We start from the raw sequence: 143,450 nt of genomic DNA, 5'->3' as shown, positions 1-143,450 counted from the left end.
ACCACTACCCTGAATATGGTGCTTATCATTCCTTCCCAGGCATTTTTTAATATGTAGACAATATTTATATTCCTAGATTTTTAAAAGGTATTATGATGCATGTTTTTAAGTTTTAAAGTGGCATGCAAATAATGTTCCTTTGTGCTCAATATTATGCTCAGAAATTTCTTTTTTTTTTTACTTTGATTCCGTGATCAGTTTTCACTGCTGTATAGTATCCCATTATAGAGTAAACACAATGATGGGTATTTAAGTTGAGTTTCTCATTATGTTGTTTGCTTTGCCTTCTTTGTTCAAAAGAAAGGTGAAATATGTATGTCTCCAGGTACACCTGTTTAAAGAGTTTCTGCAGGGCCTCTGCCTAAGAGTACAATTATGGGGTTATCAAGAGGCAGTCTCCACAGCATTGCCAGATATTATCAAATCATTTTCCAAATGACTGCAACGATTCTCACTCCCATTGCCTCACCTCATCAGCACCTGATATTGTCAGGCTTCCGTTTTTGCCAATCTGATGAATGTGAAGTGAATTCTTATTGTGGTTTTAATATGTATTTCTCTGATCTTTTAATGGTTTACAGGACATTTGGGTTTTCTCTTTGTGAATTAACTGTCATCTCTTTGGCCCAATTTTTAACTGAGTTAAAAAATTTAACTGTCTTTTTTCTTTTAATTTATGAGAGCTACAAATATATATCCTTTATAATAATGCAAATATATGTATTGCAAATATATTCCTTTAACCCACGACAGCATTTTTACTCTTTTCATGGGCTTTTTTTTTTTTTAGATAGATAAGAGTTTTTATTTTAATGTAGTTAAATTTTTCAATATTACCTCTTTTGTCCTTTCTGTGTCAGGCACAAGGTATAGAGCAATGTCAATCAATATGTTACCATTTGTATGAAAGATGGTCAGGGGAAGAAGATATAATTATATTTTTGTACATTTAAATAAAATTTAAAAGGATGCACAGGAAATTTTAACTGTGGATATTTCTGATGGAGGGTAGTGGTACAGGGCTTGTGCAAGGGCAGAACTGAGTAAAAGAAGATGAATTACAATCTATTTAGCACCTTCTTTTCAACAGATGAGCAGTTAGTGCTGTCCTACTAGAAATTTCTTTCATCAGTTGTTGTAGAATGAAACTTATCTGAAACAAGTCTGGAAAGTTTTTTGTTTGTTTGCTTTTGTTTTGTGGTGCTGGGGATTGAACCCAGGATCTTGTGCATGTGAGGCAAGCACTCTACCAACTGTGCTATATCCCTAGCCCAAGTTTTTGGATTTTATAGTCAGGTTTAGAGTAGAAGTCCTGTGCCAGCCCTCCGTAGTCTCAGGCTACCATTAGGAGCTTCCAGTAAGTTTCTCATGGATCTGAAACTCAAGGAAAATGTGGGTTGTTTGGTAGTCTCGATATCTAAGGAAAGACATATTGACAGGTAGCTGTTTAAATTGGTAGGGATGATATATCCTTATTGTTAGAGGCATGGATCTAAAACAGAGGCCTTATTAATAACCAACTTGATTGGACCCTTCTCAAAAAGTTCAAGCAGTGTCTTACAGAAATGAAACCTGATTTGAGCCCATTGACTCAGGGTTTCTTGAACCTGTGAAAGAATTGCCCTTAAATGCTCTATAATAACTTCATAAGGCTTTACCCATTACATGGCTGTCTTACTAACGCATGCATGGCCTTTAGTAACCAGACATCTCAGGGCCTGCTCACTGATATTTCATTTGGAAAGTGTTCAAGCCTTTTATTTGCTATAGTATTCACAATCATTAGATTTATGGACAGAATGTCAGACCAGTGTACTTTGGATAAATAAACTGCCATAACTCTTTCAACGACATATTTTTTAAGATCTAGGTTGATATGTTATTGCCCCCCTTTAATCCCAGAAGAAATTAAGGGCAGTGAAAGCATGGATGAATCTTGAGGTTTTCAAATTTTATGGTCTATCCTATGAAATGTGTGTCCTAATTATTCTTAATGGACAAGGTTATTATAAACAGTATATTTTAGACAACTTTGCTGGCTATCACTGATCATCATTCCTTACTAAGGAACATGCTGTATAAATAGCCTGTAAAGGCATAAAGATATATAAAATCCCCAAAACATTTGCAGGTGAGAAACCCTTCATTTGTATAAAAAACAACCCAAGAATTTATCAAGTTCCCACAAGGGAAAATGAACTGCCTTCTTTCCCTTGAGGCCCAATAGCAGGTGTCCTTGTTTGGATCTTTAATGTCACCCCAAAAGCTCATATTTCAGGCAATACAGGAACTTTTCAAAGGTAAGATGATTCAATTATGAGAACCATAACCTCACTGATGAATTAATCCCATTTGACAAATTAATCATTTTAATGGACTAATGAATAGCCACTGTAGGCAGGTTGGGTGTGGGTGAAGGAAGTCACTGGAAATGTGCCCTTGGACTATATCTGGTTTCTCTCTCTCTCTCTCCCTCTCTCTCTCTCACTCCCTTTCCTAGCCTTCATGAGCTGAGCAGCTTTCTTCCATAATGACATTCCACCATGATATTCTGCCTCACTTGGGGCCAAAGCAATGAAGCCTACTGACCATAAACCAAACGTCTGAAACCTTGGGCCCCAAATTAACTGAATAAATGTGAGCACATGGAGCTAGCCAGCCATGCCTAAAAATTCCATTCTTTGTTCATGTATGCCATGTGACAGACTACATAAACTTAATGCTGACAGGCCTCTATCCTAGAGTCCCACAGACAATCTGGGTGCAAATAAAAACCTAAAAACCAAAAATAAAGAAGAAGAAGGGGGAGGGGAGGAGGAAAAGAAGGATGAGGGGGAAGAGGAAGAGAAAGAATGAAGTAAGAAAGAAAGAAACAAACAAACCTAAACTAAACTAACCTGACCTAACCTATTGGTCTCCAAAAATTCTGAATGTGAAATCTGGGTTTTGAAGAAGAAAAACATTTAATAGAATTTCCAGGGGGATATAGTGAATTGATAAGATCAAAACAAAGATATCTGTGAATAGAAAATGCCCTTGACTGTATCATTAACCAAATCAATCATTTTATAACAAATACAGCCGAAATAACCTTGAGAAATATTTACACTTCCAGAAGTGAGCAACTCTTGTTTTACAGTCAATAAAGTACCCCCAAGGCATAACCAGCATCAGTTTAGATGTTAATTTTGAGAAACGTGCCCACTCTGACAGGACGGTGTCACCTGAGCAAAATATATGGAAATGAAAAAAAAAATTATGATTATAAAAAAAGGTCTAGTGACCTTCTTTTATTTTTGTTCCACTTCAATGAGTTGAGGGCTACGTTAACATAGAAAGCAGATGTGTGCACTCAACTTTATCTCAGGCCCTAAAAAGAAATGAGAAGCTTCTTTCGAATGTTGAGTGTTGAAACAATAACTGAATTTCTTATTATTCTCCAATCTAAACATTGCATTTACATAGTTTCTTCTTAGATTTTAATTGTTAAGAATATAGTGATTAAGCTCATGGAATTCAGAGACAAAAAGACTTAGTTTGACTCTTTGCCAGTGATCCACTAAGTAATCCTCAGGAAATCACTTAACTTATTTGAGCCTAAATCTCTTCAATTTATTTTCTAAATTTATAATAGTATCAGTCACAGAACATATGAGGGTTAAACGAAGATTTATTTGAGGTATTAAGACTTATTACTGTGCCCAACACCTAATAAATTGCTCAATTTTGATTATGCATTCATTCAACAAGTGTTTCTTTAGAACTCCTATATGCCAGTTCATTTTCTAGATGCTGGACAGAAAATCAGAGCTGGCCTTTAGACAACTCTAGGAAGCAACACTAACAGAACACAGGAGCTATTATCTCTCTTTCAAGCAGTTTTTTAGCAATAGGACTATTGGAAAGGGCTAACCCAAGAACTTTGCTATAGTAGTATGAGAGGTACCTTTAGACCCAGCATCAAAGGTGGAAGAGTGGATGTCACTGTAAAGTTGCATGAGACAATATGGTCCTTGGTGTAGCCCAGGATGTCCTTCAGGGAGTCCTCCAACGTCCACTTCACTGCCTTCTTGATGTTATATTTGGCCGCTTTCTCCAGGCAATGGGTCAGATCCATGACAGACAATTGGGGTCAGGCACATGGAAGGCCTTGGCAGCAAGCTTCTCATTCACCTTAAGAATGACCTTACAGCCTTGGCAGCACCAGTGGATGTACTGGGCAATCCCATGACCATCATGACACAGTTTACCAGAGGGCCTATTGTCATGAGGCCCTTCAAGATACCAAAGTTGTTGTGCCTTAGCCAGAGGCACTAAACAGTGGTACAGCAGGCTTTACAATCTTAAGACAATCTTAAGAGAATTATACTTCTTGTGGTCTCACCCTTGACAGACTTGGGGGCATCAGCAGAAGAGGCAGAAACTGTGACCCTTTTGGCTTCAACCTTCAAGTGAGCCCCAGCCTTCTCCATGATAGTGAAGACACCAGCAGACTCGACAACAAATTCAATACCAGCATTTTCCCATTTGATGTTGGCAAGATCTCATTCCTAGATGATGGAGTCAGACTTTCCATTAATGGAAACTTCCCATTCTCAGTTTTGACTGTGCTGTTCAACTTGTTATGGGTGGAATCATACTGGAACAAGTGAACCATGTAGCTGGGATGAACAAAGGGGTCATCAATGGTACACGATACCCACTTTGCTGGAGTTGGGTGACCAGGTGCCCAATACAGTCAAATCCATTTTCTCCAACCTTCACCATCATGTATCAGGGATGCAGCTGGTACTGCATGAGAAGATGCAGCTGTCTGTCAAACAGGGAGGAGCAGATAGCCATTCTACTCTTGATCAATTATCTTGGTATTTTGCTTTACATAATTTCTACCCCTTTGCAGGAGAGAGATCACTGAACCTAGCCAAAAAAGATGACAGACACTGTTTGAATCTTTAAGATCTGATGCACCACAACATATAGTTATATAAGCTTTAATGTTCTTGCCTTCTCTCATCTCAAACGTTCATCTCCCTTGTCAAATAAAATGCCCAGAACAGTTCAATTCTGGTTGTAATCTCCTGAGGGTCCCTGCCCAGGATCAACACCACCACTGCCTCCAGCAGCATGTAGTGGCTTCTGCCTCCATGGTTGAGCCACCCAAGAATTCTTTACAACCTCTCAAGAACAGACTGTATAACCAAAGGCAAATCTTCATTTCTCCTAGCCACACAGTCTCTGACTTCATTTTTATTTTCTTTTTTTGTGCCAGGAATTAAACCCAGGAGCATTTAACCACTGAGCTAATCACCTGCCCATTTTATTTTTTAATTTTTTATTTTTTTATTTTTTATTTTTTATTTTTTTATTGTAAACAAATGGGATACATGTTGTTTCTCTGTTTGTACATGGCATAAAGGCATACCATTAGTGTAATCATAAATTTACATAGGGTAATGTTGTTTGATTCATTCTGTTATTTTTTCCCTTCCCCCCAACCCTCACCCCTATTTTCCCTCTATACAGTACTTCCTTCCTCCATTCTTGCCCCCCTCCCTAACCCTAACTCTAACCCTAACACTAACCCCTCCCACCCCCATTATGTGTCATCATCCACTTATCAGCGAGATCATTCGTCCTTTGGTTTTTTGAGGTTGGCTTATCTCACTTAGCATGATATTCTCCAATTTCATCCATTTTGCCTGCAAATGCCATAATTTTATCATTCTTCATGGTGGAGTAATATTCCATTGTATATATATGCCACAGTTTCTTTATCCATTCATCAATTGAAGGACATCTAGGTTGGTTCCACAATCTGGCTATGGTGAATTGAGCAGCTATGAACATTGATGTGGCTGTATCTCTGTAGTATGCTAATTTTAAGTCCTTTAGGTATAGGTCAAGGAGTGGGATAGCTGGGTCAAATGGTGGTTCCATTCCAAGTTTTCTAAGGAATCTCCACACTGCTTTCCAGAGTGGCTGCACTAATTTGCAGCCCCACCAGCAATGTATGAGTGTACCTTTCTCCCCACATCCTCGCCAACACCTGTTGTTGCTTGTATTTTTGATATTCGCCATTCTAATTGGAGTGAGATGGAATCTTAGGGTGGTTGTGATTTGCATTTCTCTTATTACTAGAGATGTTGAACATTTTCCCATATGTTTGTTGATTGCTTGTAGATCTTCTTCTGTGAAATGTCTATTCATTTCCTTAGCCCATTTGTCGATTGGATTATTTGCATTCTTGGTATAGAGTTTTTTGAGTTCTTTATAGATTCTGGAGATTAGTGCTCTATCTGAAGTATGATTGGCAAAGATTTTCTCCCACTCTGTAGGCTCTTTCTTCACATTACTGATAGTTTCCTTTGTTGAGAGAAAGGAATCTATCCCAGTTATTGATTCTTGCTTTTATTTCTTGTGCTGTGGGAGTCCTGTTGAGGAAGTCTGGTCATAAGCCAACATGTTGAAGATCTGGACCTACTTTTTCTTCTATAAGATCTCTGGTCTGATTCCGAGGTCCTTAATCCATTTTGAGTTTAGTTTCCTGCATGGTGAGAGATATGGGTTTAGTTTCATTCTGTTGCATATGGATTTCCAATTCTCCCAGCACCATTTGTTGAAGAGGCTATCTTTTCTCCATTGCATATTTTTGGACCCTTTGTCTAGTATGAGAAAATTGTATTTATTTGGGTTTGTGTCCATGTCCTCTATTCTGTATCATTGATCTACCTTTCTATTTTGGTACCAATACCATGCCGTTTTTGTTACTATTGCTTTGTAGTAGAGTTGAAGATCTGGTATTGCAGTACCACCTGCTTCACTATTCCTGCTAAGGATTGCTTTAGCTATTCTGGGTTTCTTATTCTTTCAGATGAATTTCATAATTGCTTGCTCTATTTCTGTAAGGTACATCATTGGGATTTTAATTGGAATTGCATTGAATCTGTATAGCACTTTTAGTAGTATGACCATTTTGACACTATTAATTCTTCCTATCCAAGAACATGGAAGATCTTTCCATCTTCTAAGGTTTTCTTTAATTTCTTTCTTTAGTGTTCTGTAGCTCTCATTGTAGAGGTCTTTCACCTCTTTTGTGAGATTGATTCCCAAGTATTTTATTTTTTTCGAGGCTATTGTGAATGGGGTAGTTTTCCTAACTTCTCTTTCTGAAGATTCATCACTTATGTATAAAAATGCATTAGATTTATGTGCATTGATCTTATATCCCGCTACTTCACTGAATTCACTTATGAGTTCTAAAAGTTTTCTGGTGGAATTTCCTGGTTCCTCTAAGTATATAATCATATCATCAGCAAATAGGGATAGTTTGAGTTCTTCTTTTCCTATTCGTATCCCTTTAATTTCTTTGGTCTGTCTAATTGCTCTGGCTAGAGTTTCAAGGACGATATTGAATAGAAGTGGTGAAAGAGGGCATCCCTGCTTTGTTCCAGTTTTTAGGGGAAATGCTTTCAGTTTTTCACCATTTAGAATGATATTAGCCATGGGCTTAGCATAGATGGCCTTTACAATGTTAAGGAATGTTCCCACTATCCCAATTTTTTCTAGTGTTTTGAGCATGAAGGGATGCTGTATTTTATCAAATGATCTCTGCATCTATTGAAATAATCATGTGATTTTTTTTACTTTAAGTCTATTGATATGGTGAATTACATTTATTGATTTCCTGATGTTGAACCAAACTTGCATCCCTGGAATGAAACCCACTTGATCATGGTGCACTATCTTTTTAATATGTTTTTGTATGCGATTTGCTAAAATTTGGTTGAGAATTTTTGCGTCGATGTTCATTAAGGTATTGGTCTGAAATTTTCTTTCCTCGATGTGACTCTGTCTGGTTTAGGTATCAGGGTAATATTGGCTTCATAGAATGAGTTTGGGAGGGTTCCCTCCTCTTCTATCTTATGGAATACTTTGAGAAGTATTAGAATGAGCTCTTCTTTAAAGGTTTTGTAGAACTCGGCTGAGAACCCATCTGGTCCCAGACTTTTCTTTGTTGGTAGGCTTTTGATGACTTCTTGTATTTCAGTACTTGAAATTGGTCTCTTTAAATTGTGTATGTCCTCCTCGTTCAGTTTAGGCAATTCATATGTCTCTAGAAACCTGTTGATGTCTTCGAAATTTTCTATTTTGTTGGAATACAGATTTTCAAACTGCTTCTAATTATGTTTTGTGTTTCTGTTGTGATATTTCCTTGTTCATTCCGAATTTTAGTGATTTGGGTTTTCTCTTGTCTTCTCTTTGTTAGTGTGGCTAAAGGTTTATCAATTTTGTTTATTTTTTCAAAGAATCAACTATTTATTTTGTCAATTTTTTATATTGTTTCTTTTGTTTCAATTTCATTGATTTCAGCTCTGAGTTTAACTATTTCCTGTCTTCTACTACTTTTGGTGTTGGTCTGTTCTTCTTTTTCTAGGGCTTTGAGTTTTAGTGTTAGGTCATTTATTTGTGGAGTTTTACTTCTTTTATTGAATGCGCTCCATGAAATAAATTGTCCTCTAACTACTGCTTTCATAGTGTCCCAGAGATTTTGATATGATGTTTCTTTGTTCTCATTTACCTCTAAGAATTTTTTAATTTCCTTCCTAATATCTTCTGTTATCCATTCATCATATAATAGCATATTGTTTAATCTCCAGGTGATGGAGTAGTTTCTGTTTTTTACGCTTTCATTTATTTCTAACTTCAATCCATTATGATCTGATAGAATACAAGGTAGTGTCTCTATCTTCTTGTATTTGCTAACATTAGCTTTGTGGCATAAAATATGGTCTATTTTAGAGAAGGATCCATGTACTGCTGAGAAGAAAGTGTATTCCAATTCTCCAGTCTATGTCTTTTGATTGATGAATTCAGGCCATTAACATTCAGGGTTATTATTGAGATATGATTTGTATTCCCAGTCATTTGGTTCATTTATTTTATTTTATTTCATTTATTTATTTTTTTGACATGACTTGGCTCCTCCTTTATTTGACAATTCCTTTAGGATAATTCCTCCCTTTGCTGATTTGCTTCTTTGTTTTTCATCTCTTCCTCATGGAATATTTTGCTGAGAATGTTCTGTAATGCTGGCTTTCTTTTTGTAATTCTTTTAGCTTTTGTTTATCATGGAAGGATTTTATTTCATCATCAAACTTGAAGGTAAGTTTTGCTGGGTATAAGATTCTTGGTTGGCATCCGTTTTCTTTCAGGGCTTGAAAAATGTTGTTCCAGGCCCTTCTAGCTTTTAGGGTCTGGATTGAAAAATCTGCTGATATTCATATTGGTTTCTCCCTGAATGTAATTTGGTTCTTTTCTCTCACAGCCTTTAAAATTCTGTCTGTATTTTGTATGTTAGGTATTTTCATGTGCCTTGATGTGGGTCTGTTGTAATTTTATGTATTTGGAGTCCTATAAGCCTCTTGAACTTGATTTTCCATTTCATTCTTCAGATTTGGGAAATTTTCTGATATTATTTCATTGAATAGATTGTTCATTCCTTTGGTTTGTTTCTCTAAGCCTTCCTCAATCCCAATAATTCTTAAATTTGGCCTTTTCATGATATCCCATAGTTCTTAGAGATTCTGTTCATGATTTCTTACCATCTTCTCTGTTTGGTCAATTTTGTCTTCAAGGTTAAATATTTTGTCTTCAATATCTGAGGGTCTGTCTTCCAGGTGTTCTATCCTATCAGTTATGCTTTCTATGGAGTTTTTAACTTGGTTTATTGCTGCCTTCATTTCAAGGATTTCTGTTTGTTTTTTTTTTCAATATCTCTAACTCTTTATTGAAATGATCTTTTGCTTCCTGTATTTGCTCTTTTAACTGTCGATTTGTGCTATCATTCAGTGCCTGCATTTGCTCTTTCATCTCATCATTCAATGCCTGCATCTGCTCTTTCATCTCATCGTTTGCTTCCCTGATCATTTTAATTATGTACATTCTGAACTCCCTTTCTGTCATTTCTTCTGCCATGCTGTCATTGAATTTTATTGATGTAACATCTAGATTTGTTTGGGGCATTTTCTTCCCTTGTTTTCTCATATTGTTCAGGTATCAGTGGACTGCTAAGATATTGCAGATTTCCTCTATTGACTTACAATGTCCCTGAAGATTTCTAGTATATCCCCTCTTAGCCTTCAGTAGCCTGAAGTCTTGGAGGAAGTTGATAATGCGGTGCTCCACAAGGAAGCTGCCTCTCTAGGGGTGGTGGCCTTCAGGTGGGGTATATTCCCTGCTAATGGGCAGAGATGCCTCCACTTGTTGACCAATGGTCATCCAAAGGTGAACTAGGCTGCGGGCTGAGGCAAAGCCTGTTTGGGCCTGTGTCTCTGGTTTTACCATCCTTGTGGGAAAACTTCACCTGACAGGGAAGACTCACCTGGTGGGGAGGTCTCACTGGTCAGTTCCCCACCTAGAGGTTCCCCTCAATCCACAACTACCACCTGGGCTGGGCTGCCTTCCTCTGCAATGTTCCCAGGGTCCCAGACCTACCTCTTGGGCCTGGGAGCCTCACCCTTCACAGATGAATCTCCTTAGGCTGCCCCACCTCAGAGAATCTGCCTGCAGTCCTGGAACCTTCGCTCCGCCCCTAAGCATGTCTCTGTGCAGCTCTTCCACCAAGAAGCCTCCTAGGTCCTGGGACCCTGCTCTGCACCTAATTGCCTGGCTATGTGGCCCCTCCTCTGAGCAGCCACCTGGAGCCCCGTACAGTCGCTCTGAGTCCCAGCGACCCACCGCATGCCTCTTCCTCCAGACAGCCACCCGGTGTTCCTGTGCGGTCACTAGGAGTCCAAGCAACTCACTGCACACCTCCTCCTCCCAACAACTGCCCGTAGACCTGGGCAGTCACTCCGAGTCCAAGTGACCTGCCCCATTTCTCCTCCTCCGGGCAACCCCCCGGGTGTTCAGGAGCGGTCGTTCTGAGTCCAAGCGACCCATCGCATGCCTCCTCCAGGCAGCCGCCCGAAGCTCTGGTGCGGCCACTCCGAGACCAAGTGACCCACTGCGCTCCTCCTCCAGGCAGCCCCCCGGTGTTCAGGAGTCCAAACAACTCACCACTCACCTCCTCCTCTGAGCAGCTGCCCAGAGCTCTGATGCAATCACTCCGAGTCCAAGTGACCCGCCGCGCTCCTCCTCCTCCTCCTCCGGGAAGCCCCCCCCCCAGTATTTAGGACGGGTCTCTCTGAGTCCAAACAGCTCGCTGCACACTCCTCCTCTGGAAACCACCTGTAGCTCTGGTGCAGTCACTCTGAGTCCAAGCGACCCGCCACGCTCCTCCTCCTCCTCCGGGCAGCCCCCTGGTGTCCAGGAGTGGTTGCTCTGAGTCCAAACAGCTCACCGCGCAGCTCCTCCTCTGGGCAGCCACCCGGAGCCCCAGTGGTTGCTCCGAGTCCAAGCGCTGTGCTGAGCAGCCTCCTCTACGATGCTCCCAGTTGTCCGTGTTCACTGCTCCAGCGGGGGGGAGGGGTGTCTTGTTGGGCAGCTCTATTTCACAAAGTTCCCTGCGTTCCGGGACTACCACCCCATCCGGGACTCCTCCCCAACGAGAGAGACTCACCCAGTGGCTTTGAGTTGGTCCCAGGTCTCTCAATATCTCCTCTCTTGAATCCTGAGTACTGGAGCAACATGAAATGCAGCCACCCTCTAGTCCGCCATCTTGAAGCCCTCTATTTTTTTATTTTGAGACAGTGTCTCACTAAGTTGCTGAGGCTGGCCTTGAACTTGCAATCCTCCTGTCTCAGCCTCCCTCCCAAGTCACTGGGATTACAGACATGCACCACCATGCCCAGCACAAGTTCTTTTTTTTTTTAACTCAATTTGTCTTAGTACGACATTTTCATTGTTTGATAGTTAAAACAATATTTTAAATAACAATAACTATTTAAGCCTTTAAAATTCTCATGTATAAACCATGATCTTATCAAGAAATTTATAAGAAAATGTTTTTAAAGTACTAATTTTTATTATCTTAAAGCCAGTGATTGCAGCAGCAGAATATGCTTACACAGACACAGAGCTTAAAAACACACCTAAGTACTGTGTAATGACTAGGTACTATATTTTTTCATCTCTCTTGATTTTAATTTCTTTAAAAGTTGCCTGGCCAATATTTACTAATTAAATATTATACTATATATACATATTATGTTAAATTGAATTTAATTCAAAATTATAACCATAGTCAATGAGCTTAGAAAATACAGTTAAGTGAATATTTAGATGAAATACAATAACTTAATATTTTTTAAATTGTCAGAAACCAAAAATACCTTAAAACTTTACATAGATAGTATAAATGGATTAACTCTGTAGGCCCACATAATGTGCAATATTACCTTGTTTAAATAATGCTTATTTAAAAGAACCAATTTATACAGATCTACCACTTATTTAAGTTATAACTCAATGTATCTAAGTTTAAATTCACATACTTTAAAATAATAAAATAGGTAACACTTACTTGTCCTACAGGATAAGTGTAGGGAATTTAGATAATTCCACATATCTAATTATTTTGTTAAAGTAGAAATACAAAATTTTAAATTAATTAAATGTTACGTTTGCATTCTTATTTAATGCTGTAGCAAAAATACCCCCCCAAAAAAGTAGATACAATTTAATCCCAAATTCACAAAACAATGTAATTTGATACATGGTTTATTTTGATTATGAGTATGAGTAAAATTGAATTAAAATTTAGTTCTCTCATGTTTATTTTATTAAATAATAAAACTTTCTAAAACCTGGTACACAGGGGTTTCTCCTAGTTTTAAACTATAGCTAAATTATAACTTTAAATTTATAATGAAAATAATAAATCTATCATTCCTAATCATTTTTCCCTTTTTATAAACCAAAAAGATCTAAGCCTGGAGTCCCTTGCATTTATTTGTAATCAAATTAAGGGATGGGGTATAGATCAGTGGTAGAGCACTTTCCTAGGATACACACACACACACACACACACACACACACACACACATACACACATATACACATAAACTTTTAGATTGATATTCCCATCTTGGAAGTCTTTAAGACACCTGGAGATTTGCAGTAAACTCGTTCCCTTTTGTGCTGATGACCTTTCTCCATTTGGAAAGCAGTTCTCGGCTTGCTTCTGAGAGTTGGAAGAGATGGAATGTCTGCCATGGGACATTAAAGTACCATGCAACACAATCTGCTCATCATGACTGCAGGTTATCTGAACCCTCAAGTATGAAATGAATGTGCGTAACAGTATCCATTATAAAACAGAAGCGGAAGATACAAAACCAGGTCTGAACAGGTCCAGTATACACAAGTAAAATGCATAAATAGGTGGCTTAGTAACTCCCCCAACTACTTTCCCACCTCTCCCTTGCCAGAGTGGTATTTTTATTACAATTGATGAACATAAACCAGATGTGGTGACTCACACCTCTAATTTCAGCATCTTGGGAGGCTGAGACAGGAGGATGGCAAATTCAAGTCCCCATACCTCTTGGGAAGTTCCCTTGAATCATTATGGAAGAAGAAAAAGCATGGACCTGGCTGTGCCTACCATGCCAGTCCTAGATGGAAGAGACTGGCCTCTCCATGGCAGCCCCACTCAGTAGTGGCTGCAAAGTAAGGGATGAAAGAAAATCTCTCCAGTAGGGAGGACTTCAGGCTGCATATCTAGTTGTCCACGTTATCTGGAAGAGAGATTGCCTGGGTTCATATCTACATTAACTAATAGGCAGTATCTAGCAGGTTGGCCACCTGATCAGGGACTTTAAAAAATTTTTTTTGAGAATCAGTGAAAAGGAAGTCTAAGGAAAAACTGTGTAAATTGCACAAAATGTGAAGATATTTGTGTCCCATGTAAATTCCCTTTAAAATACCAGGGTTTCCTAACCTCAGGTTTCCTTGGCTGTGGCAGAAATCTATTTATTGTAAATGGAGCTTCTGTACTGTATCACCCAATGGAACTTAGAGGAAGGAGAACCAATACAACACAAAGCTCGCACTGCCCACTGGGCCATTCATAATAAAGTTATTTGTCTCTGACCCTGGAGTCTCATGTCTTCTGTCAGCAACCGTGAAACAGTGACAGGCAAACTTATTAACTTCCAACTGGTATAAAATCTCCTATTTTTCAGTTTGGGCAATAAGGCTGAGATGATGGCGGAGTCATCTTTTCCTGAAGAGGAAAGCACAAGGGCCTCTTGGCAGGCCTGGTTGGGAAATTTGAGAGATTCCCTGGGATGTGGTGATAATGTTTTCATCCTCATCCAAGTGTTGGGTGAGTGGTAGAAAAGGAGGACGTGCTAATCTTTCCTCACTGACAGAGCCGCACTGCAGAGTCTGGTTAGCTCTCTGCCCCAAAGACAGAAATACTATCTCTGTCTTCCAAATCTACTACAGATAGACTTTATCCTGTTTGTTTATAGAAAACGTCTCTGTGACATTTGAATGACAACAGCCTGGTGTGCAAAGATCAAGTGGTATCCCAGGCAAAAAAAAAAAAAAAAAAATGAACTACTGCAAAGACTCTGCATTGGAAATGAGCATGGCATGTTCCAGGGATAGAGGGAAGAACTGAATGTGGAGAATGAGAAAAAGAGGCATCAAGAGTAACTCATAAGTTTTAGCTGGAGCAAGTAGATTGATGATGGTGCTGTTTGATGACATAATCACCAGGGAAGAGGCATATTTGGGCAGAAAATCAACTCTATTTGGCTACAGTAAGTTTGAAATATCCCTCAGATATCTTTGTGAATATGTTAAATAAGTGCTAGCATTTATGAGTCTGGAGTTCTAGGGAGAAGTCAGGACAAGAAATAGATATTTGGGAATACTTAGCATATAACTAAGCAGTTTATCTAAGCGGTAATGTCTAAGCAGTTTATCCTTACAACCCCGTGGGATTGGCAATGCATTATCACTTCATTTTAAAGATGAGGAAACAGAAAACTTTTCCAAAATCACACAGCTACAAGGGATAAGGCCAGAAGAAAAGCCTTCGCAGGTTGATTCCAGAGCCCAAGCATGATCATTATGGCTATCCTAGACTACCTGGTATATGGCTGATATTTAAAGGCATGGGACCAGAGAAGATCACCCAGGAACAGTGTGTAGATAAGGAGAAAAGTATTCTGAAGTACCGCACCATGAAGGGACATTTAGTTATGTCCAACTGTAATTCCCAATCTAGATATGCCTGTTATAAATTAATATATTAGCATTTCTATTTATATTTGCTATCCCATATGCCTGGTTTCATTCCATCCCCAGAACATTATTTTCCTTTGACTACTTGATGAAAATAGAGCATTTGGACTAGCATCTTCTAAGATACTAACACTGTATGGTATCCTATCTGAGGCACCCAGCAGGCCTTTCTGGGTATCTGTTTAACCACAATATGTGTCATATCAGGAATTCTAGAAATAGGGGTTTCCACATGGTTTGTTGAAAATCCAAGGTTAAATAACGAGTTAAGGAGGTAACTCAGTTGTAGAACCCTTGCCTAGCTTGCATGAAGTCCTAAGTTCAATCTCTAATACTGCCAAAATAATAATAATAAAGTTTCCGAGGTAAAATAAAATCTTGAACTGAAAATGCTTAACTCAGAATTCTCCTCAAATGATAACCACTATTTACTACACCTGCAGCAACTGTTTGGCAAGACAAAAATCATGCTTTTTCTTGCTAGAAATAGCCAGTACCTGGTAATAGCTAAATGTTATAAACATGAGGGACTTCCACAAAGTTCCTCCTCTTTTAGGGCTAAACAATCATGTGGTTATATACACAAGACACATTGGATCTTCAATTCATCCCCCGTCTCTTTTTATTTTATTCTTAGAACCAAAGATTCATTTAAAACTTTTCAGCTGCCATCAATGTGTCTTTAAAAAAAAAAAAAACAACAACAACAACAACCACTCCCTTAGAGTCAGGAAATCTTTTGACAATTTCCTAATTATTTTGTCAATAATTTTGACACTCATTTTTTAAACAGCAATTACTTGAACACAGTTTCTGCATTGAAGAGAAAAGGGAAGCTCTTCCTAGTTCAAGTTTTGTGCCCCATCTTTCCACTCAGAAATTTTTACACAGAGCTGAAGTAATATTGTTTTTTCCCAAGGAAGATTTCTCTGACAGCATCACTTGGTTAAATTCCTTCTTGCAAGATCCCATCACCCCTATACTCTCTAATGACATTTGCCATATTCTAAATCAATATCTGAGCTGAGCTTGGTGGCACATGCTTGTAATCACAGCAACTCGGGAGACTGAGGCAGGAGGATCATGAGTTCAAAGCCAGGCTCAGTAACTTAGTGAGACCCTGAGCAACTCAGCAAGACCCTTTCTCTAAATAAAAAGCATACAAAGGGGTGGGGATGTGGCTCGGTGGTGGAGCACCACTGGGTTCCATTCCCAGTACTGAAAAAAAAAAAAAAAAAAAAGACCAACACCACATCAGTTGTTCATTGCAGTTACTGTCATAGCTCCTAGCACATTGAAAGTATTCAACAAATATTTGTTGAATGACTGAGTAAGTGAAAAACACTGAACTCAGATAAGGCAGCTTCCAGCAACATCAACTACATGGTCATTATGATCTTAACATTTGCACAGTAATTGCAAATTGGGCAAAAAACTTGAGAAGATTTATCAGTTATAAATTATTGATAAATGACAATAATTTGCTTTCATTCTATACCCACAGCAATTAATGTAAATATTGAAGTACATGATGTTATCTTATCTGGAACTCTGAAAACATGGTAGAACTCCTAAAACAGAGGGCTTTTCTACTGGTCAGGTTGGCATGCACTGGCCAAAGTTAATTCATGTGGTAAGCTTTGGTTTCTAAGGTCTGCAGTGATAAGGTCTCACCAGATAGTCTCTTGTTTATATCTTCATAAATGTCTCATTGGGGGCTGGGGAGATAGCTCAGCTGGTAGAGTGCTTGCCTCACAAGCACAAGGCCCTGAGTTCGATCCCCAGTACTGCAAAAAAAAAAAAAAAAAAGTCTCATTGGATCGATTAAGAGGTTCACTGAACTGTTTTGCACAAACTCCACACATATGGCAATTTAATAATATCATTTAAGAGTCTCATAAAAAACACAATTTGATATAGATGATACAGTTATATAATATGAGCAACATTGACTTTACCAAGCTACTTATTACATTCGTGAAATCTAAATCTCTTGATTGTGATCTCTTGCATCAAGTATCTTATCTAAGTATTAAAGAATGTGTGGGCCCCTTAAACTACATGGGTATGGAGACCTTCTTTTAGGGCCTTGCTACTCAATGTAAAATGTGTGAAACAGTAGCAGCAGCTACTGCATTATGTTCCCCTCAAAATTCAGAGGTTGAAGCCTACTCTCCTAATTTAATGTTATTTCGAGATGGGACTTTGGGAGGGTTAAAAGATTCATGAGAGTGGGGCCCTCAGTATTAGGGCCCTTATGAAAATGAAAAGACATCAAAGCCCTGCTGGTTCTCTCTCTCTCTCTCTCTCTCTCTCTCTCTCTCTCTCCATATGTATATATATGGATATATATATATATATATATATATATGCGCCAAGTGAGGACACAGAGAAAAGGCATTATCTACAAGCCAAGAAAAGAGCCCTCCCCAGTTCCCAACCATGCTGGACCCTGATCTCAGATTTCTAGCCTCTAAGACTAGGAGAAGTAAATTTCTATTGTCTCTGGTATTTTGTTATGGTACACCAAGCTAAGATATCCAGACACTTGCTTGAGATGAAGAGTCTCAGGCCTTACATCAGACCTGTTGAATCAGAATCTGCATTTTTATAAGATCATCAAGTGATGTGCACAATTGCTATATACACAACTAAAGTTTGAGAAGCTTTATGTTGGGGACCTACTTCAAGATAGAAGTACCAAAAAAAAAAAAAAAAAAAAAAAAACACATGAACACTTCAGTCCCAGAAAGTTTCTTAGTGCTGAATTCTTTAATATGCTCCAAACCAAAAGAACTGAATTTCATACCAGTCCTTGAAAATGAAATCCACAAAGTCAGCTGTACCTGCTTTCTTTTCTAACTGGATTCCACCTATGAAGCTGTAAGTAAACCGGCAGAAAACAAGCAGTCTTTCAGCAGGCGTTCTTCACTACAGTAAAAACTATTCCAAGTCTACCCCACCCTAAAATTACACATTCATATGTGAAAGAGAACTAACATTAACAGGAACTTGAAAGGAGCAAAAACCACTACTAAGTTAAACCACCTTATCTCCTCACACATTTAAGTGCACTCATGCAAATTTTTAGCTCACATGGTGTTGAACAACCAGACCCTCTTTTTTCTTCTTCACTTGTTTTTGTCACATTTCCAAGCTCCACAGTGACACAGTTTAGGGGAAATAACACATTTTCACTTTGTTGGGCTTTTTTTTTTTTTTTTTTTTTTTTTTTTTTTTTTTTCTTGAATCACAAGTACCTACACCAGTACTTTTTGTTAACAGATCTGTGTCTAGAACTAGGTAAGATTGTGTTCAGTGTTTTGTTTGCTTGACTTTTTTTTAACAGACTTTATTTTTTAAAACAATTTTAGATTCACAGGAAAATTGAGTGTAACATACAGAGATTTTCCTTATATCTCCTGTCTACTCAGATGCATAACCACTTCCATTTGCCAATATCCCCCACCAGAGTGGCACATTTGTTACAATCGATGAACCTAAACCAGGCATGGTGGTTCACACCTGTGATCTCAGCATCTTGGGAAGCTGAGGCAGGATAGTAAGTTCAAGGATAGCCTCAGAAACTTAGCATGATACCTTTTCAAAATAAAATACAAAAGAGAACTGAGGATGTGGCTCAGTGGTTTAACACACCTGAATTTAATCCAAAAGAGAGAGAGAAAAAGAAAGAGAAGGAAGGAAGGGAGGGAGGGAGGGAGGGAGGGAGGGAAAGAGGGAGGAAGGGAGGGAGGAAGAAAGGAGGGACAAAATACAACTGATCTAAATTTTTTTCAACCAAAGTGATTCTCTTACAGGATATCAGAATGCAGATGACTTTTTTTGAGCAGTGACATCAAAATAGTTTGCCTATCAAGTTCAATGCACTCACCCAGTGTTGGCTTCACTCTGCTTCTTGCTGATGGTACTTAAGCCCTCTAGAGCTTAGCATTCTTCCTTGGGTGGCCCATGGCTGGTGACAAAATAATAAAATTTCCCAATCCTCTTTTTTATTTTTTAGTACTGAGAATTGAACCCAGGAGCACTTAGCCTCTGAGTCACATCCCCAACCCTTTTTTATATTTTCTTTAGAGACAGGGTCTCACTGAGTTGCTTAGGGCCTCGCTACACTGCTGAGTCTGTCTTTGAACCTGTGATCCTCCTGCCTTAGCCTCCTGAGCCGCTGGGATTACAGGCACATACCCCCACACCCAACACAAAATTTCCCCATCTTACTAGCAAAAATTCCATGAGCTCCAAGGGGATGTTTATTTATCTTTACACCCCATACCTAGCATAGGTAAGTATCCCCCAAAATCTGATGAAACGAGAAACCAATGCTCTGCCCAGTTCTCTCAACTCTAAACCACTACCTTCTTTGACTATTCCACACTTGGCATTTGCTGTTGAGCTTCCACCTTTTCTGTCCTGCCCTTTGTAACAGGGAAATGGACCCCGTTTCAACTGAAAGAGAAACTGGGAAGCTGGACAAGGATGACAGTTCTCTAGGATCCTCCTACCATGTGGAAAGCCCTTTACCATCCCTCTAGCATCTTCCACCACATGTGCACTAATGCTGCAATGGTTTTCAGAGGCTGAACTTCCCCCACCCCAGCCTTCCCAGGAATTGAAAGAGTGTTTCCATCCCATGCTTAAACAAATAAAAAGTCAAGGACTGACTGGGCATGGTAGAGCACGCCTGTAATCTCAGAGGCTCCAGAGATTGAGACAGGAAATTTGCAAGTTAAAAGCCCGCTTCAGCAATTTATGAAGACCCTGAGCAACTTAGTGAGACCCTATCTCAAAAGAAAAAAGAAAACAGGCTGGTAGTGTTGTCCCGTAGTTAAGCACCCTTGGGTTCAATCCTTGGTATCAAAAAAAAAAAAAAAAAAAGTTAAGGACTATTTTAAGTAGTTGACTTCCTGTTCTGTAGAAGTCATTAACCTGCCCCCCACAAAAAGAAAAAACTAATAGCAAATCACTAAAAACTGGGTCTAAGATTCTTATATCAATTCACCCCAAGACCCAGCCGCCTGCCCTCTCTAGACTGCATTCAAAGGCAAAGGCTACATGACCACATGTGGGCGCTAATGTCAAGAAATCACAGACATGATCTTGACAATCCACTAAGCTGAGCCCCTGTCTTCAGTGATATATGAAGTACTTCCACAAAAACTATACCTTTGACTTAAAGTTACAAGTACCATTTGTTCATAACAAGCAATCTTTTAAAGAAAAGTGATCAAACATTGATCAAATGTTGAAATCAGACTACTACTAGTTCCTGGAACCAAACTTAGGGGAAGAGGTCCAGGATGTTAAATACAGATTCCTCAAAGGTCCCCAAAACTAGCTCAATGAGGCAGGATCATATCCTGTGTCTTTACCAAAAGAACCTCGGTACAAAAGTGGGAACATCATAGGCATTCAAGACTTAAAAGCACTTTTTCTTTTTTTAAGAATTATTTCAAAGGGCCAGGCACAGTGGCACACGCCTGTAATCCGAGCGGCTTGGGAGGCTGAGGCAGAAGGATCTCAGATTCAAAGACAGCCTCAGCAACTTACCGAGGCCCTAAGCAACTCAGTGAGACCCTGTCTCTAAAGAAAATATTAAAAAGGGCTAGGGATGTGGTTCAGTAGTTAAGCACCCTTGGGTTCAATACCTGGTACCAAAAATATATATGTATTTCAAGGCATGCTGGGTAGAAATTTTGTCACAATAAACCAAAAGTTGACTCAAGGTGTACTGAAAACAGTAAACAAAATGATTCTTATGCAAACCTAGCTACAAAAAAAGGGTAGAGCCATGAGCATAGGGGTGCAATTTCAAGGGAAGTGTTTTTGTTTTCACATGACAGACCTGAGTACAATTTTTTAAAGGGAGAAGAAGCAAGTATATGATCTTGTTTATATGCCCATATTGTACTGTTAGTTTTTTTTTTTTTTTCTTTATGGCAAGTTATTTTGCTTGTTTTATTTGTTCTAATTAGTTGTACATGACAGTAGAATGCATTTATACATTTTGATACATCATATATAAATTGAGTATAATCTGTCATTTTTCTGATTATACATACTGTAGGATCACATCGGTCATGCAGTCATATATGTACCTGAGGCAATAATGTCTGTTTCACTCTACTATCATTCCTTCCCCCATGCCCCTTCCCCTCCCTTCACTTCTACCTAATGTAAAGTAACTGTCTTCCCTATACACCCCCACCTTACTGTGAATTAGCTTCTGCATATCAGAGAAAACATTTGGTTTTTGGTTTTTAGGGTTTGGCTTATTTCACTTAGCATGATATTCTCTAACTCCATCCCTTTACCTGCAAATGCCATAATTTCATTCTTCTTTAAGGCTGAGTCATAGTCCATTGTGTATATGTATGACATCTTCTTTATCCATTCATCTGTTGAAGGGCACCTAGGTTGGTTCCATAGTTTAGCTATTGTGAATTGAGCTGCTATAAACATTGATGTTGCTGTGTCACTGTAGTATGTTGATTTTTAAGTCCTTTGGGTATAAACTGAGGAGTGGGATAACTGGGTCAAATGGTGGTTCCATTCCCAGTTTTCAGAGGAATCTCCATACTGCTTTCCATAATTGTTTCACCAATTTTCTTTCCCACCACACAATGTATAAGTGTACCTTTTTCCCCACATCCTTGCAAACATTTATTATTGCTTATATTCTTGATAATTGTCATTCTGATTGGAGATGAAATCTTAGAGTAGTTTTGATTTGCATTTCTCCAATTGCTAGAGATGTTGAACATTATTTCATGTATTTATTGACTTCTTCTGTGAAGTTTCTGTTCAGTTCCTTTATTGATTGGGTTGTTTTTTTGGTGTTGAAGTTTTTTGAGTTTTTATATATCCCAGAGATTAATGCTTTATCTGAGGTGTAAAGATTTTCTCTCAATTTGTAGACTTGTTAGTTTAATCCATTATTCATTTAATGATTTTGTTCACTGAGCACCAACTATGTGTGAAGAACTGGTATACATATCTGCAATACTTAGGAAAACAAAACCTAATATCAAGGAGACTGTGCTACCCCCTCTTGAGTTCTAAACTCCCTCAATCTCTTAAAGGAAGAAAGTCCCCCACACTCCCTGGAATCAGCCAGAGCTTGTCTGCACTCCACCCATGAACACACATCATGCATACTCACTTGAAGTTATCTGGGCTGGTGTCTCCTATAGACTGGGACTTCCACCAGGATGAGGACCAAGTCTCTTGCCTTCATATCCTCAGGGCCTGGTAAGAAGTGAATGAAGAGGACTAAATCCAGTAAATGGATCAACTCCAGGCAGGAAGTTTAGGTTTGCTTTTTTTTAACCTCTGAAAATTGTTCAGGTGCTAAGCATTTTGTCCAAAATCACAGAATGTTACTTCTGGCTAAAGTTGAAAAAAAGGCCCTGATCTCTTGATGATGAATCTAGAGATGAATAACAAGCACAAAGGTGACAAACAAACAAGGTCTACATGTTTAGAAATAAAAGAAAAGCCAAGCACCATCTTGCATGCCTATAGTTCCAGCTACCTGGGAGGCTGAGGCAAGAGGAATGCTGGAACCCAAGTGTGCAAGGCCAGCCTGGGCAACATAGCAAGACCCCATCTCTTAAAAAAATAAAATAATGTGGTGCTGGGGTTGTAGCTCTGTGACAGAGCACTTGCCTAGCACACATGAGGCACTGGGTTCAATCCCTAGCACACATAAAAATAAACAAATAAAGGCATGCAGTCAATTTACAACTACAAAAAATAAATTTAAAAATAATAAATAAATAAATAAAACTATGTCCTGCCACCATCAATATGAAAATTTTGTACCAAATGTTGTTCTTATGGCTCAGACGTCCCAACCTGAAGCTGAAGAAGGGCCCTGGGTGCATCTGCTGTTAGCCATAAAACTGTACACTCTGGTAGGGGTGTCTTATTTCCTGATCACCAGAGGAATGATTTATGGTGCTATTGTTGAACCTTTAAGCGTTGGCTCTATGACTGACATATATGGGCATCGGAGGTCAGTAGCCTTCTTACCCTACAGAGTAAATAGACAATATATCCTGGAAGGACTTGCATTCAGCTTCCTGTTTACAATGAGAGGTTTAGGTTTCACAATCCTGGACCCGTCTAATGCAACTAAAATTCCAAAACTCAACAGATTTGTCCTCGTGTTAGTTGGATTCATCTGGACCCTGTCGATTTTTTTCATGGCCAGAGTATTCATGAGAATAAAACCTCTGGGTTATCTGATAGGTTAGCATGCCTTTCAACAAGAAATCAACAGATAATGGATTTGCTTATTAAAGATGATTTAAAGGCTGTATGTACCATTAGGACATTATCAGGTACATGGTAAGCAGTGACCAAGTGTTAAGGAAATAAAAATAATAGACTATACCAGCCCTCTACTATGAAATGTGGAAAAGTATGAAGAGCAGCAGTAAAAGAAGTAACAAGTAAAACCACAGAAAGTATATTCAGGCTGAGACAGAATTTCTAGCTGTAAGAGTCCAGTTTATCACAGCATTTTTTCCTGTCAATCTACTTCAATGTACCAACAAAGCTAGGTAGCATTCTTTTCTAAGTTTTTCATTTCTTAAAGAAAACATAACCAGGCATGGTGGCACAGTCTGGGAGTCGAAGACAGGAAAATGGCAAGTTTGAGGTAAGCCTAGGCAACTTAGTGAGACCCTGTCTCAAAGTAAAAAATAAAAAGGGATGCAGATGTAGCTCAGTGGTGGAGGACCCCTGAGTTCAATCCCCACCCAGAACTAAAAATATGTGTGTGTGTGTGTGTGTGTGTGTGTGTTACACATATATATATACACATTTATATGTATAGTATATCTACATATATATGTAGATATGTATACATTGTGCTTCTAAAGCTATAATATTGAATAAAGTGTTTATTTTTTACAACACCTGTAACATTATTTGGATACATTTCTGATTTTTAGAAATTAATGTAAGACCAGGAAGCAAGATCCTATAAGCAGAAATCTCTGAGCTGCGGATCAGCTAAACCAAACATGCTTTGCCTTTAAACAGTTTGAGCAATAGTATATTATTCCACATATTATGCAAGACTGTTTCCTGAACAATAAGCTGTGTGAAAGGAGCAGAAATTTTTCTAATTAAAAAATAAATAAGTAAAATAAAATAAAACGAGATAAACTTTGGGGGGATTATTAATGAAATGTGAGAAGCTATTGCTAACGACTGAAATCATCAACTATTCCTTGAAACTCCTATGGCATCTTTTGTTTTAGAAAGAAGACATCTTAAAAAGTCTACTCCTGTCCTTCACTAGAGGCCATGCAGAACAAGCATGCTGCAAAGGACATACCCAAAGAGATGCTCCTGACAACCATCCCTCAGAGCAGAGTCCTCACATTTCTCTCTTTTACAAATCAGGGTTCGGACAAGCAATTTCCTTTTTTATTTTCCTCATGGCTCTCAACTGCTGAGGCCCTGTGGAACACTGAGGAGCTCACACTGCCCCCTGCTGCCCACTCACTCCCTAGCAAGGACCCATTTATACTCCCTCTTCCCCAGCCCTCTTTTGCTCCCATTCCTGGGTGTGTGTGTGTGTGTGTGGGGGGGGGGGGGGGGGGAAGAAGAAAAAGAAAAGCAACAGAATGCCCCCACAAAAGTCAAATGTCTTTATTTTATGTATAAAAAAAATTTATACAGTTTTAGTTTCCTATGTTTAAGAAAAAAATCCCTAAAATTGCCATAATGTTTAGATCCACTGCAAACTGTAAAAACAAGCTTTTTATATATTAAAAAAAAACTTTACATTTTACAATTTTCTACATGCATGCACAATGTCTCAGCTCTGTAACCCAAAAAGAGAAAAAAAGAAAGAAAAGGAAAAAAGGAAAAAAAGGAAAAATCTAGATTCAACAGTGGAAAATTCTACATTTACAATCTCACTTGAAAGGAACTCAAAAAGCCCCTTCCTTTTGCGTAGAGAACAAAATCACAACAGTCACACACCAGGACTGAGTCCATCAGCAGATACTGCCCCATGGGGAGGGCAGAGGAGAGCGAAGACAGACTGACAGACACCACAAAGGAGAAAGGGAGCTCATCTGGGCCCAGCAGAGGCGAAACAAACCCTGGGAAGGTGTTTCAGATGAGAAGCTTCCAGGGATCCGATGTCTCATCACCGGTGCTGTATCAGGGTTTGCAATGGGAATGTTGAGTGGGCTGGGGAAGTGAACAATTAAGGGCTGATGTAGAAAGGAATGGGAAGAAAAACCGAGAGACTACAGGGACACAAAAAAGAATAAACCAGACACAAATACTACTTTCAGAGAAGGGAACCAATGGGGACAGTGGTAGAGTGGCGAGGTAGGTGAAGGACTGAGGCACAGTGTCCTGGTGTGCTGGGAAGGGGGACAAGCATTCCAAGGCCATGAAAAGGAAGGCCAAGTAGGTGTGCTGGGGGTGAGCTAGGATGCCACGTAGTCATAGAAACAATAGCACTGGAGATGCCCCGCACAGCATCCCAGCATCCCCTGAAGTGATGGAGCAGGGTTGCCACAAGTGGGCACACCCCCCTCAGAGGAAGAATGGGAAAACCCAGAGAGTGGTGGGACACGCCTGGTGGGGGAAACTGCTCATAGGGACCAGCTGCCCAACCCCCAGCAGTTCACAGCATGAAGACAATTCCCATACAGGAGAAAAGAACACACACACAGCCATACACTTGACAATTCATCCTGACATTTTCCAAAAAATATTAATAATAATAACCAAAAAAGACAAAGATACCACAGTTCTGACGCAAAGAACCAAAACACTACCATTCTCCGTCACAGCCCTTAGTGCTTAGAGAGAGAGAGAGTTAGGGGGAAAAATGGTTTGTTTCTCTTTTTGTTTTAGGAAAAAGGAATGAAAAAATCACAGTGATTAAAAACATGGCAGGTTCTTAAAATAAACACTCCCCCATCCCTAACTTGGGGCAGCAACTATGACCACAAATAATTTCCTCTGTCCACCCCAGTCACACGCCCAAACCACACTACACCCTACTGTTGCCCACAAAGGCAATGACCTCAATCACCACCCAGGTCTTGTTTTCCAGGACAGTGAGGTATTTGTGTGACCCAGAGGGACTCCTCTGAAACCAGATTTTATTTTTAAAAAAGATACCTTTCCCAGGACCCCCCAGAACAACATGTATTTCACAGAGGCCTATCCAAAGACCCCCAGTCCCAGTTAAAGGTTGACCTAGAGGACCCCTGCTGGGGACAAGGGATAAGATAAGCACTGACTGACAAACCAGCTATGAACCAGCTACATGGTAGGTGGAGAGATGTGCCTTTTCAGAAAGGACAGGAGAAATTCCAATCACGAGGTTATCACTATAGAGATAAAGCCTCCCAGGTAAGAGCTCGATGGGCTTATTCCAGAATGTGCTTTACAAAGAAAGTACCAGAATATTTTCCAGGGAAGAGAAGGGCCTATATAGGGGAATTGTGCGTTATTTAAAGAGTGAACCCAGGGGCATGCTCCTTCTCGGCCATAAGAAGAGTTCTCCATGTGGTTCCTGGATATATATATATGGGCATTTCCTACTTCTATTCCCCTTGGCAAAAACTATATAATTTAATGGTATCTGATTCATAAGCGAAAATTCACTGTGAAAAGATGTATTAGAGGGCCAGTGAATTTTGCTCACAATGAGATCTAAACTATTGAGAATTCAGATTTGGTGTAAAGGTGATGGAAGCTAAAATGGGGTGAGGGGTTATATACCCACTAAAGGCAGTAATCCTGTTCTCTCACCCCAAAACAGTGCCCAGAGAACCAGGGAGGACAGGAGAGGAGGGGACCCTGGAAGGCCAAGGAAAAGAGACCCCTGAGGCAAAGAACTGGACTTAAGGCAGGGAACAAGGAAGGAGCTGCTGGCTCCTCCCCCATAAATAGATGAGGCAACAGGTCTCTGGAGCCAAGAGAAGTCAGCAGGACTGGGGTGGCTGGTGCAGAAAAGAAAAGCATCTGCCTTAGACCATGGAGTTGGTCAGGGATGTTCGCCACTAAGTCTGTTCAGGAGTCTGTCCTTCATTGAGAAGAGTCAGAATGAAGGTCAGGACAGTTTCAGAGGGGAGGGGCTAGTGACAAGTGTCTCTCTGACCTCAGGGATCTATCTTAAGACCACTGGACCTTCCCCCAGGGCCCTGGGGAAGTAGTCAGAGGCTTTCCACTTCAGTCTGCCTATGGTCACATGTGATTATAACAGTCAGAACTGGCAGGTGGAAACTTCCAGGTAAATTATGGGATCTTCCCTTGCTCTAAATATGTGTGGATGGGGGAGGATAGCTGGGAGCAAATAATGCTACAGGGAGATTCCTAACTCGGGGCTGTGTGGCAGGAACATCCTTGCCCAAGAACTCTGGGTTTGTTACGAGTGTGGTGAAGGGGCAGGAGGGGATATCTGCTGCCCTGGAGGAGTTTGGCACTGTGGTTCTCTGGGGTCATATCCATACCCCCAGAGAAATCCTGTCATGGGCCACTGGAGAGAATGGCTAGAAGAATGTGGGCTTGTGATGGGGGCTCAGGAAGGGAAGGTACAATCAGGAGGGCCTGTGCCCTTTCAGAAGGGACTGTCATCTAGGGAAAATTGGGGAAAAGGAGGGAGAGAGGCACTGATTCCTGCAGGGCCTGGAGGAATATAAAAGTGGGGGATGGAGGTGGGGAAGGTTTCCAGGTACTGTTAACAGCAGGATGATCTCTCCAGGTTCACATGGGTAAAATAAGGAGATAGGGTGAGGGGTAAGTTAATTCAAGTAAAAAAACAAGAGCAAGAGGAAGAAGGGCAGCGGGAATGTTGCTGGGCCTGAGAACCAAGCCCCCTCCCACCCCACAGAAGGCCCCAAAGTCTCCCACTCCCCTGCAGTTGCATGATCACACTGAGGTCTCTGACTGCAGCCTCATGACAAACTTGTGCGACTTGGGATCCACAAATTCCTCGGAGAGTTTGAAGAACGGCACCTTCTTGGTGCTGACCACCAGGCTGAAGTCCTGGCGTTTTAAGAGGAAAACGATGCCATCCTTAAGCCCATTGGTCACTGGCTCCTCGCTCACCAGTGTCCACTGTTTGGCCAGCCAGCGTTCTTTGTGGTACTGGATGGTGGGTCCAGCTGCCAGATACCGCTCCAGGAAAGCCTGAGGAGGAAAAGAGACTTCATCTCCTGGGCACAGTTTCCAAAAACAGCTAGCATGTCCCCAGGCTCACTCTGCATATGAAATAATATCTTGGGATGTCAAAGCAGAATTGATTTATGGATAAAAAAGATGGCACCTCAGAAGTGATATGGCTCCACAGAGTCAGGACTGAACTTGTGTCCTCTGACCCCCATCCTCTGCTCTTCTTGCACCAGGCTGCCCTCCCTTCATTCTTCCTTCCATCCCTCCCATGCAGCTTGTATAATTAGTGCCAAGCAGGTCTGCAGGAGGAAGGAGCCAGGGGGATCAAGATACAATATCTTTAGTCACCTGTTCATGCAGGGCAGCTCAGGGAAAGCCATTCTAGGAAGATGGCAATTGAATTGGGTAGTGGGCAATGGCTGAAAATGATCACAGGCCAAAGACCATATAGGGAGGTGAAAGGGGTCACAGGTAATGGTGGGTCTTTGCATCTGGAAATTCCAGAGTCCTTAAAAAGATGAGAAACAGGTCACAGTCATCCCCCAAATAGTTCTGAAGCCACTTTTGTTTCATCTATCTAAGGACTTAACTCCATGCATACAGGTGGATGAGGTAGGGATGAGAGAAGAGATAACAAGGAGGAGAAGGTAGAAATGAGAGAGAGAGAGAGAGAGAGAGAGAGAGAGGGGGGAGAGAGAGAGAGAGAGAGAGAGGAGCAGGAGGGGGGGTATAGAATGAGGTGAGAAGAGAATAAGGGAAGGCTGAGTATAGTGGCTCACACTTGCAATTCCAGCAACATGGGAGGCTGAGGCAGGAGAATCACAAGTTTAAGTCCACCCTCAGCAACTTTAGCAAGACCTGGTCTCAAAATAAAAAATAAAAAGGACTGGGGATATAGTAGCCGAGTGGTAGAGGACCCCTGGGTTTAATCCCTAATACTGCAAAAAAAGAACAACAACAAGAGAAAGTGAAGGTGAAAAGGAAGAGGACCAGAAGCTGGAGAAAGAAGGAGGACACTGGGAGCAGTAGGCCTACCTTGGGTGTCATGTCATGCGTGATGCAAAATTCAAGGTGCTGCAGGATACTCTCCATGGTGTGATAAGGCTGCTGCTTGGTGGTCCGAAGGTACTTCTGCATGGCACGAGCCATGGATGCAAAGATGGCCTGGGCTGCCTCCCGGGGGTCCATTACCTCCCTTGGATTCTTCTGTTCCTCCTCCTGCAGTCGCTTAATGTGAGTGAAGGCCTCCTCCACTGCCACCACGAGCCTAGGGGACCACAAAGGTATAGACCAGATGCCCACCTTACATCTTTTCCCTCTCCACTAGCTTCAACTGCCACAGCCTAGGCAAGGTCGGGCTCTTGTGCCCTCCCTGAAGTAACACAAGTTCCAACAGGGCTGGGGAAGGTGGGGCTTTCTGCCACTATGGGCAAGAAACAACTATAGAGCTCAGGGAACAAGGACAAGTCTAGTGGCAAACACAGAGAGACAACTAGGAATTGTGCTACAGGAAAGACCAAGCATCCCATCAAATCCTAGGAAAAGCCTTCCTAAACAAGACCACCCCACACACACCACACTTAATCATGTCAAAAAGTAACAGATATGACTGATTCAAAATGACAGATTTCTATTCAGTCATGATATCATGGGAAGCATTAAGTGACCTCTGATGGGTGTGGGGCATGTATGCAGCATTTAAAACCAACAAGGGATTGACATCTAGAACATGCAAAGAATTCGCTACAAATTAAGAAGAAAAAGGCAAGCACTCCTTAGAAAAATGGGCAAAAAAGGTGAACTGACAATTCACAAGAGGCCTGAGAGACTAAAATATAAAGAAGGCACTGGCTCAGAAAGATGTAAATTAAGTAAGATACTATTTCTCTATCAAAATAGAAAAAAGTATGAAGATGACTATAAACCAAATTTTGTATAGTACCATTGGGAATAGTCTATGAAACACTATGCAGTGATAAGATGCAACAAACTAGGTATATAGTCAATATGGATAAGTCTCAAAAATACAGTGTTAAAGGAGAAGCAGGAAAAAAGTTAACTTACACAAAAAGCATACAAACATCAAGTTTGTCCAGGATATATACAAGTTTTAAGGAAATAAAACACACTAAAGTGAGTGCCTAGAATGTGGAGGGACTGAGGACAGGGATTAGGGAAGAGGGAAAACAAAGTAAAGGACCCTAAAGAAACCTAAGATGACAATCTGTTAAAAGCAAAGAAGGCTAAGTAATACAGTTCTCTAAAGTCTAAAAAAACAAAATAAAACCCATGTGGCCTAAGAGCAGGATCAACCTGAGGTGACAGGACAAGGAAAGGAGGCCTACAGCCCATTAATCAGAAACCCAGAGACCTGGGACCTTCAGTGAGGATGGACCCTGGGCTAAGAATGTATACATTGTGCAGATCTACAGTTTCTGTTTTTTCTTTTGCTTCAGTTCCTCAGCAAAATTCTTTTTGAAAAGAATCTCTCTATCTCAGGTGAAGTAAAGGAAAAAGCTTTCTCTCAGTGCCAAGCAAGGTAATGGGGGGAGAAAAGAGCCCATAAGTGCCAAGAATGGTGTGGCAGCACATGAAATCCAAAGACCTTAGTGGGGCAGAAGGCAAAGGGGCAGAATGACCATTTCTTTTTTCTTTTATTCCCCCACATCTTTTAACAGGTGCATTATAGTTGTACATAATGATGGGATTTATTTATTTATTTTTTTTTTGTTTGTTTGTTTGTTTGTTTTTGGAGTACAACTTTTCATTTCTGCCTCCTTCCCTTGAAGCCTAGAGATGATGTGGGAGAAGGGGTGGAGTATATAGAATGAATGGTCCAGTCCCAAAGCTCTCTGCTCCTCCCCCAAGAAATCCCAACAGATCCAGAGGGGAACTGACAGCAGTAGGCAACAAAAAAGTTTCTTCATGCATGACTTAAGTTCACATAATAACGTGAACCGGGAAAATGGAGGAGTGAGGATAGCATAAATGGCTCAGTGGTAGAGTTTGCCAGCATGTATAAGAGCTTGGGTTTAAACCCCAGCACCACCAAAAAAAAAAAAAAAAAAAAAAAAAAAAAAAAAAATTTACCAAAATATAGACACAAGAACTTTATTTTTGCAGGCAAAAAAAAATAGCCCCATCTGCTAAGCTGTCAAGATCTATTGGTAGAAGCCTAGCCAGCCTCAGTCCCTGCTACTGCAGGTAAGGTTCACATCTTTTTAAGTCACTACCCCACTACAGTGAGCAGAATGCATAAATGATACCCTAGAATCCCATTCCCTCATTATTCAATAATTTCAATATTTTTTTCAAGACTGGAGGTAAAACCCAGGAGCACTCTACCACAGAACTCCATCCCCAGTTCTTTTTATTTTTTTACTATTTTTTAATTTTATTTATTTATTTTTTAATTTTTATTTTATTTATTTATTCATTTTTTTTATTTTTTTTTTTTATTTTTATTTTTTTTTGTGGTGCTGAGGATTGAACCCAGGGCCTTATATATGCGAGACAAGCACTCTACTAACTGAGCTATATCCCAGGCCTCTTTTTATTTTTTATTATGAGAACGAGTGGTACTCAACCTCAAGCTGGCCTCAAACTTTGATCCTCCTGCCTTAGCCTCCTGAGTCGCTGGGATTACAGACATGCACCATCACACCCAGCTTAACCTCAGTACATTTTGCAGATGAAATTTAAGTAACAGGTTAGCCAATTTTAAAATAAGATTATCCTGTTATGCCTGATATAATCACATGAGTTCTTTAGAAGCAGTTTTCTCCAGCTGGTGGGAAAAGAAGTCAGAGATTCCTCCTGTGGGAAAGAGCCAAGTGTCATGCTGGAAACTGCCTGTAGGATGGTATAAGGTGATTCTGCCAAAAGTCAGTGAGCACTGGGTGTGGTGGTGTGTGCATGTAATTCCAGCTACTCAGGATGCTGAAGCAGGAGGACTGCAAGTTCCAGACCACCTTGGGAAACTTAGAAAGACCCTGTCTCAAAATTAAAATTAAAAAGGATTTGGGATGTTCAGTGGTAGAGTGCCTGGGTGGAATCCTGGGTACTGCCAAGAAAAGAAGAGTCAGAGAGCTTGGAGGAAAAGCCCAGGCTCAGGGTGAGATTTTATTTCAGCCTTGAGACCTGAGAAGATGGTCCAGCAAGCCTGAACCTGACCCATGGAACAGGAGATGATAAACGTGTTGCTTTTAGCTGCTGAGTTTATATGGTAATCTATTAGAGCAGCACTGAAAAACAAATACACACACCCCTATATCATCATTGCTCATCTATTTCAAGCAATTTCAGAAGTCCCAGGGCTTCCACTCCTCAGCTTATCCCATGGTAAACACCACCCCTCACTCTATCCCACCCCACCCCACCCCTCTTCTCCCCCCAGGGACCCACCTGGCCCTCCGCTTGCGCACCCTGCGCTCGTGTTCAGCTTCTTCATAGTAGTACTCATTGTGGCTGTTGTCCCGCCGCCGGGCCGCAGCCGCAATCACAGCCCGAGACTGGCCCGTGGAGTTGTTGGTGCTGTTTTCTGCACAGGATCAGGATAGAGAGGACGGGCACATCACAGTGTGGCCTCTCTTCCCACTCCAGGAGTTCCAGAGACACAGCCTGTTGTGTTTACAGAAGTTGTTCCCACCACCCAGCAATACCACCCATTCCCAGCCCTCCTGGCCACCTCTGGAGAAGCTGGGGAAAAACAACCAGGAAGGCACTGGAAGGTCAGAAGTCCTGCACATGTGCCTCCTGGGCTCAGGTGAGCCAAAGGGCTGAGACCAGAGCTGATAAGCAGACACAGAGGAGCCAGATTGGGGGAACACACCATAGCATAAAGGGACAGCAAGTAGAATCAGCATCTAAGACCAGCCACCTGAAGTCAAGGGAAATGACAGGACAGAAGGGCCTGGGACATGGGCTGGAGAAAGGAAAAGGGAAGGGATGAAGGGGGTGAGAGAAAGAGAGGAAGTCACTTGGAGTCCTGTTTGGGAAGAGGCCGGGAGGGGTGGAGGAGCAGGGCCGCTCACCCTCTCCGAGAGAATACACCTTGAAGCCAGACACTTTCTTGGCCAGGACGGACTTGGGCAGGTTGAGGAGGGCAGGGTTGTAGACAGGGAAGTCATGGTAATACTTCTCCAGGATCCACACTGCCACGCGCTGGATGCTGTGGGGGAGAGGGCAGGAGGGGGAGGGAGAAGGGACAGACAGGGGTACAGGGAAAGGGACACATCAGGGCAGGTCGACAGGGTAGGAGAGGATATGACGGAGACAAGCTGCTTCCAGGAAGCCTGGCTCAAGCCTGAAGTCTACTTACCAGGCTCCCAATCATTCCCAGAGTTGGGGTCGCTAGTTCCTCCCTGCCATGCTGAAGCTCAGGGGAGAAAGGGCACTGGGCCTGAGTTCCCAGCAAAGGGTGCTCAAACTTCCTCCTGCATCCTCCCAAGGTTGTTGACAAAACCCAGGCGGTCCTGCTACTATACTGCCTGGGGGCATGGGGAGCATTCTACCCACAAATCTACTGGAACCTGACTTATCTTCCCATTTGCCCTCTGTACCTCTACCTCTGAGGGTCCCTCTTCTAGCCAGGGTCAGCTTCTTGTGCCTCTAGGAAGGTTTAAAAAGCCCCTATTCATGCCCCAAGGGGCTCCTGCCCTTGATCCATCCCCCCCTAAGATTCCCTAAGATTTCTCATTTCCAATTGCCTGATCCCTCCTAACTCATCAACTCCCACCAGCATCTTGCCTCATGACACTACACAGGACCATCCCATTACATAGCAAGCAATGCTGAAAACCTACTATGTGCAAAAGTATCAACACCCTACCCCTGCCAGCCCATCACTTCCAGGCTCACCATCAAAACCTCCCCCAAACCCTTTTCTGCCCCACCCTTCTTCTTCCATGTACACATCCCATCTACTCCCAAGTACTCATACCTGAGATGGCCAACATTGTAGAAGCGGCTGGCCCCGTCGGTGGAGCGCACAACCTTGAGCGTGAATTGGGGCTGCAGCTGCCGCAGCTCCAGCAGGACCACAGCCAAGTAGTGCACGAAGAGCAGGGCATCCACCAGCGACACCGCGAACTGCACCACACCCTGGTAGCTACGCTCCCGAGCGTCCAGGATGCGCACTCCGTAGAACAGCCAGTAGGAAACCACGAGCAGGAAGACGAGCACCATGAGCAGGGCTCGCAGCACAAAGACACGGGGCAGCGAGGCCTTGGGCCGGCGGAAGAACAGAGCCCAGCTGCCCAGCAGCAGGATGAGCAGCTTGAAGGCCACTGAAATGAAGAGGCCCTCACAGGCCGTCCCACATGGCTCCAGCTCATCCCGCCACAGCAGTGGGGGTAGCAGCAGGAAAGCTAGTGGGGTAAGGAAGGAGAGCAGCGCCAGAGTGGCCCCCGCAGCCACACCCAGATGACGGGAGCAGTCCAGTGGAACACTGTCCTCCATGTCCTTGGCAATTCGCGTGAGGTCATCGTGCGAGATGCTGTGCTCGGAGGTGCCGGTGACTACTGTGGTGGTTTCTCCCCAATTGTCATCCTACAGACAGGAGGAGGGTGAAAAGATAAGAGGAGGAGGAGAAGGGAAAACAGAACGCAGAAACAGAGCAACACATGGGAAAGGAGAGGCAGAAAGAAGAGAGGGAAATTGATAAATATGTAACTATCATTCCAGCATAGTGGGCACACCTATAATCCCAGATACTCTGGAGGCTGGAGCAGGAGGATAGCAAGTACAAGGCCAGTCTAGGAATTCAGTGAGACTCTGACTCAAAAAATAAAAAGGGCTGTGGATGTAACTCGGTGGCCCCTGGGTTGAATCCCTGGTACTACAAAGTATTCATTGAGCTCTACGATGTAGCCAAGGTTGGCTTCTGCAGATATTGAAGTCTGAGAGCTGGGCCCTCGAGGACCTATACACCAATCAGTAGGAGAGAAAAACTGCACGTGCAGCAAAGACCCTTGGAGCAGGAGGCACGGACAATGCCAAGGGAGCTGCTCAGGCAGTGACAGGGATTTAAGGGCAAACTTGCCAAGCAAAATAGTCAGGTTTCCTGGGAATGATGAGACCTGAAGTGACCCCTGGCAGTGGGTGACATGAAAAAGTTAGAAGTTGGTCTGTGATTCCCAGACCCAGCTGCACACATTAGAATCACCTGGGGAGCTTGGAAAAGATACCAATTATAGCAGAGTGAGATGCGCTTGTCGACTTTTTTTTATGAAAAGCTCCCCAGATAATTCTAATGTTTAAGCAAGACTGAGAATCTCAGAACTAACTGATCTCTAAGGGTGGCTCTCAAAATGTGCTCTGAGGACTCACAGTGTGGACATCACCAAGGAGCTTGTTAGAAATGCGGATCTGCAGGCCTACCCCCACATATACCGAACAAGGACTTGGATTTAACAAGATCCCCATGAATTGCTCAAACATTAAAGTTGTAGAAGTCCTGTCTTCTAAGTTCCTTCCAGCTTCTGCAGTTTTCCATAGTATCAAGCAGAAGCTAGAGGAGGAGGGAGGTACCCAGAGGATATTAAGAGCTGGGGATTCAAGTACAGCAGCAGAGAACAGCATGGCCAAGAAGGAGAGGCCCAGAGCAGCCGGGAGGGGCTTGTTCAGATCACACCAAGCTACAAGCACTCCTCCAGGCATGGGGAACTACTGAGGGTTTCTGATTAAGGCAGTGACCTGATAAAAGTAGTGCAGAAGATACTAGAGGGAAGAGGAGGATGGTGAATGATCAGGACAGAGCATGGGGGACATCATACAGACTTGGGGTCACTGTGAAGCAAGTTCTACACTGGGCCATCTGAATGCCCACAGCAAAAGGACTCCCTGATCCTAGAAAGAAAGGGTAGGCAGGCTAAGGTCCCTGATGCCCTTCTAAATGTGCCCTGCTCAAACTATTTCTCTGCAGTGGTTGGAGGCCATTCCATAGAGGAGTCCTAAGACCACCAGGATCTTTAGTGTCCCCACCCTTCACTCCCAAGATAGCTTGGATATATGAAGTTATATCCTGACACTCATGGCATTCAGAACATAGGACTGAAACACTGGAGGTGGGGAATGTAGCAGACTAACCAGCAGGTTCAGGGATTACAGAGAATGAGGAATCTCCTTTCCCAAGGATGGGAGAAGAATCTGATCTAAATAAAAAGTAGATACGCTAAGTGATTTCAGCTCAAGGAACTGGGTTTACTCCTGACCCAATGACCCCTAAACATGCTGCCATCCCTCTCAAGGACCAAGGCTTTGGGAACCCCTCTCCAACAACAGACATGATCCAGATCATGTCTCAGGGTTATTTTAAGAACCCCAGAAGCCAAGTCCTGAGGAGAAGCCACTGAGAAAGATGGAGAAAGAATATTTTCCTTAGATATTGATCTACTCCCAAGACCCAGGAATTCCAATGTCAGCCACAGAGATTTCTTCTGAGGAATAAGGAGCTGGAGTCTCCAGCCCACTAAGATGCTCCCAAGAAGAAAGACTATGAGGAATGAAACTTGGGAAATACCAGGTGTCATCTCAAATCTCCTCCCTATTGTATTCCAGGGCTGTGTTTTGCCTTCTGTGCTCCCTACAGAGGAGCACACTGGGCCACAGAGGTTAGGACAAGAGTAACTGCTTACCCTGTCCTGAAGAACTCTCTTCACCTGGCTCATTCACTCAGCCTCACTTCTCCCTCCCTGTTTCCCCACCACACCTCCATTCCCCAGGACCTAGGTGATTCTGATCAGCAAGCTGACACCAAAGGGCGCAGGAGTGCCGGCACCTGAAGGCTCAAGGAAAACTCAAGGTGGCCCAGTCCAGTCCCAGGCCACCCTCCACCACAGCTCTCCTACTCTAGACTCCCAACCAGCTTGACTGCCTAGCAACAGTTCCAAAGGAGACAGGGGGCAGTTCCCATTACACAGCCAGGTCATCCCTGTCTCTCAAGATACAAAAGAGGCTGCTGCCTCCAAAGGATTTGCACTACAATTCCCTGAATTCTACTGTAATAATCCTACCTTAGGATGCTAAGTCACAGAAAGTATAACAAGATATTCTTCCTGATTTAGTCTGTCTGAAGACACCAGGTTTCCTGGTACTTCCCCTCCCTGCAGGAGCCTCTAGTTTCTCCAAGGGGCAATCTGAAAACATTTAGACTGGACCACTTCATCTCCCTGATACTCACCCGCTCATCCCCCCGCGTGGACTCATTGTCCAGCAAGGGCTCTCCTGGAGCCTGGATTGTGACTGACTTGTCCCCACGGCTCCCATCTCGGCTCTTAGAGCGGTGTCGGTCCCGGCGGTCCCTGCAGCAGGAAGCCAGAGAAACAGGCACAGAAGTAAAGAAGTCTTATCAGGGTCTTATCAGCACACCCCCATACTGGCACGTGCCCACCTCTCAACTGCTCCCAGCCCTCCCTCCACCACTGTGTCACTCCCATGCGCATACCCACCTGTGCTTGCGGGAGCTGCGTGAGTGGCCCGACTTATAGGAATAGCCCGAATACTGAGACTCGGTGTCCATGGCGTCTGAACGCCGCGCCTTGTAGCGCTCCAGGGCCGCAGGCTGGGGCCTCTTGGGGGGCCCCACAGCCACCTCCTTCAGCACCGGCTTCTTCAGGCCAAGAGGCACCTTTAGGAAGTCAACTGTCACCCTGAGGGACTCTATTTTGCTGGAAGGGTGGGCTTATCTCAGAGAAAATCAAGCGACGCTCCTGAAGAGGGGAAGCAGCTGGTTAGAGGGTGCTCCAGCTCCCAGTGGGTCAGAACAGAGAGCAAGATCATCCCCGAAGGGCAGCCACAGGAAGCTCAGATGAGCCTAGCAATGGCCTGAAGATATTTCCTTCCGAGTTCCAGCTCTGTCCAGCAAGCTCAGTTCCTCCTGCTCTGCCTGCCAGGAAGAGTCACCCACCCCCAACTGTGCCCAGGCTAGGGATGGGGGAAAACGCCAGCAGCAAAGTTTCCCAAGGCAGGAAGGCCACCCAGAATGACTGATCCTGAACCTCCTGGTGGAGAGAATGGGGCAGTGCTTTCCCATTCTCTGCCAGGAAAACTGAGGCTCTGAGATGGCTGGTTCTGGCCAGGCTCTCAGGTTGAACCAATGGAGACCTCAGAAAGCAGATATGGAGCCAGATGCAGTGGCACTAGCCTGTAATCCCAGTGACTCAAGAGACTGACACAGGAGGAATGCAAGTTCAAGGCCAGCCTGGACAACTCAGCAAGAACCTCAGCAATTTAGCAAGATCCTGTCTCAAAATAAAAAACAAAAAAGGATGGGGATGTGGCTCAAAGGTAGAAAACTCCTGAGTTTAATCCCCAGTACCAAAACAAAAAACAAAAACAAAAGAAAGCAAAAAGGAGCTGGTTTCTGTCCAGAGACTACCTCAGGTCTCTCCCTCCTCATCTACTCCTCCTTGCCCCACTTATAATTTGAGTGTGCCCACAAGGGACTGTCTGTGTCTGCTTCTTTTGGTACCAGCTCCCCAGGACCTACTTCAAATGTACCCACTGTTACTCTCCAGGACAGGCTGAGAACTCTCCTTGAGGCTCTTCGTGTGTGTGTGTGTGTGTGTGTGTGTGTGTGTGTGTGTGTGTATGTGTGTGTGTGTATGTGTGTGTGTGTGTACTAGAGGGTGCAAGGTGAGGAATGGGAACTATCATGAGGGTAGGAGTAAAAGACAAATAGAGGGGCAGAGGGTGTAGCTCAATGGCAGAATACTTGCCTAGCATTTGTGAGACCCTAGGTTTAATTCTCAGAACCAAAAAAAGAGAAAAGAAAACGAATGAATGAGTAGAAACCATTTTCCAAAAGCCTGAAGTCTGGAATAGGCAAGACATGAGTTTATTTGGCTATTTATGGGTTGAGGGGTGGACTCTTACATCTGCACTTCACCTTCTAACTCTGCAAGGGAAAGTTACCTTTCCTCCTTTCTTCCCCAAGTCCTTCAAAGCCAAGCCCTCCCCACAACCCCAGCTAGCCTAGCACCGAATAGTGTTTTCCCCTCTGACCCCAATTCCAATTTATTTTCCTAACTGACCCTAGCCAACAGTCATCATCACCAAGCACTTATTTCCTATCTTTATCCACTGATTCATCAAACCTGTTTTAAGCACCTTTTATGAACTACATACTCTGCGAAGCCCAGGGTATATGGTGGTGTAAAAGAGTCTGAGCTCATGGTCTAGGGATAAAATATGCACTAAACAAATAAGCAGATAAATACAAGCAACCATATCAGCATGTTGGAAGGAAAAGAACAGAGAAAACTACGTGGAGCTACTTTAAAATGAGTCGACCTGTCATCCCAGCAGCTTGGGAGACTGAGGTAGGAGGATCACAAGGTAGAGGCCAGCCTGAGCAACTTAGCCAGATCTGTCTCAAAATTTAAAATTTAAAAAAAAGGCTGGGAGGGTAGTTCAGTGGTAGAGTACTTGCCCGGCATGTGTAAGGTCCTGGATTTCTATCCCCAGTACTGCCAAAAAAAAAAACCTGAGTAGAATCTGGAAAGTCTGAGAAATGACACCCAAGCAGACACCTAAGGGAGGAAGGGAAAGACCAGAGTAGAGGAATCACTGAAAGGAAGGCCAAAGTCAGGAAAGAGCTATGTGCATTTAAAGAATGACAACAAACCAAAAAAAAAAAAAAAAAAAAAAAAAGGCCAGTGGAGCCAGAGCTGAAGGCAGGAGAGGGTTATGGAGACAGAGACAGCCAAGTGAAGAGCTCAGGTTTTATTCTAAAACAATAGGAAGCCTATTTTAGCTATGCAGACATGGACTAGAAAGAGAGAAAAGTAGAAATAGCGAAATCAGTAAGCAGTTACTGTGGTAATGAAGATCTGGCTAGTGGTAGAGCACAGAAGAGGGACAGATGTCATGTTTGAGACATATGTTGGTGGTAGAATCAATGGGACCTAAGAAAGGACTGGATGACAGGGAGGGGAGCATCAAGAATCCCTGGCCTAAGCACAGGAGAAGTTGGTCATACCATAAAAACAGTGGGAAAGAATAAGAAGCAAGTGAGGGCTGGGAATATAGCTCAGTTGATAGACTGCTTGCCTTGCAAGCACAAGGCCCTGGGTTCAATCCCCAGCACTGCCAAAAAATAAATTAAAAAATTAAAAAAGAAGCAGCAAGTGAGTCTGGGGAGGAGGAAGGTGAGTTCTGTTTCCCATATGCAAAGCTCATGGCTGCAAAGCAGCTGGGCATCTGAGGAGCTGGACTCCGAAGAGTCTGAGCAAGAGGTACAGAGCATGTACAGAACCACCAGGACGAATAGGGTCACATCCAGACAGGATTGCATAAGGGCCCAGAGTACTCTAAACCGCACATGTGTCTAGAAGAAAAGGAGCAGCCTAATAAAGGGGCTGAGAAGGCCAGACCAGAGAAGCAAGAGGATGGAAGAGTGGAGTCTCAAGGCAGCCAAGAACACAAGAAGGTTTCAAGGAGGGGAACAAAGTCAACCAGGTCAGTGCTGCTGAGAAGCCAATTAAGAACTAAAATAGATTTACTCTGTATAGTTAACTTTTCTCCAACTACTCTAGGTCATCTGCAACTTGAAAATGAGTAACTGATACCACATAGTAAAGGAATATGCCTGCCTGCCTGTCAGGGAAACTGTGACTGTAGAGAGATAAAATCATTCATTTATCCTCCTCCCAGAGTTATCTGGAGATAATCCATAGGCTAGTGATGTTTGTCAATATCCCCATGTCAAAGCAAGTGTGTGACAGGGATACATTCAGGAGTGAAAGACATAATACCTCAACCAAACTCTGAACTTCTCTAAAACCCTTTGCCACAAATAGGGGCCATGTTCATCCCCCTGTCTACAAATTACATGTTGGGTTCTTCTACCCCTCTCCTGAGAACCCATTCTACCCGTTTACTCCTCCGTGTACTTTAGACGTCTTACCTGCACCACTTTTGATGTGGTTTCAGTCCATTCCTTCTAGTCCTCCGAAAAACTGAACTTTGCCAGCAGGCTCAAATACAATAAGTGGATTACAGGGTGAGAGGAATAGCAAAGTAGAGAGAGAAAGGATTAAGAGTACAGACAGACCTAGACCCCACACCCTCCATCTCCTCACCCTCACTCTGAATACCTGTGTCTGCTAGAGCTAACAGCAAAAAGAGCTTGCAATTAGCAAAGATTTGGGTTCAAAACCTAACTCTCCCACTAACTAGCTGTGTGCTTATAAGCAAGTTACTTAACCTCTATGCTTGTAGACTGGTAGCCTCACTAGTAAAACAGAGAAGGTAATAAATGATACCTACTCCATGGGGTTGCTGTTAAGACTCACGGGGCAAAATAAGTGCTTTCATAAACTGTGCAGCTAGCAGTCAATTAAGCAATTTAAAAGCTTTAGCTCCAGCAGGGCACAAGCCAGTAAGACTGGTGACTCAGGAGGCTGAGGCAAGAGGATCCCAAGTTCAAGGCCAGCCTGGGCAACTTAGCCAGTCCCTCAACAACTCAGCAAGACACCATCTCAAAATAAAAATAAAAAGGGGTAGGGATGTAGTTCAGTAGTAAACCAACACTGGGTTCAATTCCCAGTACCAAAACAAAATAAAAAATAAATAAGGCTCTAGCTCCAGGATCACTCATATTCCAAACCCCAGACACCTTCTCTAAGACTAAGGAAAGTGGTGGTATGAATAAATCTTGCTATTTGTACGACCAAATAAAGAAGTCACACACATGAACACAATCTCAACCAGAACTACCACTTCAAACACACCTAGAGGTAAGTTGATGCCACTGTGTTTCCCCTACAGATAAACTTCAAGCCAGACAAGTGTGCCAGTCCCCTCCCAGCTCTTTGTTCTGAGTTGCTCAGCCTACAGCTCTCTACCTTCCTCCCCAGCTACTTATTAAAGACCCAACACAAACCCTGCATCCTTAGCCTGCCAACCCAAGTTAGGATGCTCAAATCATGCTCTTCCCTCTGCTACCAGACACAGGGGCCAAAAATGAACCCAACTTCTGAGATCCTTGCCTGCTGATCTTTTGAGCATTCTAGAAACTAACCCAAGCATGGGAGAGGTTGGGGGAAGGAATGGGATGTGAGCAAAGAGAAGGGCAGAAGTTCCCTTTATTTAATCAGTCTCAGGAATCGGGGGTTTGGAGGGTCTCCCGGGTGGGCAATGTTCCCAGGGAAGAGAGTGGGGGAGGGGATGGCTGGATGAGATCAACAAGTGGAAATGTCAGAAGGATGACGAGAGGGGAAGAGAAGTCCAGACTTGGCGCAGGCCGGGGAGCTGCACTGGGTTGGGGGTGGGAGGCTGTAAAAAGAAATACATCCCATTGCTTTTCACCTCACCCCCAACTCCCCAACACAAAAAATACGCACTCAGTCCCTGCTCAAGCCAGCCGTGGATTATCTGGGGTTAAAAAGAGGCCAGAGAGGAGAGAGTGAGGGAAGAGCCCAGCACAAAAAAGGAGACCCTTCTCCCCTCCAAAGGCCTTTCAGAAATAAAATTAATGGAATGTGTCTCAGTATCATCCCCAGGGAATTGGGGGGGCGGGGGCTGGGGGAATGGGGGGGGCTTTTGTCCTGGCTGCCCAGCTTCTCCCACATTGATCACCATGGCAACCAAAGCCCCCTGTTGCCTAGGTGATGGCAGCTGGGTCCTGGAACCCATACCCAGCATCCAAAGCGAGGGAGGTGATGAAGGTGGGGGGATAGGGATAGAGGGGGAGAGAATGGGGTTTCTCCTCTGGCAGCCCCAGCTTTTGTCTGAGCTCTGGATCGGGTTTCTCTGGGAAACAATTGGAGGCCTCTGGATAAAATGCACTCGAAACCTGGCAAGAGGCAGAGGGAGCAAGGCCCTGGGGTATGTGTGTGTGTTGGGGGAAGGGGAGTGGCCAAAACACACACCAGGATGTCTGACCCTTCTCCATTCCCTCATTCATAGGAGCAGCTCGAGTGGACAAGGCACTGAATGCAGACACAGCACCCTGAGCATGGTGTGTGCAGAGGATGGATGACCAGGCCCAGGCGGCTGTGATCACCTCCTTCTGCCACTGCTCTAGTCGTGGAACACCCAGCAGCCTAGTCCCAGCTAACGGGTAGAGACAGGAGGCAGAATATCATGAGGATGGGCTGGGAGAAAGCATGATGGAACCAGGGTGATCTGGCTAGAAAAGAAAGGGTGGGGAAGGGACAGAATACAAACATGCACCTAAAAAGCCACTGACTGACACCACCTCCCCCACATGGAGGGCAGAGCTGGAAGTTCCAGGCCAGTAGAGCAGCAGTGCCTGGGTTTGATTTTAGAAAAGATCTTAGCCAGCCAGGAGTGATGGTGCACACCTTTAATCCCAGCAACCTGGGAGGCTGAGGCAGGAGGATCAGAAGTTCAAGGCAAGCCTGAGTAACTTAGCAAGACTTTGTCTCACAATAAAAAATAAAAAGAGCTGGGGATGTAGCTCAGTGGTAGAGTACCCCTGGGTTTAACCCCTAGTACCATACACAAACACAAAAAAAAAGAGATAAGACAGGCCAGAAAGGAGAAGATAGGGAAGAGGACAAGAAGCCAAAAGTTCTGCTCTGACAGGGGCAGATCTCTTTGTAGGCCCATTTTCCTCTCAGCCAGGGACTAGGGAAGGGTGGTTCTGCCTGGACACAGTAGAAGGGACATTATGACTTCTTCAGACTCCTCCTGAAGATCTAAGGACCCTTGCCCATTTAAGGCCTCTGATTCTATAGAAGAGCCTGGGTTTTACTGCATATGCCCTGCATCCCCTTCCCCACTATAGCTTATGGGTGGGCATGTTCACGTGGCACTCCTGGTCCCATGGTTCCCTAATCTTTGCCAATCACAGCCCCAATGTCCAAGGATATCAATGAAAGTTCCACTTGAACTGGGGCATGCCCACCTTTAGGGGAGTGAGGTGGGCAAGAATCAAGCCAGGCGTCCAGTCTCCCAGCTCAGAATCCAGAGGGCTAGACATCTGCCCAGAGGTAGAGCATCCCACCAGGTCACAAGGCTAGCTAGCATGAGGCACAGAGGAGATTCAGAGGTGCAGTGGTCCCACTTCAGGGTCCTGGCTTGGTTTTTCTCTTTGCCACATTATTCCAAGTTTCATAGATGTGCTCAATCCAGGCAGCCCCATTGGGTGACGGTGGGGGACTCAAGGTTCATGGTGGAGTGAAAACACAGACACCTACTGTGGCTTCCACAGAGGAGAGGAAGGCACCCAAAGCTCTGCCTATGCCCACACAGTTCCTCCCACTCTCCCTCCCGGAGTAGACAGTGCATTGACCCACCCATTCCTCAGCAGGTTCCAGCTGAAAAAGGACTCAAGTCCAACCCCAGGTTTGACAAACAAGTACAATCCAGAGAAAAAAAGTGGTGAACCCATGGTCACTACTTACACACATCCCATTTGGGCCTATTATTGTTGGGAAAAACCTTCCTAACACCCTTAACTTTGGGGTGTGCTCCTCTTGGTGTGGGAACAGGATCCTTCATGAGATTCTTTCTAGACTCTAGTTCTTTGAATGGTCAGCACTCCCAGGAAGAGAAGGATTTGCTGACTCCTCTCCTATGTCCTTGTCTCTCACCAGTGACAAAGGGTCAGAGACTAGGTAAGTCTAAACCAAGATGGCCGACACCAATGAGCCCCATCCTCCAAAAGGGTGGATTCTGCACCCAGCCATCCACATATAAGAATAATGTTGTTCCTCCATTCATCCCTATCCATCCTGGTAGATGGACAAGTCAGCCATCCCAAGAGGCCCATGCTGCGTTTTTCCTACCACAAAACAACTAAGGCACAAAGTAAGGACCAACCCCAAGCTCCAAGCCAAAACTGGGACTGAAATTTTGCCCCACCCTCATTCTTATATCCTGAAAAAGGACCCAATGACCTTGGGTGACAGTGCTGTCCGGGAAGCCAGAAAGAACAACTGGATCTCAACGGGTTGGGGAGTGGAAAAGAGCAAAATTGGGGAGCCAAAGAGCTGGCACCAGGTGCCCCACCCTGCACTGGTAACCAGGCATTCTCCCAGCACAGCCCAGACGTGAGCTCACCAACCTCACAGCCTCAGGCTGAGAGCAGGATCCTTCTCCTCACTGAGCTGAGTAGCAGGGGAGGGGCTCACACTGGGTCATGCGGGCATCAGAGCTTCCAGAGCAGCTTCTCACCACCCGACCCCAGGGAAAGGGCCCACAGACTGGGCTCTTGCCAGGATACCTGAGCTTGATGCTAATTGGAAAGGAGCTGGGGAAGACAGAGCTAAGCCCCTCTCTATCTACTTCCTTAATTTCCCTCAGTCTAAAGCAGGGGGTGAAGTTGGGTACCCTCCAAATCCACAGACACACTGAAACATCATACACACACACACATACACCTACGCTCTATTCCCCCTCTACAACCTGAACTGGCTTCTGCCAGCCCCACCCAGCTCCACCCACCAGGCTAGGCAGGTTCTGTAGAGGCCTGCTCTGTTGTCTCTCTGGCACCCCTACCCCCCATCCAAGTTCTCAGAAAGTCCCTCCCCACAAAGCAGCATGTATGTGCTCACACACACACAAACTCTCATACTACAGAGTCCCATCCCCTAGCCTCCTATGAGACTATTCCTAGTCAGTCTTAAAGAGAAGATGGTGGGGGCAGGGGAAGGAGAAAGGGTGAGTAATCCCTTTGGCATCTGTCCCAGGTAAGTCCAGAGGGGAGAGAGGACATGAAGCTGGTGTGAAGGTAACTAGGGCTTCTAGAGGCCTGGATGCTCTATTTAATTTTCACCTGTGGAGAGGCCCCACAATCCCCACCCACTGGGCTTTGAGCTGCTTTCTCTCTGACTAGGACAGAGAACTGGGCCCTCCCTGCCCACCAGGTGAGCTGTGGAAGAATCAAGAAGGAAAAGAGGCACCTCAAGGTATCCTAACAGGCAGGAAAGAGTAGACAATGAGAGAGGGTTAGTCAACTTCCTCTGCACTCCAAACAAAATGTCTCCCTCTCTTCTCTCCATAGCCCACTTCCTAGGTAGGCTCCAAGTGACCCTGACCCCAAGAGATCTTCAAAAGCCTGCTCACCCAGCCCCTCTGCCTTAAGGCACATGAAGGTAGAAAGCTGCTATTTAGGAAGGGGAAGTTAGCCAACCTAGGCTGGGGTGTGGATGGGGAGAGTTGAGATGTGGGGGAGGAACAACATATGGGACACTGTCAGCAAAGGCTGGGCTGTATGGGGAAAGCAGCAGAGTGAGCCTCAGGGTGTGAGACAGTGCAACTGGGGATGAGAGAGGCAGGCCTGAGTTTCCCCATAAAACCTCCTCTTCCCACCCTAGCCCAGGACCTCAGACAACTGAGCCAGTCAAATGACCCCCGACACCAACCAGCCTCCACCATGGTGACAAACTCCCCCCCACCTCTCCCTGAACTTCTCGCTCTTTCTGAAGATGCTCAACTCCCCCATCCCTTATTTCTGCCACTTCCATTCCTGGAGAAAAGCAGGTGACAAAATATGTGTTCCTATTCACACTCTGTTGTTTTTTAAGTTACTGCATTCGCACCTCAGGCTCAGCACCTGACAATACCCCCTACCCTAAGAAGCCAAAGCCCCCTCCCCAGACCCACACACAAATACTCTGCCTTCTGGACAGGGGGAGCCAGGCACTGGTGAGAGCCAGGGTTGAAGGGCACTGTGAGGGAGCTGTAGGAAAACCCTACACAAAATGAGGGCCAAGCTCTTCAAGATCACAGGACCTACTGAGCTATGGTGACTCTAGCTGCCCTATGGAGCACTCAGGAGCCCACGATTTCTACCCCAAATAGTGGCCCAGGAGGATACAGGGGCCAGCCCCATGAGAGCTTCCTGTCCCAAAAATGGCCCTGCCAAGGCTTACCACAGTGAAGTGCTCCTCCTGTAAGAGATGGGTTTCCCCCATGATATCCTGTCTGACTTCCAACCTCAGGTGTAGAATTCTCTACTTCTCAGGTTGATGTTTAGACTCATTTCTGCTTTTCAGGGGAACAGGGGAATTATTCAAGTTCAAAATAGAAGGTAATAATAAGCAATCAGATCTCATTAGGATGAGAGCATAGAATGGTGAAGAGAGCCTTTTGGTGAAAAGGAAGAGCAAAGAAGTCAGATAGACTTGGCACAGTCTTTTATGAGCTATGAATCTTCAATGAGTCGCTCACCTTCTCTAAACCTGTTTTCCTATCTGTAAAATAGGGATAAGAGTATTCAATGTATTAATATATACAGAATATTATACAGTCTAGCACATAACAGATGCTCAATAAAATGTTAATTCCTGCTGGAGGTAATCCAGCAGGAGACTGTCGCAGGAGAATCCCAAATTCGAAGTCAGCCTCAGCAACTTAGCAAAGTCTTAAGCACCTTAGTGAGACCCTGTCTCAAAATAAAAAGGGCTGGGAATGTGGCTCAGGGTTAAGCACACCTGGGTTCAACCCCTAGTACCAAAATAAATAAAACAAAATGTTAGTTCCTATCTCTTTCGCCTTTATGCAGTGCACAATCAATTCTGTCTACTTACTCCTCTAATAGTTTCATTGTGAGAAGGAAGACACCACCCCAAATTAGACGGAATCACCTTTGCGTGCAGAGCTGGTTCCTCCCTAACTTAGACCTGAACTCTGAGTACAAGAAAGCAGCCAAATCCTCTTCTCACACTCTGCTTCTGTCCTCAGGGGCTGCTGATCCCCCAGCCTCTCTCCTCTCTTCCTGCTTTCCTCACTTACAGTGAGGCCAGGCCTGGGCTCCAATCACCTCCCACTCTCCTCAAGGCTCTCAGCCCAGCTGTGTGCGGAATGGCAGGAAAAGGGGGCCCCTAGCCTCCCGCCCCACCCCAGCCCCCAGCTTCTTCCCACTCTCCCCTCTCACTGCTCCACCCTGATTACCAGGATAGCCTCAGCTCTGCTGATTCCAGGCCTGTTTCTCCCAAACCCGTTCCCAGCAGTCTTGTCTGTAATTACCAAGCTTGCCAGGGGCATCAGACAAGCAAAGAACACCTCATTTCCAAAGGGCCCCACCATAGAAGCCTCCTTCTCCTACTCTGTACTAAGCAGGGTGGAGGAAACAGATGAAAAGATCTCCCTAGCCCACTGCAGTTCTATCCAGGTCACAGCAAAGGAGGTGATAGAAGGCTGCCCAAGCAGAACACCAAGAGACAGGATAAAGGGTGGGCTCCAGGGCACAGAGTGTGAGTAGAATTTACTCCCAGGCCTTTCCTTCACCTCTGCTGCCCAAATCTCACCATCCACAGGATTACCCACCTGCAGAGGGGAAGACGAGACATTTCACACCAATTCAGGGGGAAGTGATGCCAAGGAAAACAGAAGGAGAAAGGTAGAGGCATACAGGAGGAAGCTGTCAGGAAAAAGGAAAGGGCAAGTTAAAAAAGATTCTGAGAGGCGGCACACCTATAATCCCAGTGACTTGGCTCAGGAGGCTGAGGCAGGAGGATTACAAGTCCAAGGTCCAGGATGACTCTGTATCAAAATTTTTTTAAGTTTTTATAAAGGGCTGGGGATGTAGCTCAGTGGTAGAGCATCCCTGAGTTCAATCCCCAATACCAAAGGGGGGAAAAAAATGCTGAGGAAAGGAAGAATAGCCTGGCTTCTCTGCTCCTCTAAAACCTCCCCTCAAAATACACAAATAAACAAATAAAACCGCCCAGTCCACCAACCCCAAAAGACAACAAGGAAAGAAAGAAGGAAAGGGATCATTAACTTTGTTTTATAGCTAGGGAAACTGAGGTCAATTCCTATTTCATACTTCAGGATCCAGCAATACCAAACACCCCATGTTCCTTCTTGCTCAAGCTTAGCCTCTACCATCAGTACCCACTTCTGTTCCCTATATGGCTGCCTGACTGTCATAAATAAGCCTAGAATCAGCAGAGCCAAGGCTTAAAATCCAGCTGAAGTATATTCATACAATGGAATATTATTCAGCCATAAAAAGGAATGAAGTATTGATTCATGCTACATGTTACAATGTGGATGAACCTTGAAAAGATTTTGCTAAGCCAAGGAAGCCAGGCACAAGGTCACATATTTTATGACTCCATTTATGTGAAATATTCAGAACAGGTAACTCCACATCAACAGAATGCAGATGGGTGGTTGTCAGGGACTTGGGCACAGGGAATAGGGAGCAACAGCTTAATGTGTATGCAATTCCTTTTAGGATGATAAAAATGTTTAAACTAGATAGAGGTGATGGTTGTTCAACACTGAATGTACTAAATGTCATTGAATTATTCACTTTAAAATGGTTAATTTTATATTATGTGAATTTTGCCTTTTTTTTTTTTTTAAATCCAGCTAAGGACACATCTCCTCCAGGAACCTTCCCTGGCAAACCATCCTAGGACCAGGCACTCTTCCTCTATGTTCCAGAGGCCTCCAGAACATACCTCAATATGAGAACCACAAGGTTGAGGAGAATCAGTGTGTTTATGCATATTTCCCCTGTGGAAGCCTGTTGTATTAGCCCCTTTAGCCTCTGTGCTTCATACAGTGTCTGGGAGATAGTAGGCAGTGCCTAATGTGGTCTGCCAGAGAAGCAGAACCGAAGTCTAGCTAGCTCTCTTCCCCTACTAGCCAGAACTCTCTCTCTTAGCATAGCCATCAGTCAGAATCCAAGCCATCCCACCTAACATTTACTAAGTGCTTCCTATGTGCCAAGTATTGGGCAAGGGACTCTCCAGATTATTTCATTTCATGATCCTAAGAGATGGGGCCTACTATTAACTCCACGTGGAGGCTTCAAAAAGTTACACATTTTATCTCAAGTTACAAAATGAAGAAGCAGCAATGCCAGAATTTAAGGGCAAACCCAGGAAAGAGGCCACAAAGGAACCTGGGATTCCTGTGGACCGGCCAGTCTAGGCTTGGAGAATGGTGCCTTAAGGTACCTAAGAGGCTGAGGAATGGGGTTTAATAACTTGCCCAAGGTCACAGTGCTATTAAGTACTAATCCCAACCAATTCTGCCTGACTCCTCTCTTTGGCCTCATAGTGTGGGGAGCTCCAAGGGAAAAACACACAAAGGAAGCAACTGGAGTTCCTAAAACTCAGAGGGGATAAGGAGAGTTCCAGATCTCTCCCCTCAGAGAGCAAATAACAGTCTGTCCTACTCTAGGGCCAAGGAAAAAGGAACGCTTCCTCACACCTAGAAAAATCCTATGGAGCAGCAGGAGGCACACCAGAGACTTGCCCAGAAGAATTAGAGGAAATAGAAGGTAGGAGCAAGACAATGGGTAAGGAGGGGCCAGTATGATCACTGGTTCCCAATCTGGAAGTACTTTCTAAAATGGCACTTCCTATTGTCTGACCATAATTCCTCCTTCTTGGAAGACAGCCCCCGCCAGTATGACCTAGCATACATGTAGTGAATGTATACAGAGCAAATAAGTATGGTACTATAAAGCAAGGGCTCATCACCTTAGATGCAAGTCCCTTGCTAGCCCTGAGAACCCTAACCAGCAGATAGCTGTGTGATTTGAAGGAATCATTCATTTAAAAAAAAAAAAAAAAACTGGTCTTTTCCTACTCTGCTCCTATCCCTAATTCTGACATTTTTCTAACGCCCACTACTCTTATCCCCAGGCCTTAGGAAGGGGTAGAAAGCCCCAGAGGAACATTCCATTGCACATGTTCATAGGAGACTCTGACATTCCAATTCCAATTGCCCAGAGACCCTAATGGGCATGTGCCATCACATCTTCAGTTCTTAAAACTGGGTGTTTCAACCTAACTCCTGGCAACAAGAGCAAAATGGCTGAGAGAATGCAATGGAGAAATAAGACATACAATGGGGGAACATCACCTAAAAAAGATGCCCAGCCCTTCCTTCCCTTCACCCCCAAACGAGGACAAGAGAGAAGAAGGAAAGGAGGTAGCTGCTGTTTTTCTGGGAAGAATACATCTACTTCAGACCATGGCTGACATCCCACCATATTATCATGTGATGAATACAGATCCCTTCCCCAAAACACAAACATCAGGCCTGTCTCAAGCTCAGGTCTGACACCATCCCAGTCATGCTTCTCACCAGGGAAAAGGGAAACTGCAAGATAAACCACATATACACACTCACGCACGCACGCACGCACACACACACACTTGAAGAAACTCCTGAAGAAATTCCTCCTTCCCAACTCCACGGAGGGGGGGCCCAAATTATCCCCTACTGGTCTCAAGCCTCCAAGTATGCTTCTTCCTTTTGCCTCCATCCTACATCAAAATTCAGACTCCTCAGGAACTTTAGGATCCTAGAGATAGGACAGGGTTGGAGCACAATCTCCAGCACAGCTTTCCAAGAGGACTGTGGCCTGAGGAGGCTGGAAAGTAGAGAAGTCAAATGTGCAGTCTTTCCAAACAGAGAACTCAACCTATGACTATGGGGGCAGGAGTTCCTCTTGTTTCCCTGATTCCACCAGTCCTCCAAATTCCTCTAGGACTACTACCAGAACCCCCAGCTCCCTATTCTTTACAATACACACCTTCTTCCAGAAAAACCCACCTCCCAAAACAGACACCTCATGAGACCCTACATATACTGAGGCAGTACCGTGAACCTAGGCAGGGCTATGCAAGAAGCCTCAGGATCCTGCAGAGAGCGTTCCTGTGGGCTCTCTGCCAGGAAAAGCTGCCTGCAGAGACAAGAGGTACCCCCAACACACATTTAGAAAAAGCGGGCACACTTGGATACCCATCGACACTGGTTACACACACCAGAGGAGAGAAACTCACGCCCCTTCCTAGTGCACAGGTGCACACGTACCTACCCACATATACTCTATTCGGCTATTTACACACCCACCTTCCTTAGCACCTCTTTTCTGTAAGCCTCTCTCCAGCGTGATCGCAGGAAGATACATACACACGAACACACATACACACACCCCTTCCCCTGAGTATATACATAAATACACATCCAAACCTACAGCAGATGCTTGGTCAACCCCTCTGTGGGTGCACACACACCCAAGCACAGAAAAACACCTACACATCCAAAAACCCAGGGGCCCACCTGCAGGAACACGCAGCACGTCAAAGCGTGCACACACACAAAAACAAAGAATCATGCACACTGATCCTCCACCAACCCTTTAAAAGTCACTAAAGCAGGGCCCCTCAATGGGTAAATAGGAGGGGGGTCCTTTCCACCCCCAAGCACAGTGCCCAGGTTTCCTGATGCCAGCCCTATCCTTGGGCTGCACACACACCCCTCCAGTCTCTGGCCGGTTCCCCAGACTCCACTCTACATCTGAACGCATACCTGCCCCCGTCCCTCCCCACACTTCTGAGGTGTGCATGCACCCCTAAACACCCTGGCTTTCAATACCTCCAGACTCCGATCCTTCCACCGCCTCTCCCCCGACCTCCAACACACGTTCCCAGTCTCCGGCTTCAACGGGCTCCCCTGGGATCATTAAGGCCCCCGCCTGGGCCCCAGGCCCAGGAAAGTCCCCGGCTCTCCAGGCCTGGGCTCCGCCCCCTCTTCACGCGCCCCTTCCCCTCCCCAAAGTTGGGGGGTACTCCGCTGTGAGGTGGGAGAGTGGACCGGAAGGGGGCTGCCCCGAGCCCCCCTTCCCCCATAAACCACCCCGCTCGCGCCAGGGCCGGGCACCCCCGGCCCCTTGCATGATTGTCCTTTTCTGCTTCTCTTTTCTTTCTTTCTTTTTTTTTTCCCTGCAAACTTTGCCCGCGCCCCCGCGGCCCGGCACTCACCCGCCGCTGCGAACTGCCGGGTGGGCTCGGCGGGCGCCCGGCTCGGCCCGGCGCCTTTGTATCCGCAGCGCTCCGGGTCGCTCCGAACTCCGCGCTCCCGGACGGGCAGCTCCGGCGATGGTGGGATGTTGAGGGGGGCTCCTGGGTGCGCTCACCCCCTGCTTAGTCCCAGACCGTCTGCCTCTTTCCCCCTCGAGGCCCCGGGGGCAGGGGGCCGGGGGAATGAAGGGTGCTCAGGCTCCCATGGCGGGACCAAGGATCAGGGAATCAGGGATCAGGAATCAGATCGGGAGCCGGCGGGGAGGGGGAGGAGGGGGAGGGGATAGGAGCCAGAGTGGGGGGGTGCAGGGGGCGGGGGAGCGCGCGCTCCCGGGTGCCGCCTCCCGGCTGTTCCCTCAGTCGCAGCCACTCCCGCCACTGCGTCCATTGTCTGCGGCCGCGCTCTTCCCGGAGTCGCCGTTCCCCCAGCCCTTCGCCTTCGGATGCCCGGCGGCGCTCCCAGATCCTGGGAATCCTCCTTTAGCTGCGACCCCGGCCCCAAAGGATGGGTAGGGGGCGGCCTCGATTCTTAGCCTTGGCCCAGCACTAAACCCTTCTTAGGACTGTCTTCCTTGCTCTTCCTGTCGAAAAGGGAGACCCCCAGACTCCCGGGGCTGGCCATATTCTCTTCTTTAGGGCCACAAACCCGGCTACACGAAATCCCGTGGAATCTGAGACGTGGGAAGATTGATTTTTCCCCCCTAGAGCTACTAGAAGGGAGGGTAATCTTTGACTTTAATTAGTGGCAAGAGACGCCCCTCTTCCCATTTATACGGGGATTTCCCTGACACCATCACTGCCTAACGCCCCCCCCCTTCCAAAAATAATTTAATTACTCAGTGTTCTAGCTGCGAGCATCCGACCTCCCAGTCAGTCTGGGACGCTCTCTCATTAACACTTTTTCCTCCCCTCTGATTTGAGTGTTGAGATTAATTACAAAAGGAACCCTGCCCTGGGGGAGCGGGGGGAAGGAGAGAGATGAGGAGCCTGGAAGATCGGATGGCGAAGGGAGAGGGGGCCTTCTCCCAGGAAACCTTCAAGAGTAAAAATCCCTTGGCCAGTTGGATGCCCAACCCCAGGCAGACAGGGCTCTCCTCCCAGAGTTTCAAATACTTTAGAATTGAGGGTGCTACACGGGAATTGCAGATTATCACAAAATATCCCACATATAAGAGCATTTCCAACTTCCAACACACCAAGAAACCAGTTAGGGTTCATGAGATGGGCAATAGATCTTCTGAACCTACCAAGATCAACTTCTACTATAAAGACCTGTGGGAAGACCCTGTTCCCCTCTGATGAGTGAAAGCACAAATATTATTATATTACTGTTAGTATTATTACCGTGTAACCTGTCACTTATCTAGACTAGTAGTACTTCAAAAGCATCTCCACACACTTCCCAAGCAGGGCAAGGCCCTCTCAACATCTCAACCTCTTCCAGCTTTCAATACCTACCCTTCTAAACCTGTGATTAAGAAATCCCAGGGAAGGAGGTTCCCAGTTCCTTTCTGTCCCTTGTTTGAGGTTTTTGCTCTTCCCGGACCAAGACTCAAGTTCATTCCTTTTTGTTGTGTATTCTAAACCTATCCCAATATGAGGACGGATCATCTTTGTCTGCACTATGAGTGCTCAAAGATGGAGAATCTTAAGCATTTCTTTTCTCCTTTGCCCAAATTCTCCTCATCATCACGTTACGGGTCAGCCAATGACTTAGCACCAAGACTTTATGAAATACACAGAATCATCTGCATGCATAAGGCACTCATTCCCCTGTGCCCATCATGTGTCAGGCAGTGGGCTGTATTCAGGCTCTGTACCACAACCAGGTGTACATAGGACAAGAGGTAAGAATATTGAGGAAGTGTAAAGGGACACAGGAGAGTGTCCGCAGCCCTTCCCAGAGAACACCTCCGGTGCTGGACAGTAAATGTGTAATTTGACACAATGTTGGGGCTGTGGTGGTGCCATATGACTCTCTGGCAGATTTGGTGTGAATTTTATTCACATACTGGTAGCCTGTTTCACAGACGGCAGAAGGGCCCCCAAAATTTGAAAGGTCTTCTAATGTCAGAGCTAGAGATAATTCTGTAGACTATCCCCCCAAAATTTGAAATGTCAGGAGATAAGACTTCAGGATTAACAGATACCAGGCATCAGATTCGAATAAGCTTGATCTTTTCCTTTCTCTTTTCTGAGAGTAAGATTGAAGGGCTTTTAGTTACATCTCTGCAATGAGAATACTGGGTCACAGAGAATATGTCCAATATTGAGTCTAATTGTAGCATGTCTTATCCAGCAATTCTTGGAACTACCTCCACCTGATCCTTAGGATGGAAACCCATCTAGATTTTACACTTCCTCAATTCACAGAATAAGGAAACAGGAGACCCAAAGAGAAGGCCCATGTGCCCTGGGGTCCAAATGACCTTGTCTAATTCTTTAGGAATTTTCCCAAGGAGGCCAACCTACCATAACAGAGGGAGGTCAGAAACCTGAAGGACAATAAAGTGAAATAGATTGGACTTTGAATTCACAAATCTTAGCCTTGAGGATATAGGCAAGTTTCTTTCTTTCTTTAAACCTTCATTCCACTTATACAAACGGGACTAATGATATATCAGAAGGCACCTTCTCTACACACTGATGGTGTCCCAGTCGATTCTCAATCAAGATTCCCCTCCCTGTTATGTGCCTAGGGAATTCCTAGTTTTTTCAGAAGTCTTGCTCAGGGAAGAAATCTCTTAGCCAAAAGTCAGGACCTTTGATTAAAACTCTCAACTCCTCACTAGTTCATGGGCCTAGGGCAGCAGGGACGGGACAAGCAGAGACCAAAGGCCATTCAGGGTCCCAGGGTCCCTGAGAGGTTGAAGATGTAAAGAGCTCAAAAATTAGAAGTGGACTCTCTTTAAAAATATATATATAAAAAAAAAAAAAAAAATATATATATATATATATATATATATATATATATCCCAGGCTATAGAGAAATGCCTATTTCCTATATAGATGAAGCTGTCCCAGGAGATCAGCCCCAGTCCACAGTGGCAAAGATGAAGTCTTGGACTCTGGTGAAAAGTGGGGTTTATTTTACAACCTTCCTCTGAGAAAGGGAAATCCTTGGTACACAGACACTTCTAAAAGTATTTCAGTGTGAGTGACTAGAAAGTTCAGTCTCCTCCCAGGTGCAAGTGACCACAGCCCATGTGCCAGTTCACACTCTCCATCTTCTTGCAGCTCTACCAATGAACCTGGGGCACACTTTCATTCCCCATGATAATCAGAGCTATTTCCCCAGAATCCACCTTGCTAGAAGGACCATTCTCAATGCTTTTGACTCTATTTCCAGACCCAGCTACACTGTTCCCTTGCTGGAGTGTTGTTAGTTTGTTTTTGCAGTTGTTGTAAAGTACCTCTGTCACATAAGATCATTTTTTTTTTTTTTTTTTTTTCTGAATGCTGGGGATTGAATCCAGGGGCAATTTACCACTTATCTGCATCTCCAGTCCTTTGTATTTTTTTTATTTTGAGGCTCCTGAGTCCCTGGGACTAGAGGCATGTACCACTGCCCTTGGTCAAGATCCTGATCTCTGAGAAAATGAGAACTGAACCTCTTCCTCCTTTAACTTGAATATTCCTTGGATAACATAATAGATTTCAAAGGAACATTATCTTTCCTCCACCCCCATCCCCTTAGCTTATTCAGACCTTTATCATTTCTGAACTTGTCTCATTCCCTTCTAACCCAACCTCTTTTCTGCAGTTTTTCTAAAGGAGAAATCAGTTTGTCACTTCCTTGCCTAAAGAAATTCAATGACTTTCTGTTGTCTACAGGATGAAATAAAAATTTGGTGCTGTATGAAAGGATCTTGCCTATCTGACTCATTCTTCTCCTCCAGCTTTATCTACTGCTGCTGCTCTTTCATTCAAAGACCAAACATTCAACAGACAAACATTCAAACTACACTTCTACTCACTGTTCTGCCAACATGGGGCTCTGTGATACCCCAGTCTTCACAAAGTGTTTCCCCTGCTGAAGGTGTGAAGACCTTTCTGCCTGGAAAGTTCTCTGCATTCTTTAAGACTCAGCTATGGCCTCCTCTGCAATTCATCTCCAACTTCCCCAAGCAAAATTAGCAACCCATTGACCAGAGAACCTCCTTTGAGCTATGCATCTCTATCTCAGTATTTATGACATTGTATGGTAGTTTCCTGTTTAAATATGTCTGCCCTGCTAATCTACAAACTTCTGAAGTAGCACAAACAATGCCTTATTTTATCTTTCTATACCCAGAGCTTAACTCAGTGAAGGGCACACAATGGCAAACATTTGTCCAGTGAAATGGAATGCAGGTGAAGAGACTGAGAACAAATGAATTGTGGAATGTGTGAATTAATTAATTTATTTATTTATTTATTTATTTATTTATTTATTTATTTATTTTTATTTATTTATTTATGGTAACAGTGACTGAACCCAGGGATGCTTAATCATTGAGCAATACTCCCAGCCCTTTTTGTATTTTATTTAGAGACAGGATCTTGCTGAGTTGCTTAGGGCCTTGCTGAGTAGCTGAGGCTGAACTTTGAACTCACAATCCTCTTGCCTCAGCCTCCTGAGCTGCTGGGATTACAGTTATGCCCCACCAAACCTGGCGGAATATGTGATTTTAAAGGAATCTATCTGCAAATAATAAAAGTATACCTTTTGGAGGTTGGAAGAAATCTTTCTCTATTTTACAGATTGGAAAACAGGTGTCCAGAACCCTACAGCCAATTAGTGGCAACACTAGTATTAGAAGGTAGGTCTCCTGACTTCTTGTCCCATGTTCCATCAACAGCACTACATTAACTAAGCATCAGTTGTTTCTTTGACATAAAGATACAGGGCAGGGGTCAGGTCTACACAGGAAACACTGTTAGGAGCTTGAAAGGTCAGCTTCCAGAGGATAAGAGAAATGGGGAAGAGGAAGCAGGTTTAGGAAAGCTAGGTACGTATGTACCTATGTATGAATGAACGTACTGGGGATTGAACACAGAGACACTGTACCACTGAGCTGCATCCCCAGTCCTTTTCATGTTTCATTTAGAGACAGGGTCCCACTAAGTTGCCCCGGCTGGCCTCAAACTTCTGATCCTCCTGCTTTAGCCTCTGAAGTCACCAGGATTGCAGATTGCAGGAGTGCACCACCACCCACCACACACAGTTCTATGCCTTTATTCCCTTGGTATCTCTACCTGTACTTCACCTGAGTACTCATGTGTTGTGTACTTCACCTCTCTGGGTCTCTGGGTCTTTTCTCTTTCTTTCTTCCTTTCTTTTTTTCTTTTTCTTTCTTTCTTCTTTTGGTACTGGGGATGGAACCCAGGGGTGCTCTAACCATTGAGCAACATCCTCAGTCCTTTTTTATTTTTTCATTTTTTATTTTGAGACAGCTAAGGCTGACCTTGAACTTGAATACTCCTGCCTCAGCCTCCCAAGTCACTGGGATGACAGGCATGTGCCACTGCACCTGACTGTATCCAGATTATAAAAATAACTCTCAAAATTAAAAAGGGGACAGGGAGAAAAGGAAAATATATAAAGATATTGCAAAGGAAGAAATATAACTTTCTTCTATAAGGAAAAGATAATATTAGGAAAATAGCATAGCTATTTGGAAATAATAAAATTGAATGCCTACCCCAATTTTATATCTAATGAAATGTAGATATTGGGCCTGTGAATATAGTTCAGTGGTTAAGTATGTGCTCAGCCTGCAAGGGACCCAGGTTCAAATCCCAACACCAAAAAAATAAAATATAGTTAGAACAAAGGGGTCAAAGGTAAAACAATAATAATAATATAATTATTAGAAGGGGTGATGGAGGTTTTTTGTTTTTATTATTTAGTCCTGGGGCTTGAACTCAGGGGCACTTTATCACTGATCTACTTCCCCATCCTTTTTTATTTATTATTTTGAGATCGAGTATCACTAAGTTGCCCAGGCTGATCTTCAACTTCTGATCCTCGTGCCTCAGCTTTCTGAGTCCCTGGAATTATAAGTGTATGCCACCATGCACAGTATTATATTTATAAAATTTTTCTTTTAAGATCTTAGAGCAGAGGAAGGCAAGAGGGGAAGAAAAGGGGAAATACTGGGAAATGATATTGGTCAAATTATATTGTTATATTATGTGCATGTATGAATATGTAACAACAAATCCCACCCTTATGTACAACTATAATGTGCCAATAAAAATGTGGAAAAAGAGAAATAAAATAAAATACACAAACAAAAAATATATATATATTAAAAAAAAAGGCTGATGATATAGCCCAGTGGTAGAGTACCCCTGGTTTCAATTCACAGTGCCAAAAAACAAAACAAAACAAAACAAAACAAAAAACTCTGCATACTTGAGTATTTACTTAGTAATTAAAAAAATTAGTAGTCCTTGGATTCCAGTGAAGTTAAAATATAAGACACAGCTCTGGAGGAAATAGTCTACAAGAACCATATCTGAAATGTCAAATGGATTGAAATAGATGAACAAATCCATATTCTCAAGGTGAATGGTAACAGGCAGATGTTGAAACTACTCAGTAATTTGAAGTAGCAAATAATAAAAGCATTAATTATCCTAATATAGCCACTGTTTATTGAGCTTTGTTATGCACTAGCATTGGACTAAGGGCTTTGGATATTATCTCTGATGAGGAAACAGATGCTCAAAGATTTTCAGTAACTCTCCAGTTCACACCAAAACCTATACACTAATAGATAGATGATTTTGGTCTAATTCAACATGGTAAGCACAATCGTAGAGCTACAGCTATGTACAGACAGGGAAATGAAGTGAGGTAGAAGTGGGCAAGCTTGGAGGACTACAGGAGGGACACATCACACAGCCGGCAGTTCCAGAGGTGAGAACATCTACATTGTCACAAAAGATGATTAAGACCTAGACAGGTAAAGTACACAACACAGGAATGCTTAGGTGAAGTACAGGTAGAGATCTCTAATATATTCATACATACATACCTAGCTTTCCTAAACCTGCTCGCTTTTCCCCATTCTCCTTAACTTCTGGCAGCTGACCTTTCAAAAGCTCCTAAAACTGTTCCCTGTGCAGACCTGACCCCTGCTGTCTTTCTTCAGAATTGCCCTTTAGGTACCAAGTTTTCAATTCTGCAAATATTTCAACAAAATTGACATAGATGCTTAAGATAGGTTGGAAGTTCTAATCTAGAGTTTATATATATAATTATGTTAATTAATATTTTGTGGTATTGAGGATTGAACCCGGGGCATTCTATCTCTGAATCACATCCCCAGTCCTTTTTCTTTTTTATTTTGAGACAGGGTCTCACTTAGTTGCTTAGGACTTCAGTAAGTTGCTGAGGCTGGCTTTGAACTTGAAACCCTCCTTCCTGCCTCAGCCTCCTGAGTTGCTGGGATTTTAGGTGTGCACCAACACGCATCAGCTAAGAAATGGATTCTTTAATTCTGATACTGCATGCAGGAGAGAGTTCACTCAAGAGCGTCCTTAGGTGTGAGGGAAATTAAATTAAGCAGAGGGAGAAGATGAAATACAATGCAATCGCTGCAGAGGCCCTCAAATAGGGGAAGCCCTTCAAGGTTGTCCCTACATTGGGACTTTGTAACTCATACCAACCAGTCATTGCATGCAGACTGCACCAGGGAGGGATCTGTCTTCCTCCAAAGACAAGTTGTAAAGCAGGACCCAGCTGTGAATCAGCACTCCTCCAACTAGGAAGTGTCTGTCCAGTGAATGGGAGTCTCAGCAATACTTGGCAAAATTCAATGGGAGCACATTCCCAGACCTGTCAAACCCTACTTGGCTTTCAAAACCCACCTCGGATTTTCCTGCTCCCTCCCTCATCGACACTCCCTCTGAGTTGTTCTCTGTCTTCCTTTTAGTCCTTTATTCCTTGAATGTTTTCATGGTAGAAAATTGATGTGCTTACATGTCTATCACCCACACTGCCCTCCCAAGTAGATGGAGGGAGGGAGCCCAAGTCTGCATATCAGAATCCAGAACAATGCCTGGTACATACTGGTTATTCACTAAATTATTTTGCAATACATAAAATAGAATCCACCAATGAAGGAGGAGGCAATAAAGTTACAACTTCAATGCCAGGAAAGATAAAAAGGAGGTAGATGACTGACAGGTTGTGATCTCAAGGCTCTTCCTCTCCCCTCATTTCACTTGGGAGGCACAAGGGTCTCTGGTCAGAGAGGAGCAAGTCTCTGAACTTGGCATTACTAAAATGGGGCAGAAAAATTATGGAACCAGACTAGGTGTCCATCAGTGGATGAATGGATAAAGAAAATATGGTATATATATATGTGTGTGTGTGTGTGTGTGTGTGTGTGTGTGTGTGTGTGTATACACACGCACACACATACAGTGGAGTTTTATTCAGTCATAAAGAATGAAATTATGTCATTTGCAGGCAAATGGATGAATCTTAAGAACATTATTTTAAGCCAAATAAGCCAAACTCAGAAAGTCAAGGATGGCACGTTTTCTTTCATGTGTAGAAGCTAGGGCTGAAAATGAAAAATAAAGCAGGAGGATCTTATGAAAATCAAAGGGAGATCAGTAGAGCAGAGGAAAGGGACCTGGGGAAGAAGCAGGGAGGAAAAGGGGAAATACTAGGGAACAACAGTGATCAAATAATATTGTTATATTGTGTGTGTGTATGAATATGCAATAACATATTCCACCATTATGTATAATCATAATGCCCCAATAAAATATTTTAAAGAACAAAGTGAGACAGAAGGTGGGAAAAAAGACACTACAACCTGACAACAGTTATGTGACTGCCGGGACTGAAAGACAGAGGTTAAAAAAAAAAACAGAGGGAAGGAAAGGTTCTCTAGGGAAGAGGAAATTAAACAGCTTCCTGCCCTCACTCCCTACTGACAGCTGTCACCCAGATTAAAGAAGGGCACGGAAAACAAGCCCATAGATGCAGGCATGAACAAAAACCACACACACAGGATTGCATCCCCAGATACAGAACACAAAAAACACAGTCACACAGCAAATAAAAAACGAAATAAGTTATTATATAAATGAAACACCTATGAATTCTCCCCCCTCACTCCCGTGTGTATGGTACTGGGGATTGAACCCAGGGGCACTCTACCACTGAACTACATCCTCAGTTTTTTTTTTTTTTTTTTTTTTTTTTTTTTTTTTTCAGTACTGGGGATCGAACTCAGGGCCTTCTGCTTGCGAGGCAAGCACTCTACCAGCTGAGCTATCTCCCCAGCCCTTTTTTTCTTTTCTTTTCTAGTTGCTGAGGCTCTCCATAAGTTGCTGAGGCTGACCTCAAATTTTTGATCCTTCTGCCTCAGCCTCCTGAGTTGCTGGGATTATAGGAGCATGCCACCTGTGCCCAGCAACACCTAGAATTTTAGTCTCTCACTAGTCAGCAGTCAACCCTCTCTCATTTTCCAGAAACCTTTGCCTAGAACAGAAATATGGATGCAGGTCCCACAACAATCCCTTTGACTTTAGTCCCAGGTCTGGTGGTTTCTTCTCTTTTCCAGTCTCTTGGCCCCTAAACAGAACAGAAAAACAAAAACAAAAGCAAACAAACCTCCGTTAGTGGCCAGCAGGGGGCAGTGTTTAATAACCAATTGTCAGGATTTACAGAAAAGGAACAGATTAGAGAAAGGTCATTAGACCATCAACACATCTCTTTGAGAATACCCCCACCCCATTTTCCTTCTATTCTATTCTTAAATCCCACCCTTTTTCTCAGCTGCAATTTCTCCATCCTCAGTTTACATTTTACATCTTACCTAGTCCCAACTTTCCAAAGACTGAACTCAGAGGTCTTCCTCTCTGATGACCCATAGCCTCTTGTCCCTTCCCATCCTATCTTGGTTCCTAAGATGGTCAGGGCTCCTGTTTTACATTTGGTCTGGTGTAAAGGGGATTGGATGTCAGACCCTTTCACTGCCCTGGACTGGTGCCTTGTACAGTGCACAAACTGTTTAACGGTATAGGTTGACTCTGCTACTAACTACCCTTGATGAATTGTTTTAATGAGCACTTATGGTGCTGAGTACCCTCATGATGATCTCATTTAATTCTCATAATATGGCAGATCTTATCATCCCATTTTGCAGATGAGGAAATGGACACTCAGAAAGGGCATTATGGCACAAAGAATAAAGATGAATATGGAGCCAAGATGCAGATCCTCTGGCTACCAGTTATGAGCTTTCTCGCTACTACAATCTTGCTGCTATTGCCTCTGCCTCCTTGCCAGCCTTAGAGACAGATGGTTGTGATCCCAGCTGAAGTAGGAGGATTGCAATTTAGAGGCAAGCCTGGGCAACTTAGTGAGACCTTGCCTCAAAAGATAAAACATGGGTGGGGTGTAGCTCAGTGGTAGAGCACCCCAGTACCTCAAAACAAAACAGATGACTTCTCTGCTTGCTTCCTTCTTCTTTCCCCACACTAACATCTTGGACTGTGAATGTCCTGTTAGTTTCTTTCTTCTGTCCGTGGTCCTTACTGGGTCAGATTCAAGAGCACAGAAAAGAATAGAAGAAAGAGAGGGAAAGATAAAGGAAGGGGTGATATGAGGAGCCTTGTGGATAAAAAGAGAAGAGAAGGTGAATTAGGCAGGCACTGCATTGGGGATAGAGAAGGAAGGGAGGTGGGTGAAATCAGAGAGAGAACAGCCTGCACCATGCCCAGACTGGGAAAGGGGCACAGACAGGGCCTTCATTGTGTGGGCACAAAGGGGCCATATGCCTGGCAGCCTACAACAATGTGTGTGTGTGTGTGTGTGTGTGTGTGTGTGTGTGTAGGAAAGGAGGAGTGGCTTAGAGACGCCCCCACTCTCAAGCCCCTGGGGCCTTGCCTTCTGCTCTGTCACTAGGAATGAGGGTTGCTAAGATGGAGGGCAGAGGGGAGCAATTATGACAGGCAGGATTGGAAGGTCAGGGGCCTGTGGGTAACTGGGGATGGGACAGCAAGGACAAACGAAAGGGGCCCTGGCTGCAGATACTTAGGAAGAAGATAGAGGAGGAAGGAAAGGGTGAGAGGTGCAAAAATCTCACTCACCTGGGCCCCCACACTGCCCTCTCCCACCTCACCAGCCCACAAGCTGGGTTTTGGAGGGAAGTGAAATAAGACCACAGAACTCTTTTCTTCTAGTAATCCCTTCCTCTTTCCCTGTTGTCTATTAGCGCAGAAGCTCTCACTTTCCCTTTAGCCCAAGGACTTCCATCTCCATGGCCACTCCTCTTCTACCACCCATTCCCTGTTCCCTCCTCCTCCTACTCTCCATCTCCTTCCCCCATCCTGTGGAGCAGAGCGGCAGCCGAGGCCAATTGATTATCTGAAGAAATTCGGAGCTAGCGGTTGAACAGCTGCAGCTGCCCCCTTTTACCACCCCCAGGCCCTGAGGGACCCCTGAAGGGAGGGGCCCCTAACCCCTCTGCTCTCCAGCCCAGGGCAGGCGGCAGGCACTGCGAGTGTCTGCTAAGCAAGAAGAGGCACAAAGCACTGGGGTGGGGTGGGGGGTGGGGGTGCCAGGAGCAGATGACTTGGGTAATAATCCCAGTTGATCATCATGGATGAGTCACAACACCTTTCTGGGCAGGAGTTTATCAACCTTTAAAGCAAAGGTGTTGGACTGGGTATGGTCCTGCCTACCCATGATCTCAACTTCTCTGGAGGTTGAGGCAGGAGGAGTGCAAGTTCAAGGGCAGCCTTGGCAACTTCATGAGAGCCTGTCTCAAACTAAAAAACAGAAGGACAGAGGATATAGCTTGGTGGTAAAGTGCCCCTGAGTTCTTCAATCCCCAGTACCAATACCACAAGCAAAAAAAAAAAAAAAAAGGAAAGGTGTTGGACTCAATGATTTCTATGCTCATTTCCAACTCCTGTCCTTTGTTGTCCTCAGATTCTCCCTCATCTTCTCAGTTCAGCCCTCTTTCTTGCCAGGCTCTGGTGTCAGCACGTTCCTCCCACTGTTTGCCTTCAGCATTCTCTTATAACCTCAGATTTGGAAAGGATCTTCAAATGTACCTAGCCAGGGTTCCATCTGAGGTAGGGATATACACTACTGTATCTCTGCATGTGATTGAGTCTCCAGCCCCTCTATTTGGATTCCTCTTCTTTAAGGCAGGTGCTTCCATTTCTGAACAGCTTCAGGTTTTGCAAATCTTTTCTAGGAATTAAAATCTGCTCTTTTACAATCTTCACTCACTAGTCACTTATCTGGGTTCTGCCTCCTGGGGCCACCCAGAATGTGTTTTTGCAGTAGTGGAGATGAAACCCAGGGGCACTCTACCACTAAGCTATATCCCCAGACCTTTTTAATTTTTATTTTGAGAAAGAATCTTGCTAGTTTGCCCAGGATGGCCTCAACTTTCAATCCTCCTGCTTCAGCCTCCAGAGTCACTGGAATTATGGGAATGCACCTCTGCACCCAAATTTAAATCTACTCTTATCAAGACACATAGCTTCCATTTTCAACCATCCATTCCTTTCATGAAATATCTCTAGACCTTTTGCTTTCTTGTCTACAAAACTCTGAATCCTCTCTAGTTTATCAATATTTCGGTGAAAATGTGTACAAAAGAGCACCACCCATTCCTATGGATCATTTTAGGAAGACAGAGGAAGACGGCAGAGCGCATCAAGAACACAGTTTTAGAGCCTGGAGGTGTGACTCTGTGACAAACCACATATTTTATATGCTTGAGGTCCAGGGTTCAAACCCCAGCACTGAAGAATAAAAAATATGGATCCGAATCTTAGCTGTGTGACCTTGGGCAAGTCCTGTACCCTCTGAGGAACCCTTTAGTTTCTTTGACAAATTGATTTTAGGATCCCATCCAGGATGACTTTGATGTCTGCTCACCACTCTTTTTCATCCCTTTCCTCATTTCTTGCTCAGTCCCAGGTCCTCCATCATATTTTCCGCAGTATCTTAAAGCTAAGGAACACAGCTGGGCAGTGGTGCACACCTGTAATTCAAGGATTGGGGAGGTTGGCCTCAGGAATTTAGCAAGGCCCTAAGCAACTTAATGAGACCCTGTCTCAAAATTTAGAGAACTTAAAAAAAAAGGGGGGGGGGGGGCTGGGGCTGTAGCTCAGTGGTTAAGAACCTCTGAGTTCAATATCTATTGAAAAAAAAAAAAAAAAAAAGTGGGGAACACAAAATAGACCAAAAACTGAGATTTCAAAAAAATTTTAACCTAGAGACTAGAAAACAATGTCTCAATTTCATGCCATGGGTTTTCACAGCAGCACAAACCACTGGACACATGTTTAACTTGGATTTCACTGGGACACTCAGCTCTTTCTCAGGTCCATAGGAAGTAGGAACTGGAGCACATCAGAGATGTCAGAAAGTATCACTTGATGAGTGCCAAGATAGAGGCATATGGGACTTCAAGTCACGAGATCTGGAACGGGTGTGTTAGATCCTCCCCTGACTTCTTTGCCCTGTGGCCCCTTCTCTCCGTATTAATTCGCCCAACACACTGAGCTTTTATGACCATTCACCTCCCAGAAGAGACTTCAAAGCCTGGGACTCTCAATGCATACCCTTCCATAACCTACTGGCTAGTATCCCAACCCAACCGAATGAACCACAGCCATATATGGCGCTAGAACGAGGTCACTTTAATTTTTCTTTATGTATGAAATTGAAAATGCAATAGGAAGGAATCACACACAAGACACAGGACACAGACCCTGGGGGCCTGCTCTTGGTGGTATTAAGAAGTGAGGTCATCAGGGAAGGCTGGAGAGAGAAAAGAGGTAGCTGGGACTGGGTGGGATTGTCAGGGGATAGAGGGTATTGAAAAGGACATCCAGGAGCCCCACAGTTGGGGAGGTGCACCGCTCCAGAGGACAGATGGATCTGAGGAAGGGATATCGGTGTGGTAAGCAAGAGGGTGGGGTTCCCACACACACCTAGAGTTAGAGAAAGGGCAGGAAAGGGAAAGGAGTGACCAGGAAGGGAGCAAGAGAGACCCAGCTAGAACAGTTGGGAGCCCCCCCGCCCTCTACCCCAAAGTGCACAACTCGGCAATAAATAGTAATATTTATGAATAAATAAATAAATAGATAAATAAATAAATAAATACATAAATACATAAATAAATATCCTTGCAGAGCCAGGAGTTTGGTATGAGGGTGGAGGGATCATAGAAATGCAATGAGTTCATTTCTTCTAGACAGGTTCTAAGGTCCTTCGTTCTGCTGGCCCAGGGCTATAATGAGTGAGTGGGGCTCAGCTCCAATGGGGTGGGGGAACCATGAGGTGGGGTGGGAGTGTATCTTCTTTTGCAATGGCAACTTAAGAAAACAGAAAAAAAATGTAATAAATAGGCTCTGGGACCAGGAGCAGTCCTGGAGGGCAATAATAGGGCATCCCCTTGCATCTTAGTGAGGAATCATCATGGATTCTGTACATCTTCAGGGTGGGCTGGGATGGAGGAGAAAGTGGCTGTCAGGGCTGGCCCATCCACCCATGGCCTGGACCTTCTGCAGATACCACATGCTATTTGGAGATGTCACCCCCATCCCAGGATTGAGTTTTTCCCTTTTTTAGCAGCCCACAGGGAGGGAGAAAATTGGAATGGTAGAGGGCAGGGAGGCAGCCAAATAGCTCAGAGAGGGCAAGGCACTCACTACTGAGTAAGAACTGAGGTCTGTATGTGCTGAGCCTCAGGACCAAGATGGACAAAAGAAAAGCAAAAAAGTTTTCTATCATTTCTGGCTACTGAGATTCTCCTTTCAGGTGTTATTTCACTCATCCTCTATCTCCCAAAAGCCTACTCCTCCCCCAAGCAAAATGAAGAAGCCCTTCCCTGACTCTAATCCCAGCCTTACACCCTTCTAGTTCTGATGCCCCATCCTCACCACAGGCTAGAAGAGATGGAAGAGAGTCTGGGTCTGGGGACTCTGAAAATCTGAACATAAGAGTAGAAAAGGCAGCAGCCCAGAGAACTGGGTTTAGGAAATCCAACAGGACTCTATTCTGATCACTCTAGCAAATGACTCTGATCAGTTGGACCACTAACAGCAACACTCTGAAGGAACTCATAAGAACAGATCTCAGGGTGCCTAGGTAAGTAAAAGAAAGTGGCCTTCAGGACCAGCGGTGGGCACTGTCTGGGCCTGGTGCATTTGGGATGGGGAGAAGTCCACTCCAAGCAATGAGCCGTAGAAGGGGCTCTAGAGAGGCCCCGGAAGGAAAGGAGAGTCCGGGACAGGAGACAGGCTGAGTTCAGACGTCCAGCACGTGGTTCAGGTAGGAGATGTAGCAGATGGCCAGACGCAGGATCTCAATCTTGGAAAGCTTCTTGTCCGGAGGCAGCGTGGGCAGCAGCTTACGCAACTCAGCGAAGGCCAAATTGAAGGCTTCCACACGGATGCGCTCCCTCGTGGCATGAGCCGTGCGGTATTTAGCCGTGGCCCTGCGCCGACGTCTGCGCTCTTCCCGGCTTAGGTGCTGCAGGTCTTTCCGGCCAGGCTCTCCTGACTCGGACCCCCGGGCCTGGCCCCCACCCGGACACCCCGGCCCAGCACCATCGGTGGCTGCCCCACCCCCACAGTCACTGAAGCCCGACTCGGTCTCGGAGTGAGTGGGAGGCAGGTCCAACTCCATGGTGTCTGAGTTGAGCATCATGATGGTAGCCCCCTGTCCTGTGAGATCGCGATCCCCTCCCCACCCCTCCCTCTCAGAGCTTGAAAGCTGGCTGTGGGAGGGGCAGGAAGGGCCTAGGGTGGTGGGGTCTGCCACTGAGCTCTGGAAATCAGAGCCACTTCAGGGTTCCATGGTCAAGGTTCCGGAATGGAGCCTGAAAAAGAAAGGAGAATTGACAGGTGCTGCGGGAGAAAGAAGTGGACCGCTAAGAGTCAGAGTAAGGGAAGTGGGGGTTGAGTTGGCCTGGGAGTGGTAAGGAACTGTGCATGTGGGGAAACAGCAGAACATGAGAGACAGGGCAGGGCCAGAGAGAGACATGTGGACATAGTGAGAAGCAGTAGGAGGAAAATAGTAAGAAGGAAAGAGGATCCAAAATGTAACAGGAAAAGAAAAGTTAAAATGATGGAGAGGAAACACAAGGAAGGCTAAAACTGAGCAAAAAGACTGAAGACCTAAACTTATTAAACTGCTAGAAGAAAATATAGGGGGAAAGTTTCATGACATTGAACTTGACAATGATTTCTTGGGTATGATATCAAAAGCACAGACAATCAGAAAAAAAAAAAAACAGATAAATGGGACTGCATAAAAATTAACTTTGGTGCATTAAAGTACACATTCAACAGAGTGAAAAGAACCTACAGAATGAGAGGAAATATTAGCACATCATATATCTGATAAAGGGTTAAATCCAGAATACATGTCCTATATCTCAACAACAAAACTATCAAATAATCTCATTAAAAATAGGCAAAGAACTTGACTAGACATTTCTCCAAATAAACAAATAACCATGCATATGTAAAGGTACTGAACATCCTTAATTACTAGAAATGCAAATCAAAACCACGATGCGATATCACCTCATACCCGCTAGGGATAGCTACTATATAAATAGAAAACAAGGACTAGGGATGTGGCTTAGCCACGGAGCACTTGCCTAGCATGCAGGAGGCCCTGGGTTCCATCCCCAGCACTGCAAAAAAGAAAAAGAGAAAAGAAAAGAAAACCAGGAAACAAATCTAAAACAAAATTGGTCTTGGCAAGGATGGGAAAAATGGGAAACTTCATACCCTGTTGGTGGGACTGTAAAATGGTGCAACTGCTATGGCAAACAGAATGAATGTTCCTCAAAACATGAAAAATGAAACTACCATATGGTTCAGCACTTCCATCTCTGGGTATATATCCAAATAAAGTAGTGTCTCAAAGACATATTCTTATACCCATGTTCATAGCAGCACTATTCACAATAACCAAACAGTAGAAGCAACTCAAATGTTTATCAATAGATAAATAAAAGAACAAAATGTGGTATATCTGTGTAGACATATATGTACATATTATATGTATTATAATATATACATATATATTAGGCTATTATTCTTAAAGAGGAAGTAATTCCTGTCTTATGCTGTAACGGATGAACCTTGAGGACTATGAAGTAAAATCAGTCAGTCGAAAAAGGACAAATTACTATAACTCCACTTACATCAAGTTATCTAAAGTGGTCTAATTCATAAAAACAGAAAGTAGAGTGGTGGTTGTAGGGGGCTGGAGGGTGCAGGGAAAGAGTGGCTTAATGAGTATAGAGCTTCCCATTCGCAAGATGAAAAAGTTCTGGAGGTTTACTTCACAATACATTGAATATACTTAACACTATTGAGCGGTATACTTTTTTTCTTTCAGTTATTGGGGTCTGAACCCAGGGGCACTACTACTGAGCAACATTCCCATCTCATTTTCTTTTTTATTTTGAGACAGGGTCTCACTAAGTTGTCCAGGCCAGTCTTAAACTTGCGAGCCTCCTGCCTCAGTATCCTGGGTATCTCTGATTATAGGCATGCACCATCATGCCCAACTTAGTTGTACACTTAAAAATGGTTTAGATGGTAATTTTTTATTATTTTTTTACCATAAGAATAAAGGGTAAGATGGAAGCAACAGCTCCAAGAGAGGTTGGCTATGACTCTAGACCATTCCCAATTGTGAGGGGAGAATTGAAAACCTTGGCCTTATGCTCTTTTTCCTTCTGGGGTCCCTCTGTACCCTTGCTTCTTGGGGGAAGGGGTTAAAACACACAGATTGTCCATTGTAGTGTAGACTGGGACATATGGAGCTTAGCACAGCTGCCCTAGCTTAGTTCTTCCCAGTCCCCCAAACCTCCCCCTACATGACCACTGTGCACATCGGATCCTACCGCTGTGTCCATTAGAACCAGGGGAGATATCTCTTCTCATGACAATCCCCCTGCCCAGGACCACCCCTTCTTCCAGCTCTGTCCTCAGCATGTTCAGTCCTTGCCATTCCCTGGCCTTTTTGGAGACTCTTCACGAAAGATTGGGGAAAGGGAACATAATCACTCTCTCATATTCCAAGGTAGTTCAGGCATGACCTGCAGAGGAAGGCATAGACAGCTTCTTGGGGCTACCCTTATGAGGCTTGGCTGAGGTCTGCTTGCCTCAGGTTCAGAGGAGATCAGGGGAAGGCAGCAGGAATGTGGCTGGGGAAAGGGCTTTGCTTAGGAGGAGTGTTAGTAGGAACAGACACCGTGATCTCAGCCTTACTTAATAAAAACAAGCACTGAGGCTCCCTCACCATCTCCCCTATTTCTCACCCTGGCTCTCTTGCCTGACAGATGCTCTCACAGGGGCCAACACCCCACACCACAGAAGACAGGCTCAAGTCAAGTAGTCAAACAGTTACTAAGCTGTAGGGGATGGAAAGTCATCAACATCTGATGATGGGGAAGACAAGTACACACACAACCAAGACACCAAACAGATGAAGTTTAATGCTGAAGGTAAGAGCATACTCCATATTATAGGACCCAAAGGAATAAGAGGGATGGCAATACTGTAGGATAGTGTGGGAGAATAACACAGTGCATGATTAGCACCCCAGCTCCTCACTCCCATGCTTGAGCTGGAACCAGAAGATCATTTGTGGGGTTGACAGCACATCTAGCATAACCCGATTCTCTTTGCTGGTCCTTATGTCTCTTCCACCCTGATCACTTTGACATGCCCTCTATTCCCCTCTCTGTGCTCCTCATCTGACCCATCTCCCCTGGTCCACTGCCCTCAGCTCCAGTCTGAGCAGTAGCTTCTATATTCCCATTAAGTTCTCACCCCAACATCCACATCTGGTCTGAAAGTTCCAAGATCCAAGGATCAGGGCCGCTGCAATCCAAGACATCCAGGATTTCCCACTGTACTTCTGTCAACCGCAATTTGATTGAGGACAGGCACAAAGAGTCAAAAAGAAGTGGGGAAAAGGGAAAGGCAGAGATGGAGAGACACAGCACACAGAATCAGAAGGAAGAACTGAGAAGAGGCTTAAGTCAGAGAATTGGAGGAACACACCCATCTCTTCCCAGCATCGTGGTTCCCCTTTTACCTAGGAGGGCCCACGGGATCCAAGCCGGCAGGACAGAGGGGCAAGCGTTGAAAGCCCCAGTCTCCTCTGGCTGCTCGAGGTTCATCCGTCTGCAAAGTTAGTGACCAGCTTTCTAGAGCTCTCGGAGGGAGCTTGGCATGGCTGTACCGGCTCCAGAACAGATGAAAGGGGTATACATGGTGGAGATAGAGGATTCAGGTGGAGGGAGTGGGCTTGGGCAGGTACTGGGTCCACCCACGCTCACAGACACAGACACATACACACCTGAGCTGGCCCAGCCCTATGTATATATATGGAGATACACACACACACCCCCAGCTCTCCATTGGCTTATCCATGTCCCCCTCTCATCAATATTAAATAGCCAGGCCAGGCAGCCATTGGCAGAGGGATCTGGGAACCCCCCGGGAGCTGGGGGCGGAGGCTGGTCCTGGGGGGGGGGGGAGTGGGGGAGCAGGGACATCTGTTCTCCATGCATATTTCATAAGCAAGAAATGGAGAGCTGGGGAAGGGGTGGGGCTGGGGCCAGAGCCAGGGCAGGACCACAGATGAACCCCCTCAGCCTCCCAGCCAGAGGCTGCAGGGCAGAGGCCCCTAGCAAGCTAGATTTAAGTGCTGTGGTCCCATTCTGAGTCCCAGTGACTTTGAGGACCCCTTCTCCATATCTCTTTTTCCCTGAGAAGAGAGATCTCCAAGGTACTAACAGGAACAGAAAAAAAGAGCAAGTGGACATCACTAAAACACAGCAAGAGGACCTGGGAGTCCTCGCTCTAACTATGCTGGTACCCACCCCTTGCCAGGCTGCCTCTTGCTACTGTGCAGTCCTCCACCCTCATAACCCTAGGACTTACTCACCCCAGTCCCTCTTATCCAGCCCCTATCTTGCCGCCTACTCAATCACCAGACCAGGAGTAGGGTCAGATTCTGGACACAGACCCCACAAGGAATTTTTTTGTTAATTTTTTTTTTTTTTTAGTTTGTTTATGGACCTTTTTTTATTCATTTATTTATATGCAATGCTGAGACTCAAACTCAGTGCCTCACACATGTGAGGCAAGTGTTCTAACACTGCGCCACAACCTCAGCCCCAACAAGGAATTATTTAAGGCTAGTCAACCTAACCTCACTCACTGGAAATTATGGACTCTTAGGAGGAAAGAAGTAGGGGCTCAAGAGGAGGAGGGTGGAGTGCCAAGAGAGGAAGAGCCAGGATCGGAAGGACACTGGGAGAGGAGGGCAGGATAGGTTGGGCAAATTTGGAGTGTGTGAGCCATCAAATGGGCAATAAGAAAATTTATATACAAAACTATGTGCAAATAAGCACTGATTAAGTGCTCATATCATCAATAGCTCAGTGGCCTCCATTGTGTGTGTGTGTGTGTGTGTGTGTGTGTGTGTGTGTATTGCAAGGTGACAGGAGTAGGGAGGGGGCACCCTGCAAAGGGAAACAGAGATACAGTGGATTGGGTTTCAGTATCCAAGTTCTTTTCCCCTACTCAGCTGTTGAATGTCTTCATTGAACCTTTGTGAGTATCCAAGATAAACCGTGGACAGAGAGGACTCCAGACACAGCTGTGTGACCTTGGACAAGTAACAACCTCTTGACACTGAAAGTGTCTTTCTTTTGTTTCTTGTAGCCATGGAGATTAAGGCTGACAATGTTTGCAGTGGGCCTAGACTTTAGGTCCACTGCAAAGCCGGCCTTCAGACTAGGGAGTGGTTTGCCATTTCTCTGTGACTGATCAATCTTTTCTGGGCTTTCTCCAGGTTGGGGCATTCCCTAAGGGGAGTTCTGTAATTCCTCCCCAGCTCCCCTTGCTCTCCCTGCCCCCAGGTCTGGGAGGTGCCAACTCCCACCTGGGCAGGCCCAGACAGGTGCCCCAGCTCCAGCAGATGGGCTGAGCTGGAGGGGAAAGAAGGCTTGGGGGGGGGGGGGGGGAGGGGATCAGGTGGCATCTCAATCCTTGCATCATCATTGCCATGGTGCTGATTAAAAACCAATCTCCACCTAATGAGCCCCCCAGCAACAACAGTTCTACCTCCCCCACCCTCCTGCCCTCCAACCCATCCAAGGAACTGGGAGACCAAACGGCTCAGGAGAGAGAGCCAGAGGGAGATGAGAAATAGAGAAAGAATGAGATCTGGAAAGAGAGGGGATGCAAAGGGAAATGATGAGAGAGACATAAGGAGAGATAAAAAGAAACTACAGAGTCACTGGCAACAGACATGGGGGAGACAGAGAAATGGGAAAACACAGGGAGAGACAGACACAGGGGAGACAAAGATAAAAATGGGAGGGTGGGGGCAGAATTGCCAGGTTCCCAAGTCTTTGTAGAAGACTCAGAGATGTAAGGTACAGGGGAGATAAAGACGTGAGGACAGATCTGAAAATTGGAGGCCTTTAGGGAGACCCAAGTGGATGCAAACATGGAGAAAACATAGCTCTTCAGCAATGGAGAGATGCTGATCCTGGGAGACAGTCTGAGAGAGGCCTCAAGACAGAAAGGAGACATAGACATGGGGGAAGCAGAGAGGGGACAGTTGAAACAGGAAAATTATTGGAGACAAGTTTGGAGACTATAGAAACAGGATGTAGGTGAGGGATTTTTCCTGAAATGAGGGGCTCAGATCCTAACGTGTAAGGAAAACGAATCAGAACCTAAAAAGACTCTTAAAAGTGGAAAGGGGGTTTGAGAATGTGGCTCAGTGGTTAAGTGCTCATGAGTTCAATCCCGGGTATCAAATGAATGAATGAATGAATAGAGTGGAAGGATGGATGGAGAAGGGAAGAAGGAGCCAAACCCCCACTGCCAGCCTCCCTCCTTGTAGGCTGTTTAGCTCAGATACTTCAGCTCCACAAACTCCATCCCTGTAGCACCTGGCTGGAGCTATCCCTAGTGCAAGTGAGAGCATGCTCTGAGGACCACTTCTTCCCCCTCTGCATCTGTCAAACCAGGATCCTGGACTCTGGGGCCCCCAGCCCCAGGCTTCACTCAGAGATTCAGTCTTTACTCCTTAGGGTAGTAGCTAAAAAGAACATTCATGTGTAATAAAGAGGAGCTAAAAGCATGGAATGGTGGAAAGGAACTGAACCTTGGGTCGGTTAGACCTGGGTCCAAGTCCTGGTGACCTTGGATAAGTCACTCACTTTGACTGAGTCTTATTTTGCCATCTGTGAAATGGGGATAATGTTACCTTCTCAATAGAGCTGTTGTGACATCTGGGTCAGACAGGCTGGAAAGTACAGGTGGGAAAGTGCTGCACCAACCTAAAGTGCTCAACCTGCCCTCTTACTTTTGTATGGTGATTTCAAGGCCCACAAGAAGTTTTGTGTATCTGAGGCACTGATGCAGAAAAACTGGGTAGAGCTGAGGTCATCCCCATGCCCCAAGGGGCAAGGAGAACCCTTAGAGTTTTGTGAGGGTCTTTGCTGTAAGGAGGGTAGGAGGAGCAGGGCTTGGGAATGGGGAAGAGGGTTATGTCTTTGTGGTTTATTGCAGTTATTTTGCATTTTATAGGCATTCACTTTTTCAGGCTGTGATTCACAAATCTCTTTCTGTCCCCAGATAGCCTGTAGGTAGATTGTTGGGGGAGGGAGTTGGTGGGTAGAGAAGACATAGGGGCCTGGGCCCATCCTTGAGGGTGGGGGAGGGCCTGGAGGAGCTGAGAAGCAGTGGGTTTGGCAGGAGAGGGGGTGACATATGTGGGGAGCCCTGGGGACCCAACCAGGCAAGCGGCTGGCAGGGAGAGCAGACGGTGTTAACCCTCGCTGTGCCATGCTGCCTGACCCTTCCCTGGGAGTGGCCCGTGGCTGGGGTGTGATTTTTTAAGAGACTGGTGGTATTTTGGGGTCACAGGATCAAGACAGGCAGGAGGAGCCTGGGCAGGAGCTGTCGTATTTGTGGGAAGTAGTAACACATCTTGGAGCATCTTCATCTTCGAATCTCCTTGTCTGTTTCCACGTGGTCTCTGTCAGTCTGTCCTTCTCTGCCTCCACCTATCTGTGCATCTAAAAGTTGACAGCAGGTCTCCACTCTGGCTAACTGTACAATCTGTCACTCTCTCTGCTGCCAGTCCGCTGGAAGCCCCTTTTTCAGGGCCCAGCCCCTAAGCCCTCTGGCCCCCTAGACCTTAATGCCTTTGTCTCATAAGTCTGCCTTGCCTTTCTTCTTCCTCTCCACTCACCTCTCTTCAGCTCCAATCTCATTAGGGCCTCCAACCACTGTACCGCCCCGCCCCCAGCCCTCTTCTCTTCCCTCCCCCATCCATCTGTCTTCCCTGAAGCTCTCCTCTTTGTGTCCACCCATCTGTCACCACCAGCGCTGGGCCTACTCCCCTCCTGGCCACGCCCGCCTGGCCTTTCTCCCCTCAGGCTTGGTTCCCTCTCAGTCAGCTTTCCCCTCCCCTTCCTTCTTCCTCCCTGCTAGGAATTCTACTTCCTCAGTTACCTTTCACTAGCTCATTTTTGCTGGACACCCTCTCATCTCAGGGTTTGTTTCCTTCCCCCTAGGTTCTATAACCCCTCCTCAGTTTCGAGTGGGGGGAGAGAGGACGGAGACTCCAGGGTCCTATCCTCCAGCCCCTGAGCAATCACCCAGCCTGAGCTGGAGGCTGGTAACATTCACTAACAGTTGCATCATCTCAGAGAGATGGCTGCTCCTTAGGCCTCTTGAGATGACCCTCCACTCCTGTTCCATGTTTCTCCTGACTGGGCACGGAGTCCTTCTCTACAACAGGAGTGTGGAACTCCTGGACCTTTTGAGTTTGAATTCAGGAAACGTAAAAACCCTTCCTGAGGCCTACTGGAATCCCAACCTTTCAGGAAGTTTCTCTCTTTCCTTTCCAACTATAAGCAGTCCTGCAAAGCATTTTCTTTCTTTTTTGAGAATGGAATGCTGAATGTCAGGGTTTCTGTTATATAGTCTTCTGCCACAATTTCCCAAATTTCCAACTGTCCCTGGGTTAGAAGACAATGGTGCCCATCAGGCATCTTCCTAGAATGGATACTAGTACTGCCTTTGAGAGTTCAAGAATTAATCAGCCTGTTGTTTTGTTTTGTTGTTGTTTGAAGTACAAGGGATTTGGGTGATTGAACCTAGGACTGCTTTATCTCTGAGCTACAATCCCAGGCCTTTTTATTTTGAGACAGGTTCTCACTAAATTGCCCAAACTGGCCTCAAACTTGTGATATTTCTCTCTCCTGAGTCACTGGGATTACGGGAGTGAACTACCGCACCAAAACTTGGCCAACCTTTAAAATGGTTCCTGATCTGAGGAACATAGGGTAAAAGGAAGAAGAGAGAGGTTACACTTCCAGCTGTCCCTTCATAGAACCAGACTGACAGAGCCAGTGTGGACCTCGGACAGCAGCCCCTTGCCTAAATCCACACTTTACAAATTCTCATCTATAGCCCGGAGAAGGGGAATGCCCCTCCCAAGGTCACACAGGATCCGTGGCAGACCAGAAAATCTAGTTCAGAGTACTTCCCACATGAGGCTCCTCCTTACTGGCCTTGTGCCCAAACCAAACCCGCCATCCTCCAAACTCAGGTGGAACCTGTTTAGGGCACTGATCTCGCATGGAGCATACATAGCCTCACCTGACTATTTATCTTGTGTCCTGTCCTTTCATGCAATCTAGACTCTAGGTCCAGCATCTCAAAGGGAAGGCACTGTATCTCTAATACCCTTTTATAAAGCTGGGGCAGAGTGCCTTACCCATAGCCATGCTCAATAAAATGCTTATTACTGCCGTGGCTGCCAGTACAGATATAAGACATTCTAATCCTAATTTGCTCATTTACTGTGTGACTCTGGGCAAGCCATATCAGTCCTCTGGGCTTGTTTCCCCCATCTATCAAATGATTTCAACTACACACACAATTTCCAAGGTCTTATTAAATTCCCTCAAAGAAACCAAGGTTTCTGCATAAGGTGGGATCATGGTACAGAAAACCAGCATTTAAATGAGAAAAAAATCAGTTGGGCATGGCGGTGTACACCTGTACTTCCAGTTCTTCAGGAGGCTGAAGCAGGATTGCAAGTTCAAGGCCAGCCCGGACAAACTTAGTGAGACTTTGTCTCAAAATGAAAAATAAAAAGGGATGAGATGTAGCTCTGTGGTAGTGTCCCTGGGTTCAATCCCCAGTACTGAGAAAAACAAACAAAACTCCTAGTATGTGCATTTGGAAGAAGTAACCCAAAACTGGAAAGAGAAAATAGTAGTTTTATTCAAATAGGTGAGGAAAAGCTGGAAGGAAAGCCTTCAGTATTAATATTGAGGAATGAGGTATCACATAGGCTGGGTCCTGGGGGTGGGAGGGCGGCTGGTCATTTATTCAAATTTCTGCATGGGTCAGCAGAAAGAGAAGTGGCAGAGTAAACTGGAAATGAGCAGGAGGAAAGCAAGCTCCCTGAAAAAGGAAAGAGGTTAGAAAATGAAACATTTCAGAAGGCACAGGGTGAACCAGGCCTGGATGGAAGAGGGAGAAGGAGCCTTAGAAATTGAGAAGTACGTGGACCCTAAGATGCTCCAGCCAGTCACACATAGTCTTTGTGGCACAAGAGACATCTGGTGAGGTGCCAGTATCATGGCCTCAGACAGAATGTGTTTGGGAGCCCCAGTAGGTCATCTGAGTGACTGTGCTCCTTCCATGGAGCCTGTGGGGAAGACTGTTAGGGGGACACAGAAAACAAGCTTATATTCAGGGTTCATCCTTAGGGACAGGAGACTGAATATCAAAGATTCTACATCTCATACCCTTCTTTCTTACCCACCCTGATCCCTCAATTCTGCCTAAACCTCTGCATCCCTGTTCAGTCCCCTTCCTGGTACCCAGCCATGTCCCCACTTCCCAAAGCTGCCAGCAGGATGAGGGAGTTTACTGCTCTGCCCACTGGGAGACCTGTTGGCCGAGGGAGGCATGGAGCTGGCCCAGATGATGGTGGCAGCTGTGCTCGGCTCCCGCCAGCACAACATACAGCCTCTCCAACTCCAACTAGGGAGTTAGGGTAGGGGAGCAGCAGGGTGTATTTCCTATCTCAGAACCCCAAACATGCCCCCCTGAAGGAACTTGGAAATAAACCTGGGGAAAAAAATCACCTCTTCTTAGTGGGATCTGAAAAGGTAAATAGCCCAATCAGGGGACTTAAGAGTAATGCTCAGGACATGTGCAAATGGTCGGTTTTCTATTGCTGTTGGTCTTCAGGCATGTGTCAGAAACAAACTCTTGGCCAGTGATAGGGAGAGAGGTTGGGCCATAGCTCCCTCCCCTGCTCGCTCCCTTTCCCCCTTGGCTGACTCGGTCACGAGCCATGAACACTTAGTAGTTCTGCTCTACTTCAGAATTTTGCCTCCATGAAGACTCAGAGCTGTGGTTGTCTTTCTGAAAGATCCCAAACAACTCTTGTTTTAGTCTACAAAAGAAAACTCAATTAGCAGTGCACAGTGGTGCACACATATAATCCCAGTAACCTGGGAGGCTGAGGTAGGAGGATCCCAATTTCAAGGTCAACCCCAGCAATTCAGCAAGACCCTATCTCAAAATAAAAAATCACAAGGGCTGGGGGTGTAGCTCAGTGGTAGGGCACCCCTGGGTTCAATCCGCAGTACCCAAAAAGTATCTATTACAAAGTGAGAAGAAACTAAGAAACTATGCTAACATTGTTCTTACAAGAGGGTGCTCCAGGGCCTTATTCCTTGGGTCTTTTGGAGACCATGGTAGTAGCATACACAATAACAACCTCATTGACTTCCAGTTCAGGAGGTCTGGGAAGAATAACAGCTGACAGTACATGTTGTATGGGATTATCTATTTTAATGAAACTCATTATTTATATATTTACAAAAAGAAAAGGAAAAAACAAAAATAGATGTTACAGCTTAATAAAAAGTACAGTTGGGCACTGTGGGCTGCAGGTGGGATGCCCACCTGGCAGCAAGCCCACCCTAACGTGCCATCTGAGGACCTAGAAAGGGCAGTGGGAAGGAGATAGCAGGCTCAGCCCAGAAAACCCCATTGTCCTCCTTGGGGTTCACTGTAGTTTGATCCTGATGTTCATCCTTTTATGTTCCCCTTGCTGGTCCAGAAGGTGGTTAGGTGCAGTGGTTGGGAGTGGGGGGTAGGGGCAAGAGTGGGAACCAGGGAGGTACAGGGCAGGATGGGAAGGGAAGAGACATCCTGAGGAAGGGTACATTAGAGCCAGTGACTCTGGAGTTAAATAGGAACAGGAAGCCTCTATTGTAATCCCAGAATCTTGCAGGGGTAGGGAAGGAGGAGGAAATGGGGAAGAGGGAGATGAGGGGAGGCCACTTGTTTATTTCTTCCTGTCTCTTCTGGACAGTTCTACTCCTTTATGTTAACCACAAATTGAGACAGGCCCAGCTCAGAGGTTCCAGTGACAAACTAGTGGTTTGTTCCCAGTGGGACAAATGATGTAGGAAGTGAAGTGCAGAGCTGGCAGGGGAAGCTGGAGTTCTCCTTAGTAAGACACAGCTCCTGGCTCTCGCGGAACAATGAAAAGGACATCAGCTTTGGCATTGACGCAGTAGGTGACGATGAGAGAGAAGAGAAGGATGCCGAACCCCACCATCAGTGTGATAAGCTGCGAGGTAAGGGAAGGAGAAATGGCTTATCAGGACTCAGTGCAATTTTGGATAATTGGGAAGACAGGATGGCTGAATTCTGGCACTGGAATCCAGGCACCAAGTATGGCAACATCTTCCCAAACTGCACTTAACTTTCCTTATTTGAAGAGAGAAGTATTTCTGTTCTTGCTTTCATCTTGCATTACTTAGATTTTAAGTATCTTGAAGGCAGGACCCATAGCTTTGGTTCTTTCCTGATGCTTATATTACTGATTTACTAATGACACAGGCTCAAATCTGGCTCATCCCAGCTGTGCCCGATGAGAGTGGGTGCTATGAAACAACTTATGGGATACACGGGGTTCTCTCAAACTAATGGTGAAGGAAGAGTAGCATTTGCTGCAGATCTGGGGCAAATGGGAAATGGAAAGGGGTACAGACAAGAGACAACAGAAAAAAGTAAAATAGATCTCTGCCACTTCCCTTCTGGTCCCATCTCACCTCAAGCTCTTTGCTGGCAATGAGGAATATCCGGGCATGGATATCTTTCCAGCGGCTCTCAGTCCATGTGGAATATTCAGTGGAGCTCCATTGACTCAGTTCAAAGGCAGGAGACAAAGCCCTGGCCAGTCGTGCCGTGGAACGCACACACCGCGGGAGCCGATCCGTCTCATTGGAATTCAAAGGGCCCTGAACCCATGAGTACTCATATAGCTGCAGAGGAAAATGGGCCACAACACAGGGCTAGGGTGATCCTTCTACTCCCTCCCCATCAGCGCCGCACTCCAACTCACTAACTGGCTGCAGTCTCTTTACCCTTTAAGTAGTTCAATTTTATCTAGGCTACTGCCTCTTCAACACTCAGGTTCATAGGGCTGCATCCCTCCACCTCTCCATCCCAATCCCCTAGGTCCATCTGGGTTTAGGAGACCCTCCAGTTTTCCCAAGGAAAAGAGTCCCGGGGTACTTCCGACACCCACCACCACTCACATCCTTGTTTTCATTTGGAACTTTACTTGGATCCTGGCACTGCTCTCGGGTGAGGTCGATCACCTTGCCAGTCAAATTTGCCAAGGCATACTGCACAACATAAGTGGCATTGGTGGGGCTGGAGACAGCGATGTAATGTTGAAGAGGCCCATCGCCTTGCAGGCCATAGGGAAGGGAGGATTTGATGGGTGGAAGAGGGGGTGAGAGTAGGCAGAAATAAGAAGAGCCCCAAATTGGCAGGAGCCAGAAAAGACATTTAAGAATAAAGGATTCAACAAACATCAGGAGAAAGAAATAGGGGTAAAGAAAAAGAGAAAAAAGAATAAAGATTAAACCAAAATGATGCCTTCTTTTTAATACCTTTCCCTCTTCCCACATCAGATGCTTACCCAAGTAGGCCCTAAGGTCCTGTCTGAGGATAGACTGGAACCATGAATTGTTGGCTCTAACCAGGAACCCATACAGCAGGCGAGTGACCTAAGATTAAAACAGCAAAAAGAGAAAAACAAAACAAAAAACAACCCTGTGACTTGGAACAAGCCCAGGGAAAGAATTAGTAGAGATCAGTCATGGGGCAGGAGCCAGACTGGGGTTGGGAGACAGTAGTAGGGACACAAGGTTGCAGATGAAGCCCACCCAAGAGTTTTCTGGGCTATCATCCTTCCCAGCACCAATAGGCATGCTGAATTCCCAAAATTAGAAGGTTAGGCAAGGAACATAAAGGATGGGTATAGCCTGCTATGTAAACACAGACAGAAAGAAGTAGGGGCCCATTTGCTCTCACCGTGTGGGGATCAGCCTGAATTGTGTTGCTGAAGTTGGATCCCCCTGCAAGTTCGTACAGGGCACGTGCCAGCACTGTGGCCACATTCGCCAGGGCCTGAAGTGGGTGAGGGGAGTGGCTGAACGGCTCACCTCTTCTACCCTCAAGTGTCAATATTCTAACCATATTTATTTGCTGTGTTCACCATGTTCCCACCCAACTTGGGTCAGTACTACCTTGGCAGTTTCTGTCACAAAGTTCAAGTCTTCTTCAGGGCTCTGCCACTCAGGATAACTCATGTTGATGTTCTCAGCAGTGTCATAAATGCTCTGGTAATATCTGTCAGAAAAGCCAGCACAAGTCTTGGCTCTATCAACCAGCACCTTGCTCCTTTCCTATTCAAATGCCCCTAGGCTTCAACTTGGTGTCTTATGTTTCATTATTGAGGAAGAGAGAAAATTAGGATTCAGTCAAAAATAGTGTGAAGAATGGGGAGGTAGGAGTAAAGGTAAGAGTGGTAGAATACAAAGACAAGGTTAAAAAAAAAAAAAACAAAAACCTGAGATCTTTAATCACAGGAGGCTCATCTAATATCATTTGGGTTGGAGACACAGGAGGTTGGCTAAAAAGGTGTCCAGAGATTTCTGCCACACACCATCAGAGCAATTGTGTGACTGTTTCCATAAACATTTCTATTGATGGTGGCTGGAGTGGAGGGTGGATTAGCAGGTACTAGGATCAGGAATGGCCCAGATATATATAAACACACTGATATATATAATCACTGATACATATAACATGGCAAAATAATCACCATGGTGGTCCCTGGGAAACTCTAAGGAATTAGATTTTAAAAGGGAGGCCAGGAGAAGAGAGCTCTCAGCCTTTACCACTAATAAATCCCTGCGCCAGGCAAGCCAGACACATAATCGAGTTCAAAATGTGTTCAAATGATGAATCCAACCTCACTCCAAATTGATGCCAAGGAAAGATAATGAAGAAGATAGCTGACAATAGAACTGTTACTCTCCTGAATGAATGTTAAGAAGGGCTTATTTCGATAGCTTGGAGAACCAGAGCTTAAGCATTTTTACTTTCTCTGTGACCTGAGAAAGGCTGGTGAGGTAGCAATCCAGTCTATATGAGAGTTTCCTGTTATCCCTGGCCTCAAGTTAGGGACAGTTTGAGGATACCCAGAACCAAGAAATAGGAAACTAATAGCACCTCACTCTTATCTCTGGAATCCTCAGCACAACAATCATGTGCAACTACCATACGGCATGAACATGTTCTATTTCACAGAATATGAGTACTATTTGTGGTACCCTTGGGCGGCCTGACACAGGGACACCACTCTACTCCAGCTAAGGAACACTCCCATCCTTTCCATGCTCGTTTGAGATGATGCCCTCTGCTGGTCACCCTGGGGAACTCAGGCCCCAGAAGAACCTGGAGAAGGAACCATAACAGACGATGACTCTCAGAAAAGGGTTAAGGTGGAGGATGTTTATCTAAGACCCACCTCAAGTCAATGAGGATGCTAGGTCTGATGTAAACAAGACGCTGAGCAAAGAACACAAACTGCCTGGAGGTTTTGGAGAGGATGTTGTGTGGGAGAGAGGAGATGGTGCCCTTTCTTCCAGACTGCAAAAAGATTCCAGTTCAGAAGGAATAAGGTGTGAGGTCAGGTAACCCTTACTGGTTATGGAAGAAATGAGAGTGGTCAGCCAGAACAACACCAGAGATATTTCGAGCTCGAAGAAATCGCTGCAAAGAAGAGGGTGGTAGCGCTTGGGACTGATTCAGCCTCCTCAGGATGATATCAGGGACGCCAGTACCACTCTTCTCCAGTATGGTCAGGAGGTCCTCCACCTGAGGGACAAGGGGGACTGACTGAGGGGATACAGGGATGGGAAGTGGGAGGACTGCTTGTGTGGGGAGCTGCTCTATGCTCTCCTAAATCTGTGGTCCTTAACCTTTTGGAACTAAGGCTCTCTGAATTTCATATGGTTCTCATCTTTTTTTTTTTTTTTTTTTTTTTTTTAGCAGTATTGGGGATAGAACACAGAGGCATTCTACCTCTGACCTACATTCCAGTCCTCCCTCTCTCCCTTCCTCCCTCCCCACTCCCTCTCTACTCCCTCCTTCTCTACCTTCCTTTCCCCTTCCTCTCTACCTCCCTCCCTTCCTCCCTTTCTCTCTTTTTTTTTTGAGACAGGGTCTAAGTTGCTCAGGCTGGCCTTGGAACTTGTGATCATCCTGCTCAGCCTCCCAAGTCACTGGGATTACAGGTGTGTGCCACCATGCCCAGCTCCACCGATATTTTTTACACTTAGGAAACTAGGGCAGAAAGAAGGTTCCTATATTTTCCCACATTTATAGGTAAACCCTATTCTCCTCAGGACTCTGCCTTATCCTCAGTAAATATTTCACTTATTATTTGTTGTGCAGAATTGGAGGGGGCAAATCATAAAAAAACCTCCAAGTGCCACAGGAGGCAGAGAAGGAACGATATATATGCTGAAGTAGCAGGAACAGGATTGCATGGTACAAAGCAAGTTTAAAGCTGGACCTGCTACAGAGGAAGGGTCTGGAACAAGTAGTGAGAAAAATGGAGGACAATCTGGGCAGGAATTTTCAGAGGCAGGGTGGCCTCTGGACACTTGAATACACAAGGTAGCAAGGATAAAAGGGAGCTAGTGTTTCATTTGTCCTAGGTGGGCAGTGGTAGTATGCTAGGTACCAAATGATCAGAGAACTACTAATTCCAGGAAACCAATCAGATGTCACTGAGCCTGCAATTTTTCCTAACAAGAAATAAGAACTGTGTTGTTCATCCTTTAGACAACACCCAGGCTAACTTTTTTTTTTTTTTTTGCAGTGCTGGGGGTTGAACCCAGGGCCTTGTGCATGCAAGGCAAGCACTCTACCAACTGAGCTATATCCCCAGCCCTCCAGGCTAACTCTTTTTTGTAATCTAACTCACAGGCCCCAGGGTTAGTGGAGACAGGACAGAGGTTGGAATATGGGGTTCATATTCTGAGCTGTTGGGTTACCTGGTTCCGCACAGACTCATTTTTCTGAGACATGGGATCTGTATGCATCCAGAGCTCTGCAGAAGTTCTTAATGCCACCTGGAAGAAGGATGAAGAAGCAACATTTACAATCAGTCTCCAGTTCTAGCCCATGCCTGAGGAAAAGGAGTCAGAGAAAGAGGAGGGTGGTATCTTTAGCAAGAAAGACAACAGAGGAAGGACAGGGGTGAAAGAATGAGATGCACACCTGTCCCAGCTCCACAAATGAGTCAATGTTCTCTAATTGCACAGGAAACTTGCCCTTCTCCATATCGTAGACCATTCTTGAGCTACCGATATAGTCAAACGTTTCCTGAGGGTTGGAGATGGGTAGGAAAGGGAACAAAAATTTTAAAGGGTTAGGGCAGCCTCAAGGAAAGCTGGAACATCAAAGTTATAGGAAGGATGGCTCCTCTATCTTCCAGCTATGACTGTCTCTCACATGTGTGTATCAGAGGACTTCTCAAGTCTAGAAAAAGTGGGGAAAGTAGTCTTTCCAAAGGTCTTTTTTTAGAAAAAACAAAACAACAAAAAAACATTAGCTGTTAGGAGTCCTTCTCTACTTCTACTAACAGCCTCATCTGCCATCCTCTTATGCCAGGGTCAGGCTGTGGTGCCAGTAGGGACCAGCAGGATGTCACAAAGGGACAATAAAAGTAAAAGGAAGTCTCAAATAGATCTTATCAATGGGGAATGGAAGGGGTTGGTAACACATCAAATTTAGGGCATAGAGGCTTCCTAAAATAGAGAACTTCAAAGGGGAGATACAAAGAAACATCTAAAAGCTCTGTACTGATTAACAAAAGAGTCAAATGCTGAGGCTTTTCTCCCCAAATAATAGCCACTCCCACCTTTGCCATCCACCTCCTTCCCTGTCGTGCAATCCCAGGAAAAAAGTCCTTACCCCTTGAAAGAAGACAAACATGACATTGTGCGGCAAGGTGGACACATCAGGTGCCTTTTGCAAAGCTTCAGCTGCAGCCAGCTGGGTGACGAAGGAGGCAACAGCACTTTCAGCTCCTGGAGCCACATTCCAGAAAAAGGAACGGCTGTCCAGCTGAGTTCAGAGGCAAGAAACAGGGGAGGCACACTTTTAAACTGGAAATTAGGATCAGGCCCCAAATCCCCACTCCTGCCCAACCAAGAGAATATGCATGTGTTGTGGCAATGGATAGAACCCAGCAGTCCCTCGACCCCTCTCCAATGTAGTAACTCAGAAATTGGATAATGCCTAATAAAGGATTGTAGACTGAACCTGGGGTAGCTCTACCACTGAGTTATATCCTCAGCCCTTTTTGTTATTTATTTTGAGACAGGACCTTGCTAAGTTGCCAAGGCTGGCCTCGAATTTGTGATTCTTCTGCCTTAGGCTCCCATGTTGCTGGAAATACAGGTTTGTGTTGCTACATTTGACCCTGCCAGCTTTTTCTCTGCCAGCCTTGCCCATGCTGATTAGGGGCCAACACTTACCCGGGTGGCAGCAACCACAACCCTGTCATCAGGATCTAATGCCCCAGATGTGTTTATAGGCCTAAGCATGCTCCAGACGTTGTAGTCAGACAGGGGGTCACAGACGATTTCTGAGCAGGACACAAACAACAAGAGATCAATAGGACTAAGGGAGAGAGCAGCTATAAAGACCTGCAAGACCTCTCTGACTACAGCCCTGTGAACTCTGTAGGTTATTTTCTTTGCCTCCAACTGTTCCAGGTTAATTTCTTTGCTGTCATCTACTTCAGGTACAAACTACTAAAATGTTCAAAATTGTTGCTACTTCTTCCACACAGTGCTTGCTGCCTGTGCCATGGTCTTGCCAACATTGCCTGAACAGGCCCTTTTGCCCCCACCACAGTACACCCAACATGACTTGGACAGGTTCTACCTGGGTTGATACTGAAGGTGCTCTGGATGAAGCTGCGCCGCATGCAGGTGGCAGTGCTGATGACAGCGTGCATGTGTGAGAAGAGCTGCATAGCACACAGTGGGAAGGTCGGTGCTGAGCCATTCTGACTCAGGTTGTGATCTTGATAGCACTGGAAGGAGAGATGGACTCAACTCAGCAGCTGTGGAGCCCCTCCCTAACTTCCCAGAAAGAGGAAGGCCTGGCTTCATCCTTAAGCCCCTCTCTTTTGGGAGACATCTGCCCCTGAACTACAGGTGTCCTGGTACAACCATAGGATCTATAGGTTGAAGAAGAAAAACTCCTCAATAGATGCAAAGAGACACAGATTCAATGACCTCAATGAAGGAGATAAACTTATCCAATCCTAAATGGCCTGGTTCAATCTGGAGCTGCAGCCACTATTCTTTGTGTGGTGTGTGGTGTGTGTGGTGTGTGGTGTGTGTGTGTGCAGGGGGGTACTGAGGTGTGAACTCAGGGGCACTTTACCATGGAGCTATATCCCCAGCTCTTTTTATTCTGAGACAGGATCTCACTACGTTGCTGAGAGTCTTGCTAAATTGCAGAGGCTGGTCTTGAATTTGTGATCCTCCTGCCTCAGCCTCCTGAGTAGCTGGGATTGTAGGCATACACTATTGTCCCTGGCTATTCAGCTAGTTTTTTTTTTTTGGTACCAGGGATTTAACCTATGGGGTTTACCAATGAGCCACATTCCTAGCCCTTTTTTATATTTTACTTAGAGATAGGGTTTTGCTAAGTTGCTCATGGCCTCACTTAATTGCTGAGACTGGGCTTTAAACTCATGATCCTCCTGCCTCAGCCTCCTCAGCCGCTGGGATTACAGGTATGCACCACTGCACCCAGTGAAGACATTATTGAACTGATTGAACTGAGTCTTTTAATTTATACATTGCCCCTTTGATCTGGTTCTCTCTCTCTCTCTCTCTGTCTGTCTCCCTCTCTCTCCCCTCTCTCTGTTTCTTTTTTCTTTTTTTGGTAGCACGGGTTGAACACAGGGGCATTTAACCATTTAGTCACATCCCCAGCCCTTTTTAAATTTTTTTATTTTGATACAGGATTTTGCTAAGTTGTTTAGGGCCTTACTAAGTTGCTGACACTGGCTTTGAACTTATAGTCCTTCTGCCTCAGTCTCCCAAGTTATTGGGATTACAGTTGTGAATCCAGCTTATCTGGTTCTTAACTAGGGCCTTGTTTCATATTATCCTTTCAAATATTCCTTATCTTTTCTTCTAGTCTAAAAGTTGTTAATGCTGTGATATCAGACAGGAGAGAAATGGATAAACTTCTTGGTTCTTTTTTGCAGCAACTATTTTTCAAGGTGTGTACCAATAAAATGAACCTCCACCTAAAAAGAAGAGCCTAAAAAATAATCCTCTTTCTCATTAGAATTGCTAGGAGCTGCTAGAGTCATTACCTGCTTGATGACCTTAGTTTCGTTTTCATCTTCAAGAAGAAAGATAGGGAAGCTGAAGTCTTCATACGCCAAGCCATTGCCCAGATTGTTCCACAGAACTTCTTTGCAATGAGCAAACTCTGACCCATAGGAGTTGGAGTAAATACCTGAAGGGAGGAAGCAGGGTGGGGTGAAATAGGGTTTAGAATCAGGTTAGGGAGGAGGGTTAGGACATTGGAGTGGAGATTAAAAGTTCAAAAAGAGACAATAACTCAAGGAAACAACAATGAATCTGTCATTGCCCACACTAAAATAGACACACTGGTATCAGGGAACTTTAGGCTGGTAGATGAGGGATCTAAGCATGTGACAAGAGAGGATGATAGAAGGTAAGTGGAAGTAGGGGAAGGAGGAGAGGGAAGGGACAAGTGGCAAAGACAAAGAAACACTATCTTCTTTTTGGGAGTCAGATGCTCATGATGCATGTAGATGGAGACCAGAAACCCCCTCCCAGCACTGCCACAGAGACTTGAGACTGAAGCAACAATGAACCTTGGGTGACAGAAGGCTCTCCTGAGGCTCTTACCAAACCCATCATTTGGGCACTGCACACTAGGAGAGAAGTCCGGGGTGGGACGGGGCTTGGCCAAGGTCACTGCAAGACCAGCAATTCGGCTGGTTCTCCCCTTCAGCTTCTCCATTACATCCCTCAAATAGAGAAGAAATGCCATGAAAGGAAACGGGAAGGTAGCAGACATTCCAATACCCTTTTCCCAGGATGGAATGGAATGGAGAATAAAGGAATTCAAATCCAAACCACTTCTTCCCTTTTTGGCCTTGAATCTCTCAATCTAGACTATGGTCCAATATGCATTTGGGGACTAATCTCACCTACCTTGGGCACTTCTTCCTCTCTGAAATCCTTTCCCACTAGAGCTCTACTTTTAAGGGCACCAAGGTGATTCCCTTTGGTAGGGCAGCCTCACAAATACAAGGGCTATTTACTGAATCTTTCTTTCTCTTGATCTATTTTTCCAGTAGTCATATCCAGTTCTTACCTGGTAAAGAGTTTGCCCTCTAGCAGAACCATGTAAGGGGGGTTAGGGCCATCTGTCAACACCCACTGCAGGTCCTCTTCTTTCTCCACTACGTGGATAACCCCTGTGTCTCCACTAATTGAAGCTGCCAGGAGAGAATAGATCAAACTAAAACTCACACAGTTGATAATTCTGACTTTACCTTACTGATTTTGCAGATCTGTTATCCCTAAAGATGTTACAACGTGTTTGAGTGAATACAGCCACCTCTGGATTTCAACTGAAGAACTGAATTGCTCCAGTTCATCTGAAGAAAGTAATGGAGGACAAAAGAGCTCAAAAGGAGTCACTAGGAGTCTTACTCATTAAACAACAGAAAGACTCTGATCATTTTTTGCCCAATTCCAACAACCTCATTTAGCCACATACATAAGATTCTAGAAAAGTAGATATTCAAGTTTTTAAACATGTCTCCAGGAAATGTTAGATTTTAGATCTGTAGCTTAGACTTCTGGTTTGGAAGGGATTTTTTTTTTTTTTTTTTTTTTTTTAAACTGGGAACTGATCCCAGGGTGCTTTACCATTGAGCTACATCCTTAGTCCTATTTTTATTTTTAGACAGGGTCTCACAATTGCTGAGGGGCTTGCTAAATTGCTGAGGCTGGCCTTGAACTTGCGATTCTCCTGCCTCAGCCTCCAAATTGCTGATATTACAGATAGGAACCACCGTGACTGTTTTTTTTTTTTTTTTCCCCCTAGTGGTGCTTGGGATCAAATGCAGGGCCTCATGCATGCTAGGCAAGCATTCTATCACTGAGCTACAACCCAGTCTGGATCTCTAGCTTTGAACCTTCCTTTGATAAAATGTGTAGATTCAATTGGCTTCAGAGGCCTTTCTGGATCACCATTTCCTCGCACTATTTTCAGATGATTTTCACTTGCTCCTGGCCAGTTTTAGGTGAGGTTTTTGTTTTTGTTTCTGTTTTTTGGTACCGGGGATTGGATCCAGGGGCGCTTGAACCTACTGAGCCATATCCCCAGTCTTTTTCATTTTTTATTTTGAGATAGGGTCTCACTAAGTTGCTAAGGGCATCACTAAGTTGCTGAGGCTGGCTTTGAACTTTCAATCCTCTGGGCCTCAGCCTCCCAAGCTGCTGGGATTATATTAGATGAGGTTAATCAAGAATAGAACTTCCCAATTAATAGGTCTTGAATGGATAAGCAATGTGCTGATATTGAGCTGGGCATGGTGCCATGCATCTGTAATGCCAGCAGATCGGGAGGCTGAGGTAGGAGGATCATAAGTTCAAAGGCAGCCTCAGCAACTTAGTGAGGCCCTAAGCAACTCATGGAGACCCTGTCTCTAAATAAAATAGAAAAAGGGCTGGGGGATGTGGCTCTGTGGTTAAACATCCCTGGGTTCAATCCCTGGTACAAAAATAAATAAATAAATAAACAAATAAATGTTGATTGCCTTCCTTCCTGGGCATCCAGGGTATCCGTAGTTGGTCACCAGCAGCCAGAAGATATCTCATTGTTTACTCCAGGATGTTCTACATAAAAAGCCATTTGTATATATGCTAAGATGCCATACCAATAACATTTCTATGCATCTCATGATGTGACAAATATTGGGAAGCATTGCTCTAGAGGAATGATGATCCATAGTCCAGAATGCCTGAAATTCTTCATCATTCAAGGCATTTGATAATATCCTTCAAGTCTCTAGGGATACACGTAGAAACATCCTAGGGTCTCCCTGCCAGTCTTTTCCCCACTGAAGATTGGATGTGTTAGTTATAAATTATTTGCAGTAGTTCTTAGCCCTGACTATGTAATAGAACCATTTTGGAAGTTTTTTTTTTTTTTTTGCGCAGTTGCTGACGACTGATCCCAGGATTTCATGCATGCTAAGTAAGCACAGTCTACCAATGAACAATATAACACAATTCCTGGAGTTTTAAAAAATATAGATGCTTATCTCAGATCTTCTAAATTAATATTGCTGAAGGTAAGGCCCAGATACATGTGTTTTCAAAACACACCACATGTAGTTCTTTATTATTCACAGCTAAGCATGAGAACTATGCTTCTAGACCAAGGTACAAAAATACTATAACCTGGTAGAAGACAAAAACCATAAGCATTTCCCAACTGCTAGCCAAACAGGATTTTTCTCCCATGAGATATGACAAAATCTAAACATGAAGGCAGAGTCCCCATAATTCAACTATGGCTTATATATAATAAATACTTATCAAGTTCATGTCAATGGTGATAATAGTAAAATATGGAGGAATACCAGAGTTTGGAACAACTTCAGTTAGTATCCAGATACCAATGGAAGTTCTAAGAAAACAAAAACTAAAAACAAAACAAACAAAAACAGTTCTTGCCATAGCACTTAGAACATGGTAGAAGGAAAAGCTGGTATAAATTTAAAAACACGTAACTTCAGATCCACAGAGGACAGAAAGGAGACAAACAATCATACTGGACTAAAGAAACCTAGATTCTAATCTGGGCTCCAACTGTGTAGTCTTAAGTAACTTGCTGACTCTCTGGACCTTTACAAGGAACAACTTTTCTACCCCTACTCACACAATGGGGATAAAGGAAGGGAGGGAAGGAGAAGAAACTTACACTTAAGCTTCCTTTGAGTGCTCTAAGGATCCAATAGAAGCAGGTCATAATAATCAGAAAATCAAATCTGGATCTCACTTTTTCTCCTTAGTTTAATTATGCTAGCGAATCTAATTAAAGAGGGGATAGCTTGCTAAGAACATACAGACACTATGAAATACGACTTAGAAATAACTAGGTTGAAAAGGAAATAAGATCTTAATGAGGAAGTGGCCAGAGTCCAACTCCTCCTTTTGTTTCTCTGTGTTGGCCCTTAGCTTTATCTCTAGAAGTTGCTGCTATGCTTCCCACAGAGCTGCTTAAAGAACATGCAGAATGACTCACTTCTGAAGGGGATTTCTGAGTCCAGTTCCAGGATGATGAAGTCCTGGGCCTTGGCACTTACAGTGGAGGTTTTAGCAAGTTCAGCAGTCTGATCTCAGCCCATTATGGACCTAGCTGTCTTTCATCCACAAACCCAGTTTAGAAACTAAATCCAACAAAAACTTTATTTGGGACTGTTTGGAACCAAGCAAGCCATTCCCAGAATTTCCTGTAGTAGGGACACGGTGCAATTAACTGTTAAGTTTAGCTCAGGGAAGGACAGATAGAAAAGTACTAACTGCCTCCCTGAACAAGTTCCTTACTTCCTAGTAACTCAGTTTCCTTTTACCAAATTGGAAGGTTTCAGGCAATCACACAGCTCTGTTGAGACCATGCTGTTTATTTAGCAACAATAAAAAACATCTACAAGACACTTTGACTTTCAGCTTTGTGCAAGACTATTCCAACCATTATTACGGAGGTAAATTGAAAGTCAGAGGTGAGCAATTTGATTTTGAAGAAACAAAGATCAGACCATAAGCTTCCTGCCAACCTGCAAAACTATATTTTCTAAAATTTTTTTTAGTTGTAGATGGACACAATACCCTTATTTTATTTATTTATTTATATGTGGTGCTGAGGATCAAACCCAGTGCCTTATAGATGCTAGGCAATTGCACCACCACTGAAAGACAACCCCAGCCCCTGCAAAATTATATTCTAACAGAATTACTGAAAGACCAAAATCTGAAGATAGTGGCTTAAGCAGCAATAAAAGGATTCAGCTTTCAGATCACAACTTTGTCCCATTGTGATTTTTATAGCTTCTAGAACCATGGTGTCATAGTTTGGAACACATTTATAAAACAGAAAGATAAATCTGAATGCTAGGGCTGGGAATGGAGCTCAGTGGTAGAACACTTGCCTAGCATATATGAGGTCCTGGGTTTGATCCCAGAAATGGCAACAACAAAAAATTCAAATGCTTCACTAATTCCACTTAACAACTATTGGGCATTTTCAGTGCTTTCTCTTCAGCGAGTTCACTGTCTTTCAGCTCCAAAATGGTTCCAAAATGATCAGAGTACATATGATGAATGAATCCCCTAATTTTTCTCCTTAGAAAGCAGTACAGTGTAGCACGTGTGGTGGCACATGCCTATAACCCCAGTGACTCGGGATGCTGAGGCAGGAGGATTGTAAATTTGAGGCAACTTAGCAAGACCCGGTCTAAAATAAAAAATAAAAAGGGTTGGGGATATAGCCCACAGTAAAGTGCCCATGGGTTCAATCCCTAACCCAAAAAAGAAAAAGAAAACAATATGGTTGGATGATTAAGTTGGATGGCTAAACCAGAGTCCTGGTTTAGAACCTGGACCACCATGGTTCAAATTTTAGCATCACTGCTTATTATCAGTATGGTATTGGGAAAGTTACTCAATTTTTCTAAATCTCAGTTATATCATTTGTAAAATGGCAATAACAGGGGATGTGGAGGTTAAATGAGATGCAAGTGTAAAAAGGTTGGCAAGTAACATTTACTAATTTTAGCTCTTATTAACCATCTTGTCTGGTTTGACAGATGGCTCTCTATGACCTCCTATCACATAATCAAATGCGAGTATCAAGACACCTAACTAAGCAGGACAGGAATCTTTCTTGGTATCCAGGGCACAAACTGAAATATCAGTGATCACAAACATAAATCCCAATCTCAACTCACACTGGCAGCCAATCTGATGAGTGGCATTGAGCAGACGGACACAGGGAGCTGTTTTATTTAAGGGGATGTAGATCTTCCTCTCCACTGAATTTCCCCTGCACAAACCTAATCAAAAGATAAACATTTTTTAAAAAGTGTCAGAAGAAATCAAGAGACACTAGAACTAATCTCTATCATGTCATTAGCTTGATTTGTGACTTGGATAAATCATTTAATATCATACTTTTAAAAATGGGACTAATGCCAATTCTTTTCAATTCTTAGGCACATTATTGGAACAGATAAATGTTCTACAAAGTACCCACTATGTACCTTAGAATGTTATTACAAACTCCACAAAGAAAAATTAACAGTGAAGCCTAAAGAGAGAAAACGTAATCTGTCAAAGGAAAGATGTTTGACGTTAGATGTGCCAGCTTCTGGTTTCATGGGCGACCACATTACTGCTTTTCTAGCCTGTATTTATATTACTAACTAGTGAATAAAAGAGTGCTGGTCTAAGAATACAAATTATGAACAACAAGCAAAAACACCGTTCTGAGATTTTTTTTCCAGGAATCTAAACAAAACTGGGAGAAACCTTATGCTTCACACCTGTTCAGTTAATCTAACACCAGTAGGTCATTTGTGTGTTCCTACAGTATGGGACAGCTACAGTTTCTCCTTTGGGAATCTTTAAAATCTACATGAATTTTCACGAAGGCACAGTCATGATTTTACACAGGCAGGTCTGCATTTTTGGAGCAATCGTGTAGAAAGTCATATTCCTGAAAATAAATGCATGTAAGCTAACACTTATGCAAATTATAAAACATGAATTTCCTTAAATCATTACCTCACGGTCTTAAGAGTATCCATTACCTGCCTTAGTCTTTCTTTACAGATGAAAGAAACTAAGGTAAGACACAGGGACGCGAGTTTATGGTGGAACCAACAGAAGAAGAAATGAGGGCTCTGCCTTTTAAATGCCCGACAGTTCCTAAGAACAAGGCTCGTTTGGTCTCACAAAGTCTAAAGGCTGGGAAGGAAACTGAACTTTCACACCTGTCTCTTTTAACTGTGCGTAGGGTGGCCGGGGCTGTGGAGGAAACAAGGCATCTGGACAAAATGGGAGGGAAGTAGGCTAAAAACCCAGGAAGAGGCCGGGAAAAGGGAATGAAGCGACGCGACGTGCCGCGAGGGACAGGGATGAAGGTCCCAGCAAAGGAGGAACTTCTGTTGCGGGAACGAAAGAGATAGAGGATTTACAGAGAGGGGGGACAGAGGGGCAGCAGGGACCAAAAGGGAAACGCCGGCGCTTGTGGTTGGGCGGATCTGGAGAGTCCCCCTTACAAAGCCGAGTTCACGGGCGGGGATGCCTCACCTGTTAGTAGGACGGAGAAAGACAGAAGGCGAAAAAGAGCCAGACTTCCCAGGTCAGCCCCAGAGTGGCCCCCAGCCGTGGCCATCTTGCTTCTCAGCTGAGCGGAAGCTTGGATGTTCCTTCAGTAGAGTAGTGGCCTCTCTAGGCAGCCACTGGCACCGTCTCTGTGGTCCGGAGTTCTAGAGGAAGGAAGTTCGTGTCCTGTGGAGTTTCCGGGAGCTGACGTGGAGCCATCCGAAGAGCAGCAGTGAGTGGAGGATCCCAGTAATCCGACGTAGAGGCCGGAGGCCTGAAAGATGCTGACCAAATTCGAGACCAAGAGCGCGCGGGTCAAAGGTAGTAGAGAAGTAAAGGGGGGAAAAAGGCGGGATGTTGGGGGCGGCGCCGCCACCGGGAAAACAGAAAATGGGTGGACTTACTGGCCGAATTAGTCCCACCGGATGAAATTAGGGGAGGACAGGAGGGGAGTTTGGTCCTGACGGGCGGCTTTGCAGTCTTCTCTCGTTTGTGTGTTCCGGGGCTCTGATTTACCTATGAAGTGGTTCTCTCACCGCAGCGGATTCCTTAGACCCGCTCCCTATTCTTTCACCTCCCATTTCCTTCCCTGGAGGCTGTGCTCCCTGCTTGTTCTGCTCCCTAGGCTCTGTGACCCGATGGCCCTTTGATGACCGAATTATACGGAGAGGCCCAGGGGATTGAGTCTTGACCTTTGTTACAGTAGCTTTTTCGAAGATGAGTACTGGTTACTTCACGTAGGAGGCTTGTCTGCGCCATCTCAACTGATCTAGTGTTTCCTTTGGACATTATTGCCTAGTTGGAAATAGGGCATTAAGGCCTGTAAGCCCCAGTGAAGTCTAAGATTAATAGTATTACTAGATAAAATACATGATATCCATTTATATTGGAATTTCAGATAAATAGCCAAAAATTTTTTTGGAGGGCAAATGATTGAGATCACAGTAGTGTCTTAGATTGTAAAAATGAGAAAAACAGAAAGTAAGGTCTAATAAGAAGTGGAAAAGTATATCTGGAATATTTAGGAAGATGCAGCACTGCAAAGTGGTTAGGAACTTGTTCTTTGGAGTCAGGTGGGCTTGCTGTGGAATACTGAAACATCCACTAACAAGCCATATGACCTAAGATCACTTATGTAACATCTCTAAATCCCTTCTTTTCTCATCTTTAAAACAAGGGCAATTAATATTCTATTCTAGAGAAAACTAAAATGAGAAGAATATGGAAAATGTTTATTACAGTGCCTGGCTGACTCAGTAACTGAAAAAAGATCATTAATATGAGAATATATTTTGACCAGTTTCTAAGAACCTTGATCTGGAAAGGTACCATTAAAAATTTCTAGGCTGGGCACAGACATCTTGGGAGACTGAGAAGAAGAATCACGAGTTTGAGGCCAGCCTCAGCAACTTAGCGAGACCCTGTCTCAAAAAAAGGGCTGTGGATGGAATTCAATGTTAAAGTGTCTCTGGATTCAATCCCAAGTATTAAAATAAACAAGCAAAATTTTTTTAAAAGTAATTTCTGAGAACAGCTGAGGCAGGAGGATCACAAGTTTGAGACCAGCCTGGGAAACTTGGTGAAACCCTTTCTCAAAATAAATAATAATAATAAAGAGCTACAAACATCTCAATGGTAGAGCAGCCTCAGGTTTAATCCCCACAACTGCCACCTATCCCTCCAAAATGAGAGAATTCTGGGGCCTGAATAGTTGAAATGGACCTTTATTATCTTTGTGAACTCTCTTCTAATTTCTTCTTAGGCAGTACAAATGAAAAAAGAAAAAAGATGTCAAAGAATTTGAGCGTACTTACCCATTTAGACTGTTACCATATATCATGAAGACAAAATAATGAACAACCTATTCTAAAAATAGAAGATTTTGAAAAAATGCAAATGTTTCATAATTAATGAAAATAGCTTGACCTCATTTAGTAATTGAAGAAATACAAAACAAACAAAGAGATAACATTTAGGGAGATAACATTTAGATTTGTAAAACAGCAAATAATTGATAACATCTTGTGTTAGCCAACATGTGCAAAATAAGTGCCTTTGTATTCTTAATGAGATTGTATACCAATAGTGTTTTTATAATTAAACAGTATCTATCAAAATGTTAGATGTACATTCTCTATTCCTAAGCTATACCAGTTTCAGGTCTTCATCCTAAAGTAGTAATAATGCAAATAGCCTGGATTATGTGTAGAAGTATTTTTAATAGGCCTTTCTGATAGCCAAAAATTGGGGGGAATTTTTTTTTTTTTTTTGTAGTACAGGGAGATTGAATTAAGGACCTTACACATGCTAGACAAGCACTCTACCACTGAACTACATTCCCACCCCTTTTTATTTTTATTTTGAGACAGCATCTTGCAAAGTTGCCAGAGCTGACCTCATATTTGTGATCTTCCTGCCTCAGCCTTTTAATAGTGGGGTGGGAGGAGGGCAGGTATTTTAAATACCTTCTCAAAATAATTTAAAAGTTTGGCTTATATGTACTTAAATGTAATAGATCTATATCATATATTTAAGTGAGAAGAAGCTTGCAGAACACCATTATAATATGATCCCTATTTTCTTTCTTTTTTTTTTTTAGGAGGGAGGTGTACTGGGAATTGAACTTGGGCATTCAACCACTGAGCCACATCCCCAGCCCTATTTTGTATTTTATTTAGACAGGGTCTCACTGAGTTGCTTAGTGCCTCACCATCGCTGAGGCTGGTTTTGAACTTGTGATCCTCCTGTTTCAGCCTCCCAAGCTGCTGGAATTACAGGCATGTGCTCCTGCACTCACCAATATGATCCCATTTTCATAAAATAATAAAGCCTTTGTACATAACTACATTAAACATCTAAAAGGATGTACTCTAAATTGTTAATACTTGTGACATCTGAGGACTTCCATTTATAGTCATGATAGACTAACAAAGACCAGATAAACCTTCATATTTTAAATACTACACAATTGAGCAATCTATATGAAGCAAAGGTTTTTAGAATCTGTACAACAGGCAATGCAAGAAAGTGATTCTTAAGAGATGGGAAGTAAGTACAGTGAATTCTACGATTGTTTCAATTTATGCCTAGTTTCTAGGCTGCAGAGAAAGGAGGAGGGAGAACACTGTGAAACTCTCTGAGGAGACAGTTTAGAATATGAGGAAGCAAATATTGCTAAAATTTGCTGGGCATGATATTAAGAGGAAGCCACACAGAGAGAACACTGGAGATCTGCAAGTGGTTCCTTTAGGCCTTTTTCTGAGTACTGATCTGTGCTTGCATATGAGAGAACTATCCAAAACTTAGAAAAGGACCATTGAAAAGAAGGCAGAGCAATCCCTGGAGCTCACACAGGGCTGGGAATAGTTTGTGTTCCTTCCAGCCAGAATGCAAAGGCCTCATGATATTACAGAGTATCATATAGAGACATCAGATAGTTATTACCTTAATAGTGATTCCAAATTAGAGCCTAAAGACTGCTATGCACCCACTTAGCAAAACTTAAAATCAAGTCTTAAAACAATTGAACATTCTAAGTAACTTAACAGCATCCTAGAAAAAAGTTGCCCCACAATATTTGAAGAAATATAACAAAGTCCAACACCTGACAACACAAAATTTGAAGCCTCTGCCATCCAATATGCTATCTAGCATGTGGAATGAATAAATGAACCTATGATTAACCTAGATGTTCCTTCTTATTATCAGATTTGTCAGAAGGTGGCTTTGTGGTCCTTATTTAGTTCATTGTATCATTTCCCCACAGGGCTCAGTTTTCACCCCAAAAGACCCTGGATCCTGACCAGTTTGCACAATGGGGTCATTCAGTTATGGGACTATCGGATGTGCACCCTCATTGACAAGTTTGATGAACATGATGGTAAGTCAGTTTCTAGAAGGAAATTAAAAAGATAATAAGGCATTTATTGCCTCTTAGAGTAGTTTAAAACCTTGATTGATAATAGTTCCTTTTAAGGATGTGGAATAGATAGAACTGAAAAATTCTAATTAGGAATCATCATAGAGATTGAAAAAGCAACTTTCTAAAAGAAATGTTTAACATCTCTGGCAATTAGAGAAATGGATATTAAAATTACACTGAGATTTCATCTCACTCCAGTCAGAATGGCAATAATCAAGAATACAAGTAACAATGTGAGTGAAGATGTGGGAAAAAGGGTACACTCATACATTGTTAGTGGGATTGCAAACTGGTGCCACCACTCTGGAAAGGAGTATGGAGATTCCTCAAAAAACTAGGAATGGAACCACTGTTTGACCCAGTTTTCCCACTCTTTTGGTATATACCCAAAGGATTAAAATCAGCATACTATAGTAACACAGCTACACCAGTGTTTATAGCAGCATAATTCATAATAGCTAAGCTATGGAACCAACCTAGGTGCCCTTTAACAGATGAATAGATAAAGAAACTGTGGTATAGATACACAGTGGTGTATTACTCAACCATAAAGAAGAATAACTTTATGACATTTGCCAGTAAATCGATGGATCTGGAGATTATCATGCTAAGTGAAATAAGCCAGTCTCCAAAACCAAAGGTCAGATGATTTCTCTGGTATTTGGAAGCTGACCCACAATAAGGGTAAGGGGCAGGGAAGGATAGAAGTTCAGTGGATTAGACAAAGGGGAATGAAGGGAAAATGGGGAGGTAGGAAAAGGAAAGACAGTGGAATGGATCTGACATAACTTTACTATGTTCACATATGAATACACCACAGTGAATCTCACCATTGTGTACATCCACAAGAAATTTTAAAAAATAATAACTATGGGTAAATGGCAGAAAGATCAGTAGAGAAAAGGGAGCAGGTGTAGAGGAAAGGAGAAGTACTGGGGTCTGAATTAGAAAAAGATGTGTTCCATGCTTGTATAGTCATGTCAGAATGGATTCTACTGTTACATATAACTAAAAAGAACCAATTTTAAAAAAAAATTAGAAAGAGCAACTCTCTCTAACATTGTTGCCTGCCCTCTCCCCCAGGTCCAGTGCGAGGCATTGACTTCCATAAGCAGCAGCCACTATTTGTCTCTGGTGGAGATGATTATAAGATTAAGGTACAGAGAATCTGTCATGATTGGGAATAAAAGACAGAAGGATGTGGGAAGTTTTGGGAATTTCTGAAAGACAAGACAACTCACTCATACAGAGTTAGGCTTTTAACAACATCCAGAGCATTTATCTGGTAAATACTTATTGAATCCTTACTGTGTGCCAAATATATTTCTCTTTTGGGAATTTAGAAATGGCTTCTGTTCTTCAGGAACATTTATTCTTTTTTTTGGTACCAGAGATTGAATCCAGCCACTGAGACACATCTCCATCCCTTTTTATTTTTTATTTTGAGACAGGTTCTCTGCTGAGTTTGGCTTGAACTCAAAATCCTCCTGCCTTAGCCTCCTGAGTCGCTGGGATTACAGGCATGTGCCACCACATCCAGCTTGGGACCAATCTTGATACTCATTGTTCATCACTACAAATAATATACTTTTTTAGAAATATTATAATGAGATAATATTCTTTTTTTTTTTTTTTTTTTTTTTTTTTTTTTTTTAACCCAGGGCCTTATGCTTGCGAGGCAAGCACTCTACCAACTGAGCTATATCCCCAGCTTGAGATAATATTCTTAATGGTCTTAGAGAACCATCAGGTGGTGTGAGCTTCTACTAACTGCCCCCAGAATTTAGTGCCTAAATATTAGAAACAGCAAGAACAATGCATCTCATACTTCTGATGCCACTTTTCTCCATGGGTATCTGTCATTTTTTCCTATCATCAAAGTTCTGCTGTATGATCTACAATGTATAACTTCCTGAAGTAGCTTGTGAAAAACACTAACTTTTTTATGAAGTAAACTTGATTATTTCAGCAATTTAGAAGACCCTGTCTCAAAAAAGGACTGGGGATGTAGTTCAGTGGTAAAGCACCCCTGGGTTCAATCCCCAGTACAAAATCAATCAGAATTGTGTCTATTTACCTCCACAAGTCATTTTCATCATATCTAATTATATCCAACCATGTGAGTTAAATTTACTTCATTAAAAAAGTTACTGTTTTTCAAGAAATTATGCATTGTAGATTGTATGGCAGAACTTAGGTTATGGGGGGAAATGACAGGTACCCATGGAGAAAAGTGATTAGAATTATGGGAAGCACCATTCTTTCTGTTTCTAGTGTTTAGGCACTAAATCCTGGGAGTAGTTAGTGGAGTTCATACCACCCGATAGCTCTTAAAGACCCTTAAGAATATTACCTCATAACATTTCTAAATAAAGTATTTGTTATTTATAGTGATGAACACTGAGTATCAAGGTTGGTTCAGGCTGGATGTGGTGGTGCACACCTGTAATCCTTGTGGCTCAGGAGGCTAAAGCAGAATGATCCCAAGTTCAAGCCAGCCTCAGCAACTTAGTGAGGCCCTAAGCAACTTATTGAGACCCTATCTCAAAATTTTAAAAAAGGGCTGGGGATGTAGCTTAATGGTAAATTGGCCCTGGGGATAGGCCCAGTACCAAAAAAAAAAAAAAAAAATGAAAAAAATTGGTTAACTTGGGGACCTGGGGGTGTAGCTCAATAGTAGAGTGCTAGCCTAGCATGCACAAGACTTTGGGTTCAATTCAAGCAATCATCAGGAGAAAAAAAAAAACAAAACAAAACTGGGTGCAGTGCATATGCCTGAAATCCTAGCTAGTCAGGAGGCTAAATTAGGAATTTTGCAAGTTCAAGGCCAACATGGGTGACTTTGATGAGACTCTGTCTCAAAAATGAATCAAAAAGGTAGCTGAAGGTATAGATCAGTTGTAGAGCACTTGCCTAGCATTTGTGAGATCCTGGGTTCAATCCTCAGTACTACTGAAAAAAAAAATTGGTTACCTTGGGTTTCTTATAATTTAAGAAAGGAAAGACCATCACTTAAGAAAATAGTTTTTTTTTTTTCCTAAAATGAGTTTTGTTTTGGCAGTACTGGGGGCTTCAGCCTCACTTGAGTAATGTAGTATTTTCCATAATAATGAGTTTAAGTCTATTTACAAGATAGGTAAGTACAGCTTACAAATGTATGAGCATCATTTGCCATCAAATTAGGAGTCAAGATGATGATGCCATATGTTATATTACTCTTTCCTTTGGAATCGTAGATCTACTTTTTTAAAGTGATAGGTAAAGTGTCAAGGTAGCTATATTTAAGATCAAAACGTAATTGTATGGTAGAAAGAAGAGTTTCAAGTTAACTGAATGAATGAATGAATGGTTTCCTATTATTAAAATGCTTTCTCAAGCCAGGGACAGTGGTGCATGTCATAGGCTAGTCTCAACTGGTTCCAGTTGAGGCAAAAGGATCACTTGGACCTAGGAGTTTGATGCCAGCCAGGGCAACAGAGCAAGACACTGTCTCAAAAAAAAAAAAACAAAAAAAAAAACAAAAAACAAAACAAAAAAAACTTTTCTCCCCAAAGAAAGAAAAGCATTTCTATAATTTGATTGGTTTTGCAGTGCTAGGGGATTGAACCCAGAGCCTTGTGCAAAGTAGGCAAAACTTTCTACAACTGAGCTACATCCCTGGTCCCCTTTTCAAAATTTTATTTTTAGCTTTTCCTAACCCAGCACCCCCACCACTGTCCACCCTCACATTGTTTAGCTGACCTGTGTTTTCATACTTGTTTTTTTCCTCTAATTTTAAGCAAGACTCCCTACCAATTTTCCTCTCTATTGAAAAATGCTAACCCAAGATCCTCAGTCCTCACTTTCCAGGCATACCTTTTTTTGTTGTTTTTTGTTTTTGTTTTTGATGTGTGGTACTAGAGATAAAACATAGGACATTGGCATGCTAGGCCAGCACTGTACCACTGAGCTATATCCCTGGCCTGTTTTTTTTATCTTGAAACAAGGTCTTGCTAAGTTGCCCTGACTGGCCTCAAACTTGCGGTCCTCCTGCCTCAGCTTCTTGAGTAACTGGGATTAGAGAAGTGTGTCACTACACCTGACTCCAAGACCCTTACATCCTTTTCCTTAGTTAGACATATTTGTCTCTGCAGGTTTGGAATTACAAACTTCGGCGCTGTCTCTTCACATTGCTTGGACACTTGGATTATATTCGCACCACGTTTTTCCATCATGTAAGTAGCCATGATGGCTCTAGCTGTGGAGCATACTTTAGTTTCTCCATAGTAATTTTCTATTGCATTCCAAGAATCTATGCTTTGATAAAAGTATTATGTTATTGGTTTGGCTCTTTTAGGATCTTTGGGTGTTCACTTTTCTACTTTGTTTTTTACTGTAAAAGAAGCACTCGGGTTTATTACTGAATGTAATTGGATTTAGTGGGTTCCATGAGGAAGTCATTGTTTCTTTTTAGGGAAAAATAGGGATTTTATTTCAAGTTTGCTGTGTTAGCAAACCAAAGTTTGCAGACTATTCCCATGTGGGGTATTGTTAGTAATACGTATGCCTGGAAAAAAGGTCAAGCAAAGATGCCACTTTGATGAGCTAATAAACATTTTGAAGTATTAATCATGCCTCTCTCCTTATCCTCTGTAGCCAGGCTTACTGCCTTCTTTGAACTGTTAGGTATCATAGTAGATTTAAGCAGTATATTACAGATTAGAGACTATCAACCTTTTAATCCACTCTCAACCTGGATGGATCATCCTGTAACTCTGTACTATTAGAATTAACTTTCTCTATTGTTTGACTCCAGTAATTTAAATCTCTTGAATTAATTTAGAATGTAATGAAATAAACAATTATTTGCAGATAGAGTATACTTTTTTTCCTTTTTAAAAATCTAAATCTTTTAGGCTAGAATAGGAGAGAATGAGAAAATTGCACCAGAAACATTTGGGAATAATAATTACTCAATAAGATAATTTATTAGGTATAAATTACTTGTCATTACCATAAAGCACTTTCTGAAGACCCTTGCCTAGAACATGTGAAAAACCTTGTTGTTTTTTGTTGTTGTTGTTTTCATTGTTTGTTTTTCCCAGTTCAGTAATTGTTTATGTAACTTGTTAAGCCCTGTGCTAAACTCTGGAGGTACAGAAAAGCCAAATGGTCTTTTTTTTTTTTTAATTGGGAATTGAACCTCTGAGCCACATTTCCAGCCTGTTTTCTTTTTTATTTTAAGACAGGGTTTCGCTAAGTTGCTTAGGACTTCAATAAGTTGTTAAGGCTGGCTTTGAACTTGTGATCTGCCTCAGCCTCCCAAGTTGCTGGGATTACAGGTGTGCACCATTGTACCCAGCACCAAATTTTCTTTATATATTGCTGCTTTGATTACTAAGACTTGGTAATTTTTTTGAAACTGATCTAACCAGGAGATGTCAGACTATAAAACAGTATTCCCATCCCACAGTAAGGAGAAGGGCCTTTCACTGGATCTTAATTTGCAAAATTAGCTACATAAGTATAAATATACACATGTAAATGTATAAAAACAAATATAAATATGTATTATGTCATCTGCCTCTGAAAGTTTATTATGCCTCTGTCTGGCTTCTAGTCTTAACTCTTTTAGGTGAACGTGCCCAAGTTAGGAAAAACTGGTAAATTGGTGGGAGAAGACAGTTGGCCTGATACCAGAAGCAGCAATTCCTTTGCTAATATAGCTGAGGTGATAGGCAGTAGAACGCTCCCCCAAAAGAAAAAAAATAGTTACCGAAGCCTAACAGAACATGTTTGTTTAATATTCAAAGCCTTTGTCTGAAATCTTTCAGGAATATCCTTGGATTCTGAGTGCCTCAGATGATCAGACCATCCGAGTGTGGAACTGGCAATCTAGAACCTGTGTCTGGTAAAGCAGGAGGCAGAAGCCTCCAAAAGAGTCTTAATTCTTCCCATTTTTCATGATTAACTTATTTTCAGAACAATGATCGTTCTTTGCAAATGTACCACATTTGCTGGTTAATTACTGAGAGTTTGCAGGATGCTTTTAAATATAAAATAATAAATATAGAGACAATCTCAGTAATGTGTAAATCTGGATTTTCTGATAATTTCTTCCCAGAGAGAAGATGTTGTAAAGTTAGGCTTTTAGAACAAGAATTTTTAGTTGCTTTTCAATTCTGTTTCCTTAAAACTTGAGTTAGGGTCTAGTCTGACTCAGGGCCTAGACAATTTACTTTGAGTTTGGAGATAAAACTCTCATAGAATTCTATGTGAAGAAGTAAGGAATGTTTAAAATGGTGTCCTTTAATGATGCCCTACTAAAATCTATCAGATAATTCCTAGCATAAATTACTAAAATTCCATTTATTTTCATATTTTAATATATCTTTAGTCTGAGAGTACAGCTATGCAATTAAGTTCTTCTGACATTAGTAATATTTAAATACTAAAGCATTAGAGTCAAGAAGAGAGCTACTGATAAAAACACATGACCTTGCTTATTATTTTTAGTTCACAATTGTTATAATTACTTGCCTTTTTCTCCGTTAAAGTAAAATCGGATAAGTATTTATTGAATATGGAAAAAGGTATTTAACTTAGGAGTCTATTGATTTCCACCTCTAATTTAGTATTATCTTTTTTCTTTCCCTTGCAGTGTGTTAACGGGGCACAACCATTATGTAATGTGTGCTCAGTTCCACCCCTCAGAAGACCTGGTTGTATCAGCCAGCCTGGACCAGACTGTGCGCGTTTGGGATATTTCTGGTGAGCTGCTCAAATTCAGGGGACAACCTTGTCGTGTCTGGCGCAAAACTGCAATCGCTTAAAATAGTGAAGGTAGTTGGCTTAGAACAGGAAAAGTTAGAATATTCTGTTCCCATATGATAGCCTCTTTGTTTCTGAGGATATTGTTTGTTTATGTTTGATGGATCTTCATGTTAGAAGTATTGTCTGTGAGAAGTGGTTACTCTGGAAAATTCTTTTGAGTAAATTTTAATTTTTATTATTTATTTATTTTTGTTACTAGGGATTTAACCCACAGGCACTTTACCATTGAGCTATATCTCCAACCCTTTTTTATTTTGAGACAGAGTCTCCCTTACTTGCTTAGGTTCTTGCTGGGTTGCTGAGTCTGGCCTCAAACTTGTTATCCTCCTCTTTCAGCCTTCAAAGTTGCTGGGGTTACAAGTGCATGCCACCATACCTAGCTTAACTTTTTTGTTATATCCATTTTTAGTTAAAATTTATGTACCTTTGGAGTATTTGATTAAGAGTCAGTCTTTCTACTCAAATAAGAAAGAATACATCTTTGACAAAAAGAAATTTGAAAACAGATTAATGGGAGAGAACAGTACTCTTGGATCTTGTTGCCTTATTTGGAAATAGGAAGATTCCTCTATTAGATTTCTTTTAGTGTAAAGAACATGGGACAGAAGGGAGTTGGTGACTTTTTTGTTCAGAATACCTTTTGGTAGGCAGACTTCTAGGACATGGAAATAAATAATTAGATTTTTGATGTTTGAAATAATTCCTCCTTTCATAGTGTGCCTTTTGAGATAAGGATTTAAGTGTTTAGTGCAGTATAAAGGAAATCTAAGAAGTTGCTAACCAAAGAATTTAAATGCACAGCAAGGACCATACCTATGATATAGGTGGAAGAGCTTTATGTTGGAATTGGGAAATGAGACTCTAAATATTGAGGTTTTCTTCCCAGTTGTATTTCCTTATTGCTTGCTGTATTGTCTTTATTCATTACCTTAAAAATTCTTGGAGATTGAGTTCTCTGAAAAGTTAGTGACTGGACTGCAAAATATTGTTTCATTCTGAGAAAGGGAGGTCCCCTTGTAGGTCTTTGCCTGATTCTTTGTGGTAATAAAGGAGTCATCTTTCTGCATTGAACAGCAGAGGTGATAACTTTACCCAACTTCCTTGTGGCATAGTTGGCTGGGACAATATGGTACTTGCTGTTCTTACAAGCCAATGATGAATATCTAGTTGAAAATTTGAATTCCTGGATACAATATTTGGAATGTTGTTGTAGCAGTTGTTTAAGATTCATGCATCATAGAAACAAGCAAGAGAACAGAGGAACTATTGGAGAGTAGAACCTCTAGGTCATGCTGTCTTGGCAATTTTCAAAGGCTTAGAATTAGAAGAGACTGGTATAGACAAGATCGTATTGGAGAAAAGGCAATTTACTCCTTCCTCTAGGGATTTGCCATTGCAGTTTTTCGTCAGACCGATTAGGCTTTTTGAAGTACACCCAGATGTGACCAGCCATGCCATCAGGAGGAGCTAGGTACAGGCATCTGAGCCTGTGCCCTCTCCTTACTGCCAGTACCAGGGAACTTAGCATTTACTCTTCCAGTAACTTAACTATGGTTCTCACTGTGCACACATTCAAAGTACCCTCTCTATCTCAGGATATAGGCTCCTGTGGGGGTTAGATCCAAGGTCACACTGTTCCAGCAGTTCAGACAATTACTTGGAATAGTTTTTCCCAACCCAAATTCTTTGAGAAAATTACGTGCTGTGGAAAGTACTTTGATTATTTTCTCAGTTCTTCTAGGAATGGTATACAGCTAATACCATTCTGGATCATGGAGAAGTTAATTTGTTACATACCTAAACTCGAGTTTTAAGCAGTAGGGCTTTTTTCACAGAACACAGAGTTAAGAAGGGCCTTCTACTGCTCCACTCTAGTACTGTTTGTGCTGTCTAATGCTAGGATAGCACATTCCCACTGGTCTACCTAAAGCAATTTGGGGCATTCAGGTGGCTGGATTCTCATTAGTGATCATTGAAAGCCCATGGCAAGAAGTACTTTTCTTCATACTTTGCAAGCAGAAAGCATGTTTGCATCAAAATTAAGGGCTCTAGATCAGAGGAGAGAGGGAGAGTATGACCCCAGTGGGGTTTATACTTGCTTTTGAATGTGTGAATTGCATGCATTACTATATAATAACATTGTAATTGCTGTATTTTGTATGTCTGTTCATGAGAATTTTGTGCTAACTTCACCTACTAATGTTAATGTTCTCTTTACTATTTCTAAGTGTTTTTCTGCACCCACAAATCTTTTCAGTAACCCCTTAGCCAGTGTAGAAGGAGATACTTTGGTATTTAATCAAGTAGAAAGAGGTTTTGGGTTAGACTTTTGCACTTAACTCTTTCCTTTTCTAGAAACCAGCATGCTCTTTTCAGTAGGTCTCTTTTTTGCTTCGGTTCAAATAACTCTGAACACAGGAAGAGAAATTAGCTTCCAGACCTGATAGAGATCAGGGCTAATATTTCACAAAGGGAAAAGTTAGTTCTGAATCAGAGAATGAATACCCCCAAATTTAGAGAACTGGTGAAAATTCTGATTATTTCAATTGTCTCTTTTTGAAAGGGACACTCTCTGAGCTAGTAGGTAAGCACCAAGAGTGTAGAAATCTTCAAAGGAGAAGCTGTCTCTCGATGTTTCCCATAAAAATCGAGCTTAGAATAGCCTGAATCTTTTGTGTTAACCTGGCAAAAACTATTTGTTTAAAAGGGAATGTATTGGGACTGGAGATATAGCTCAGTTGGTAGAGTGCTTGCTTACTTGGCATGCACAAGGCCCTGGGTTCAATCCCCAGCACCGCACAAAAAAAGGGGTGGAATGTATTTACATCCTACTGTGAAGCCAGGTTATCTTTTTAGCTTTGAGCCTCCAAGTAAACTGTTAAAGTCTTTTAATATGCTCACACCTTTGCATGTCAAGCTCATATAATTCAGGCTCAATTTTTTAAAAGACTAATAAAAAAGTATTAATATGCTGCCAAATCCTGTCCTCATACTTTTTTCCTTACTGCTTCCCCTGGTCCCTGTTGGGAGGCATGCATAAACTGGTCCATTTTGAGCGTGTTCTCTTCTCCCTCTGGATTTGGGTAGCTGCTGTAGAAATTTTCCATCTGTCGTTCAGTCCTAGTGAGTGACTTGTTGAAGGCTCAAATATTTTTTTTCTAAGTATCTTTTCACTGCCTGTCACTATTCATCTGTCTGTTTCACCCTTCCCCTTTTCCTGGATCATTATACACAAGTGCAACAAAGGCTTCCGTTCTGTCATACAGCTTTCTTTTTAATGTGCTTGTTGAAGTTTATTGGAGGTGAAGTTCCTCACAGCTGTCTTTGTATCTTTCTTTGAATCTGTCTCATACACCAGATTCATTAGAAAAAGTTGACAGATCCTATTAAAAGGATAAGTGAAAGAAGGCATCCTTGTGATAACGTATTTATGAAGCTTTGGGAGAGTTTTGTTTTTTTGTTTTGTTTTGGTTTGGTTTGGTTTGGTTTTTTTAGCATCATCTTTATGATTTTGCCTGTTGGCTAAATTTTCATCTTAAATGGGGGACAAGATAATTAAAACTCCATGGGCTCTTGCTTCTCCAGTGCTGAAGTTTAGGTGCCATAATTATAGAAGAGGTATCATTTTAAAACAATGAGTATAATTTAGCTTAAGTTTTCATATTTTCCAACTGATGCCAAGTTTTAGGCTTGAAACTACTTAAGGTTTTATTTTCTTTCCATTACATGTTATTATGTTTTATTTTGCAAGTGCTAAGTAATTTCATCTTCCACTCCCTGCACCCCAAATACTTCAGATATGAGATTTTCTCCCAATTCTGTTTTCTCATCTTCAAACTGTTATCTGCTTGTCTATCTCAGAGTTGTTATCAGAATCAAATTGTGTGATGTTCGAGTGTGTTGAAAATCAAAAGTGCTTTTCAAATGTAAGGTAGTAGTTGTATTATTTTGATTCTGACAATAGCACAAATAGCTTCTAAGGATAGGCGTAGGTGAACACAAATGTGGGTCCTTTACAAATAAGATATATCTTATCCTGGTGTCTTTTGCCTATTGTTTTCAGATTTGGGGCTCAATTCTCTCAGTGAGGCTAGCCTCCAAAAATTTTTATAGCAAAATACATATATTCAAGTCTACGACCAGCCTTTTAAGTAAGAACTTAAAAGTGATGGGGAAGTTTAATTACCTTGTGCCCTGTTCAAGGGTCAAGTAGAAGATATGAGTATACTTTTTGCATAGCACTCTTTCTTCAAAACAGTATCTTTTTCATCATATTTTTTAGTCTCTTCCAGGCCAGATAGCTTTTTTTTTGTGCTTAACAGATCTAGTTTGTTTCTTTAACCCATTTGGGACTTCCCTTTGAATTGCCTCCAAGCTTCCAGTTTAAGAAACACTGAACTGTGGCCTGCCCAAATGACTTTTCTTTACAATTTTTTGAGATGACGGAAAAGCATTGTTATATATTTCATGCAATTAAAAAAAAAAGTGAAAATTGAATGTTTACCATTTGAGTCCATATTTTAAGAACATTGAAGAATAAAAATTGGGTGTGGTGGTGTATGCCTCTATCAACTTGGGAGACTGAGGCAGGAGGATCCCAAGTTCAAGGCCATCTTCAGCAATACCATAAGCAACTTAGCAAGATCCTGTCTCAAAAATAAAAAGGACTTGGGATGTGACTCAGTGGTTAAGCACCCCTGGATTCAGTCCCCGGAACCAGAAAAATGGAAAGTGGGCATTTTCTGAAGTGGACAGCTCTTTGGGTGAGATTTTTTGAAGTGAGCTGTGTCAGAAATTTGGGTCAGTCTCCATTAAAAGAAAACCAGTAGTGGGCCTTTTGAGTGTTTAAGGAACAGAAGAGGAGACAGTGAATGTACTTCAGAACTTTGAACATTTTTAGAAATATGAGCTCTTGAGTCTCTTTTCTTTCTTGTCTCTTTAAATTTCATTTTCCTTTCTCTGATGTTAGTCTGTCTCTGTACCTTTCTGCTTCTGCTACTGTGCTGTTTATGATAACATTATGTTTGCTTCTTTCATCCCATTCCTTACCCCATCAAAGGTCTAAGGAAAAAAAACTTGTCCCCTGGTGCAGTGGAGTCAGATGTGAGAGGAATAACTGGAGTTGATCTATTTGGAACTACGGATGCAGTGGTGAAGCACGTCCTAGAGGTACTTATCTCTGCTGCCAGTGGCTGGGTGTGGGCTGTCCTCTGGGGAAAATCACAGCATGTCATTCATTATTTATTCCTTTAGCAATTATTTATTTATTTATCCATTTATTTATTGGTACCAGGGATTTAATACAGAAGTGCTTTACCACTGAGCTACATCACCCAGCCATTTTATTCTTGCTTTTTGAGTCAGGGTCTCACTAAGTTGCTTAGGGCCTTGCTTAATTGATGAGGCTGGACTTGAACTTGCAATCCTCCTGCCTTAGTCTCCCGAGTCACTGGAATAACAAGCATGCACCACCACACCTGACCTCAACAAGTGTTTATTGAGTGTCAGGTGCTGTTTGAGGCATGGGAAATAGAATTGTGAGTAAACTGACAGAGAAATGAAGCTTCACGTGGCCTTATAAATTCAGTAGAGAGAAAGGAAGAAAGTTGAACATAGGCTCCATCACTGTCCTATCTCAAAGCAGAACCTGTTCTCAAACCTTCTGGAAGCATGTGGCAGAAAGAAATGTAATCAGTGTTACAATAAACCATGTGTAAGTAACTTGTGTTCATTGTGGGAAAAGAGAAAAGCATAAGGGAAAGAAACTAGTTCTTTTAAGATAAAAAATATCTGATTTAATCCTTATGGCTGTTCACTGAGGTAGGTATCATTAACTTCATTTTACAAATGAAAAAATTGATATTTAGAGAAATTAGCAGTTTACTGAAGATCACATGTATCTAGTAAATGAAAAAACTTAGGATTTGAACTTGGATCTCTCTGTCTTCAAAACCCAGCTGCTTTTAACCACATCAAAATGTCTCAAAATTACCTCTGAATCAAAACTGCCTTATCCATGATTTTGTCACACATGAACTACAACTATGTAAATAGGATATGGAATATTTTAAGATTAGCAGTTCTTAAACTTTTTAGTCTGAGAATCTCTATATTCTTAAAATTTGTGGAGAACCTCAGTTTTTGTTTATGTACGTTGTATCTGTCAGTTTGAACCATATTTGAAATTGAAACTGGAGATTGAAACCAGGGCCTTGTTTATGCTAACCGTGTACTCTGCCATGAGCTATGTCCCAAGCCTAAAACCAAGAACTTTTTAAAACATGAACAAAACCAGGCATGGGGCACTTGCCTGTAATGCCAGCTACTTAGGAGGTTAAGGCATGAGGATCTCAAGTTTGAACCCAGCCTGAGCAATTTAGGAAGACCCTGTCTCAAAATAAAAAAAAAAGGGCTGGGCTGTAACTCAGAGATAGAGTGCTTGCATAGTGTGTATGAGGTCCTAGGTTCATTCTTCATTACTGCAAAAAATTAAAACATGAACTATATCAGCACACCTTCCATTTGTTGCAGAGTGACATTATCGCCTATCATGTAGCCTCTCAAAAACTCAATTTTATACTCATTCTTACACAACAAGTATGAAAAGGCAAGTGAAGTCTTAGTATTTATTATGAAAATAGTTTTGATCTTGCAGACATCCTAAAGGAATCCTGGGAATGTTCCAAGAGTTTTCAGACCATACATTGAGAATTTCTGCATTAAGTTATAAAATGGCTCTTTCTTTTTTGCAGTACTGGGAATTGAACTCAGGTGCCTAATACCACTGAACTTCATCCCCAGATTTTGTTTGTTTGTTTGTTTATTTTTTAATTTGATTTTGAAACAGGGTCTTACTAAGTTTTTCTGGTTGGACTCAAACTTGGAATCCTGCTACCTTAGCCTCTCCACCAGTTGGGATCACAGGCATGTGCCTCTATACCATGCTAACACAGGTGTTTATACTTGAGATGTTACTAATTAGAGAAATAAGAAATAGGCAAGTAAAAAACAATGCAAAATATCCTAAATGAAACTGAATTTAGGGGTAGAAATATGTTGAAATGGCCATGAGAATTGGAATAATATTGGGTAGTTTGACATGATAATTCTAATGTTCAAAACCTTACATAGTGGTGTAGTCCCTTGAGTCTTCACACAAAGAGTAAATTAGAGACATCTTTTACAAACCAGCATGGTTCATTGATTTGCTTTGTCTGATGGTTACAAAGCTGTTTTGAAAGAACTATTTTTTTTTTTTTTTTTTTTTTTTTTTTAAATAGGGTCATGATCGTGGAGTAAACTGGGCTGCTTTCCACCCCACTATGCCCCTTATTGTATCTGGAGCAGATGACCGTCAAGTGAAGATCTGGCGCATGAATGGTGAGTGAACCACAATAAAGGTATCATCATGTCTTAAAAAATTGACTGCTGGGAACTGGAGCTATAGCTCAGTGGTAGACCACTTGCCTAGCATGCACAAGAACCTGCCCTGCATTTAGTCTCTAGTACTGAAAAACAGAAAGGGAAAAGGATAGTAACTGACTGCTACTCATCAAAGTAAAGTAACCAGATCTGCTGTATTTTGATCTGCTTTCCTACCTTAGGTTATTTTTTGGGTAGGGTACTGGAGGTTGAACTCAGGGACCACTCAACCACTGAGCTACTTCCCCAGCCCTGTATTATGTTTTATTTAGAGTCAGAGTCTCACTGAGTTGCTTAGCACCTCGCCCTTGCTGAGGCTGGCTTTGAACTCTAGATCCTCCTTTCTCAGGCTTATAGGCATGTACCACTGTACTTGGCCTACCTTAGGTTATTATCTTATGTAATCCTGGAAACATTGGCACTGCCCTTTTTTCTGTGGTCTTTTTTATATGGTCAGTGGTAGAGGGCTTGCTTGGCATATGCACAGCCATGGTTTCAAACCCCAGCACCATAAATAAACAAACAAACAAACAAACAAAATACATAAATAAAGCAAGCTTCTGTCCTGGAGTTTACATTTGTTCTGAAATGGCAGCTAGTGATAAATGTTATCAGGATGAATAAATTAGGGTAAAAACCTGAAGAATGATGGAGCAGAGGTTTTATAATTGCTGGGAGGATGAATGAAAGGACAGAGATATAAAGATTGAGAGTCTCAAATGAAGAAAATTACCCTATTTTCAGGCTGGGTGTATAGCTCAGTGATGGAGCATATGCCAAATGTGCAAGGTCCTGGGTTTGATTCCTGGCACCAAAGGGATAAAAAGGAAGCAGAAAGAAAGAGAAAAACTGCCTTATTAGACAGAAGTTAGTATTAGTATTTTGTAATGGTACTTAGAACTTGATTAAGAGGATCGTTTTATAGTAATAGGGAATTGCAATGACCTATCCTCTTTCATCCTTCAGAATCAAAGGCATGGGAGGTTGACACCTGTCGGGGCCATTATAACAATGTGTCTTGTGCTGTCTTCCACCCTCGCCAAGAGTTGATCCTCAGCAATTCGGAAGACAAGAGTATTCGAGTCTGGGATATGTCTAAGCGGTAAGGGAGTTACTGATGTTGTATGACCAAACCCAGGGGAATAGCCCCTTTCTCTCTTTCTGACCAAACCCAGAGGAATAGCCACTTTCTCTCTCTTACTTTCTCCTTTTAAAAATTAGATTGGAACTTGGGTGTGGTGGTACATTCCTGTAACACCAGCAACTCAGGAGACTGAGGCAGGATGACTACAAGTTCAAGGCTAGTCTGGGTAACTTTGTGAGGTCCATCCCCAAACAAATTTTAAAAAGACCTGGGAATATAGCTCAGTGGTAAAGCACCCCTGAGTTCAATTTCCAGTACCAAAGGAAGGTGAAAATTAGATTATAATGTTCCTTTTTGTCTCTCATCATCTTCAACATGTGTAAAACTTGAAGAGACCTAGAGATCAGCAACATTTATTAATTTTCTATCAAATAGAAATATCCCTGTGTATTCTTTTTCTTCTCTGAATTTGAACATTTTTCTCTCTCTCCCTTCCCCCCAGTGCTTTAGCTACAGAAATAAGAAATATGAAATGAAACAGTACAGTAAAATATTTACAATGAATAGGGAGAAATTGAAGTACCAAAATAATAGGATCAGTCTGATGTCTCCTCATTCTGTTCCTTGCTAGACTTTAACATGATAGATGCCTTTACTTTTGATACACAGTTTACTGTCCCTGACTTGCTTTTTAAATCAGCTTGCAGATTCACCATTCAGTATTCTTGCATGTGGTTGGCTAACAATTCCTCAGAAATTAATGTTTCTTTGTGTACCATTTGCTTTTGTAGGACTGGGGTTCAGACCTTCCGCAGAGACCATGATCGTTTCTGGGTCCTAGCTGCCCACCCCAACCTCAACCTCTTTGCAGCAGGTAAGGGCCATTTCTTCTTTTTGTTGTCATTGCTTTAGTTCAAATTACTTGAAAGTAATTCTTCGTTAGCTTTGTCTCCAGCAAATTTGTATTTGCTAACCCTATGCAATAGAATTCTCAGAGCCACTTAGTTGAAGTTACTCTTCCTTATCTTAGAGTAGTAGTATTTAGTGCTCTTTCTGTACCATGATTAATGGTATAGCTCATTCTCTTTGAGTAGCTCCTAGGAGCTCATGGGAGGCTAATGTGGGACACTTAGAGTCTCAGGTTGAAGCTAAAAACTAAAAAGTCTTATTTATTTGTTTGACAAATACATATTAAGTGCTAGACCCCATTGTAGGTTCTGGTGTTACAGCCGTACATAAAATAAAGTCCTTGTCTTTATGGATCTTTTATTCATAGTTAGGGAGAAAGACCATAAATAGTAAATATATAAAATGCATGGTAAAAAAAAATGCTTTGAAGAAAATTATAAAAATTAAGGTGCAGGGCTGGGGAGATAGCTCAGTTGGTAGAGTGCTTGCCTCACAAGCACAAGGTCCCAGGTTCAATCCCCAGCACTACAAAAAAAAAAAAAAAAAAATTAAGGTGTGGGTGAGGTAGTAAATAGGAACAATTGTATGGATTACTTTATATTGAGTGTTCAGAAAAGTGAAAAGGAATGAAACAGTGGAGAGCAAATGCAAAGAACATGTAGTAGGATGACAAAGAGAAGTGCTTAACATGTTAGAGAACATCAGAGACCAGTAGAAGCATGGTGAGTAAGGGACTAAGTAATAGCAAGGGGAGACCACACCAGAGTGTGCATCATTATCATTATTATGATTATTGGTACCAGGGTTTGAACTCAGGGGAGCTTAACTACTGAGCCACATCCCAGCCCTTTTTATAATTTGTTTAGAGACAGGATCTTACTAAGTTGTTGAGGCTGGCTTTGAACTCTTGATCCTTCTGCCTCAACCTCCCAAGCTGCTAGAATTACAGGCAAGAGCCACCACACCTGGGCTAAATCATGGTTGGAACTTAATTGTGTCCTGAGTGAGTGGAAAACCATTGTAAGATTTTGGGAAGGGAAGTAATAGTAGTGGTTTATGTGTGGAGAACAGACAGTAGGAGTACAAGAATAGAATGTTTCCTTAAGGGATAGACATTGCTAACAGGGTAAGAGCAAAATATTTTTTAAAACAGAACCATAAAGGCCTTTAGCACTAGCATTCATCTTTTTAGCAAATAATCTTGATACTGTTCTTATTTGCTGGGAACTGAGGAAGACTAGAAATTATTGCAATTTTTGCCTTCAGTGAACTAATGGTATAATGGAAATGAGAGATTTAAATGATTACAGTATGGAAATAAGTACTATTATGGAGTCTGCACAAAGTTTTAGGGGAATACAGAGAAGGGTGTGTCTAAATGTGGCAGTACGATTTAGTATTAAGAAAGTATTCACAGAAAATTACTTGAATAAAGATTTCAAGGCGGGGAGTGGTGGTGTATACCTATAATCCCAGCATATTGGGAGGCTGAGGCAGGAGAATCACAAGTTCAAAGCCAGCCTCAGCAACTTAGCAATAACCTATCTCAAAATAAAAAATAAAAAGAGCTGACCCTGAGTTCAATCCCCATTACCCCCCAAAATTTTTTTTTCAAAAATTAGGCAAATTATTTAGGAAAATAAGGGATACATTTAGGTGTTGTATTAATGTCTTTCTGTTGCTGTAACAAAACCCCTGACACTGAATATTTTATTATTTAACTCAGTCTTGGAGGTCTAAAGTCCAAGATGGGGCAACTGTTTGTCCTCTGGTGATGACTCTCTTGGCTATGTTACAGCATGGCCGATGGCATCATGGCAGGAGTGTGGGCACGGAGATATCTCATTGCCATAAAGAAGCCAGAGAAGATTTAGGCACCAGGCTTACTCTCAGTATAACAACCTACTCTCAAGGGAACTAATCACTAGTCTGAGAGAATTACACTAATCCCTTTTGAAGGTTCACCCTCTAATGACCTAATCACATTCTACTAGGCTCTGTTCTTAAAAATTCTAGCACCTCAACACTGCCACGCTAAAGATCAAACTTCCAGCACATGAATCCTTGAGGGACAAACCACATCCAAACCATAGCAGGTGTCTTGTCTTAATTTTCACATAAATGTATAATCACCCTTGTGCGTCTCTTGGTTCCAGATTTTTTTTTTCTTTTTTGCCTATAGTTAATTCTTTTCTCACTCTTCCCTGTCCTCCAGGCCATGATGGTGGCATGATTGTGTTTAAGCTAGAACGGGAACGGCCAGCTTATGCTGTTCATGGTAACATGCTGCATTATGTCAAGGACCGATTCTTACGTCAGCTGGATTTCAACAGTTCTAAGGATGTAGCTGTGATGCAGTTGCGGAGGTAAATCCAATTTATTTCTTTTTTACAAACCTTTTCATCAGTCACCATGGTACATTGCTCAAAAACTGAACTCTTTTTCTTTAAAATTACCTTCTATCACAATGGATATCCCCAAGGGATAACCCTGCTCAGTTTAAACCCTAGCCTGGCAAATAAGGAGGTGATCAGAAGTAAAATGGGAGTTCCCCTATTGAGAGTGCTATTGATTGACCCTGGGGGAAGGAAATTATATTTCTGTGGTTTCCTAATTCTCTTGTAAACCAGAAAAACGGTCTTGGTAGAAAGTATCCCAAATTGGAGACTTGTCTTTTGGGGCGGGGGCAGTGGTGCTGGGGATTGAACTTTTTTTAAAATTTTATTTAGAGACAGGGTCTTGCTGAGTTGTTTAGAGCCTTGCTGACTTACTGAGGTTGGCTTGGAATTTGCCGTCCTCCTGCCTCCACCTCCTGAGCCACTGGGATGACAGGCATGCACCACCCCACCTGGCTGGAAATGGGCCTTTTAACCTTTATTTAGCATATCTACCTTGAGAGAACTCATAGCATAGTGATTTGATAGACCTAAATGATGATAGTACAGGGTAAGTACTATAATGGAGGTTTATACAAGAGTTTTAGTTTTCCGTAACTCTTTGCTTTCCAGCAAAATGTACACAACTCTAAACCAGAATATATATCTCCGGAAACTCCTAACTCTGAAGATATGATAACCTCTGGGATGCCTGGCAAAAGGAACTGTCCTTTTGGAAAGCCAGCTGCATCAGCATGCTGAAACATTCATAGTGGCAAACGTTGGCATGCGAGTTTGATAACCTCCCTCTAGCATCACTGCAATAAAAAGATGGGTTTATGTGAACAATCTAAGGGACAGGAGAAACCAGCCAGGGACAGATCACATCCGTTATTCTGTGGTGTCCATTACAAAATTATGTGTAGGAATTTGTACCCAAGCAAAACCAATCCTACTCACTATAGTGAGTGCTGACCCTACTTTTTATTAAATAATCTGACTGTACCAGGGCTTGCAGTGAGCTCCCAAGCCTTACAAAAAGGAGGAGAAAAAATGCAGTATTTACATAATTTTATTTCTCTTTATAAAGATGATGAGTTTGTATATAAAGATTAGATAAAGAAGTGCTGGGTGGGGCTGGGGATATAGCTCAGTTGGTAGAGTGTTTGCCTCGCAAGCACAAGGCCCTAGGTTCAATCCCCAGTACCGCCAAAAAAAAAAAAAGAAGTGCTGGGTGTCATGGCATACACCTATAGTCCCAATGATCTGGAGGCTGAGGTAGAAGAATGGCAAGTTTGGGGTCAGCCTCTACAACTTAGTGAGGCCCTGAGTAACTTATCAAGACCCTGTCACAAAATAAAAGGGACTAGGCATAAACCTTAGTCAGGAAGTATACCTAGGTTCAATCCCCAGAACCAAATAAATAAATAAATAAATATTGGATAAGTAGAAGATGAAGGAATAATTCCTTTCTTCCTTCTATTCTTATACCTATTCCCTGTTTTCTCCTTTTTCTATGTGTGTATCTCTAGTGGTTCCAAGTTTCCAGTGTTCAACATGTCATACAATCCAGCAGAAAATGCAGTCCTATTGTGTACAGTAAGTAACCCATGGATTCCTCCTAAATTCTCCTTAGGTATCTTTCTTATGCCCTGAGTGAATCTATAATGACTTTTTAAAAACTATATAATGGTCATTTTGCAGGAGCTAACACAGTGAACACAAACTAGGCATAAACTAGGAAGGCTTCAGTTGTCATAAGGAAATCGAAGGTTTGTGAATGTGTATCTTTCATAAGGCCAATATAATTCCTAAACTTACTGAAGCATCAAGATGAATGACCCAGATTACTGCAAGTGATTGGAGAGAAAGTTTACAACTATATCCTATGCAAAGAACATGCTTATGTTGATCTCTCCTTTGGGGTGAAAATAGATTTTGAAAGGTGTTTTTTTTCAGTGGAGTTTCCTTTCTTGCCACACAATCTACAAAAGAAAAAAGGACCTTCTAATTTTAATGCCCTGGTGGCTGAATTTAAAAGAATGAAAACATCTTTTCTTATATAAACTGTAGTGTACAATCTTGGTTCTTCTTTAATATCTAACAGTCCCATATTCTCCTGGCAGTTCCCATATTTCCCTGGCTATTTTTCGTTAATGTCTTTGTTTTTCTTTCAAGCAATCTTTTTATGTTGATAAGCATACTTAGGTGGGACTCCAGAATGTCAGGGATATTAGGCTTTTAATTTATGGAAAAGAGTAACCCTTGTTTTCATTCAGATATAATTTGCCTCCTTACAGGATAAAAAAAATATCATCGCTGAGTTGTTTAGCTAAGAGCTTTGTAATTCTTAGATGTGGTAACATTTGAATACTCTCTGGGTGAAGAGGGACAAAAGTATAGTTTCAGATTGTTGTCTGTAATGGAACTGTTTTCTCTGTCAGAGTAAACTGGTATCTTGGGTGCCCCTTGCTAACATTTTAATATCCCTTTTCCTCTACAGAGAGCCAGCAATTTAGAGAATAGTACCTATGATCTATACACCATCCCCAAAGATGCTGATTCTCAGAATCCTGATGGTAGGCATGCTCTTTGTTTACCTAACCCTGCTTCCAGCTCTGCTTACCCACATCATCATTCCTCTTCAAGGTTTTCACATCCCATCCCCAGGCTGTGGTCACATCACTCATGTCTGTTGGCAGGTGCTGCTGACAGTTACATCAGAGGCGACCATGGTGTGAAATATTCATGTTCCCCCTCCATTTTATTACCCCAGCTAGATATATATATTTTATAATTTGGTTATTAGAAACTCTCCATTTTCCCTTTCAGCACAGCATGTTATCCTAGTTTATTGTCAGCTGATATGACTTTCACCCTGGTAGTTTCATTTATTTAAAAATGTGGTTCCAATCTTGCAATGTCTCATCCTGGGACTAGGGATTTATACTCTTCTATCCACATCCAGATCCGATTTGCTTCCTTTTGCACGTCAAAAAGATGAGGCTGCTAACAGCCCAGGACCCCACCTGGGATCCCAGGATCCAGCTGAGACCCCTGCCTACCTCTTTCATCACCACTATCCCTTGTTGACATTCTTACTATTAGAACTTGCTGACAAAACATTCTCAGAATGGATTTGACTCTCACTTCTCCTTTCAATGCCCTTCCTCCGGGGGGTTTGGAGACATAAGCATATCAGAGATTTACTCTACAGGTCCCCACTTTTACTGGCAAACTTGGATCTCATCAATACATTTTAGATCTCATCAACACATTCTCAAGTAATGTTTTGTTTCTGTCCCTTTTGTGGGTACCTCAGGTCATTGTTGTTAATCCAGTTCACCCTCTATTAAATGTGTTCATACTCACAGAAAGAGAAAGTCCCCCTTACAAATTAGCCAGTAAAGCCATTTCTGACTAAATATTGTGATTTGGTTCTTCCCAACCTACCCCCTTCTTTTTTTCCCCCCAAATCTATTTATAATTATTAGAGTTTAAAATATCTTTGTTTTATTATCACTTTTCTGCTCTCCATCCTTTGAGGGGGATAATAAATTTTAAAGATTTGACTCTATGGTGGGAAACAGGAAAAAAAAAATTAAAAACTGGAGTAGTTTTGTTGTTCCCTGACCCCTAAAACTGGGAGTGTTAGTTATGATAATAATTAGTTTTTTAAAATTGCCTGCCACTCCAGGTACCAGAGAAGTATAAGACAAGTCTGGCCAGCATGTTTTGTCCAGTTTTCTGCTGGTATAATGGATAAGAGTATTTCAGTGCATCCTTTACAAGTTTCATAGAGGGTGAAGAGTGTCTTTTGCAAAATTCTAATCAGCCACAAAACTGAGGAACATTTTGTGACTCTCTTTAGGGTTATAGGAATGGTTGTTTGACATTTACAGAGCAACAGCTTCGTGCTAAATACTGCCTAGCATAGAACTCGCCTGTCAAGATTTGGTTGGGAGTGCTCTGCCCCACCCCGCCCTACTAGGAGGTCTATATTTGCATGTTAAAAGCAGCTGAGCAGCTGCGACCTGGGGAGGGGGCTGTCTCTACTCCGGTTTGTTCAGATAGGAGGTCTTAGGACATTGACAGACTGCTTGCTGTGCCACAGCTTGGCCAGGAAGGCCTTGCTCGTTAGCTTGATGGAGTGTGCTGTCTCCCAAGATGGGCAGCCCTTCTGCCAGTACGCAGTGTTGGCTGAAATGCAGCCACTTGGCCAAGAGAAAAGAAGCTTGGCAGGGGTGGGGGTTGGAGTTTGGAGGGGACTGGTAGGGAAAAGTCACTTGACAATAGCCTCAGGTTATGGCTGAATTAGTTAGGAAGCAGCTGAACTGGCAAAGCCAAGATGGCAGCCAGCAAGACTGGCAGCTCCATGGCACCTGACTCTGTCACCTGCTGGTGGCTCACCACATGCTCCCACTCTTTGATTTTGTTCTCCTCAGCCCCTGAAGGGAAGCGATCCTCAGGCCTGACAGCCGTTTGGGTTGCTCGAAATCGGTTTGCTGTCCTAGATCGGATGCATTCGGTGAGTTAAGACTAAGAGCAGAAACCAGTGTGGGGAGTGCAGTGGCAATGGCTTGTGCATTGCAAAATAAAGAGTACTGTTTTTTCCTTATTCTCCCCTGGCAGCTGTGGTCCTCCTCTATTGGCTCTACCTCTATACCTAGCCCTACACTAACCCTCCTGGGAAAAAGGTTTTAAAGTTTTATTGATTTGAGTTGATAATACTGTGGCTTTGGGCTTAAGAACGAAGCTCTTGACCACTTGAACCAAGCCAAAATCAGAATCAAACTTGAAATGGGTGGACTGGACTATGAGTAGATCTCTTTCCTTGTCCTAACTCCACTGGTACTTCAAATGTAATAGGTTCAGTACAAGATAAGCAAAATTCTCAAGAAAATATTTAATAAAAATTTAAGCCCTCTAAATTCTCTCTCTAGTTGACTGAGAATCTCAGACTTTAGTTAGACTTCAGAATTTTTTTTTTTTTTTTTTTTTTTTTTAATGGTAATAAGACCCTTCGAGAGGATTTTGGAATGATCTGTCTACCTGGTGTGTGATTAACTTGAACAGAGGAGAAATATACTTATTGAAGCTAAGGAATAATTGCTGAAGGATGTTATCAGCTGTCATCATCTTATATACTCACTTTTTCTCTTGATACTTCAATATTCCTTTCAGCTTCTGATTAAGAATCTGAAGAATGAGATCACAAAAAAGGTACAGGTTCCCAACTGTGATGAGATCTTCTACGCTGGCACAGGCAACCTTCTACTTCGAGATGCAGACTCCATCACACTCTTTGATGTACAGCAGAAACGGTAACATATAGGTGCCTGTAAAAGGACAAGCATACAGTGGGGGAAAGTGGACATCTTTAGTGGGAGCTTTTTTCCCCACAAGGAAGTTTGCCACGTGACTTGGCCACTTCTTGTGCCATAACTCCCAAGACTCTTTCTGGCTACTTTTCCTTGTCCATGATCATTCTGTATCCTGCTCATATATATACTCTAGCATTATAGCAAGGGGCTTCTTTATTATATCTTCTTTGTTTTTATAGTACTTACCTGAACAAAGAATGCTCTTGGGCCTTAGAATGAGAGGGACACCAAAATGAATGTCACAGTTCCTATGGTCCAGTGGTGAAAATATATAAATATCCCTAATACTATGAGAAAATGAAAGGCAAGAACTTGAAGAGGGGGGAAGTACAACGTGAGCCAATTTTTAAGTCACTGAGCTACTATACAGAAAATGTTTATTTGACATTACCTTGGGGTTTACGTTTGAGGATGAAAGAACATGGTTCTTGGGCTGGGCTTATAGCTCAGTGGTGGAGAACTTGCCTGTCACATGTGAGGCACTGGGTTTCAGCCTCAGCACCACGTAAAAGTAAACAAAGATATTGTGTTCATCTATAACTAAAAAAAATCTCTATATATAACATGTATATAGAGTTTTTTTTTTTTTTTTTTTTTTTTTTTTAAAAGGACATTGGCCTTAACCCTAGACCCCGGGAGTCAGATCCATTCATGTTTGCCCTTCTTTCTCTCATCTCAGGACTCTGGCATCTGTGAAGATTTCCAAGGTGAAATATGTTATCTGGTCAGCAGATATGTCTCATGTAGCACTACTGGCCAAACATGGTAAGTTTTCATAGATCCACCCTGATTTAGAGCCCACTCCCTCCCTCCCCCTATCCCTGCCAGTCTGCTACACTCACTTTGTCCAACAGAGCACTCATGCCCTTTGCCTCTTACAGCCATTGTGATCTGTAACCGAAAACTGGATGCTCTATGTAACATTCATGAGAATATTCGTGTCAAGAGTGGGGCCTGGGATGAGAGTGGGGTGTTTATCTATACCACAAGCAACCACATCAAATATGCTGTCACCACGGGGTAAGTTAATTATCTGGAATACAAAGCAGGAGAAGATAGCTTCTTAAAAAGCACAATCCTATCTCAAGATGTAGCTGAAGTCCTTTATGAGCTTCATTGATGGAAAAGCCTTGTCTGGCATATATGCACTAGAGACATCAGAACATTCTTTTTTCCAACTCTTCTAAAATTATGATGCCAGAAAATCATGACACATACCTGTAATCCCAACAGAGTTGAGGCAGAAGGATCAAGAGTTCATGGCCAGCTTGGGAACTTAATGAGATCCTGTATCAGAAAAACAAAACAAAACAAAACAGTACAAATAAAACTGTGAAATATAGCTCAAATGTAGAAAGTGTCATAACTTTTAAATATATAGAATAGCAAATAATTTTTTTAGTGAACATCTGTGTAACTGCCACCCAAGTCAAGAAAGAGGACAGTTTTGGCACCCCAGAAGGTCTTTGCCATATGGTCCTTAGAAATCACAACCCTCTTTGTTTCTACCCCAAAGTAACATTATTCTGATTTTTATGGTTATTTCTTCGTTTTCTTTATAAAATTACCAGCCATTGTATGTGTTAATGTGATTTAGTTTTGCCTGATTTTGTACTTTATGTAAATGAAATCATACTGAATATATTATTTTGTATTTTGCTCAAAAGTTTCTTTATAAAATTCTTCCATGCTGTAGCTCTAATTTATTTCATTATTATATAATATTTCATCATATGATTATACCATGTGTGAGTTCTATTCTTGAGGGAATGTTTGAATGAAGTCTAGTTTTTGGTGATTACAAACAATTCTCATTTAAACATCCTTTTTCATGTTTTCTGGTACACACATACATCCTTTTCTCTAGAGTGTATACCAGAGTAGAACTGATGCACCATAGAGTATACATACCTTCACATTTACCAGGTAACTGCCTTCCAAAATGATTGTTTGAAAGTTTACATGTCCAGCAGTATTATATAAGTTTCCTTGCATGTCATCTTGACTAACACTTGGCTTTAAAACACTTTTATTTTTGTGCTTGTGAATGTGTAAGGGTATCTCTTTTTTCCTTGATTTTGTTTTTCTCTTTTTGAGATTGAGCACATTTTCATCTGGTCATCTATTAGGATTTCCTCTTCTATGAATTCTGTTCAAGATTTTTTTTTCCTTCCCCAGTTAGGCAACTGCTATACCACTGAGCTACATTCCCGTTCCTTTTTTAACTTAATTTTGAAACAGGGTCTTGCTTGCCAAGGCCAACTGCAATTTGTAATCTCCCTCAGCCTCTCCAGTACCTGGGATTATAGGCAAGTTCCACTGTACCTGACTTTACTCTATTTTTTCATTGAGTTATCTATTCTTTCCCAGTTACCTCATCTTTCCCATTTTATTTTGTTGTTAATTTGTGTGAATTCTTAATATATTTGGATATCAATCCTTTGTCAGCGCTGTTACACATATTAAAATTTCCTGCTCTATAGCATGTTTTCTGATTCTATTTTTGTTGTCCTTTAATAAAGCAACAGAAATTCTTAATTTCAATGTAAGTTTATGAATTTTATTCTTTATGGATAGTTGGGCTTTAGTATCTTTATGAATAGTTGAACTTTGTATCCAATGTATTTTTAAAAAATTATTGACCTCTAAAATTGTGAAGGCATTCTTCTATATTTTCTTACAAAAACTTTATAGTTTTCACTTTATATCTGTAATCTACCTGAAGTTGATTTTTGTACATATGTGAGGTATAGGATGGTCAGCTGTGCATTTTTCCATAAGGACACATGGTTGCCCAGCATATTTATTAAAAGTCCACCCTTTTCCCATTGTTCTACAGTTTCACCTTTGTCATATGTAAGTCACATTTTCAAAAATGCAAGGATTTTTTCTGTTACCTGTCTCTGCTCTGATTCTACATTTTCTTATATTGTAGCTTTATGATAAATCTCACATCTAATAAAACAGGTCCTCTAATCTTTCCTTTTTTTTTTTTTCCAACGTGAAATCAACTGAAGTTTGGATTGCACTGAATATGTCAATATGAGGTTAACTGTCATCTGTACAATATTGATTCTCTGATCTGTAAGCATGGTATAGTAGCTTCTCATTTATTTAGGTCATTTGAAGTGTCTTTCAATTAAGTTTCATGGTTTTTTTCTATAGATAGTTTGTAATTATTTGATTAGATTTATATCAGTTTTATTTGGGGAATCTTGTTACACTCTATAATTCTAATAATTTATTTGTATTTTCTTTATGAATACTTATAGCATCTGTGGGCAGTGACAGTTTTGTTTCTTCTTTCAAATGCTTTTACATTGATATATCTTTCTTAAGGTGAACTTTTGGGGTTTTTTTGTTGTTTGTTTATTTTTGGGTGGTACTGGGGATTGAACTCAGGACCTTGCACATGCTAAGCAAGCACTCTACCAACTGAGTTGCATCATCAGCCCTTTAAGGGTGAACTTTTAGTGTACAAGCATTATGCAAGCTTTGCTATAAATTTTTATGATACTAATATCCTAAGGTATTTTTTGTTTTTGCTATTTCTGTGAGCTAAGAGTTTTTATCTTAAATTAATTTTGAATTTTATTAGACATCTTTACATGTATTGAGGTGTCATACAATTTTCATGTAGTGAATTCAGATTATTTTTTTTCTATGATAAATCAGCATTGTATTTCTGATATAAACTCAACTTGGTCATGATGTTTTATCCTTTTCAAATATTCCTAGTTATAGGTTACTAATATTTTATTTAAGATCCTCAGAACTGAGCCAGGCATGGTGGTGCACGCCTGTAATTCCAGTGATTTTGGAGACTGAGACAGGAGATTAATAAACCTCAACAACTTTTACTTTGTAAAAAATAAAAAGGAGTTGGGGATATATCGCTCAGTGGCAAAGCACCCCTAGATTCAATACCAAACAAAAACAAAAACAAAAAAACCCCAGGAATTTAAAGTTTAACTGTTAAGTCTAGTTCATGTCCATTACTCAGCTCCTGGAATGATACCTTGTAAAGAAACATCATACCATCTGTCCCATCATTCAAAAGAATAAATTAATTTTAATTACTTGCTCCTGTACTGTTGCTTAAGTGGCATTTAATAGAAAGGTTAATAAGAAGATGAAAGGATGTGCCTGCTGGGTGTGGTGTTGCACACCTGTAATCCCAGTGGTTCAGGAGGCTGAAGCAGTAGGATCACAAGTTCAAAGCCAGCCTCAGCAACTTAGTGAGACCCTATCTCTAAATAAAAATATACAAAGAGCTGGGGATTTATCTTAGAGGTTAAGCTTCCCTGGGTTCAATCCGTGGCACCCCCTGTACATGCCTGCATGCACACACACACACACGCACGCACACAAAGGATGTGCCCTTGGTTGGTTCATTTTTTCACAGGCTAGATTTCCCCCCTCACTCACTCAAAGTTGTGACCTCTACCCACTATTCTTAGGGACCACGGGATCATCCGAACTCTGGATTTACCCATCTATGTCACACGAGTAAAGGGCAATAATGTATATTGCCTGGACAGAGAGTGTCGTCCTCGAGTACTCACCATCGATCCCACTGAATTCAAATTCAAGCTGGCCCTGATCAACAGAAAATATGATGAGGTATGGAGTGAGGAAGCATACTAGAGGTATTAAGAGGGACAACATTGCTTTTTTGTTGTAAGTAACCTCTACTTTCTGCCCTACTCAACTCCAAATATGTAGGTATTACACATGGTGAGGAACGCCAAACTAGTTGGCCAGTCTATTATTGCTTATCTTCAGAAGAAGGGCTATCCTGAAGTGGCACTGCATTTTGTCAAGGATGAGAAAACTCGCTTTAGTTTGGCATTAGAGTGTGGAAACATTGAGGTAAGAGGAATGTGGTCATCAGCCCCAGATCATTTTTAGAGAAGGTGAAAGGGTTAGGGTGGCATGAGGGGACATTATTCTCAACTTGCTTCTGAAACTAGAATAATAGAATTTTTTAGTTATTAGATTGAACATCATCCTGTTGCCATTTGTTTCTACTTTTCTGTGTTTCTGCTTCTGCTACACCATTATTTTTATTCTTAGTCTGAATTCACTAACTTCTAGGATAAAAAGCAAGATAACCTGAATTTCAAAAATCTCTTGATAGTTGATCTTGTTTAGATGGAGTACTTATTGGTTGTTGAGGTACAGAGGGTACAGGTATTATTTGCAAAGGAGAAAACAGCATAGGAGACTAGTTTTTCCAGTTCTTTACTCCTTCTTTTATTGTTTTTTTTTTTTTTTTTTTTTTTTCCTGCCTTTCCTGAAGCCTCTGTGACTCTTCAAACCTGGCCAAGAGAAAATAAGATTGCTAAGCAAGAACTGACCCTGTAGAATCAGAAACTGCTAAGTTAAGTTGCTGAGGCTTGCTTTGAACTCAAAATCCTCCTGCCTCAACCTCCCAAGCAACTGGGATTACAGGTGTGAGCCACCACACCTGGTGTAAAAGCAGATTTCTGAGGATGAGAATGATGTACTGTGATTTCTTTTATTTGTGAATCCAAAGATCCTATTTGTAGATAGGATTCTCAATTAAAAAAAAAAAAAAATACAGTGAAAGCTAGGAGTAATTGAAAATATAGAAAGTTCCCTAGGCAAATACTTTGATTGCAGAGTCCCTTGTTTTGAGTCATAGCATCTTCCACAGTATTCTGTTAATACTGATCTTGGGTATTCTTTAGATTGCTCTGGAAGCAGCCAAAGCACTGGATGACAAGAACTGCTGGGAAAAGCTGGGAGAAGTGGCCCTGCTACAAGGGAACCACCAGATTGTGGAAATGTGCTATCAGCGCACCAAAAACTTTGATAAACTTTCCTTCCTGTACCTTATCACTGGCAACCTGGAGAAACTTCGCAAGATGATGAAGATTGGTGAGGGCCCAAAAACTAAAGATGGGAAGAGGGGGGTACAGTGGAAGACAAATAGGCAAGAGAGAGAAAATCTAAGTTGGTGTCTCTTACTGACTTTGTGCAGCTGAAATCCGGAAGGACATGAGTGGCCATTATCAGAATGCCCTATACCTGGGTGACGTGTCAGAGCGAGTGCGAATCCTAAAGAACTGTGGGCAGAGTAAGTATCTATCCAAAACTCACTGGTTTCTTTTGGGCCTTAGGAAGTGTTTTCTATTCAAGTTGAGTTAGTCATCTATAGGGGTGAGGAATTGCCCTTTATTGTTCTTTTTTTCAATAGAAACATGTTTATACCTTGCTCAAGATTTTTTTTTCTATTCCCATTTTTTCAAAATGTGTCATCTTTATTCAATTTACAAGTTACACACAGAAATGCAGACCAATGCACACATAGTTTTTCTCTTCTACATACATAGGATCACACTATTACAGTATTTTGTAACTTGCTTTTCTCTTTCAACAATGTTTCTTTTTTTTATATTAAATACTCTTACAGTATATAATTTTATTGATTCCATAGTAAATCACTATGTAGTGGTATTATAATAATATTTGGCCAGTCATCTATTGGTCTACTTGGGTTTCCAATTTATTATTATATAAATATGCTGCACTAAATATTATGGTAGCCGACTCATGGGCAGCTATAATTCTTTTTTTATTCTTTTGAAGATTCAAGGTATTTTATTAACAGCTACTACAAACAGTAAAATAGCTCAATTAGATTACCAAGTACAAAAATTAGCATACAAAAATCAGTAGTTTACATATATTCAAACAATCTTTTGGAAGATTTAATGGAAGAAAAGATTTCATATATAACAGTAAAAAAAAAAAATATTAACATGTTTGTCAATAAAAATGTGAAACCTGGGGCTGGGGAGATAGCGCAGTTGGTAGAGTGCTTGCCTTGCAAGCACAAGGCCCTGGGTTCGATCCCCAGCACCAAAAAAAAAAAAAAAAAAAAAAAAGTGAAACCTATTAAAACTAAAAATTAAAATACCACTGAAGGCAAAAAAAAAAATCTTTCTACAAATAGAAGGACCATATTATTGTGTAAATTAACTAAACTAACTTTAGTAACTTTAACTAAATCTCAATGATAATTTAACAATTTTAAGCTATGTCACCTGATGCTAAATTTAGTGAAAAAAAATAAAGATAGAAGTGGGACCAGCACTAAAACATATTAAGGCATATTTAAAAGCCTAAATAATTTAAGAGTATCATACTGGCCTATTAACAAAACAGAATGCCTAGAAGTAAGTACACTTGATACATATAGAAATTGAATGTATAAAGAGGACATCATCTCAAATCACTGGGAAAAAGTAGTAGTTAATAAATGTTATAGGGATAAGTAAATATCCCTTCCTTACCTCATATACCATGATAAATTCCATATGTACTAAAGATATTTTTTAAGTAACACAACCATTAAATAATAAGAAGAAAACTTGAAATTTTTTCCTTTACAAATCTGGAGTTAGCAAGAACTATCTAACCTTTCATGACTCAAAATCCCCAAGTCATAAATTATTTCACTGGTACTTTTTGTTACATAAAAAATCAATTTTTTATGGAAAAAAAAACATAAACTTTTAAAAAAGACACCTAAGGAAGATATTTATAGCTCATATCACAAAGAGCTATTCTTTCTAACATATAAATTGACAAAATCATAATTCTTTCAAAACACAGAAAAAGGAAATACAATGTGCTATTAATAAACAAGATGGTTAACTTCACTCATTGAAAAAGAGAAATGTTGGGCTTGGGGTTGTGGCTCAGTAGAGCGCTTGCCTAGCATGTGAGGCACTGGGGTTCAATCCTCAGCACACATATAAATAAATGAATAAAATAAAGGTCTATCAGCATCTAAAAAATGTCCTTTAAAAAAAAAAAGAAATGTAAATTAAAACTGAGGATAAAAGACCATTTTCTCTCTCTTCATTGGCAAAAATCCTAAGTTAGCTAACATACTCTATTGATAGGACTTTGTAGGGGAAAGCATTTTCTCATGCATTCTGACAGCAGTGTATTTAAGTTGCCCAGAATTATTGTGTTGTGGTCTATTTGATTCCTGAAATAGAGAAGGATTTGTTTGCCTTACATGGATGTGCGGTTTGGGGCATAAATATTTATAATTGTTATGTCTTCCTGATTTATGGTTCCCTTAAGCAGTATGAACTGTCCTTCTTTATCCCTTCTGACTAACATTGGCTTGAAGTCCACTTTATCTGATATAAGGATGGAAACCCCCCGCTTTTTTATTGAGTCCATGTGTGTAGTATGTTTTTTCCCATCCTTTCACCTTTAGTCTGTGGATGTCTTTTTCTATGAGATGAGTTTCTTGAAGGCAACATATTGTTGGGTCTTTCTTTTTAATCCAATCTGCCAGTCTATGTCTTTTGATTGATGAATTTTAGGTCATTAACATTCAGGGTTATTATTGAGATATGATTTGTATTCCCAGTCATTTTGGCTTATTTTTGGTTTTTAACTTGACTTGGTTTCTCCTTTAATTGGCTTTTCCTTTAGGATAGTTCCTCCCTTTGCTGACCTACGTTGTTATTTTTCATTTCCTCTTCATGGAATATTTTGCTGAGAATGTTCTGTAGCCCAGGCTTTCTATTTGTAAATTCTTTTAACTTTCATTTATCATGGAAGGATTTTATTTCATCTTCAAATCTGAAGGCTAGTTTTGGTGGGTATAGGACTCTTGGTTGCAACCATGTTTCTTTCAGAGTTTGAATAGGTTGTTCCAGGCCCTTCCAGCTTTTAGGGTCTGGGCTGAGAAATCTGCTAATATCCATATTGGTTTCCCCCTATGTGTAATCTGATGCTTTTCTCTCGCAGCCTTTAAAATTCCCTTTATTTTGTATGTTAGTCATTTTCAATGTAATGTGCATTGGTGTGGCTCTGTTATAATTTTGTGCATTCAGTGTTCTGTAAGCCTCTTGTAGTTTATTTTACATTTCATTCTTCAGGTTTGGGAAATTTTCTGATATTTCATTGAATAGGTTGTTCATTCCTTTGGTTTGTATATCTTTGCCTTCCTCAATTCTGGTAATTCTTAAATTTGGTCTTTTCATGATATCCCATAGTTCTTGGAGGTTCTATTTATGCTTTCTTACCATATTCTCTGTTTGGTCAACTTTTTTCAAGATTAAATATTTTTTCTTCATTGTCTAAGGTTCTGTCTTCCAAGTGATCTAGTCTGTTGGTGATGATTTCCATTGAGTTTTTAATTTGGTTTATTGTTTTCTTCATTTCAAGGATTTATTTGTTTTTTCAGAATCTCTTTCTTTGTTGAAGTGATCTTTTGCTTTCTGCAGTTGCTCTTATTTCATCCTTTGCTTTGTGAATCATTAGTATATTTATTCTGAACTCTTTTTCTGACATTTCTTCTACCATGCTGTTATTAGATTGTATTAACATAGCATCTTGGTTTGTTTGGAACACTTTCTTCCCTTGTTCTTTCATGTTGTTCATGTATCTTCCCCTCTAGCTAGGGGGAGATCAATATTAGCAGCATCCAGTACAAACAATATGCAGCCCTAAACCAAATAGCCCCTATGAAGACATTAACAATATTGTCATAATAAACAGAGAGGATGATTTCAATTATTATCTAGGGTATAACAAATAGATTTGAAATGAGGTCTAAAGAATCTCATAGTGGACAAAGAGGATGGGGAGGGGTGTAGGATATAACTGTTAATGGGATAAGGAAAGAGTATATAGAAGTACTAGATGGTCAGAAGAATGAAAGTGGAATCAAGGCAGTCTGCAGGCTACTGGAAGATGATCAGTAGGTGGACCTCAGGTGGTGGGTGCTGGGTAGGTGAAAGGCAGGAGATAGGTAGGCCAGAAGCAGACAAATGGGCACATGGTGGATGATAGGTGGCAGTCAGTGAACGATCTTCACTCACAAAGTAGTCGATATGCTGGCAGACTGCAGGTGGTCCAGGTGGACAACTCGGGTAAACAGCTGGGAATCCATGAGCAGCAAAGACTGCCTTACAGAGAAATAGATTTTCCTCTGCTTGAAACCCAAGTTAGGAGTTTCTGAGCGACAGGGAGTGCAGCCTCCCTCTAGTCCGCCATCTTGAATCTCTCAGAAGATTTTCTTCAAAGCCAAATTGGAGGTGTGATCAGAATAGTCAGTCTGGCTGTCATCATTAGAAAAATAGTCATGGAAAAGGGGTGGCTTTATTTATTTATTTATTTATTTTTAATTTTTATTTCTTTGGTACTGAAAATTAAACCCATGGGCACTCAACCACTAAGACACATCCCAAGCCTTTTTTATATTTTATTTAGAGACAAAGTCTCACTGAGTTGTTTAGAGCCTTGCAAAGTTGCTGAGGCTGGCTTTGAACTCAGGATCCTCCTGCCTCGGCCTCCTAAGCCACTGGGATTACAGGAGTGTGCCACCACACCCAATGAAAGGGATGGTTTTAAAAGTACCAGAACAGACACCCTAGCAAATGCAATCGGTTGAATGTCATTAGAATTTGTTTCCAGTCTGGAGGTTTCACTTGTTATTTATTCATACATACCTCTTAGGGGTTTTTTGTTGTTGTCGAGAACTCGCTATGTATGTTTGAGATATTTAGGGAAGGAAAAAAGGTGAAAAATGTGGTTTGATCAAGATACTAGCTAGTGGACGAATAAGTAATGGTCAGATTCAGGGTTTTGTTTATTGTGTTTTTGTTTTGTTTTGGGGGGGTTGGTGTGTTTTGTTTTCTGTTTTGGGGTACCAGGAATTGAACCCAGGGGCACTTAACCACTGAGCCACGTCCCCAGCCCTTTTTATTTTTCATTTGGAGGCAAGGTCTTACTAAGTTGCTTAGGGTCTTGCTAAGTTCCAGAGACTGGCTTTGAACACACAATCTTCCTGCCTTAGTCTTCCCAGTCACAGGGATTACAGGCCTGCACCACCATGCTCAGCTTGGGATCTATTTTGAAATAGAGCCAATATTAATTATATAGGGTATGATAGGAGCCAAAGTTGTCATGAACATTAATAATATATCTTAAAGATGACTGTATTCATTACCAGTTAATTGCTGTGTGATAGATTTACCTTAAACTTAGTAGAAATTGAACATTCCTAATCCAAACATCCAAAATGTTTCAAAATCCAAAACATGTTGAGTACCAACATCATGGTCAAAAATTTTTGGATTTTAGTGCAGCCACTCTAGAAAGCAGTGTGGAGATTCCTTAGAAAACTTGGAATGGACCCAGCTCTCCTACTCCTCGGCCTAAGGACTTAAAATCAGTATACTACAGAGATACAGCCACATCAATGTTCATAGCTGCTCAATTCACAATAGCCAGACTATGGAACCAACCTAGATGCCCTTCAGTTGATGAATGGATAAAGAAACTGTGGTATATATATACAATGGAATATTACTCAGCTATAAAGAATAATAAAATTATGGCATTTGCAGGCAAATGGATGAAATTGGAGAATATCATGTTAAGTGAGATAAGCCAATCTCAAAAATCCAAAAGACGAATGATCTCACTGATGATGCAGATGATGACATGTAATGGGGGCTGGGAAGGGGGCAAGAATGGAGGAAGGAGGGACTGTATAGAGGGAAAAGAGAGGTGGGGGGGTGGGGGGGAAATAACGGAATGAATTAAACATCATTACTCTATGTAAACGTATGAATATGCAAATGGTATGCTGTTACTCCATGTACAAACAGAAACAACATGTATCCCATTTGTTTACAATAAAAATAAATTTAAAAAAAAAAGAGATGATAAATGTCAGGGGAGATGAATACGTTTAACCTGATTCAAAAATTACACAATGTATGCATATATTAAAATATCACAAGGCACCTCATTACTATGTGTAATTTTTATTTTTCTATCAGTTAAAAAATAAAATTTTTTAATACCAAAAAAAAATTTTTTTTGGATTTTGAAACACTTTGTTTCAGATTTCTGGATTATGGATACTCAACCAGTAAGGTCTGTGCAATATTCCAAAATCTAAAATATTGAAATTTGAAACACTTCTGGTCTCAAGCATTTCAGACAAGGGATACTTAATTTGTATTTTAAAACAACAAACATTACTTTGCTGTTCAGGGAATGGCTTAACTCTGGCTCTCATTGACTATCTTAAGGTTATAATCAAGATATTGGTCAGGGCTGTAAATATATCAAGGGTCAACTGGATTCTCAGTTGATTCCAATTGAGATTGAATTCTCAATTGAATTCAATTCTCAATTGGATTCTCCTAATTCCACTTTTAATCAGATGTTGGCATTCTTCAGCTGCTTTCTCTCTGTTGTTTGGAAGGCATCATTTTCTTGCCATATTGGCTTCTTATGGGGCAGTTGGTTTCTCAGAGTAAGTGAGCAAGAGGGCCCTCAAGATAGAAGCCACAGCCAGGCACAGTGGCACAGGCCTGTAATCCCAGTGACTCAGAAATCTGAGGAAGGATGGTCACAAGTTCAAAGCCTGGGCAACTTAGTGAGACCGTGTTTCAAAATAAAAAGGGGCTGGGGTCATAACTCAGTAGTAGAGCACTCCTGGATTCAATCCCTAGTACAAAAAAACAACATAAACTAATTTGGAAGTGATAGCCCATCACTTCTGCCATATTCTCGTCCATTAATAGCTAAGTAGTAAGTCCAGCCGTGAGTTAAGTGGGAGAGGATATTATACACACACTTGAATACCAGGAGATAGGAATCACTGGGAGGCCATCTCATTCTGCCTACCACTACAACATTTACTTGGAAATGTGCCTAGAACACAAAATCTGTTTTTTCTACAGAGTCATTGGCCTATCTCACAGCTGCTACTCATGGCTTAGATGAAGAAGCTGAGAGCCTGAAAGAGACATTTGACCCAGAGAAAGAGACAGTGAGTCTTTATTTTCATGAGTGTCTCTGATTACAGGATTAACTCAGATCTAGAGACAATTTAAAACTATAAATTTTATCTTTCCTCCTGGTTGCAGAGAAACTGAGATATAAATGACCTCAAAGGAGGCTCCATAACCTTCTCTACAAGATTCCTAAGAGCTGTTCTTGTGTTTGACTTCTTTTCTTTCTCTGCTTTTGAGATCCCAGACATTGACCCTAATGCCAAGCTTCTCCAGCCACCTGCACCTATCATGCCATTGGATACCAACTGGCCTTTATTGACTGTGTCAAAAGGATTCTTTGAAGGCTCCATTGCCAGCAAGGGTTAGTACCCCTTTCTCCCATGGCACTTTTGTTGTTTTGTAAAGAACTGTCCTGTAGAGTACCATTAGCACTTAATTTCATCTGTCCTTTGTTGTGTGTATGAAGCCTCATGGAGCACTGAAATGCCAGTCAGAGCTATGGTCCTAAAAACTGAACAAAGACTTTATTTTTTTTTGCAGTAGAGGTGGGGGTGGGGGGGCTATGGGAATTAAACCCAGAGGCTGACATGTGCTAGGCAAGTGTTCAACCACTGAGCTACACACCCAGCCCCCTGAACAAAGACTTTTTGAGATCAGTAAAAATTAAAAAGTTAGGAACTGAGAAATGATAGGAGGGAATGCCACTAATAACCTTTGTAAATATATTGGTCTGTTCACTAGGTTTTACCATATATGTTGTCATATTGTCTGTTTATATTTTATCACTTATGATATGCAGTCTTGAGGTACAAATTCAGCTGCTTCTAATTATGTCCAGTGGGTATATGCTCATGTATACTACCACCCTCTACTTCTACCACTGCCACCCTTACCTACTATTTTCTTGGATACGCATATTAGTTCACTTCTAAATAAGATCCTAAACAGACTTTGTGCATTTTTTGCACAGCCCTGTTTTTTCTTCTTTCTCCTCCACCTATCCTATATCCTCATGTTTTGCATACACTGCACTGATAACTTAGCAAAGATATCAAGAAGACATTCCAAGAGTTGGCAGCCAAAGGGTAGTAAGCAGAGTCAGTTCATGGTAGCAGAAAGTCTGGTTATCTCTTTTGTCCCCTCCCTCTATGAAACCTACTGCAAGTTAGCATAACATATATACCACAAAAATAAATAGTATATAAAAATAATAAGTGAACAGAATTTAGGCAACTGTTTTTGAAAGGATGCAACTTGCCTACAGAGAAGACCATATTTCAGACTTCACTGGGCTCTAACCAGCTTCTTTCTATTCCTTCCCTTGGTAGGGAAGGGAGGAGCACTGGCAGCTGACATTGACATTGACACTGTTGGTACAGAGGGCTGGGGAGAGGATGCTGAACTGCAGCTGGATGAAGGTAAGAGTGCTTCTCTAGAACTGTTTGGGGAGATGGGCTCATTGCATTGGGACTAGTTGTGGGGCACTTCTTTAGGCTTCCAAACCGTGGAGCCCACTAGGATCCCAGCATGTTGCTTTCTTTTAAGATTGAACCAATACTCAAATCTGTTTTGATCTGGATTTTCCTTACAGATGGGTTTGTGGAAGCTACAGAAGGTTTGGGGGATGATGCTCTTGGCAAGGGACAGGAAGAAGGAGGTGGCTGGGATGTAGAAGAAGATCTTGAGCTCCCCCCTGAGCTGGTATGTGGAATTCTCACCCTTGGAAAGCTCTGCATTTCTCCCTATGACAACCAGTTGTCTTATTACATTCCCTACACACACCTGTCCTGAGGTCTCCAAAAGGAAGGGTCTAGATAGTCCTCCTAATCTGATGCTTATCTACCATTTGAAAGAAGGAAGAATGAAAAAGTATGAGTTAGTGACCTTACCACTTTAGTTTCCTACCTCTAATTTGATACTTATCTCCATTCAGAAGAAAAAATAATTATCAGGTTTGTGCCAGCAGCAGCTTATGATAAAGGCAGCAAGTTTTCAAAATCTAAATTGGGACTTTGGTGTGTCATTTCATTGCTGATGAAATGGCTCTTATTATGGGGATCTTCTCCCACTCCCTCTCCCCAGTACAGGTGGGAAACAAGGTAAATGGTTGTGTTTTAGATTCACATAACAAAATGCTTGAATGGCTTAAAAATGACTTATATTTTGTTTTTCCTTTAGGATGTACCCCCTGGGGCAAGTGGTGGGGCTGAAGATGGGTTCTTTGTGCCCCCAACCAAGGGAACAAGCCCAACTCAAGTAAGCAGGAAAGCACAGCCCCATGGGATGAGTGTTTCAGAGTTGGCTAATACTGGATTAGTGTGGGAAAAGTATTGCATATTTTTTTGTTTGTTTGTTTGTTTGTTTGGTACCCAGGATTGAACCCAGGAGCACTTACCCACTGAGCCACATCTCCAGCTCTTTTTCCATTTTATTTAGAGGCAGGGCCTCACTAAGTTGCTGAGGCTAGCTTTGAACTCATAGTCCTCTTGCTGGGATTATAGGTGTGTGCCACTGTACCTGACTGGATACTTTTCTTTAAGAGATCTAGAGGAGGATAATTTGTAAAGAAAAAAGGCAAAATTTCACTTGGATTGGTTTTTCTGTTTCTTGTTAGATCTGGTGCAATAACTCTCAGCTTTCAGTTGATCACATCCTAGCAGGCTCTTTTGAAACAGCCATGCGGGTAAGTCTTCTTATAGTCACTTTGGCCTTTTCTCTTGCATGTACCTAGCCCAGGGGCTCAGGCAGAAGGTTGACTCATTGTTTTAGCCAAATGGAAATGATCTGACCTACAAAGACAGAGGTCTGTATTTATCATGAATGCTCTTGGTCTTGCTTAAGGAACTTGCCTCATAAGACTTTCCTCTTAACTACTTTCCACCTAGCATAGTAACCTTACAGGTGGATCCTTCCAGCCATTTCCACTCATTTATACCTTGTTTTCTGGCTCACATTAGTGAGGTCAGCATCCCTTCCTGAACAGATGTGTGTTTTGAACACTAAGCCATGTTTTATAACAGTAATAATAACTGCAACAACCACTAACATCCATTCACTGTTCACTGTGTGCAAAGCCCTACGCTAAATACTTGATAGTATTATTAAACAAGTCAGTCCTTATAATTAAGTGTATTTTACTGATGAGAAAACAAGTATAGAAAAGTTAAATACCTTAATTTATGGTTCTTTCCCTCTGTGTTCCAGCTCCTTCATGACCAGGTAGGAGTAATTCAGTTTGGCCCCTATAAGCAACTATTCCTACAGACATATGCCCGAGGCCGTACCATCTATCAGGCTCTGCCCTGCCTGCCCTCCATGTATGGCTACCCTAATCGCAATTGGTAAGGCTTCTTGCTCCTTGCTTCTATCTGTTCCAAGCTGGGGTAGATATTTCAGATAGTAGCCTCAGATGACAGAGTCAGAATTGTCCCAGAGCTAGGGTTTTGTAGTTGGAAAAGATCTTTGGCTTGTTACTCTGTGGAGTTAGATTTACACCTGCTGCCATCCTTTTCCCTAGCTACTTTCACAGTAGGGTAGCTGTGGTTATGTTTGCCAGAAAAAGAAGTTGAATCCTAGTTGGCTGCTGACTCTCCTGTTTTTTCCCTTTCCAGGAAGGATGCTGGGCTGAAGAATGGTGTACCGGCTGTGGGCCTGAAGCTTAATGACCTCATCCAACGGTTGCAGCTGTGCTACCAGCTCACCACAGTTGGCAAATTTGAGGAGGCTGTGGAAAAATTCCGTTCCATCCTACTCAGCGTCCCACTTCTTGTTGTGGACAATAAACAAGAGATTGCAGAGGTAGGAGGGGTCTAACGACTTGTCTCAGACTTAAGCACTGCCATATTCTTGCTTTTGTACCATGACCTTCCTCTGCAACTTTGCCAGGCCCAGCAGCTCATCACCATTTGCCGTGAATACATCGTGGGTTTGTCCATGGAAATAGAAAGGAAGAAGCTGCCCAAAGAAACTCTAGACCAGCAGAAACGCATCTGTGAGGTGAGATCTGTGGAACTCTGTTTTGCAGAGGAATCCTCCCTTTACCCTCCCTTAGACTAAATACTTTGGTTCCAAATGCAGCTCTGGCTCTGGGAAGAAAGAGTAATTGGAGTCCGGTTTTGTGGGACTAGTCCATATTTATCCACTCTACTTTCTAATCTCATCAATCCTCCATTTCTGGTAGAGAGAAGGCCTCTTTGTTTTATAGCCAGTTCTACTGGCTTGCTTTGTTTTTTTATGCCTGCATATCACTTTATAAATGACCTACCCCAACTGTAGCCATCTTTCCTCTTTCTGTCCACCAGATGGCAGCCTATTTCACCCACTCAAACCTGCAACCTGTGCATATGATCCTAGTGCTTCGTACAGCTCTCAACCTCTTCTTCAAGCTCAAGAACTTCAAAACCGCTGCCACTTTTGCTCGACGTCTGCTAGAACTTGGGCCCAAACCTGAGGTGGCTCAACAGGTAGATGGGAATTCCTTCAGTAACCATAGAGGGACCAGATCTGCTCTTATATAGAGAAGATCAAAGGCCCTTGCCTTTGAAATAAAATATGTAACAACATTCATTTTAAAAGAGCCAGAAGGTCAGGTGCAATGGCACATGCTGTAGTCCCACCAATTCAGGAGGCTGAGACAGAAGGATCGCAAGTTCAAAGCCAGCCTCAGCATCTTAGTAAAGCCCTAAGCTGTGAGACACTGTCTCAAAAGAGACAATAAAAAGAGCTGGGGATGTGACATAGTGGTTAAGCACCCCTGAGTTTAATCCCTGGTACCAAAAGAAGTTGGGGGTCAATAGAATTCATCCTTTATTTATTATTACAGACACAGGTGCTTTTTTTGTTGTTCCTGGAAACTGAAGTAATAATTTATTCAGACCTGGCACTGGTTTGAGAGTGACCTGTAACTTATAATAGCTGCACTGCCCCTCAACCCCAGTCTTTAACTTAAACTCCAGATATCCCATCTCAGCCACTCGTACTTCACATACACATTATTTATACCCTCTGGAAAGAATACTTCTTGGGCAATGGAAGCCCTGACTTGATTTAACCCTTTCTAGGCCTTAACCTTGATAATTCTTAGACTTGGTGGAAGATTCTAGGTCTGGATCCATAGGGCTACTTTGAGAAGTGAAGAGGAAATCTTGATCAAACAGGATTGGTGATTGTTAACTCTTTACATACATCCTATACAAAGGATGGACCTGTATTCATGTAGTACAATTGTACAAAATCGTGATGATGAGATCATTTGACTTATTGCATTTGACTTTCTGTGTTCTTAAATAAAATACTCCTTCTGAACTCTTCCTAGACCCGTAAAATCTTGTCCGCCTGTGAGAAGAACCCCACAGATGCCTACCAGCTTAATTATGACATGCACAACCCCTTTGACATTTGTGCTGCATCTTACCGGCCCATTTACCGTGGAAAGCCAGTGGAGAAGTGTCCGCTTAGTGGGGCCTGCTATTCCCCTGAGTTCAAGGGTCAAATCTGCAGGGTCACTACAGTAAGTACTATCCTCAACTATGCATCTAGGATATTGAGGGAAGGGGAAAGAGAAAGAAATATGGTGGTTCTTTTCTCCACTTGTAGTTGCCTCAGCTCCTTGAGGCAGTGATACTAGAGAAAACTAGTTTCACCCCACTGCTCATCTCTCAGGAACAAACACCCTTCTACTGTGTTCATTGTGGGATATAAGGAATTAAAGTACTAGGTTCTCAACCTCACAAATCTCTAACTTGTCTTCTGTTTCCTCATCTACAGGTGACAGAGATTGGCAAAGATGTGATTGGTATAAGGATCAGTCCTCTTCAGTTTCGCTAAGGCCCCATTTGTGTGGGGGGCGGGGGAGTCAATAACATTCTTCTTTCAAATAATTAGTCTTTAAAGTCTCTGTACCCTTTTCCTACAGCCACCCTTCCGATTATTGGTATCTCCTTAAACTAAGTGTTCCTTTTCTCTTCTTCTGTGGCAAATCAGAATATCAAAACTTGACTTCATTGTTCATGAGGCCCTCTCCTTTCCTCAAGGTGACCACAGTTGGTCACAGTTGGCCTTGCCTTTCCAACTTAGATCTTTCAAGGAACAAATGAAAACCTGTGATGGACATTTGTTTAGTAAATTCCTTCAATATTTATTCTTCCCTCCCCACCACCTTTGTTTCCTTTCTACTAAAAAGGAGCAGGATGTAGTGAATAAGATACCAGTTTTACTCAGCCACATCAAACTCTTAGCTATTTCCCCTTTTTCCTTGGGCATTATATTACTAAGCATGCACCCTCTGTGTGCTCAGGAACTTAAGGTCTAAAAAGAAATCCTTTGGTTTTCCAAAATGCACACCACTTTCCATTGATTTATCCTTTACAACCATTGTACTCGTTTTTTGTTTTCTTACACTGAATAAATTTCTACAGTAGCTTCTTGGATTGCCATTTATTTCTTGAACATTTGCGTGCTCCTGTTCATATCTTGTAAGCTGTCCCATCAAAGCAGATCCCTCTTTTTTCCCCAACGGTACTGGGGATTGAACTCAGAGAACTTGTGCCACTGAGCTACATTTCCATCCCTTTTTCTTTTCCATTTTTGAGACAGGTCTTGCTCAGTTGCTGAGGCTGAATTTGTAATCCTCTTGCCTCAGCCTCCCAAGTCACTGGGATTATAGACATGTACCACCATACCCAGCTATC

The 143,450-nt window shown here is 42.5% G+C and overlaps 4 protein-coding genes and 1 long non-coding RNA gene across 7 annotated transcripts in view; 1 reads left to right on the top strand and 4 right to left on the bottom strand.

The window, feature by feature from the left end:
* The window catches only part of LOC306642997, a 19,014-nt gene extending 14,101 nt beyond the window's left edge, over nucleotides 1–4,913 (bottom strand). Inside the window, exon 1 of the long non-coding RNA XR_013758770.1 lies at nucleotides 3,947–4,913. This is a non-coding gene — a long non-coding RNA (uncharacterized lncRNA). The remainder of the gene's footprint in view (nucleotides 1–3,946) is intronic.
* Nucleotides 4,914–24,857: 19,944 nt separating this feature from the next.
* On the bottom strand, nucleotides 24,858–53,373 carry VANGL2 (VANGL planar cell polarity protein 2). The gene is made up of 8 exons (XM_079148585.1): nucleotides 53,082–53,373; nucleotides 37,824–38,084; nucleotides 37,556–37,676; nucleotides 34,316–34,923; nucleotides 33,408–33,544; nucleotides 32,779–32,914; nucleotides 29,410–29,641; nucleotides 24,858–28,392 (listed from the first exon to the last, which is right to left on the bottom strand). Exons 2-8 carry the CDS (start codon nucleotides 37,892–37,894, stop codon nucleotides 28,132–28,134), a joined length of 1,566 nt encoding a protein of 521 aa, XP_079004711.1. The 5' UTR covers nucleotides 37,895–38,084; nucleotides 53,082–53,373; the 3' UTR covers nucleotides 24,858–28,131.
* A 13,466-nt stretch (nucleotides 53,374–66,839) lies between these two features.
* Nucleotides 66,840–68,968, bottom strand: NHLH1 (nescient helix-loop-helix 1). Its single transcript, XM_079115589.1, has one exon. The coding sequence runs from the start codon at nucleotides 68,809–68,811 to the stop codon at nucleotides 68,410–68,412; it is 402 nt and encodes a 133-aa protein (XP_078971715.1). The 5' UTR covers nucleotides 68,812–68,968; the 3' UTR covers nucleotides 66,840–68,409.
* Nucleotides 68,969–78,434: 9,466 nt separating this feature from the next.
* NCSTN (nicastrin) lies at nucleotides 78,435–96,212 on the bottom strand. 2 transcript variants are annotated; one of them, XM_079133801.1, is made up of 17 exons: nucleotides 96,026–96,163; nucleotides 94,663–94,767; nucleotides 90,015–90,138; nucleotides 89,543–89,664; nucleotides 88,978–89,123; nucleotides 87,525–87,675; nucleotides 87,113–87,222; nucleotides 86,547–86,699; nucleotides 85,851–85,955; nucleotides 85,625–85,702; nucleotides 84,268–84,440; nucleotides 82,805–82,907; nucleotides 82,590–82,685; nucleotides 82,195–82,282; nucleotides 81,806–81,960; nucleotides 81,317–81,529; nucleotides 78,435–78,641 (listed from the first exon to the last, which is right to left on the bottom strand). In XM_079133801.1, the coding sequence occupies exons 1-17, from the start codon at nucleotides 96,108–96,110 to the stop codon at nucleotides 78,567–78,569; spliced, it is 2,082 nt and encodes a 693-aa protein (XP_078989927.1). In that variant the 5' UTR covers nucleotides 96,111–96,163; the 3' UTR covers nucleotides 78,435–78,566. The 2 variants fall into 2 exon arrangements, with proteins under 2 accessions (XP_078989927.1, XP_078989926.1); XM_079133800.1 differs by lacking the exon at nucleotides 78,435–78,641 and adding an exon at nucleotides 80,026–80,832 and having other exon boundaries at nucleotides 96,026–96,212.
* COPA (COPI coat complex subunit alpha) lies at nucleotides 96,205–143,184 on the top strand. 2 transcript variants are annotated; one of them, XM_079133779.1, is made up of 33 exons: nucleotides 96,205–96,361; nucleotides 99,807–99,920; nucleotides 101,046–101,119; nucleotides 104,096–104,176; nucleotides 105,776–105,852; nucleotides 106,603–106,712; nucleotides 111,835–111,944; nucleotides 114,056–114,155; nucleotides 115,164–115,299; nucleotides 116,073–116,155; nucleotides 118,406–118,556; nucleotides 120,098–120,164; nucleotides 121,069–121,144; nucleotides 123,011–123,093; nucleotides 123,750–123,889; nucleotides 124,629–124,714; nucleotides 124,831–124,969; nucleotides 128,410–128,572; nucleotides 128,675–128,821; nucleotides 129,664–129,853; nucleotides 129,957–130,052; nucleotides 136,708–136,796; nucleotides 136,999–137,122; nucleotides 138,090–138,179; nucleotides 138,353–138,462; nucleotides 138,940–139,017; nucleotides 139,376–139,444; nucleotides 139,966–140,102; nucleotides 140,373–140,559; nucleotides 140,647–140,757; nucleotides 141,063–141,224; nucleotides 142,076–142,270; nucleotides 142,528–143,184. In XM_079133779.1, exons 1-33 carry the CDS (start codon nucleotides 96,322–96,324, stop codon nucleotides 142,585–142,587), a joined length of 3,675 nt encoding a protein of 1,224 aa, XP_078989905.1. In that variant the 5' UTR covers nucleotides 96,205–96,321; the 3' UTR covers nucleotides 142,588–143,184. The 2 variants fall into 2 exon arrangements, with proteins under 2 accessions (XP_078989905.1, XP_078989904.1); XM_079133778.1 differs by having other exon boundaries at nucleotides 124,804–124,969.
* The last annotated feature ends 266 nt before the right edge of the window (nucleotides 143,185–143,450 follow it).

This window comes from Sciurus vulgaris (assembly GCF_902686455.1).
Source record: "Sciurus vulgaris genome assembly, chromosome: 1".
In the NCBI taxonomy this organism is placed as follows: domain Eukaryota; kingdom Metazoa; phylum Chordata; class Mammalia; order Rodentia; family Sciuridae; genus Sciurus; species Sciurus vulgaris.
Note: the sequence above shows the minus strand (reverse complement) of the source record. Positions and strands in the feature narration are given on the sequence as shown.

Bases quoted from the DNA above. Each gene is read 5' to 3' on its own strand.
- VANGL2 (XM_079148585.1), bottom strand. From the start codon at position 37,894: ATGGACACCGAGTCTCAGTATTCGGGCTATTCCTATAAGTCGGGCCAC. The intron at 33,545-34,315 runs GTATGAGTACTT...TCTCCCCCACAG, and splicing joins TACAATGTTGGCCATCTCAG to CATCCAGCGCGTGGCAGTGT. The intron at 28,393-29,409 runs GTAGGCCTACTG...TTTCCTCCTCAG, and splicing joins CGCATGACATGACACCCAAG to GCTTTCCTGGAGCGGTATCT.
- NHLH1 (XM_079115589.1), bottom strand. From the start codon at position 68,811: ATGATGCTCAACTCAGACACCATGGAGTTGGACCTGCCTCCCACTCAC.
- NCSTN (XM_079133800.1), bottom strand. From the start codon at position 96,110: ATGGCCACGGCTGGGGGCCACTCTGGGGCTGACCTGGGAAGTCTGGCT. The intron at 89,124-89,542 runs GTAAGAGCCTCA...TCCTCCCTTCAG, and splicing joins GTGCCCAAATGATGGGTTTG to GTATTTACTCCAACTCCTAT. The intron at 87,223-87,524 runs GTAGAACCTGTC...TGTCCTGCTCAG, and splicing joins CACCTTCAGTATCAACCCAG to AAATCGTCTGTGACCCCCTG.
- COPA (XM_079133778.1), top strand. From the start codon at position 96,322: ATGCTGACCAAATTCGAGACCAAGAGCGCGCGGGTCAAAG. The intron at 124,970-128,409 runs GTAAGTTAATTA...CACTATTCTTAG, and splicing joins AAATATGCTGTCACCACGGG to GGACCACGGGATCATCCGAA. The intron at 138,180-138,352 runs GTAAGAGTGCTT...TTTTCCTTACAG, and splicing joins TGAACTGCAGCTGGATGAAG to ATGGGTTTGTGGAAGCTACA.